The sequence below is a fragment of the Muscardinus avellanarius genome, assembly GCF_963383645.1.
Source record: "Muscardinus avellanarius genome assembly, chromosome: 3".
Taxonomy (NCBI): domain Eukaryota; kingdom Metazoa; phylum Chordata; class Mammalia; order Rodentia; family Gliridae; genus Muscardinus; species Muscardinus avellanarius.
Genome location: NC_137788.1, coordinates 76,478,911 through 76,604,117, shown reverse-complemented (window position 1 = coordinate 76,604,117; position 125,207 = coordinate 76,478,911). Strand labels below are relative to the sequence as shown.

The 125,207-nt window shown below is 37.6% G+C and overlaps 2 protein-coding genes across 4 annotated transcripts; one reads left to right on the top strand and one right to left on the bottom strand.

The window, feature by feature from the left end:
- Positions 1–16,862: 16,862 nt before the first annotated feature.
- Positions 16,863–51,557, bottom strand: CLCA2 (chloride channel accessory 2; the record flags this gene model as incomplete). Its single annotated transcript, XM_080691078.1, has 14 exons — positions 51,366–51,557; positions 50,388–50,525; positions 45,614–45,764; positions 42,954–43,062; positions 42,607–42,766; positions 40,204–40,431; positions 36,705–36,935; positions 35,339–35,516; positions 34,277–34,383; positions 28,144–28,368; positions 25,791–26,061; positions 22,788–22,958; positions 19,047–19,280; positions 16,863–17,305 (listed from the first exon to the last, which is right to left on the bottom strand). The coding sequence occupies exons 1-14, from the start codon at positions 51,549–51,551 to the stop codon at positions 16,863–16,865; spliced, it is 2,832 nt and encodes a 943-aa protein (XP_080547204.1). The 5' UTR covers positions 51,552–51,557.
- A 14,737-nt stretch (positions 51,558–66,294) lies between these two features.
- Positions 66,295–111,793, top strand: ODF2L (outer dense fiber of sperm tails 2 like; the record flags this gene model as incomplete). 3 transcript variants are annotated; one of them, XM_080690568.1, is made up of 16 exons in its annotated part: positions 66,295–66,348; positions 76,284–76,453; positions 78,866–79,001; positions 81,704–81,766; positions 81,895–81,966; positions 83,023–83,139; positions 86,807–86,992; positions 89,638–89,747; positions 91,144–91,279; positions 99,894–100,004; positions 101,783–101,887; positions 103,963–104,121; positions 105,460–105,545; positions 105,628–105,790; positions 108,743–108,868; positions 111,665–111,793. In XM_080690568.1, the coding sequence occupies 16 exons, from the start codon at positions 66,295–66,297 to the stop codon at positions 111,791–111,793; spliced, it is 1,923 nt and encodes a 640-aa protein (XP_080546694.1). The 3 variants fall into 3 exon arrangements, with proteins under 3 accessions (XP_080546694.1, XP_080546695.1, XP_080546696.1); XM_080690569.1 differs by lacking the exons at positions 66,295–66,348; positions 76,284–76,453; positions 78,866–79,001; positions 103,963–104,121 and having other exon boundaries at positions 81,725–81,766; XM_080690570.1 differs by lacking the exons at positions 66,295–66,348; positions 76,284–76,453; positions 78,866–79,001; positions 83,023–83,139; positions 103,963–104,121 and having other exon boundaries at positions 81,725–81,766.
- Positions 111,794–125,207: the final 13,414 nt, after the last annotated feature.

Sequence of the window (125,207 nt, the reverse complement as noted above, 5' to 3'; positions counted from 1 at the left end):
GAGCTATGGCTCCAGCCATTTTTATATTTTATTTGGAAGCAGTGTGTCATTAAGTTGCCGAGAGTCTCACCAAGTTGCTGATGCTGTGATCCGGTCTCAGCCTACCAAGTACCGGGACTGCAGGCATGTGTCAGTGTGTGTGTACATGTGTGCTTGTGTGTAGTTCTGGGGATTAAACCTAGGGTGTCCTACCTCCAAGCTAAACCCCCAGCACTATTTCTTTTTTTAATTTTGAAACAGTCTTGCTAATTGCTGAGGGCCTTGCAAAGTTGCTGAGGCTGGTCTTACACTTGCAGCCCTCGTCTTTCAGCCTCCCAACTACTGGGATTATAAGCGTGCACCACCATACCCATCTCAAATACTTATGTATCTATTAAGATGATCATATAAATTTTCTTCTTTATTTTGGAATTGTCTTGTGTTACACTCATTGCTTTTCCAGGTTAATTTGCTCTTATATTACTAGAAGAAATTCTACTTAAACATGATGCATTATCCTTTTCAATTTGCTAATATTTTATTTAGGATTTTTGCATTTATGTTCATGAGAGAGATGGTGCATATTCTCCTTTCCTGTAATGTTCTTGACAAATATTAACATCAACTCATATAAAGAGTTTGAGAAGTGTTTCTTTTTTTTTCCTGTTCTCTGGAACAGTGACTCCTTCACTCCTTCTTACCCAATACTTAGCAGTAGAGGGATAGATGGGAGAGAAGCCAACAACATAAAACCAGGATTTTACACCTGATGCCATCAAATAAGAATGTCCAAGATATAACTTAATGGCATGAATATCTTAAGTTTTTTACCATACAGAGCATCAATATGACTCCTGTCTTCATCTTTCCAATTACCTTGCTCCCCTTATTAATGCTAATAAGTTTGTGAGGAAGAAAAAATTATACTTTAGTGATAAAAATGGTACAAATGGTCACTATTGTCAAAGTATTAGTGTGTGTAGCTTTAGCATACCTAATCCATTAGTAAGAATTTCACCTATGGATATCCTACATGCACAAAGTTACATGTACAAGGGAGGAAATTATGCTGGTTTATAAGATCATTTGTACAAGGTTGTCTAATAAAGCCTACTTTATAATAGCAAGAAATTGAAATACCCCAATGTCTATTAACAAAGGAACAAAAAAGAAAGCTTGTTTATTTAATATGTATTTTACCTATTGCATCTTAAACATTTAAATTTTATATTATTTTATAATTGAAATATATTTATGAGTAAAAATTACAATACTGAACTGATGACCAGAACTTTGAAATCCTAACATGTTACAAGAGAATGGTAGTCCTATCTTCACTTACTCTTAGTCTATTCTTGCTTTTTCTTTACCCTTCCATTTCACTTTATCCTTCACCTTTTTTCTTCTTGATGCTTTTGCTTCTTCTTTTCTATATTGGTGTGAAGTGAGGTCATGCCAATTTAAAAATTATTCCTTTTGGAGATTTGTTTATTTATGTTGCTTCTGCTTTAGAGCCAGGTAGATAGAAGGCACTTTCCCTCTATACTGGAGAGCTTCCTCCTTTCTATGCCCTTTAGGCAATTGTTCTCAGACAGCAGCTTTTTGATAAGATTCTTCAGCTGTAGCTATGAAGGAGAAGGAAATAAAATTGGCTATGATCTGGGTCCATCTCCACCCATCTCAGAAACCACCTTGCTGATAAGAGCCATCTAATCTAAGGGCAGGAAGGATTTATGGAGGAAACATTTCTTTTGGCCCTTGTGGGCAAGACCTTATTACTTCCACACAGATGTGTCTTTTCTTTGAGTGCTTCTCTATCATCAGGTACTCTATGATTCATGTCCCTTAATTTCATATTTTATTTTATTTCCCTGTGCCTCAGCTATGCTTTTTCAACTTCCTTTAACATTTATATGATTCTCATGTGACAGATTCTCCTTCCTTTCCGAGCCCACTGCTAATGTGACTTCCCTTCTGTCTCTGTCCCATGAAGTTTGCATTCACAGATCTCTGCATAACTATATATTTCTTTATATACATATATACATATGTATATATGTAAATAAAGATATATATCTTCCTTTTTAATTTTCTTACCAGGTGAACTTTTTTGCTTTTAAAATAGCCTTATGGCCACCGGATGTGTGTGGTGGCTCATGCTTGTAATCCCAGCATTTGGAAGGGTGAGACAGGAGGATCATGGTTTGTGGGCAGCCTCAACTACTTAGTGAGGTCTTTTGCAACTCAGTGAGATCCTGTTTCAAAATAAAGAATTAAAAAAGAAAAATAGGGCCGGGCGTGGTGGCGCACGCTTGTAATCCTTGCAGTTGGGAGGCAGAGAAAGGAGGATTGCACAGGTTTGAAGCCCCTTGCTGGCTTAAGAGACCCTGTTTCCAAATAAAAATATAAAATAGGTCAAGGAGTGTAGCCTGGAGATAGAAGGGTTCCATCCCTAGTACCACCAAAAAAAAAAAAAAAAGAAAAAAAAGAAAAAAAAGAAAAATAGGGCTGGGGGTGTGTGGCTTGGAGGTAGAATGCTCCTGGTTCCATCCCCAGTACAGCAAAAAAATTTAAATAAATAAATAAAGTAGACTTATGAAAACATAATTCACATATCATAGAATTCACCCATTTAAAATAAACAATACAGTGGTTTTTAGTTGGTTCAGAGTTGTGCAGCCATCACCATAACCAATTTTATAATATTGCTATAATCCAAAAAAGAAATTTCATAACTATTAATGTCCATTCCTCATTTCTCCCTGCCCCACTCTGCTATCCTCTCCTGTAGAACTCTGACTTCAGACAATTACTTACCTATGTTTGTTCTCTATATATTTGAATATTTTGGACATTTCCAGTATTCTGACTGTAATTGCATAGCCCTTGGCTGTAATTATATATTCTTTGACCAACATCTTCCCATCTTCCCCTCCTCCACAACCACCAAACACCTGCTAAACACCATTCTACTCTCTACTTCCATGAGACATCAACTTTTTTTAATATATTTTTATTGGTGCATCGTCAAACATCTCAATAGAATACAAGATTTGTGAGGATATACAAGCACACATCACCCAATTAGCCTTTATCCAATCCCCATGCCATTTGCTCCCCCTTCCTCAATTCCATCCTTGATTTAGTAATTGACTTTGATATATTTGTTTAAATACATCATATGCTTTAAAGAGATCCCATCTTACCACCTCCTATCCCCTCTGATAGTTTATCTTAATTGCTCCTCCATAGGGCCCTTTCTTCAACTAGATTTCCTCCTATTATGCATTTCTTCCTAGTTTTTGCATATTAGGGAAAGCATCTGATTTTTTACTTTCTGTGATATTTCCATGTGGATGCCACATTGCAGGCTCCGATCTCACTCTCGAAGGATTGGCACCGGCCTCACCACATGGCAGGCTCTGATCCTGGCCTCACTGGCCCCAGCACCGGCCTCGTTGCTCAGCAGGCTTCGATCCCAGCCTCACAGGCCCCAAAACTGGCCTCACCACACTGCAGGCTCCAATCCTGACCTCACTGGTCCCAAAACTGGCCTTACCGCATGGCAGGCTTTGATCCTGGCCTTGCAAGCCCTAGCACCGGCCTTGCCACCCAGCATTCTCCTATCCTGGCCTCGGAGGCCCCAGCACTGGCCTCTGATCATGGCCTCGGAGTCCCGGACACCAGTCGTGACACCCCAAGGCAGTCTCTGATCCCAGCCTTGGAGGCCCCAGCATGAGCCTCGCCACATGGCAGGCTCTAATCCTTGCCTTGGAGGCCCCAGTGAGAAATCAACTTTTTTAGATTCCATATATATATATAGTGAGATCTTGCAGTATTTGTCTCTCTGTGCCTGGCTTATGTCACTTAACATAGCATTCTCCAGGTTTATCCATATGTTTGCAAATGAAAAGATTTCATTTTTATGGATTAATAGTATTTCACTGTATTTTTATACTTGTAGCTTTGTTTGCACAAGATCACTTTGGCTACTTGGAGTCTTTTGTGGTTTCATACAAGTTTTAGGTTTGCTTTTTCTATTTCTGTGAGGAATATCATTGGTATCTTGATAGAAATTTCAGCTGGGCATGGTGGCGCACCCTTGTAATCCCCGCACTTGGGAGGCAGAGACAGGAGGATCGCACAGGTTCGAAGCCAGCCTTGCTGGCTTAAGAGACCCTGTTTCCAAATAAAAATATAAAATAGGTCTGGGAATGTAGCCCAGAGGTAGAAGGGTTTCCAGGAACCCCAGTACCACAAAAAAAAAAAAAAAAAGGAAGAAAGAAAGAAAGGAAGGAAGGAAGGAAGGAAGGAAGGAAGAAAGAAAGAAAGAAATTTCATTGACTCTATAGATCATTTTGGGTAAGATAAATATTTTAACACTATATATTCTTCCAATCCATGAACATAGGGTATCTTTCTACTTATTTGCATCTTCCTCGATTTCTTGCATCAGTGTTTTATCATTTTTACCTACTTCATTAAATTTGTCTGAAAATTTTGTTTTGTGTGTGTGTGTTTGTGTGTGCGTGTTTGTGTGTATCTATTGTAACTGAGATTATTTTCTTCTTGTTCTGATAGTGTGCTGTTAGTATATGGAAATGCTACTAATTTTTGTATGTTGATTTTGTATTTACAACTTTTTGGAATATGTTTATTACATCTACCAGGTTTTTTTGTGAATTCTTTTGGGTTTTCTATATATAAGATCACATTGTTTGCAAATAGAGATAATTTAACTTTTATTTTTCAGTACTGGGGATAGAACCTAGGGGGCATATTACTATACCCCCAGCCCAATTTTTTATTCTTTATTTTGAAACAGGGTCTCACCAAGTTGTGGAGGGCCTGACTAAGTAGCTGAGGCTGGCAGCAAACTCGAATTCTCTTATCTCAGTCTTCCAAGTGTTATGGTTGGGAAACTGTTCTAGGGACCCTGTTGGGCTCCTGAAACTGTCCCAGTTATGGTGTGTGAGAGAGAGAGAGATGTAACCATGGGTTATTGTTCTGAACTAGGTATAGAAAAACACTAGTCTGAACTTCTGCTGGAAGCTTAAGGTACTTTATTATTACAAATATGGAAAGATAGAATATAGTTTAATACAGCCCCATAATATCCTTAACCTGAGATAGTATAGAGGGGTGACTTGAAAAGAAGTCACCAAAGATTCCTGGATACAAAGTATTTTATAACCAGTCTGACCTTTCTCCAAGCTGTCTCTGGTACAGACCCCACACCTTTTGTTACACTCTAAAATATGTTAATTGCTTATCAAGAGTCTGGGATTCCGGCACATCCTTGGAGGAACTTAGCTTCTCTTAGAAATGTAGGAAGACCCTAGGCTTTTGGGCTTCTTCTATTCTCTCGCTAATTAGCCTTGGTACCTGGAAATCTGAAGCCCTTTCCTTGAAGCTTCTGGCTTTTTTTCTACCCAAGTTATTTTCAGATATATTTTGAAAATTGAAAATATTTCCTAATACTGATACAGTAATATATTTTGATGCCTCTTCCCAATACTAATACATTCCCCTCTCTTCCTATTAACTTCCTGACACCTGGCAGGCCCAAGGTAAACCTAGGGAATACATTTTACGTCTCCTATTAACAATCAGTATAAGCTCAGTCCCCATCAATCCCCCCATTCCCGCTACTTTTACTACTTGCATGCACCCATAGCAAAGGAATAAAGACACCAACTCAGTCATTAACTGTTTGGAGCTGAACAGGGATAAAGTGCGTGTGTGTGGGAGTCCCGGCTTTAGGGTTGAATACAAGCAGTTTGGCTTTGAGGGAGTCTGATGGGTGAGTGTCTTGAGACTCTATGGCTTATCCAAGTGGCTTCAATAAATGTTCATCTTTTTGTAGCACCATCTGAAGTTGGAAAGCTTCAAGCCTATGAGAAAAAAAACTCATAATACAGTTTAGCAGGCACGGCCCAAAAAGCAAAATGAAAAATAGAAGCCGGGTGTGGTGGTGCACGCTTGTAATCCCAGCATTCTGGAGGCTGAGACCCGGAGGATCGTGGTTTGCGGACAGCCTCAGCTATTTAGTAAGGCCTCCGCAACTCAATGAGACCCGGTTTCAAAATAAAGAATAAAAAATAGGGCAGGGGGTGTAGCTCAAAGGTTGAATGCCTCTGGGTTCCATCTCCAGACCCGCAAATAATAAAGAAAGAAAGAAAGAAGAGAAAAAGAGAATAAAAAGGGGAGTTACTAAGGGCAGGAGCCATGCAATTCATGAGAAACCATATCCAAAAAAATCTTTTATATTGCTGGATATGTTTTATTTTTTTTTCTCTTTTTTTTTCTTTTTTTTGGGGGGGGGGGTGGTACTGGGGTTCCTGGAAGCCCTTCTACCTCCGGGCTACACTCCCAGACCTATTCTTACATTTTTATTTGGAAACAGGGTCTCCTAAGCCAGCACGCGCGGCTGGCTTCGAACCTGCGCGATCCTCCTGTCTCCGCCTCCCAAGCGCTGGGATTACAAGCGTGCGCCACCACGCCCGGCTTGCTGGATATGTTTTAACTGTTCCTGAATGTTTGATATTAAACTAGTTACTTTTTTTGAATTATTAGCGATGTTAAAACAACACATTCCAGGAAATTCTTGGCATCCTAGATGATAGAGCAAAAGCAAATAATCAATTGTTCTATTTTCAAGAGTGGCTTGGCGTACTTTGCCAAGTTCAGTATTGATAGGTGCCAAAGCTAAGGCTGTATCATTAATTGTTTTAGTGAATAAACAGGCAAGTTGATTAATTTGCATATAGGCACCTATCATTAATTCAGGGATAGCTACTAAAGTGAGAGATAACCCTGCAACAGGGCCTGAAGACCAAAGATGTAAATTATCATTACAATCAGGATGTAAAGAAGAAAGGGAATGAGTGGCTCGTAAATGGGGGGATAATGGTGGAGTGGGTAAAATCATCCAGAGTTTGCCAACATAACAGCAGACTTGGAAGTCTTTAGAGATGATGGAATAAGAAAAATTAAAACAGAAAACTGACCAGCCTAAGGGGAGATGTAAATCCGACACTGGAACCAGACTGTCTATAGTGTGATTGCAATTGAGATTACAAGGCACTGGCCCCACCCGCAGATAGTCTTCCAGAACACTTATCGAGGTTGGAATGGGGTCTCCTACCGTTTGAACTTTTTTATGAGAAATATAATCACTAAAACCTAAAAAGGACGTTAGATTAAGGTTTGTTTGTTTTTTGATATTCTGTTCTGTTAGGCCTAAACCAATTAAATGAGAAATTAAAACCTGTTTTGCTGACTTAGGCTTAAACATTAAAAAGTTAGATGTATTAAGTATACTTTATGCCATGTGAATCCAGAAATTAGTACTGTGAAGACCTGAAATAGGCTTTGGGGAAATTTGAATAAAGATTTTAGATAATTCTTTATATGCTATATCATTAGGTTACCGTTTTTGAATTTTAATGCACCTGTCAGTACCAATATCTCATCGAGTGGCTTGAGGCAGAATAATAGAGAAATTGGTATTAGAAGGCTTTGACTGATCTGTTAAATTTTTAAATCTAGACTGGTGAACAGTATAAGAAAATATTGTGTTTGAATCTTTTACCCATATTATGGGTCCTGTGGGAAAGCTACAGTTAGTCAACAGTATAATATTAAAGAATCTATATATTAAAGAATATTAAAAGAAATTAAAAAATTTTAATTAAAAATTAAAAGAATATTTAAAAGAAAATATTAAAGAAGCTATAGCCATGTGTCACCGCTATAGCTGGAGGCTGTGAGACAGCACACATAACAATTGGGAAAAGGCTAAAATGAACAGCCTCATTGTTTAATCAATTAAGAAAAATGAGTATAATCAGGAAGAGTGAAAAGACACAAATTTGAGTACCTGTATAATCCTGGAAAGTGCCCTGGAGCCACTCTTTGTGGAGCACCTATAAGAGTTGTTCAGGACTATCTAGGGGGCCGTGAGGGAACAAAGTGAGTTCTTGGGCAATGTCCAGGAGAAACCTATGGAATTTTTGTGGGAAAAGGGATATACTAAATTGCCCCAATCAATTTTGATTACTTATCGGGAGGTGTCTTCTTGAAAAGAATTCTGAACCCCTCTAGTGGCTTGCAGAAATATTTTGGGGTGGTCTCTGGAGTTTCAGAGGTTAAAGCCGGAGCTGGTGACGGGTCTTCTGCTGTCCACCTTTTAATCCTGGTTTGATGTATCCATGAGGCGATGCTGGGTACCTCAGCAGCAGTGGGAATAGAGAGAATGACAGAGTATGGGCCCATTCAAGGATTCTCCTTTTTTTCTATGGATTTGATTAGTACTAGGTAACCTGAACAAAACAAAGCTTCCCCTTTCCCCTCCGTCACTGTTTGGAGTTTACTTAAAACTTGATGATACTCTGCCAATTGGGTGACATAGTCTGTTAATACTTGAGATTCTGTATCTAGGACTATGTCCCAAGTCAGAAAAGATCTCCCATACAACTTTTCAAAGAAAATGAGATTTAATTGACCAGGCATATTGTGAATCCTTATCAGGGAGTAATTGCCACCAGGGGGCTTGCACCTCCTGGGTTAATGTGAGAAGCTGTCTTTTAAAAATTCCCTTAGCTCTTTCTACTTTTCCCGAGGACTGGAGATGCCAGGCACAATGTAAGTTGAAATCTATCCCTAGAGCCTGGGTGATACCTTGGGTGACTTCTGATTTGAACGCTGGTCCATTGTCACTCTGTAACAAGCAAGGAACTCAGAGCGGGGAATCATTTCTTGGAGTAGTACTATTACTACCTCCTGGGCCTTTTCTGATCTACAAGCAAAAGCATCTACCCGTCCTGTAAAAGTATCAATCAGCACTAACATTACCCAGTGCCTCTTTCTCCCTGGCATGTGAGTGAAATCAAGCTGCCAGTCTTCACCTGAATATGTGCCTCCAGACTGCTTGCCTGGTGGATTAAACAAGGTATTTTGGGGATTAGTTCTGAGGCAAATTTCACATATGCTTGTAATCCCCACGCTTGGGACGCTGAGACAGGAGGATCGCACGGGTTCGAAGCCAGCCTCAGCTGGCTTAAGAGACCCTGTTTCCAAATAAAAAATATAAAATAAGTCTGGGAATATAGCCCAGAGGTAGAAGGCCCCTGGGTTCCATCCCCAGTACCACCACCAAAAAAAAAAAAAAAGAGGAAAAGATAGAATATAGTTTAGAGTAAAGCACTACGCCATACAGTGACATAGTGGGATGACTTGAAAAGAAGTCACCAAAGATTCCTGGATACAGAGAATCTTATTACCAGTCTTCGGACCCAACTAGATCCGCCCTTTCTCCGGGGCAGGTCTTTTGATAGACCTGCCCTGTCTCCAGCATAGACCCCACGCCTTTTGTTACACTCCAAAATATATTAATTGCTTATCAAGTGTCTGGGATTCCCGCACATCCTTGAGGAACTTAGCTTCTCTTAGAAATGTACGAAGACCCTAGGCTTTTGGGCTTCTTCTGTTCTCTCGCTAATTACCCTCGGTGCCTGGAAATCTGCAGCCCTTTCCTTGAAGCTCCTGGCTTTTTTTTTTTTTTTACCAAAGTTACTTTCAGATATACTTTGAAAATTGAAAATATTTCCCAATACTGGTACATTAATACATTTTGATACCTCTTCCCAATACTTGTACACCAAGTACTGGTATTACAAGCATGCTCCGCTGTCGGGCAGGATTCCCGACACTCCACCACGTCTGCTTTGTCTTTCTAGTTTTGATACTTTTTTCTTTATTTTTGCCTAATTTCTATGGCTACAATTTACAATCTTATATTGACTAGAAGTGGTGAAAGTGGACAACCTGACTTGTTCCAGATCTTAGAAAATTTTTCAGTTTTTCTCTCTTTAATATGAGGTTAGAACTGGGCATGGCATTGCACGCTTGTAATCCCAGCATTTGGGAGGCTGAGACAGGAGGATCGCAGTTTGCAAGACAGCCTTAGCTACTTAGTGAAGCCCTTTGCAACTCAGCGAGACCCTGTTCAAAATAAAGAATTTTAAAAAAAGGCAGAATGCCCCTGGATTCCATCCCCAATACTGAAGAGAAAGAAAGAAAGAAAGAAAGAAAGAAAGAAAGAAAGAAAGAAAGAAAGGTAGGTTAGCTGTGGGTTTGTTATATAGGGCCTTTATTATGTTAAGGTATATTTCTTCTATACCTCATTTGTTGAAAAATTTTTAATCATGAAGGAATGTGAAGTTTCATCAAATACTTTCTGTCAAGTGTTTTTTGTACTGCATTCTGTTCGTGTAATATGGCACATCTACTGACTTGCCTTAGTTGTACCATCTTTGTATTCCTGATATGAATCTCACTTGATCATAGTGAAAGATCATTTGTGCTGTTGAATTCAGCTTGCTACTATTTTATTGGGGAATTTTATACCTATGTCCATCAAAGTTGTTGGCTAGTATCTCTCTCTCTCTCTCTCTCTCTCTCTCTCTCTCTCTCTCTCTCTCTCTGTCACACACACACATAAACACACCACACACACACACACAAACACACCACACACACACACACACACACACACATACACATACACACTTTCCTTTTATGATGTCCTTGTCTGGTTTGTAGATATGCTGGCCTCTTAGAATGAGTTTCAAAGTATTTCTCCCTCTTTAATTTTTGAGATAGTTTGAGATATATTTGTTCTTTATGTATTTGTGTAGAATTTAGCAGTGAAGCCATCAGGCCTTGGATTTTTTCTTTGATAGAAAAATTTGTATTGCTTATTTAATTTCTTCAATCATATGGCCTATTCTGATTTTTTATATTTCCATGGTTCAAGCTCAGGAGGTTGAAATGCCCAGGAATTTAACCTTCTTTTCTTCTAGGTCATCTAATTTGCTCATAATAGTTTACAATTCTTTATATTTCTGTGGTATCCATTTTCAATAGTTTGGATATGGGTTAAGTGTGTCTCTACTTGGTTCATGTGTTGAAAATTAAACTCCACTGTGAAGTATTTAGAGGGTAGAAACTTAAACTGAGCTTGATATTTAGAGGTGGGGCCTTTGGGTAGTAATTAGGATTAAATTGATCAGGGTGGAGTCCTTGTGACTGAGACTGGTGACTTTATAAGAAGAGAAATAGGAGGGGAAACCTCAGCAAAGCTAGAATGGAAGGGTAGGAGAGGAAGAAGGCTGAGGTTGATTAATGGAGGAGCTACATTCGATTATGTGTAAAAGTGTGAATGTAGCATGTTCAATCTGGACACTCATTGTTGGGAGGGAGGAAGGAGAAGTGGGGAGGGAGAGGACACCAAGCACAGTCTGAATGTATGCCATTTTCAATACGATCCACATAAAAATAAAATAAAATAAATAAGAAGAGAAAAAAAAGAAGAAACACACACACACACACACACACACACACACACTCTTGTTCTCTCTTTCCATATGGTGCCCTGCACCTCCCTGAGACTCTGACAGCAAGAAGGTTCCTGTAGGTATATACTCTTGGACCAGAATTATGAACCAAAATAAGGCTCATTTCATCATAAAATTCCCCAGGACCAGGTATTACCTTTCATCACACTGGCACAAAATGGACTAATAAAACAGTTGAAATATCTCCTGTTTCATCTATGATTTTATTTGAGTCTTCTTTTTTCTTATTCATGTACGACCAAAGTGGGGCCATGACAGGCTTCATCCATACAGCAAACACGCTAGGCCTAAGTTTCAGTTTCCCAGGAATACAACTAACAGTTAAGTGCCAGTTTTGGCACCTGGGTCAGGATGAAAAACTCCCAACCAACCCCAGGAGGCACGAACCAAATGGGAGGCACCAAGTATCCTGTCCGTTGCTTGTGATAACAGCAGTAAAAATTCCTTTTGGTTTAAAGAGAACTCATTTGTAAATCACAGCCCGAGTGACTGAAATGTATAAAACTGCCTTGGAACAAAGACTCGGGTCCTTGTCAAGATTCCAATGCGTTGGATGAGACTTGGATCCTAGCTCGAGCTAGTTTCCCTATAAACCCCTTCCTGTTGTTTGAATTATTGTGTGTGGTGGTGGTCTCTGTCACCCTGGGGTCCCGGACTTTGAGTATAACAGTCTAAGTAAAGATTTGTTGATTTTATTTTTTCAGAAAACCAACTTCATTTTGTTTGTATTTTGTATTGTTTTTATGGTCTCTATTTCGTTTATTTCTGCTTTCAACTTTATTATTTCCTTTCTTTTGGGTTGAGTTGTTTTTATTTTTCTAGTTTCTTGAGGCACAATGTCCTATTTGTGGCTTGCTCCTTTCTTTCTTTCTTTCTTTCTTCCTTATGTAGGCATTTAGTGCTATGTTTCCATCATAGAACTGCTGTTTCTGTATTCCACAGGCTTCAGTGTATTTATTATGTTTTCATTTTTGGTTGTCTCAGAAAATTTTTTGATTTCCCCTTTAATTTATTCATTGGCCCATTGACTATTAAGGAGAATATTATTTAATTTTCATATATTTGTGAAGTTTTTTAAATTATTAATTACTAACTTTATACCACTGTGGTAAGAAAAGATCTGTGATATGCTTTCAATCTCATTAAGTTTGTTAAATCTTGTTTTGTAGATTAACATATGAACTGTCCTGGAGAATATTCTGTGTACAGTTGAGAAGTTTGTTTGTTTGTTTGTTTTGAAGTACTGGGAATCAGACAGAGGGGCAGTCTACCTTCAAGCTATACCTCCAGTCCTATTTTTATTCTTTATTTTGAAACATAGTCTCACTGAATTGTGGAGGGCCTAAGTTGCTGAGGCTGGCTTCTGATCTGAGATCCTCCTGTCTCAGTGTCTTAAGTAATGGTATTACAAGACTGCACCACCACACTCAGTTGAGAAATTTAAATCTGAGGTTTGTTGCTTCTCTCTAGAAAATCTTTCTTGAAATTTCTTCTCTCCTTATCATTTATATGCATATTTTTCTATAGCTTCTTTATTATATTTATAATAGTTATTGTTAACTCTTTGTCTTCTAGCCCCAAATCCGTATAACTTTTGGTTCTACTGATCAATTTTCTGCTTCATGGCATTCTAGTCATTTTTTAAAATTATATACTAGATGATATGTCATAGAAACTCTGTATTATCTTTCTCTGAGTTATGTTCTAGCAGTAGTTAAATTGTTAGTGAATTACTTTGATTCTGTGGAGACATAGTCTTAGACTTTGTAGGGGAAAATCTACCTTAGAATTGCCTTAGTTTTAGGGCTTACTCTAGGACATGATCCTCATCCCTATTGTGGCATTTCCTGAGTTCCAGCAGAAACCCAAGGCTCTTTCTAAGACCCTCTAACATAGGGGGGGTAGAACCCTAAATTCTTTCTCCCGAGAAATAGGCATTGATTGAAATCGTTGTCCAGCTCTTATTTATTCTCTCAGTTCTTATTTTCTACTAGATTCCTTTACAGATCAAGACTTGTCCAAAGAGAGAGAGAATACAGATTTGGAAACTTCTTTCATGGTTGCCTCTTTCTGGGATTTCCTTTCTCATTTTCCAGCTACTTTGGTACTCACAGTTCCTACTTCTGACTTATCTATCCAGTAAGACTGCTGCCTTCTACTTGACCCTGAGGAGAACAAGGAAAAGTTAGTTAAATGTGGATCTCACCTAAGTTTCTTCCTTTTAAAGGTCATTTCTCCTCCACTTTCTGCCTGTTATTGTTAGTGTCTAGTATCTTCAAGATGTTCATTTTATATTTTGTCTGGTGCTACAGTTGTTATTAGCCAAAGGATTAGCTTTATGTGAAGAACTCCACCATTACTGCTATTGAATTTGCCATATTTTTGTTTGTTTGTTTGTTTGTTTGTTTGTTTTTGGTGGTACTGGGGTTCCTGGAAGCCCTTCTACCTCCGGGCTACGCTCCCAGACCTATTTTTATACTCTTTTTAAAATTTGGAAACAGGGTCTCTTATTCCAGCGCGGCTGGCTTTGAACCTGCGAGATCCTCCTATCTCCGCCTCCCAAGCGTGTGCCACCACGCCTGGCTGAATTTGCCATATTTTGAATGAATGATATATCTAGGAGCCAACTCCTCCAAGAATAACTATATTGTTACAAAAGACAAAACACAACAAATAATTTTTTTCTTTTTTGGTGTACTGGGAATGGAACCCAGAGGCATTCTACTTCTGAGCTACACCCCCAGCCCTAATTTTTGTTCTTTATTTTGAAACAGGGTCTCACTGAGTTGCAAAGGGCCTTGCTAAGTAGCTGTCTGTTGTTAGGTTCTAAGTCCCCACGGGGCAGGGGCGGGGCTGGAAGCCAGGAGGCAGGAAGACCCGCCTCCTTACCCTGCGAGCTCCGGGTTTCCCACAGAAAGCCACTCCCCTTTGATAAAGAAGGGACGCAGCGATCTGAAGGAACACAGAGATTTCGAGACAGAGATTCCTACACTCGTGGAAGGCTCTCTTCCACATGCTCCCCCCACCCCTCACCCGCGGCATGGGGGTAGGGGAGGGAGCTGCCCGGGACAAGTGGGCTGGACTAATAAAGACTTATGGCACCTGCATCTACAGTCTCGCGTGTCTGTGGGCGCAGAGGGACTATGGGCCAACCATACATCTGTAAAATGAGGAAAATATTTGAGGACTTGAAACCTACCACAGCCCTGTCTTTGTATTGTTCTAATCTAGTAGGAACTCAGAAAAGCATATTTCAGGCTAGCAGGTACATTAGCAATAGAGAGAAGTGGGGCTGGCTGCCAAGCTAGGAACTGGGCTTCCAGGGTCTTTAAATTCCCATCTGTGAGGATTTAGAAGGTAACAGGCCAAATATGGGCTATAATATGAACTGCCTAGGCAGATTGTCTATTTATTTATTTATTTATTTATTTATTTATTTATTTATTTATTTATTTATGTTGTCTTTCTTCCCTGCCCTGCTCAAATCTCTCATTCAGGGCCCCATGCTCTTTCTTCCTGTACCAACTAGTATTTTCCTCCCTACCCAACACATGATCTAGTATTCATTCTTAATTGGTCCTGGTCATCAAACTCAGACCCTCATCGACATTATTATTTATGCTTATTGTAACGGTGGAGAAACTGTTCCAGGGGCCCTGTTGGGCTCCCAAAACTGTTACAGTGAGGTGTAGCCACAGGTTTTTGTTCTGAGCTATGTACAGAAAATACTAGCCTGAACTCTTGCTGGAAGTTTAAATCAGTTTATTATTACAAAGACGGAAAGATAGGACAGAGTTTAATAAAGCCCTATACCAGAGGTTGTATGGGAGGTAACTTGAAAAGAAGTCACTTGAGGTTTTTCTGGACATTTTATACCCAGTCTTTTGACCAGACTAGATCTGCCCTTTCTCCACGGCAGGTCTTTTGATGTGGGGATTTCTTCCTGTAGACCTGCCCAGTCTCTGGCACAAACCCCAAGTCTTTTGTTATACCCCAAAATGTGTTAGTTGATTACTGGAGTCTGGGATCACTTGGAAGCTCAAGGTATCCTCCTACATCCTTGGGAAGTTCCTTTATCTTTAAAATGTAAAAGACCCTGGGCTCCCTTATTAGCCGCCTCCTCCCCTCCATTCTTGGGGAAGGTTGCTTCTCTTAGAAATGTAAAAGACCCTAGGCTTCCTCTATTCTTTTGATAATTATCTCTGGTGCCTGCAACTGCAGCCCTTTCCCTGAAGCTTCTTTCTAATAGCCATGTTATTGATACATTTGGTTTTTGTTTTATTTTTGCTTTTGTGGTACTGGGGGTGGAACCCAGGGATTTTCTACCTCCAGGCTATACTCCCAGACCTATTTTATACTTCATTTGGAAACCATTTTCCAATACGGGTACATTAATACATTTTGAAGCCCTTTCCCAATACTGGTATATTTATTCAAAACAGTTTTAAGCTTCTTAAAAACCAAAATATTTTTTATTATTTAATAAACTTTTAAAATATAAGAAATTAAAATCATATGAAAGATGAGTTTTATTTCCTTGTGATCTGTGTTACCCCTTTCCCCTGCCCATGATGGAGAAAGGATTCTAGACTCTTAATCAACCAAAGAACAGTACCTGCTAATAATTTCCAAAGGTTTCCTCCCCACTTTTTCTTTGGTTGAAATAAAACTATATGGTCTATATATGTATTTAAAAAGTACAGAGTAGTATCTTTCTTCATTTACTTAAAGAAACTATAACCATTTTCATTTCATTGTTCCCAACACAATAACTTGGAAAACTGCTTTGATGGGAATGGAAACTTATAAACAATAAATTCAATAGATCTTTGTTACAAACCAGTGTGAGAAGGGACAAGGATAATAGCCACATTTTAAGGTTACCTCTTACAGTGAAAAAAGGTCTCTTTGAGCATTAGTGGTGGGATTTGATCTGTAATACATTTAACCAAATGACAAGGGATAAAGAACTTTATAATAGAGGTTTCATATATTACATGAAGCTTGATTACCAGTCATAAACAATCAACCTGCTCTTCACAGATAAGGACAAATGAGAAATTAATCAAGGTAACTAAACAGTTGTGTTATATAGACAGTTATACGGCATAATTCAGACCTAACCCCCTTTCTCTGCTTGGAGCTATTTTTCCACTTCAGTGAAACAAAGCTTTTCTTGACTCTGATTGAACTTTGTCCTTGCCTTTAAAGGCATTACCTTGAAAAATAATTTTATTGTTTTTCTGTACAGAAGATTAAGGGTTTCTGATTTTCCCCCAAAATGGCTATTAGGAATTTTTAACTACTATGTAAAAATAGAATCTGTATTGTATAAAAACACAATGCAACAAAGCATTTAATAAGAGTTTTGCTGTTAATTTTCTTTTGTTGGTCTATTTTTGCAAAGTATAAGGGCCACAGGTCTTCCTTATATCTAAGCAGGAGGGTACTATGTACATTTGGTCATAGTAATTTTATTCCATTCTCTCTTTCATCCTTACTCTTTTTCTTATTTAAAGTACAATGTGTTGCAACTATAATAAGACAGATGATTCCTATCAAACTTACTGCTATTAAAACTCCTTTCAATATAAGAAAATCTCTTCTGAGTTCAGGAACAGAGTGTGGGGGAATGAACAGAGATATCTGGGCAATGTTAGATACAGCAGATTTTAAGGAGTTTCTATCCATTGCTCTAACAGCTACATAAATTCTGTGTCTTTCTTGCATTTGTCCCTGGGGTTGTTGTTCAGGTCCATTTGTAAAAAGGCTGGGTGAGAATGTAAATAGTTCCCTGGTGCCTGCTTTCTGAGGACTTAGCTTTGATGTGTTCACTAAAATGGCATTGGTAAAGTCATCTCGAATACTCTGTAGACTTTGACTTATTCTTACTTCATAGTTTGTAGCTGAAATTGAAAAACATAAATGGAGATGTTAAGTTACAGAATAGCAATGAAAAAGTAAAAATATTTAGAAATAAGCATAACAAGATTATCAATCAGAGCGAAATTTTAAGGCAGTACAGAAAGACTCACACTAAAACCTGAGCATGAGGACTGAAGTTTTTGAAAATAAGCTGCAACATAATACAGGTGTTATTTTCCCTAAGCTATTATGTAAAATTTATGTGATTTTATTAGAAATAACCCCGTTCTTATTTTAAGTAGTGAAGCTTATTGTAAAGCTTATAAGAAAAATAAATGATAAAAAAATGGCCATATGTGTAGGACCAAAGTGGGGCCACGACAGGCTTCATCCATACAGCAAACACGCTAGGCCTGAGTTTCAGTTTCCCAGGAATACAACTAACAGTTTAATGTCAATTTTGGCACCTGGGTCAGGATGAAAAACTCCCAACCAACCTCAGGAGGCACGAACCAAATGGGAGGCACCAAGTATCCTGTCCAGTTGGTTGTGATAAGAGCAGCAAAGATTCCTTTTGGTTTAAAGATAACTCCTTTGCAAATCACAGCCCGAGTGACTGAAATGTAAATCACAGCCCGCCCGAATAACCGAAATGTATAAAACTACCTTGGAACAAAGACTCGGGGTCCTTGTCAATACTCCCCTGCTTTGGAGAGACCTGGACCCTAGCTCGAGCTAGTTCCCCAATAAACCCCTTTCTGTTTTCTTGCATTATTGTGTGTGGTGGTGGTCTCTTTCCCCCTGAGGTCCCGGACTTTGAGTATAACAATATGAAGTCTAAAAAACAACAATGCAGGCAGATTAACACCAGCAATTATAAAAACACTAAAATGCCTCAGTAACTCAAATCTGTGGCACTAGAGCATTAACAGACTTATATGTAAAAGTAGGTTTAAGAGTGAGGCCCTTTACAACTTAGTGAGACCCCGCTTCAAAATAAAGAATAAAAATAGGGCTGGGGTTGTAGCTTAGAAGTAGAATACCCCTGGGTTCCAACCCCAGTACCGCAAAAAAAAAAAAAAAAAAAAAAAAGTAGGTTAAAATATATTCAGGAATTTAGTATATGATAAAGGTAAAATTCAAATTAATGGGGGAAAATAAAAGTAAAATTTTCTCAGTAAGTGGTTTTGTGACAATTGGGTAAAAATTCAGAAAAAGATGATGTCAATAGAAGTCTGAAGTTAGCATACTTTCTAGAAAAAGGAAAGAAGGTATCCATCAACATCCACTCAGGCAAGGGCAAAAGAGACCAGGATCTGGGAACTTGCTCCCAGCCCCCAAAACAAGAGGGGTAGCCAGAAGCGATCATGGAAAATGCACCTAGGTTTGCATGACTCATGAAAAATGAGTCCCCTAAATCTGACTTGTAAATACATGAGTAAATATGCACTAGTAAATTTTCAGAAAGCTGGTCACTTCCGGTAATTGGAAGCACAATTTCTAGAATGCAGAAGCCACCCCAGCGTGTGGTGTCTGCCTCTGTGGTTAGCACCAGTGAGTCTACAGGATTCTTTACTCCCAGGGCAGATAGCCAACTCACTCTTGTTTTCCCACTTCAGGATTTAAGACCTTATCAGCAACTCAGAGCTTTTTATGACAGCCTTTCTGCAGCTTTTTCAGTTCTAACCCCCAAGGTTATTTTCACCCAATTAACCTTCGACATAGTTATTAGAGATACTGTCACGGCAGGGCATAAACAGGTAATGAAAACGGCCAGCCTACCCTGGCCCTGATCAAAGTCTTCTCCAGGTGCTGTCCAGGACAGGGTCACTTCCTCTTCCCTTCTTACAGCTTCCAGGTCAGTAATTTTGCACGGTGGAAACACGTCAGGATGCGGGCGGGTTGGGAACCCTAGCACTGTGAAGGAGCCCCCAGAGCTTACTCGGCGGAAGCCCTGCCTCTGTGCCTGCTCACCTCTGCGCCCCAAGTTCCGTGGGGCATTCATCTGAATATTACCTGAGACACAAAAGGAGAGACAACATAACAGATTACAGTAACAGATTCTGCTGAATAGCTTGCTCTTCATAGACTACCAACTTTTTAAAAATCCCTTTTAAACCACATCTTTAGAATGACTGAGTGTATGTGTTCAGTAATTCATTCATTCAGACAGTCATTCACTGCACTGAGCGTGGGCACTGTGCCAGTATTCACCAGCGAGACAGTATCCCTTATGGCATTTACAGCAGTGTCAATCATATTAGTAAGCATACATTTATGAATTGTGATAGTATAAGAAGCAAAAGGGTAGACTGCTAAGAAAGAGATGGACTCCGGCACATAATTTAGAGTGGTGGCAAGGAGTGACATTTGAAAATTCCTTAATGAAAAGTCTGCCCTATAAACAGTGGAGGCAAGAACATTCCAGGCAAAGGGAAAAACTCTTGAGGTGAATTAGAGTTTTGTAAGCTAGAAAAACTAAAGAGGAGACGGTGTATGGAGGGAAATACACCAAGTGATGCGTGCATGTATATTTTGTATAACATTGAATTTCACTATTATGTATAATTACATTGCACCAATAAAAGTTTAAAAAAAAAAAGGAAAGAAAGGAGGAGAGGGGCCAAGAATATAGCTCAGTGGTAAAGAGCACTTGTCTAGTAAACATGAAGCCCTGGACATCCCAAGCACAGACAGAGAGAGAGAGGGAGAGGGGAGAGAGAGGAGGAGGGAAAGGAGGAGGGAGAAGAGGAGGAAGGAAATAGAAGATGAAGGGGGAAGAGAGAGAAAGAGAAAGGGAAAGAAAGAAGAGTAGCTTGAGATGAGACAGGAGAAAAGTTCCTTTGGGACCTTGTGGTTCTGTGTAGTGGTTTTAGATTTTAATCTCGCGTGTTGTGGGGAAGCAGGAGATGACATAATCATATTAACTTTCTAACAGGCCCATCTGTCGGCTCAGTGGGGGATGGATCAAAGCACAGCCAGCAAGTGGACAACTTCAAGGGCACCCAGTAGTCAGATGAGAGAGAACATAGCTTGGGGTGGGTGAGAGTCGGTGAGAAAGGGCAGTTCAAGACGTACTTTGGAGGCAAAGTCACAAAAAAAAGTGGTGATGGGCTCAAATACAGAATGGGGAAGGAAAGAAAGTTGGATTGGAAAAGAAATAGCTCCCAGGTCTCTAATCTGAGCAATTTGGGAGAAGCAGACTAAAGAGGAAGAGAAATGACACAGTTTGTGATTCCTATAAAATATCAGAACCAGTTAGATAAGGATTTAAATATCAAAAAAGTCATTTTGGCTACATTAATAATTTCAGTTGTGAATTTAGAAGATTATCGGCAATATTGATTTTACTGAAACCATATGATTAGTGAGATGACATAATAATTTAACTGTAATGATAACTAGTATTTGATCAGTGCTTAGAGTATATCAGGCACTTTTTATCTTATTTTTATTTTATTTTATTATCTGTGTCAATTATTTAATTTTCTCTGTAAGACTATGAGGAGAGTATAATTATTACCCCTATATTTCTATAGATGATGAAACTGAGACATAGTCACACAACTCCAGCCAAGACACTGTGGCTCTAGGTGATGAATGAGGATGAATGAGGAGGTCAGGACTAATCTCTAAAAATTTCCAATGTTTGGAGACCTGATAGAAGCAGAGGAGCTGGAAAAAGAACCTGACTCTCTTCCTCAAAAGAAACAAAAATAGATTCCAGAGAATAAGAGGTAACCAGGAGACCATGGTATCACAGAAACTAGGAAATGGCAAAGAAGAAGTCAGTCTTTGGTTCTCAGAATCTGTTGAATTCAGGGAAAACAAAGGCTCAAAGACATCTTAGCAGCAGAGTTGCTCTTGGCAACTAGGGCCACAGCAATTCCAGTAAGGCCTTGGCTGGGAGTTAGATTGCAGTGAGCAGAGTTGTAAATTGGAGGTTGGTGAAGCACAGTTGTCAGGTTTGGGTTGATTTCAAGGGGCTGGATGACAGGGAGTAGGGAGGTGGGCAGTAGCTGCAGGTGACCAGTAAATTTTTTTTTAATATAGGAAATAATAAAACATGCTTGAATGCTGCTCAGAGAGAAACAGTAGAGAGGAATACTGCAAGGGAGAGCTCTTGAGGTGCCTGGCTGGGATCTGGAGCAGGCCCCATGGAGACAGTGGCTGTGGGAGAGGAGAGCAAGTGTGCAGATACTGCCCTTTCTGGATGTTTTATAGCATGGAAATAGAGCAACGCCCATTTGTCAAAGAAGTGTGAGCTCAAGGTCATAACCTGCAAATGAGCCGAGGAAGTCAATGCTGTGAGTAGGAGGCACAGCAAGGGAATCCTAACCTTTTTTTTTTTCTGTGCTCTTAAGGGCCCACATAAAGTACACAGATAAAACCACAGTTGAACATATATAATCTCACTATACACTAGATACTGATATTCTCATCCTTTAAATTCATGGGTTTTAAAAAGATACTCAGTTCAGTCTGGAGCCTAAAGTGGCTTGATAAGAATCAGGCTGATGCTTGGTATCCCAGGTTCCTAAGCCTGTCACCAACTTTACTTTCTAAAATATTATAAATAAAGGAAATAATTTTCTAGAATCAAAGTAGCATATCTAGATACAAAATCATGCCTATGCAATAAAACCATGTGTTACCTTGCAAACTGATTTAGAGTAGTTTCAAAATACAAATTATTTTAAATATAGGCAAGAACATATTATGTACAAGGCAGCCCCAAAGAGATCAGAGGATGCAGCCAACTGTGCATCACGTTATTCACTGCAGCACTAGTGACAAGTAAATATAGAATAAAAAAAGGTACCGGATCAGGTTATGAAACATTCCAAATGATTGGTTATAAAATATCTTAATAGAATTAATAAAATTGGGTTTGAGATTGTTTTTAGAGGGACTACAGCAAGATATATTTCTGTTTGGTATATTTTAACTACTGCTTCCCATCAGGGACTAAAATAATTGTGTTTTGTTCTTGTTTTTAGATATGTATATCTTCTATTTATTTGGCACTTTTATCTTGATGGAAAACAGAACCTTTGCAGGAGTCACTCACTCATCTGTAACACCCAAGCGTAAAGGAACTTGTTCCTCTGTAGATTACTTGGGATCTTTGCTTCCTTCTCTCAGCTGCGCTTCCTTCTCTTGCCTAAACCTCTGCAGAGGAAACCTAGGAGCCAGGACTTAAAAATATCAATAAATCGCTTTATCCCTTAGTAATTCTGATAAAACAGTGTCAAGAAAGAGGCCAAAATAAGTACTTAAATGAAGGTAGGAATGGTCTATGTGAATTATTTATTGCCTATTATTCACTACTATAAACTATTACAGATTGGAGAGGCAGCAAATTTAATCAAGCATTAGAAATTTTCTCTCTCTTTCTCACCTATCTCTTTCCCTCTCTCTACACACACACACACACACACACACACACACACACACACACACACACACCAGAGAGGTACATGAAATGATATTACTCAAATGAACAGTGCCTGTGATTCTTACCGTTTGCTATGTAGCCTGGCACATACATAGCATGACTTCCTGGGATGGAGTGTGCATTGGCGCTCATGCTGGGAGAGTAATTGACATGCACTTTCAAGCTATATCTACCATTTGTAGCAAAGGAGAAGAAATACTTTGAATAAATTCCATCATTTTTTATAACATCAGCACCTGTATATAAGACAAAAATTCAGTGTCAACACATCATCATGGTTGATTGCTAATATTTAGTATTATTACAATAAGATTTTTTCTTCTTATTTCCATTTTAGCAAGTTTAGCATGGTTATAGCTAATTCTAATATTGTCAGATGATTTAAAACCCAACAGCTCCATAATTTTTTCTTGTGATTTCTTGGCCTCTAAACATCATTTCCTGAAGGTGAATGAGCTGTATCTACTTCAGTGTCAGTAAAACTCTTAAAAACCATCTTGAAACCTCTCGTTCCTGTCATTGAAAATAATACTAGTGTTTCAGAGAAACCAAGCACATTCTTAAGCTTATTTATGGTCACAAACCCTTTTGAAAAAAAAACTATTCTGTCCCCAAGAAATAAGTACATGTGCATATATATATATTTTTTTTTTCATACAACTTTAAGGGTTTAATAGCTTGGAGCTATTCAATTAAGAATCTCTGTCCAAAAAAACTTTTAATAGTTGATAAAATCATATAGAATTACTTGCTTTCCTCATTAGAAAGTATGTTACTCTAGATTCTAAGAGGTTCGCTGGCCTGGAGTTTGGTGGGCTTTAGTTGCATCCAGAGTGCCATGCTTCCGGGGGCATTCTGAAAGCTTGGCCAGTGCTAGACTCTCTTCCTTTAGCATTGACCCTCAGAGAGCATTGAATCTCAAGCCAAGTCCACGACTGAATGGCAGGAACACCTCACCCCCTGGGCAGCAGTGGGATGTGCGGCTTAGTCCAAGTGCAAGTCACACAGGGCAAGCAGGTGGTCCTATCTCCGAGGTGTATCCAGCTCTCACGCCACACACCCACCCTCTATCCCAGCATTGTATCATCACCAAATTGCTCACTAGTCCTCCTTTGCCTTGGTGCAAGGACAGGCTTTTTAACATGAGAAAAAAATAGGAGTACATTTAAATAAGTATTCAACATCTGGTTATCAAGATAGATTTAGAAAACATTTTTGTCTATTATAAAGAAGTCAAATCCTAATATTTACTGGTTTGGTGACTAATTAGATGCTCTATAATTGTTGAGAAATCACAAAGGAAAATTTCTTCATAACAAGGAGAAACACTGCCACCACTTCTTTTGTCAAAATGGGAAAGGAACATTGGTTTGGGAGAAGGGAAAATTTATCTTAAGGTCTGTCTCTACCACTTAGTAGCTTTGATTTAATGTCCCTAAGCCTCAGCTTTATTAGCTACAAAAAGAGATAACATCTCACAGAGTTGTTGTTATGATTATTTGAGAGTATTCATAAAAATTATACTATAAATTATAAAGCATTTTGAGTATATACTTTATTGTTGTTCATTATATGTATCAGATAAATACTGTTTCCTTTATTGAAAAGTATTAGATAACTATATATCTGTGTGTTAAGTATGGGAGGGAATTTATACTTTGATGCTTCAGCATAATTTTTCAGTTTTTCCCCCCACTGGGTTATCAATTTAGATATCAAACAAATAAAATGATTCCAGGAAATAAATACAAAAATGTATTGAGTTGAGTCAGGTGATACCAAGAGAAGAGAGAAGGATCTGTTCCCCAGGCCAGCTCACAGGTTGGAACAAAGGAGAAATACTCTGCAAAGGCATTTCTTGACTGTCTACCAAAAAAAAATGAAAGGTAGGGTCATGCAAAAGCAACCAAAACACAAAGTTCATGCAGCTCCAAGCCAACCAGAAAACTTTTCCAGTACCTACCCCCCAACAGGGAATTGAACTAAAGTCCTCTGAATGAGCCTTTTGTTCAAAAAATCATACATGATCGCTACAGCAAGCTACTGAGGGGATGCCAGACCAGAGAATCTTGGGGGGAATAAAACCTCTTTGAAGTAATAGGGCAAAGGTATGTAACTTTATTAGTAGATCAGACACTTGGGGCTGCCAAAGGTAGACTCTTAGGTCTCTTGCCATTCTGTGCATTTAGGAGGAGAACAGAACAGGAGACAGGAGAGCTGAAATGACAAGAGTTTGTTTTTTAAAGTCAATAAAAGTTAGTTGGGAAGAATTCAAGTACCGCTGTCTGGCTGGCCTGATGCTGTGCTGTCTGAACTTGATAACAAGAGGATATGAACTCTGTGAAAAATGAGGGCTTTGAAGTAGGGTTTTCTTGTTCTACTTTTTTTTCTCAGTGTTGGAGAAATCTCTGTCTTGGTTTCACTAGCTTGCTGGCTTGGTCTTCCTATGACCAAATCACACACATCAAAGGCAATGGCTCTGGCTGTGCCCTCTCAGCATCTTAGCTATTTGGCTAAGGAATAGTCTAGGGCCACCTCCTCAAAAGTTCAATTCCCAGATTTCCCTTTATGACCAGGTCCAAGGAAAATAAGAGTTCACTGTCACTGCATCTCCCTCCTTGAGTTTCATTTGCTCTTTCTGATTGTCCAGTCTGATTGTTTCAGTGAAAAACAAAGCTAGCCAACCTTAGAGGAATGTAGGCACATCATAAGGACCACATACATTTATTTCAGTAGGTCACAGCTGTTCCTGCATAATCTCACAAAGTGACAGTGGCTGGTGTCACTGCCATGTGCAAGCCCAGATCAAGGTGTCAAGCCTGCAGGTGTCAAGTAGCTTCCTCCTACCCTTTTGCTTTGGCCCTGTTTCTCTGAAGAGTTTTACAGGGACTCTCTTTTGCCAAGTTAGCCTATAGCTATTCAATATGACAGGGATTCTATGGAATCTGGTGTGATTACAAACTAATTTAATTGAAGGAAATTTATAAATAAACTTAATATTGCTGTAACCTCATCATAACATGGTAACTTGTCCGAAACAAAAAAAACATCATGACATTCCCCTTTACCTGCTCCATCATCAGAAAGCTTCAGTGTGACAGGATCTCCCGTCTCTGGCTCCACTATGGCGGTGACAGTGGCATTAACAATGGGATAAAACCCCTTTCTCACATTTGCATAAATCATCACAGGATGGGGAAAATAGGTACTATCTCTTTCTACAAAGGCTTCCACAGTGGCTGGGGGCTCAGCGGAGCTGGAGGCGCGGGAGGCCACTGTCATTTTCAGGGCCTGAGGAGAATGGTGGGTATTGTTCAGGGTGTATATCCAGCGTCCAGGCTGCAAAACAAAGACTTTTTATTTTCTAAAATATAAAGAAGAAAAATGAATACATAAACTTAGAGCATGCATTTAAAACCTTAAGACTGTTTTTTGCTCTTGTTTTGATGATGTTATAAAATACTACAAAAGAATATTAGGAAAAGTGATATTGGTCAAGGGATGACTAACAAGCACTTTCATTGTTAGGTAACTCTTTGGGGGCTTACACCTGGGTTCATTTGGAAGAGCGAGAATATATCTTAATTCATATCTTTAGACCATAATTGTAAGTGTCTAGCCTCAGAGTACTTTGCAACTATTAATCTGGGCCCCTTCTTCCGAAAGAAGGTTAAATATTTTTAAACATTTTTGTAATTGAGAAAATGATATCAAATTAAGTGGACTCTTAGGATTTGTGAAAACAATCTGGACTAAAAGGCTATATGACTATATTCTTCTTTCCCCTGATTTCCTAAAACTTCCAGCCCAGAAAGCTTAAACAAGAAAATCACACACAGTATTAGGGATCAAATAAAGGACTTGCCTACATAAACTACCTGGGAGAAACCTCTAGAAGAAAGTTGAAAGAAAAAGGCTGAGATTGTAACATAGCCAAATACGTCCTTTCTGTTAAGATACCTGTGGATTGGTTTTTTTTTCTGATTCCTGCTCCTATTCTTTATTATACTCCAGAAGAATCAGGAGGAACCAACAGAGAAAAGTAATGAGTTAAGGTGAGACTTAGGGTGGGGGTTTAAGATGCTACCCCTCCACCAGCCTCTTCATTGGGATTCATGTGCTTTGATCTTTTCCAGTGAAGTCTGATTCAAGCATTAAGATGATCTCTGTTATGTTTTGGAATCATAACATTAGTAACAGACACAAAGCAGGAACCTCCACATCGAAAGTTTCTCCGATATTTTGGAACAGGGAACCTAATCCAGACTAAAGGGTTAGGCAAAGCGAACAAGAGGGAGGTGTAGTGTTCCTGGCTCCTGTGCACAGGTTTGAAAAGAGTACAGTGAATTGCAGAAGAATTCAGAAGAAGCAGAGCTCAGGGTATTTGGGAAGGTATTTGGGTAAGAAAAGGCATGTTGTATAATGGTCACCATGTGGAGTTTATCCTGAAACTACTAAACAGTTTTGAATTGGAGTGAGGTTGATCAGATTTGTGCTTCACTGGGATCACTCTGATAGAGGTACAGAGTGGATTGGAGAAATGCCACCAGAGTCCCACAGGCCAGTTCAGAGGCTGCCAACAGTGATGGGTGGGGGGCGGTTAGTGTGTGATAAGGCACCAAATTCAGGCAGTACAAGAGCACCTAGCCCTGCTTAGAGCTGGTTCCCTTTCGCCTTCCAGGATTCAAGCCCATACTCTCTTTACTGCCCTGCAAAGCCCTTGCTGACATGCTCCTGTTTATCTGCCTGGATCATCACTCCCCTCCTCCCTTCACCTATAGTCCTAGCCTCTATGGTTCTCTGCAGTTCATCCACACTGAACTCCTTGCAGTCCTATGAGCAGTCATGTTCTTTTCCTCTGAGCCTTTCTATGTGCTGTGCCTCTTTCCATAATATCATAACCACCTTTTGGTCCCTTTACCTCCATATTTGCATTTTGATGTCTTTACTTTGATGTCCTTTTGCTCAGCCTTCTGTGTGCCCCAAGAGTCCCCTGTCCTTACTCTTATCATTGCATTTTATTGTAAATAAACTACAAGACCCAGTGTACCCTAGGTGCTTGAATACATATGTATTGCATTGTTCCTATGATAAGTTCCAGATAGAGAATTTTCCCTAAGCATATAGAAAATTGTGTCTCTATGGATTATGTAAAGAAAAGTGTAAGCTAGAAAAAACAATTGTACCTCGAGTGGCAGTACTAATTTCCACCACTGAACTGAGAAGCTTTATCCTATATTTAAAGTTCTGAATATACTTCTGTCTCTCCTCTTACATTTTTAACACTCACAAAATGCTTCCATAAATTCAAAGTTTTGATATATCCAAACAAAATTTCCTTTATCTTTAATCATGTGCTTCAACTGAAAGTCATATACTCAGCTAAATGTTGTCATTAAGAATAAGCTGATAAACACCTACCTTGGCAGTTCCTGGAACCCGAAGGCTAGCTGTCCGAAAAGCTAGATTGGTGACAAAATTGTTTGTGTGGTATTTTTTTCCAATAGGATCAAATAATACAATCTCAGGAGGACCACTGGTTTGCCATGTGACTAGAAAAATAGTGTCATTGCCCATGCTGTTATCCATGATCACAGTGTTTTTCAATTGATGATATGGTTCAACATTTTCACCCATACTTTCAAGCTGTAAAGGGAGTAGATATAGATATAGATATAGATATATAGTGCATAAACACTCATTCCCTCTTTTTTACTTTCACAACAAATATAATTTTGTAAAAAATAATTATAACATGTACTATAGTTGTATAGATCACTTTTCTTTTCTTTCTTTTTTTTTTTTTTTGGTACCGGGGTTCCTGGAAGCCCTTCTACCTCCGGGCTACACTCCCAGACCTATTTTATATTATTTTAATTTGGAAACAGGTCTCTTAAGCCAGCATGGCTGGCTTCAAACCTGAACGATCCTCTTGTCTCCGCCTCCCAAGTGCAGGGATTACAAGTGTGCGCCACCACACCGGGGGTATAGATCACTTTTTTTTTTTTTGGTGGTACTGGGGTTCCTGGAAGCCCTTCTACCTCCGGGCTACACTCCCAGACCTATTTTTACATTTGTATTTGAAAACAGGGTCTCCTAAGCCAGCGCGCGTGGCTGGCTTCGAACCTGCACGATCCTCCTGTCTCTGCCTCCCAAGCGCGGGGATTACAAGCGTGCACCACCACGCCCGGCTTAGATCACTTTTCATATAAAAATACTCTGCCAAAGCAAAATGTTATATATTATGTAAGTGGTCATAAAATATTTTGTTATAATTAATGCAAATATCACTTCATTATTCTTTATAAACAATAATTTAGCTGTTCTCATATTATTTCTCATCCAAATCAGCACTGGCCTTAGTTCAGCAGTTATAACAACAAGGTTCTTAAAATTTTTATTCATGAATGTACTTAAATTGTTTTAATTTGTATATAATATATCCAGAAACTTTTACATTTGGGAGATATGAAGGATTGAACACAGGGGCATTCTACCTCTCAGTCATACCTTGGCTCTATTTTATTTTTTATTTAGAAAGAAGATTTCCCTAAGTTCCTGAGGGTCTCACCAAGTTGCTAGGACTGGCTTCAAATCTGCCATTCTCCTGTGTCAACTTCACAAGTATTGGTATTATAGGCATGTGCCATCACAACTAGCTTATTTTTATATATTTTATTAAGAGATTAAAATTGGGTTTTGATACATTTAAACAAAAAAATTAATCATTCATACTGAACTGCTCACATACGTGTGTACATATGTGTATAAAATGTACAGAGCACATATATATGTCTGACACTCTGCTAAATGCTTCACATACATTATCTCATTTGATCTTTGAAAACTGGTATTTGTTAAACACATCAGTAGCACTTTATAAATTTGCTCAAACCTAGAAAACATATAAGAGCATACTGCTGGATGGCAGCAAAGGTATCGTAGATTATTTGTTTTAACAATTTAACAAACATTTGTGATGCCAACTGCTGTACCACACTCTATGCTTGGCCCTGGGCCACTGAAAGGGCTTTAGAGTTGACTACTGCCCTCCTCTAGTGGGGCCAATGGTACAAGAACAACCAGAGCTGCATCCAGGACTTGGAATGCTAAGGCTAATTTAAGTTTATTTGAAGGATATTTTATATTAAATTGGATTTTATGTTTTTTGACATTTTTATTCCATATTCAAGAGGAAATAATAGGGTACAAAGTTTATTAAGAATTATCAGCAGGAGTCTACGGCCATACCACCCTGAACGCGCCCGATCTCGTCTGATCTCGGAAGCTAAGCAGGGTCGGGCATGGTTAGTACTTGGATGGGAGAATTATCAGCAGGAAAGTTGATTATAGTCTAATCTATAATATATTTGTCATTTACAACTCACAACTTTTGCTTCTTTTAAAGTTTAAACTTATTTTAACTGATAGACAAAAGCATGAAATTTTACATATTTATGAGGTACCATGTATATTTGATACAGGTACATACTGTGAAATGTTTAAACCAGGTAAAACATATCTCCTCAAATATTTATCATTTCTTTATGCTTAAAATGTTAAAAATACTTTCTTCCACTTAGGTCTATTGCCTATTTTTAAAATTGTTTTTTTTTCATTCTATCAAGTTTTGGAGTTCCTTGTAATTCTGAATAGAAAAGGAAAGAATAGGAAAGGACAGAAATAATTAAAGATTACCTTGTCAGAAGTATAGCTTAAAAACATTTTCTCCTATTCTGTAGGTTTTCTGTTTAACCTTTGATGAGCAGAAGCTTTTTAATTTAATGTGCATTATGCTTGTTTATTTGGGTATATTGAACTATCCTTGCATCCTCGGGATGAGTCTCACTTGGTCATGGCGAATAATATTTGTAATATTTTGTTGTATTTGGTTTGATAGTTTTTTGTTGAGGAATTTTATATCTGTATTCATAAAGAAAACCAATCAGTAACTTTCTGTTTTTGTTGTGTCCTTGTCTGGTTCTGATACCAGAATAATGCTGGCTTTGTACAATATGATCAGAAGAATCCCTTCCCCTTCAATTTCTTGAAATAATTTAAGAATTGGCTTTAGTTCTTGTTTAGTAGAACTTAGTAGTGAAGCCTTCTAGACCTGAGCTTTACGTCCACGGGAGACTTTTTATTACTAATCTGATCTTGGCACTTGTAAATGGTCTATTAAAGTTTTCTATTTCTTCATAATTCAATCTTTGTCAGGGTTATGTGCCTAGAAATTTGTCCATTTCTTCTATATTATAAAAATATTGATATATAGTCATTTATAATAACCTCTAATGAATCTGTATTTCTGTGGTGTCAGTTGCAATTTCTTCATTTTTATTTCTGATTCATTTATTTGAGTCTTCTCTCTCTTTTTTAACTTAGTCAAGGGTTTATTCACTTTTTTTTTTCTTTTTGAAGAGTCATCTCTTTGTTTTAGTGATCTAATATATTATGGGATTAGTTTCCATTTGACTTATTTCAACTCTGATCTTTAATTATTTCTTTTCTTTCCTATTCTTTTATTTTTATTTTCATCATTTTCTTCTCTCTTTCTTCCTTTCTTCCTGGCATACTAGGGATTGAACCCAGGGCATCATGCAGGCTAAGCCAGCACTCTACCGCTGAGCCTACTCCAGCCCTGTTCTTTCTCATTTCTTTCCTCCCACTAATTTGGGGGTTGGTTTATTCTTGTTATTTCTGAGAGTCATTAATAAGTTGTTGATTTGAGGTCTAATTTTCTATTGTAGGTTTACTGCTATATACTTTTTTTTTTTAGTATTGTTTTTGCAATATCCCATAGGTTGGGTATGTTGTGTTTCTATTTTGATTTGTTTCAATCAATTTTTAAATTTCCTTCTTGATCCATCAGTTGTTTAGGAGTAAGTTGTTTAATTTCCATATATTAAACTATATATATGTATATTTATATATATATAATTTCTGAAGTTTTTCTTGTTATATATTTCTAATATCATTGCATTGTCATTAGAAAATATACTCAATGTGATTATAATTTAAAAAAAATTGTTGAGACTTGTTTTGCAACCTATTATATGATTTATCCTGGAGAATGTTCCATGTGCTTTTGAAAAGAATGTGTCTTCTACAGTTATTGTATGAAATGTTCTTTAGTTATCTGTTTGGCCTATTTGGTCTAGGGTAAGGTTTAACTCTGACATTTCCTTGTTGATTTTCTGTCTGGACTGATGAAAGTAAGGTATTAAATCCTTACTATAATTTTATTTGGTTTATTTCTCCACTTAGGTCCACTAATATTTGCTTTATGAATGTGGGTGCTCTGATATTAGGTGTATATATTTTTAGAATTATTTTTCTTCTTGCCGAATTGACCCTTTCATAACTGATAATGAATATTCTTATATATTTTTACTGCTTTTGATTTAAAACCTATTTTATATCATATAAGTATGGCTATTCCTGCTTTCTTTTGGATTCCATTTGCATGGGACACCTTATTCTATCCTTTTACTTTTAGTCTATGTGTGTACATAGAAGTAAAATGCTTTTCTTGTAAGCAGCATATAGCTGCATCTTTCCAAAAATCTGTTTTATCACTTTATGTCTTTTAATTGGATATTTTAATTATTTTACATAGGTTAGGTCTTACTACCCTGACTTTGTAACTTGTTTTCTAGTTTTGTTGTGATTTCTTTCTTTGTTTTTCCCTTTCTTATAGTCTCCCATTGTGGTTAAGTGATATACTTTGGTAGTGTGTTTTGATACTTTGCTTATTACTTTTGGTTTGTCTATAGAATGCAGATGTTTGCTTTTCTATTATCATGGGGATCACAAAACATTATTTGATTATAAGATGCTATTTTGAAGTGATAGCAAAATAGTATGATTATTAGGGAAGAGAGGAGGGGGAGACAAAATTATAAAGAATGTAACAGTTGAAATAATGCTATGAATGTATGCGAAATAGCCAATTACAATCTCAAAGACATGAGTGGGGAGGGTGAGAGAAAAGACCTATTGGGGAGGGCACTAAAAGCTGTGTGCATGTATTTTACTCACACTCTATACCCCAATGTGATGTAAAATTACAATGCACCAAATAAAAAATAGCATGGTTATACAGATAAATAAAAAATATAATATAAACTAATAAAAAACTTTGTACTTGTGCTTTGTTACTTTCTATATTTTTATTATCTATTTCTATATATCTATATTGCTTATTTATTAGCATATTAATATGGCTATTATTTTCACTGCTTTTATTTAGTCTTCATAATAAATATATATGGTTTATGGCCTATGTTTATATTACAACCTTTTGAATTTGAATTTGTCTATATAGTTATTCCTACCAGTGAACTATATACTTTCTGAAGTTTTCCTCTGATTTGTTATCATCTTTTTCTTTCAGTTTGAAGGAATCTCTTCAGCATTTCTTGTTGGCAGGTCTATTGGACATACATTGTTTCAGCTATTTGGGGGAATGTATCTTTCCTTCATTTCTAAAGCTGGATACAGGATTCCTGGTTGACAGTTTTTGTTATTTTCTTTCAACACTGTGAATGTCTTCTGTCACTTCTCTTGGCCTATAAAATTTCTGCTGAGAAGTCTGTGGTCAGACAAATTGGAACATCTTATATGCTATTTATTTCTTTTGTTTTGCTTCCTTGTGATTCTTTAAACTTTGCGAGCTTAATTACAATGAGTCTTGGGGAATTCTTTTTACTTCTAATGATACTTTTATTGTGTACATATTATCTTCATGTTAAATATTTCCTAACAATAATACACTGAGTTCATTGTTTACATCAAGCCATTAACTAGGCAGGTTCACTCACCACCTGTGAGGAAACTGAAGATGAAATTCTATTTAAAACATCATTCAAACCAGGTGTGGTGGTGCACACTTGTAATCCCTGCGCTAGGGAGGCAGAGACAGGAAGATCACACAGGTTCGAAGCCAGCCGCGCTGGCTTAAGAGACCTTGTTTCAAATAAAAAAAATATATAAGATAGGTCTGGGAGTGTAGCCCAGAGGTAGAAGGGTTTCCAGGAAGCCCAGTACCACCAAAAAACCCAACCAAACAAACAAACAAAAACCCCATCATTCAATTATGTCCAAAATATGTTTAAACTACGTAGAAAATACTGACCTTTTAAAGAATTGACTTGATTAGAGGAAGCTTCTTTATACAAGCAAAACTGAAATGCTGTCTAGTAGATGGAAAGTTAATATGAGGCTAAAACTAAATCCACTATTTCCTATTTTTCTTTTGGGCCTTGCCCCTACCCTACCGCCACCATTACCTGAGTATCGAGTCATAAAGAAGTAAGCTACCTCTAATACCTTGAAAAACTGAAGTCGTAATTACAGAAAATGTCACCTTGAACTGAGAAATACAGCATCAGGAAAAAGCGAAGCCTGGCTCTGGTGATACCAAGAAGCTTAGTAAAAGCCGTCCATACACAGTGTTACATATTCAAATAAAATGCAGCAGTTAAATTGTTAGTTAGGACAATTTGTTTATTCCCACCTCCCATCTATAAAACAACATTGAGTAATTTCTGACCTGAATACTTTGCTGAAAAATGTCTCCAGTTCTGGAAGAAATTCTACTGAAAGCATCAATCATGCTAGTAGAACTTGATTTATCTGGAACATAGAACTTTAAACCTCCTGAAATACATAATCGAGACATTAACAACTAAAATGGATGAAATAAAATGCAACAACAAAAAATTTTAGACCTTTCCCAATAAACTTTCTTTTCATTAGTTTGGTAGAAGCTGGAGCTAGGCTTGACTTGGTTTGCATGATACCCTATATAGTGACATGGTAAGTGTCCAGGGCCCAGAATTCTGCCCACTATATGAGGGCTCAGTAAATACTCATTTAATAGTGTTAGATCAAGGTAATTCCTAGATATATTAGGTTTATATTGCTATGTATTTAAAATAGATTCTGTTGCCTTAAAAATAATTCAATAAATACTAATTTACAATGGTTAAATCAGCATACTCATTTTTATTGAGTATAAGGAATATAAGATAAAATCGTACTGTGCCTCTTCTAGAACCAAATATGATATGTATTTTATACTACTATGTGCATCTCTTTCATAGATTAGTGCGGTTAATACTAAACTTTTTTTTTTTTTTTTTTTTTTTTTTGGTGGTACTGGGGTTCCTGGAAGCCCTTCTACCTCCAGGCTACACTCCCAGACCTATTTTTAATATTTTTATTTGGAAACAGGGTCTCTTAAGCCAGCACAGCTGGCTTCGATCCTCCTGTCTCCGCCTCCCAAGCGCGGGGATTACAAGCGTGCGCCAGCACGCCCGGCGCTAATCCTAAACATTTTTTTTTTTAAAGCTTCATGATTATATGTGCCCAGGTTTGTCTAACAAAGAAATCATAAAAATATAATTTTCATTGGACAAATATAACTTGAATCTTCTGGGGAAAAGAAAAAAATCAGAAAACTTTTGATTGATTTTAGCAGTGATTTTTTTTTTGTCTTTTTAAAAACAACCTTTTCTATTTATAAACTGAGCTATATACTCTGTATTTCATGATTGTGCATTGAATATTCAAGCTTAAATGCTCTAAAAGATAAGTCTTGCAAGCATGTTACCTGTTAGACGTGACAATTCCTCCAGTTTTCCAACCGCAGACGAGCCCAGGGCAATGGAGTGAACGGTTGAGCCGCTGCTGAGCGCGGTGAGGAAGCAGTTGCTGATGTGCTCGTCATCCCCACCGGTCACTAGTATCATCACAGAGCCATAAGCTTTCCCATTCCGTTTTTCAACCACCTGCACAGGGAGTATCAGTCATTTGAAGGGAAATGTAGTTCAAATGGTCTTACTGTGCAGAAGAACGCACTTTCTAAATTCCCTACCAGTGGGGCACAAGTCTCTTGGAGCCCTCCGCTGCCCCTGACACTCTGCGTCCACCCGACCCGAGTGCTTGCTTCACCCCGTCACAGCACTTGTCGCCCTACATGCCATCACCAGCTTGCTTGAGGGCAGGGCCTATTCCTGTCTGAATCGGCAGAATGTGCCCAAGGTTTAGAACAGTGTCCTTTGGAAAGGATATGGGGCATATTACTGTACGAGATCCTTGCCTCCAAGATCCACTAGGTGACTAATAAGAGGCTTAAGGCAGTGCTTCTCAACCTTGGCTACATTTTAGAATTAGATGGGGGAGATTAAAAAATGTTAATAACTTTCCCATTGCTAGATCAGTGAAATCAGAATTTCTGAGGGTAAGAGCCAGACATCTGTTTGTCATAGTGTTTTTGTTTGGCATTTTAGACTGAAGGCAGAGCTTCATGTATAATAAGCATGTGCTCTATCAGTGAGCTGCCTTAAGCCTCTAAGTACTGTTTTAACCAAGTGATTTCAGTGGACAGTCTAACACTTGAATAGTACTTGCTAGTCTGAGGAGCACTTGGCTATCTATGTGCAGCAACAGCTGCGGCTGGTGTCTTGTTAGCTGTCAGATGCTTGACACATGGCCACTTCTCAGGTACTGGTGGGATAAACTCATATGTTCTAAGACATACCTTTGGCCTCATTCCCATTGCTTGTGGTATAGTATAACTATAAGCAGAAACATATATACTGATTTTGACTAGAAAATCCAGATTTTCCCACTGGCTACAGCTAGAATAAATATTCTTAGAGTAAATAGGAACAGTTTAGAAAGTACCCAGATGATGTTTAAGACCCTCATCCTTGGTCACTGCCTTCAATTATTTATTAATTTTTCCAACAAGCATTTATTAAGCAACTGCTACACGCTGAATGTTTCATGAAGTGCGGGGAGTAAGGTGGTGAACAAGACATGGTTTTTGGCTTTAAAGACATGGTTTATGGCTTTGCTGTCCAATAGCTGAGGTTGTTGTGACCACATTAAAAGATTGCCCCTGATCAAAAGAAACCTCAGATATAAAGTGAAGGGAAGAATAGTGATGGTGATGGAGGCTTCAGATACTTTACCTCAAATCCTTTCTTAAGCCCTGAGCAGACACTGGCTTCTGCTTCAGCGGACACGGTGGTGGGCAGATAGGAAACCAGCAGCTTTCGGTCATCGATGCTGTTAATTTGGTGTAGATAGGTTCTGATCTCTCCTTTACTATTGAAACTGACAATGCCCACAGAAGAATGAATTTCGACAACCTGCATCAAGTAAAATTCAGCTGCTTGTTGTAGTTGAAGGAGTCTGTCAGCCTATGTCCCCAAAAGAGAAAGAAAATAAAAAGAAGAAAGGTAAATACCTGATTAGTAGACAGAATTATGATTAAATAACTCAGGTTAGCAAATGTCTCTGCTAATTCTCTAGAGATGTTGCATCATAGTATTTTGAATTGTAAAGAGTAACATAATGTTAGAATATTGTCTGATTAATTGCAGGTTCAAAAATGCATGCTTTTGGAGAAAAAGAAACAGTTTAGAACAAGCTGTTCATAATGAATACATATCTTCACTATTTCTTTCCAACTCAGAATTCAAAGATCCGTGGGACCAATTAAGACTAGGCTTGTGACTGCTTTTAAAACTCAGGCCAGTAAAAGGAGGCATTGCAAAGAACCTCTGTGGTGGAAAAGAATAACAGAGCATCCAATAGTATTTGTCGTGTTGCTAACCCCTTTCGTGGTGGTCAGTTTCAGCTGGATGCTTTATTTGTCAACTGGGGTTGATAACATCTTTCTTCATTATAACATTAGAATTGCTGAGAGGATCAGCTGAAATATGTATATGACATTTAATTCATTGCCTCCCTTCCCAAATATTGTTTTTCTTACATCATTAGGAAGTTAAGAGTGGTTGAAACAGCCAGGCGTGGTGGCGCACACTTGTAGTCCCAGCGCTTGGGAGGCTGAGACAGGAGGATCACACAGGTTCAAAGCCAGCTTCAGCTACTTAGTGAGGCTCTCAGCAACTTAGTGAGACCCTGTTTCCAAATAAAATATAAAATAGGTCTGGGAGTATAGCCTGGAGGTAGAAAAGCTCCTGGGTTCCACCCCCAGTACTACAAGGACTTTGAATCCTGCCTTCATCCTTTGATAATTATGTGACCATAGGAAAAAATCACTTCTTTTGTAGCTTTGGTTTTCTCATATGCAGTGAATATGAAGGAAGCATTCAGCATATCATAGCTATTGCTGTCATCACCATGGTCATCAAAACATCATTCCCTATCCTGACCTCTACTCCCAACTGAACAAGCCAGAAATCTGGGTCTCTTTTTTTTTTTTTTTTTAACTGCTCCTCTTACTGGACACTACATCCTTGAATGGGTCCTATCAATTCAATGTCTTCAGTTTCTCTCAAATCCAGATCATGCCTCCATCCTACCTGCTACTTTCTCGATCCACTCAACGTTAGTTATAGTCATATCATTCAATGCCCTTCTCTGGAATAAGTCTTTTTAATTTTGTTTCTTGGTCAGGACACACATTCTTCCACTCCCAGAAATGTCCGCCCTTTTCTTCTCACATCTCACCCAGCCTAGCTAGCACCTCTTCATCCTTCAAAATTCAATTCCAAGCTAACCTCAGTGAAGCCTTCTTCTACCACTCTCTTCTATAGCTTCAAATTTGGTCTGGACCACGATAGCAGCTCACATGTCTGTGAAGATTTCTCACTTAGTGTTATATGTTTATTCATATGTATGTGGATGTCTTCCTTTATTGTGATTCTTTCAATGTAGATACCCCATGCTTAGCATCTCTGTACACTCCAGGCCAGCACAGTGTGAGTGCCTGACAAATAAATGCCCGCAATGGTTCCATGATAGTATTGGTAGGAAACAAGAGAGAAGGCTGCTTTGCCAGGAATTTGTTACTTTGGGTTTATTTCTCTTCACTTAGCTTAGGTCTTCTCTCAAGTATGATTATCTTTCTCAATCACGTCATCTATTCTTGCTTAATAGAGGCTGGGAACCAGTATACATTTTGTACACAGAGACCATATGTGAGACAATCATGTCCTAGTCAACTTCAGAAAGGCAATGTGACAAACTTATCTAGATATTAACTATATTAGACTTCAGAGACAAAACCACAAAGGGCAAATATTCTAGGACTATTGATTCAGAAAAACCAGGATAAATTCTTTCCTTGACAAGTACTATAATAAAAACAACAGCTACCACTTACTATTGATTATAAACCAAAATTTTGTTTATTGTAATATTTGTTCTCCCTCAATTTTACTAAACAGACAGTAATATGCTAGTGAATATTTAATAACTGAATTTTATAGCAATTGCCAATTTCTATGTGATAAGTATTCCTACCATGACTAATTTCAGGTTGTTGTTAATGTGATAAGAGGTGAATGCAGGTGAATGCATACCCATAAAGATACAATAGACCAAAAATAACCTTAAGAATATAGATCAGAGATCCACATTTTTTTGTAAAGGGCCAGATAGTAAATATATTTGGCTTTATGGGCCATAAGTTCTAAGGTATAAATACTCAAATCTGCTATTGTAGCAATAAGGTAGCTGTTGATAATATATAACAAATGAGTTGCTGTTTTCCAATAAAACTTTAAATATGGACATTGAAATTTGAATTTCATGTAATTTTCAGGTTTCATAAAAGATTTTTCTTTTGACTTTTTTTTTTTACAACCACTTATCTTATTTAATTGTATGTTTACGTAGTTTAAATTCATTTGTGTATGTGTGCGTGGTTCTGGGAATTGAACCTAGGGTCTTGCACATTCTAAGCATGTACTCTATCACTAAGCTTCATCCCCAGGCCCTCAGTATAATTTTAATCATAGCTGTATTTAACAACTGGATTTAAGTTTCCTAAAGATCTAGTAGCTGACTCTCATGAAAGCAGGTATCATTACCTCTGTTTTACAGATGAGAAAGCTGTGTTTCAGAGGCCATGTTGCTCTCTGTTACCCAGATAGTAAGTGAAGGAATCAGGATTTGAATTGCATCTGCATGATTCCAGAGAGTAAGCCTTTAATGGCTCTCTGGGAGCTGGAGTTTTCCAGAGTGAGTTTCCAGAAGGCTGCTAGATTGCCAGATGGCCATACACAGTGGTATAGAAAATGTACACACAGTCGACAAGCATGCTCACTGAAAATTTGTTCTGTTGCCTCCACCAGGGATATTCTCCAGTGTTTGGGATGTGACCAGACAGGAGCTTTTTGTTACATGTTGGAGTTTTAAAAAAGAGTCTTGGCTGGGAAGAGTTAAAATTAGTAGCAAGAATGAGGGTTAGGAATTATCAGTGTGTCTTATTTTTCTGATTATCTCATTTTCAGGGCCACATTCTGAATTTATTCCTCCCATTCCTCTGCCCCCAAACAAGATGTCTTTGACTGTTCCTAATTTTTTGCCTCACCTCACCCTCTTCATTATCACCCCCCATGAAATAAAAAGAACTGGAGACTAATAGAAAAAAAAAAAAAAGAATGGTCTACAATCATTTTAGTTCACAAAAACTAAAACTAAATCATTTTAGTTTACCTCTGCCATCTTGCTGGACACATCCAACACTAAACAGACGACTTGGTCTCCAGTCTGAACAAGAGAGAAGGTGGGAGGAGGCGGAAGCTCAGTCCCGTTCATGGGAAAACTGAGACCAAAGTCGGTGGAGTCAGTGATCACGTCCCATGTGCTTCTTAGGCTACACATTTGGTTCTGCCGGTTTGGAGCTTCTTGGTTGTGGGTACTCGCATTGCAGAACTCAACCACCTGGGAAAAGAACAGTGTCTATCAGAGAGTAAAAGCATTCTACCCATATCAGGTACACTTTTCATTCTCAAGGAAATGTAGGTAAAATAAAGAGTAAGTGGAAAGAAAGGAAATCTGAACTACTATAGTTGTATACTTCTTTTCTTGAAAAATGACATCAAGTTTACAAATAAAGTGTGATATCTTTGTTTGAAACACTAGCACCCTTTTGGTACTGATAACAACTGCTATTAAAGTATATTTGTACTTGAATAACAGACAGTAAGCTATGTTTACATATATCTTAGCCTTAAACAATCTTCCTCATTCCGTAGCATGATACTGTGCTAAGGAAACACCCTAGGAGGCATTATCTTTGCTAGCCATAAATAAAGGTGCAGTGGCACCTTTATTTATGGACCAGTCAGCATATAATGATCTTGCTCAAATATTGATCCTGTAAAAATAGGATAAGAGAAAAAAATCTTAAATCTACTTCCTGAACCCCCCTTTAGAAATGTAGCTATAATTCATTTAGCCATTGTTATGTCACTTAAGGATATGGTTCGAATTCCCAAGTAATACATTGTCATCTATTCCCAGTGACTCTATTTCTACAAAGAGGTTATATTTCCTGCTAACAAAGCCTTGATAGCTTAGTGCTAGATGGAATCTATGGACCTTTTACTCCCATTTCTAATTTTATAGGAGAGAAAGCAGAAGTTTCAAATGGTTAATACTGCTTAGGATGTAAGTTTCTCAGTGGGGCGGGAGATAGGAGAACCTGTTTGATTTGTCTAGCTCTTTTTCTCTGTACTTAATGGCTATGAGTAGGTGACTGAGAAACTTTTGTGACTTTTGTGTATTTTTGAGTAGCTTTTTCCAAGAATTAAAAATTTTGTACCTAGTTACAAACAATATGGGTTAAATACCTGGAGTTAGGTTTGCTTCAGATGTGAAAGCTATAAATTTAGAAGATACTGGTTAGGACAAGGAAACATGGAGAATCACTTAAAGTTAAAAATGACCTCCAGCCTTGACTAAAACCATACTGAATAAAAAAGTTATCTAGCAGCTGGGTGTGGTGGTGCACGCTTGTAATCCCAGCATTTGGGAGGCTGAGACAGGAGAATCAGGGTTCACAGACAGCCTCAGCTACTTAGTGAGGCCCTCTGGAACTTGGTGAGACCCTGTTTCAAAATAAAGAATAAAAGATAGGGCTGGGGATGTACCTTGGAGGTAGAATGCCCCCGGGTTCCATCCCCAGTACCGCAAAACAAAACAAAACAAAACAAAACAAAACAAAAACAAAAACAAAAAGTTATGAAGGAGGAGAAGGAGGAGAAGAAGAAAAGAAAAGGGATTTTTAAAATTCCAGTGGCACTGGCCATGGAAACAAAGAGAAAACTCCACAGAGGCACATGACCAGAGTACTCCCAGCACCATGGAGAGATGACCTACAGACACGACTTTCAGGTCTTTGTGAAGGTGGATGGATATGTCACGTCATAAAAACTGATTCCACTAAATCTCTGGCTTACCTAATTCCCTCTTGTCTGACTCAATGCTCTCAGAGTGAGAATTTGGCTACTCATACTGCTTCCTTCAAAGAGAAGATTAAACTGGCCAGAGAATATAAGTATGACATACCCATACCACTGTATTCTTTAAATATAATTATAAAAGCATCTTGGTACTAGTTCCTTGTCAGTTAACATGGGAAAGTTTGAGTGAAAAGCTGAAAGTTGGTTGATTTTTCCCTGGTAATACTTTACCTTTTTAAATTCTAAACTGTGCAAGGCAAAGGAAAGAGAATTAGGGAATGCAGTTAAAGAGTGGTTTGTTACCTTAAATGAGAGAAAGTCATTTGTAATGTCACTTTCATTAACCTGATACACTTTCCTATGAGAACATACAGGGACAATACAATATGAGAAATTTATTTTGTGGTTCCCAGGGTCTCCCCTTATTAAATCACCTTCCCTTGAAAGCAAATCACTTTTTAAAAGAACTGCATATTTGGTAATCATCTTAGGACTCAGATTTTTAAAACTGTAAAACAAAAATTAAATGAATTTTAAGATCCCCCACACCCTAGTATAATGACTTATTTTATATTTTAAATAGTTAAAGCAGAGCAGTCTATTTGAGAGGTAATCTCCTAGGAGAAGATTGTCACTCAAAGGACATACTTACGGAAGATAAACTTTGCATGAACATTATTGATGAAGTTGCATTTTGGGTGATATTGTAGATGAACATGCATCCTCCTTTGAAAATCTTATTAGTAATACAGTTTTCTTGGGGGCAAGGACCATTCTCACACACAAAAATGCCTGTGATGTCAGATGAACACCTAAAAATGAGAAGAGAAACTGGGAGTTGGGTCTGGTTTAGAAAAACATTTCTTCTTGACTAGCTGTATAACAATTTAAGATTGTTACTTAACACATAAACATAAGCACTTAAAAAACTATTAAGAAACCTCACTAATTTTAGAGTCAAATAAATAATAAATTTTAAATGTGAGAAAACATACTAACCTTGTTACTTTAAGTTGATTTTGTCCATTTATGTAGAAAGGTCTGTCATTGTTATATTCATCAAACACACCCCAACGGAGATGGGCCCATTCGTGGACAAACACTCGGCCTGTGGAGGAGAGAGATTTTGCTTTTGAGCTCTTAAAATCTCAGCAGTGGCCCTTGCTAAGCAGTGAAGATGTAGCGTTGCTCGACTATGCACACTAATTCCAAAGAGGAGAGGAATCAGTGAATATCTACAAAAGTGTCAGCTAAGGGTACCAATTCCTTCTCCCACTTTCCTTCCCTATCTCCTATGCCACTTCCTACCAGTATGAAAATATGTTTGGTCCTACAAATGCAAACGGTGATTTATTCATTGCACACCTAATGGAAGCGACTGAGGAATCCCATGTGCCGTCACTTTCCCCGTGAAGCTGTCAGACAGGTTTCTATTTAGCTTTATGGAGGCCTATAAATTAGGGTTCTGGGAAAGAGGAGGCTTCCCTAAGCCGCAGCTTATGTAATTCAAGCGTGCCTGCTTCTTTTTGTTGTTGTTGCTGTCCTATCTATAGCACTAACTAAAATATAGGTATGGGGGGAGTAGGAGGGAGAAAAGAGAGAGAGAGAGAGAGAAACAGAGAGAGAGAGAGAGAAGTATTACAGAATCCATATTCCATTCGGTGATCCTTCTTTCTTTTGTTCTTGTTTTTTCATGTTTATGTTTATTTCCAGCTCTTAGTTCATGGAAACCCCACCCTCAGCATCAAATTTATATAACTTTACTTCTCTAAGTCTTACATTTCCTTAAAAATTTAGATCAGAACTTACTTCTTCCCCATGGAAGCTTTCCAGATGAAATCCACTCCCAAAGAACACACATATTTTTTTTTTTCAGAGTTCTGGAAACTCATAATGTATTTGCTGAGTTGACTCAAGTTGTGGCACATTATGCACTTTTGCATCTGGTGACAAAGGAAGGGAGGAGAACAGCCCCAGCTGAAAGTATGAAGGGAAAGTTTGTGCCTAGTCATGGAATTCAGAAGTGCTGAAGTCACATGGTGGTGCAGAGATTATCAGCACCTCATGGTTACCAGAACAACAAAAAACCTATGAAATTTGATAGCACACCGAGTGCTGTGTGCATACATATCACTATCACTCTGAACTACATTATGATGTGAGACTAAAATGCATCAATAAAAGAATATATATGTGTATATATATATATACATATATATATATATAGTATCTTTTCTAAAGTATATTATAAAGTATCTTTTCTAAAGTATATCACTCCACTTCCTGCTAACTATGCAGAGGATAACAAAATCTACTTAGATTTGAATAAGGTAAAAAAAAAAGTAAGACCTTATTTCAAAGATACTACTGTAAGTTAAAAATAAAAAAATAAGCCGAACGTGGTGGCACACGCTTGTAATCCCCGCGCTTGGAAGGCGGAGACAGAATGATCGCACTGGTTCGGAGCCAGCCTCGCTGGCTTAAGAGACCCTGTTTCCAAATTTAAAAAAAGTATAAAATAGGTCTGGGGGTGTAGCCTGGAGGTAGAAGAGCTTCCAGGAACCCCAGTACCGCCAATAAATAAATAAATAAATAAATAAATAAATAAATAAATAAATATGATTGGGAAGACTGAGCCTTTGATTGCTTGACCTGTTCTCACTATTTCTCCATCAGATCTTACCCAGTGCCTACCAGTCTACAAGCTGATGACTGACTTCCCTCTCAAGCTCCAGTCATCTATAATTGACCGTGTCTGAACCTATCCATGGGACAGCCCTCTGCTCTTCACCACCCTCCTGCCTAAAAAGGGGTTTCTCTTTTCAAGTAGTCTATTTCTGACAACAACCTGGTGCTTTTTTTGTTTCTTAAGCTCTCCTGTACACTTAAGCTTTCCTTTCACTCTGTGGCATTTCAGATGCCCCCTTCCTTTTTCCCTCCCTCAATTTTTGGTACTAGGGATTGAACCCAGGGGTATTCTACCATCGAGCTATATCCCCTTTTTATTGTTATTTTTAAATGTTGAAACAGACTCTCATTAAGTTTCTGAGTGCCTCGCTAAGTTTCTGAGGCTGGCCTCTGGCCTCAAACCTGTAAACCTGTCTCAGGCTCTCAAGTACTGGGATTACAGATGTGTGCCACCATGCCTAGCTTATATTTATGTTTATGGCAGTATAATTCACATAGTGAATTTATGGAACCAATCTACATGTCTGTCAACAGATGAATGGATAAAGAAAATGTGGTATATATACATAATGGAGTTTTATTCAGTCATAAAGAAGAACAAAATTATGTCATTTAGCAGGGTGTGGTGACACACACCTTTAATTCCAGTACTTGGGAGACTGAGATGGGAGGTTCTCAGGTTTGAGTCCAGTCTTAGCAACTTAGTGAGGCCCTCAGCAACTTGAGAAGACCCTGTTTAAAAAATAAATAAAAAGGGCTAGGAGTGTAACTCAAAAGTAGAATGCCCCTGGGTCTAATTCCTAGTACCACACATTCAAATGTCATTTACAGTAAAATGGATGAAACTAGAGCATATTATGCTAAGTGAGATCAAACAGTCCCAGAAAGTCAAGGGTCACATGTTTTTTCTTATGCAGAAAATAGGGAGAAAATAGACCTCCAGTGGCTATTTTCTGACTGGCCACACTTACCTCGTGGCCCGTAGCCAGCTGTTAAATCATCACGGAGTAGGAAGTTAGGTGTGAAATGAATGTATTTTCCCTCTTCTCCACATCCTCTGTATTGTAGGGTATATGGGTCATCTCCATGTGCTCCATTCCAATCAGTCACTATGACATCTGCCTATATTCAAAGAAATGTGTTGTGATACCTTATATTTTGACTGTGATGTTGGTGACATAAATATGTACATTTGTTAAAGCACTTTGAACAGTACGTCTAAGATTTGTGCATTTTTACTATATGTAATTATATCCCAATTTAAAAACAAAGAAAAAAGAAGAAGAGAAATGCCTTGTATATGGAGTTTAGAATGTATTCACAACTAGATATCAACTAAATCATTTGGGACTTTCCAAAACATCTATTTTAAAAGCTCAGCAAATTTCCATGGTACATCGTTACCTCTCTTTTACCTTCTCATTTGTGACTGAAATAATCCCCAAAGTCAAGACTGTAAAAGTCTAATATTATAAAACACTATATTTTGTAATTAAATATTTAAAGAAATTGTAAGAGTATTTACACGCCTCTCAGACTGTGACATAAAGAGATACAGCCTTTTGCAAACAACTTTCTGTGGGTTATTTCATCTGTGAAGGTAATAGGACATTTTCTTTTTAGCCTGATCTTTTATTTCCAAAATCCATTCAATCAGGAATACAATCACTTTAATGAAACTATGTTTTAACTTGTGCCCTAACCATTTCAATTACTATTGCTAAAACACAATATTGTAAGTACAAAACCAAATGAATATCTATTCATCTTATTATGGAGACAGTGCAATTTCAAATATAACATTGTTTCTTTTATTTTTTGGAAGAAAAATAACATGTTTTTCCAGAGCTGCCATTAGAAATTTAGTAGGTTTTTGCTGGGCGTGGTGATGCACGCTTGTAATCCCTATGCTTGGGAGGCGGAGACAGGAGGATCACCCAGGTTCGAAGCCAGCCTTGCTGGCTTAAGAGATACTGTTTCCAAAAAAAAAAAATAAATAAAATAGGTCTGGGAGTGTAGCCCGGAGAAAGGTTTCCAGGAACCCCAGAAACCCCCCCAAAAAAAACCCCAAAAAACCAAAAAACATAAAATAGGTCTGGAAGTGTAGCCTGGACAAAGGTTTCCAGTAACACCAAAAAAAAAAAAAAAAAAAAAAAAGAAAGAAAGAAATTTAGTATGTTTTCTATGCTGGAAAAAGATATTATTTTCAACAAATGGTGTTGGCAAAACTGGCTATCCATATGTCAAAAAAAAAAAAAAACCCACCTTATCACCCCGCACAAAAGTCTATTTAAGATGGATCAAAGAACTGGAAATTAGGCCAGAGACTGCAGTTACTAAAAGAGGGCATAGGACCAATGCTCCAACATATAGGCAATGGTAAAAATTTTCTTAATAATATCCCCAAAGGCACAAGAAATTAAAACTAGAATTAATAAGTGGGATTGCGGTATATTGAGGAGCTTCTGTGCAAAGGGAATTATCAAGAACCTTAACAAAGAGCTAACAGAATGGAAGATCTTTTGCCAGCTACTCCTCCAATAGAAGAATACTATCTAGAATATCCAGAGAAACTCAAGAAACTTACTGCCAATAAAAGAAAACAACCCAATAAGAAAAATGGGCAAATGAACTAAATAGACATTTCACAAAAGAAGAAATACAAATGGCCAATAAAAGTGTGGAAAAATCTTCAACATTATTAGCAATCAGAGAGATGCTGATTAAAACTACACTGAGATTTTGCTTAATTCTAATTAAAATAACAGTCATCAAGAAGTCAAACAACAATAAGTGTTGGGGAGGATTCAAGGAAGTAGGAATTCTAATTTATTGTTGGTGGGATTACAAATAAGTGCAGCCACTTTGGTGACCAGTGTGGAGGGTCCTCAGAAGAATTGGAATGGATTCACCATATGACCCAGCTATACCCCTCCTGGGTATCTACCCAAAAGAATTAAAACCTGACTACCATAGTAATGCATGCATATCTCTGTTTATAGCAGCACAAAAATTCATACTAGCCAAATTATGGAAGCAGCCCAAGTGCCCATCAATAGATGAATGGCTTACAAAATTATGGGCTATATACACAATGGAAATCTACTCAGCCACAAAGAAGAACAAAGTCATGTCATTTTCAGGGAAGTGAATGGAACTGAAGAATATTATGCTAAGTGACATTAGTCAGTCACTAAAAGTGAAAGTTCAGATGTTTTCACTCATATGTGGAAGCTAGGGAGAAATTGGGATCCAGAAGGGACTCTAGACAAAGGAGGAGAAGCCCTAGTGGAGTGATGGAGGGAGCCTGAGGAAGGGAGACAGGTGAGGAGAGGGAGACTGGATGAAGAAAACACTTTAATGGGCATGACGCACATACACAAATTTGCCAGTGCCCATCTAAATGGCATGAATGGAGACGGTGAGGGCAGGGGGTGGGAGCCAAGTGCTGTGTGCATGTACAGCTCTCTCACTCTGAACCTCGTCATGATGTATTATTAAAAAGCACCAACAAAAAAGCTAATTTGGGAATAATAGATATACAGTGATATAATACATATAATTATCATTACATGTATACTGTATATATGTGTGTGCCACTGATAGAGAAAAATAGTATTTTAATTTATGTTTTCCATATTCCCACATTATTTGATTATATCCCCATGTACAAGAATTACTTTTATAATAATTAACATCTGTTTTTAGACAGCATAGGACATTACAAAGCAACACCTCCAAAACGGCTGAAGAGTTCATGCTTTTGTACAGACCTCACTTGGACAGTACCTCATAACTGTGGCTGGAATATTGTCTTAAGAGCAAATAAGGAAAGATGCTTTGCATTGGAATAGGACACTCGGAGGCGGTGTGGGGTTACATTATACCCTATATGCTGTAGCAATTTAAATCTTATCTACTTTTTCTAATTTATTCCTTATCCTCTGATTCCTACCTACATCACACTAGAGATTCTCAAGGACGAGCTTTTCTTTGTGTCCTCTGCAGTGCCTAGCGAGGGCCCTATGCATATGATCGTTTGTTTAATTGATATTATGAAGTTAAAGAATATGACATCCAGGAAATACACGAATAGTACTCGATCACTATTCTTTCCCATGGTCTTTCTTTTTAGTCATATTCTTACATATGCTTTACTTATTTTCTTCTCTCCCTACATTAGGATCAGGAGTTCCACCTTTGGCAATCTGGTTTTGATGTTGGGTGTCCCCAGTACTTTTTGGTTCTACTAAAGTTCAAATTGAATAGTACAATCACAAGAGGCTACATAGATAAGTGCAAACTGCATGGGTTTTGAGGTCTTATAGACATTCAGATTGTTTGATTTGAGTCCTAACCTTACGGGAGCCTCAGTTTCCTAATCTGTGATAACAGAAACCAATGCCATGCTGCATGAGAGTTAAAGAATATATGTAAAATTCCTGGTACTCTTCCCAGTTTATCCCAGTTCTCTTCTCTATTCTATCTCCATGCCAAGCATTTTCAGATGTTTTTATCAGGTAACAAATCAAATGCTTCAAGGACTTCTTTTAACTTCTCCAGGACTTTAGGAGAGTACCTATCTACACAGCCATGCCCTTCCATTTCTGAGAGTAACTTCAAAGTAAAGCTAAAAATTAAACCAGTCTTAGGATATGTCATATCAAATGACATAAATGGGGAGAGGGGGAAGGTGTGCCACATGTCCCTGCCATTCTGATTGAACTGTCATTAGAGATCTCAAGCCCTGAGCTAAGTTCTCAGTGTCTCGACTCCTGGCCCTTCTGGTAGCTGCAATGGGCTCTTATTCACAGTAACTTCTGATAGTTGCTTGCCAAAACACTTAACATCTATTTATAGCGTACATACCAGTATGTGCTAAGGTATCATCGCAGTTTATGAGAGCCCTTTAAGGTTACCTTCTTTTTGGTTAGAAAAGTAAAAGTAGCCACTCCTCCACATGCCCACAACTTTCTGGCCTTTCTTGGTGCCTCCTTACTCCTCTAAATCAGCATCTGTGACTTGGAATAAAGTAAATTCCACTAATTTACACTGCAGCATGAGAAGACAGTCATATTTTTATATGTGTGGGTGGCTTTCTTTTCTTTTCTTTTCTTTTCTTTTCTTTTCTTTTCTTTTCTTTTCTTTTTTGTGGTACTGGGATTCTTGGAAGCCCTTCTACCTCCGGGCTACACTCCCAGACCTATTTTATACTTTTTAAAATTTGGAAACAGGGCCTCTTAAGCCACTGAGACTGGCTTCAAACCTGCACGATCCTCCTGTCTCCGCCTCCCAAGTGTGGGGATTACAAGTGTGTGCCACCACGCCTGGCTTATATTTCTGTCTGGACATGCATGTTACTGCCCTTTGCAGGATAGTGAATGAAGACAGTCATAATTGCTGCCTTCATTTATCCTAAGCAGGGTAAAACTAACTCTTGGTCCTCAACCAAAAATTTTACCTACATTATAGAATAAAGAGATCTTCTGAGAAGCTAGTTGGGCAATGGCACTTATTTTCTACTCCACAATTTGCACTAATTTATTTTACTTCCATACTTATTGTTATATTATTTTTAATTTTTAATTGACACATAATTGTACACATGTATAGGGTATATTTCATATATTTTGTTAATGATACTCTGCATAGTAATATTATTTGTGTGTTAACATCAATAGCAGTATATTTTGGTATTTTTCTCAAGTTGAGTTAAGCTTATTTAATGAAATCCTGATTTCTTACCTTTTCAAATGATTCTTGTTTGACTTTGCTGTAATTATTAGCCTTCCATGTGGCAGGTATTAAAATTTGTACATTTCTGAAAAACACTCTTCTCTTAGTAGCATTGAACAGGTAAAAAGAAGCTTCTGTTATCATTTCCTATAACCAAACAACAGGCAAACTTATTTTATCACTTATAAATCCTTTATATTTTGGCTTTCGGATTATACTTAAAACAAGCAATAATGATAACAAATATTTTGAAGCAGTAAATGAAAACATAGAAGAAGCAAATAAAAAACCACTTCAAAGGGTTATCTGGAAGAGATTTTAAGGCACTAACTGTGGCTCTGAGCTTGCCTTCCTGAGAGGATTTTAAGCCTTTACCAAACAAATCATTCTGCCACACCTGTGAGCATGTTCAAGCCCACACCTTATGATGATACTATTTTCACTTTAGCAGTTCTATAAAGGGGATCTTAAATAATGATACTCTCTTTCCACATTAAATAGTAAATTACAAAGCATTCAGGTGAAAAGAACTTTCCTCTCTGGCACTCCACTCAGACACCCTTTCTGCCTGAGAATTCTCAGCCTCAGGATGGTATACAACAGGATGATTCTAATAAGCAGTATCATGCTTACTCATCATCAAACATCCGGGTTCTTTTCTGCCATAAAAGGTCATTACTTTTTAAAGTTGCTATCCCTAAAATATTTCCTAAAATATAGGAAAAACAATCAACCAAATAAACAAACTAATATTTGCAATAACCACCAACACAAAACAGCACTAGATCTAACACACTGTGAGCTGAGACTACACTGAAGTAGATGAACATACTGGCTTAGCCATCGCCCTAATTTTTCATGCTGTCTTTAAGAAATGCTGCGCTCTCTGGGACTCAGATACAAACCAATGGGATTGTTAGCTTTTTAAAGAAGGCTACAGGTCAGATACAATAGGATCATGGTATTGATTTTATAATTTCCACTCACCTTAATGTTTGGGATGAGGTTCTGATTCTCAGGGACGTGAGGATTAATTGCGATGAGTAGTCCATCATACCCATTGTCTTGAAGCCGCACTCCAGCTCCCAGGAGTAGAAATACTGGACTTAAGGCGACCAGAAGAGTCACACACTTCAGGCTGCAGACGGGACCTGCATTATCTCTGTGGGTCATGTCGTAGAGAAGGCTCTGGTTTACTGGCAGGAGCCTGCTGGGTACACATCAGGTGGCCAATGCAGAAGCAGATGGTTTCTTCTCGTACTCAGAAGGTCTTGGAAGGTATGATGAGTGATGAAGGAGGTTCCTTCTTTAAAAAATCTAGGGTGGATCTCTCTGGACCTGTCTCTACAAGTCCTCTTTCTTTCAGGCAATGCCACACTTGCCTGTTCTGTGGCTGAGCTTCCTCTTGAATCACAGCTGGGCAAGAAACTTTCCACCCCTTACTCATTTTAAATCTTCTCAGCAGAAAGAGGGAAATAAGACATAAGGAGCTTAAAAGCAGGAGGCCCTCCTGGCTGGGCTGGAAATCACTGAAATGAGATCAGTCCACTTGTAGCAGATTTATAAAAACCTCTGGAGATTTTCTCATCCTCACCTTTACTGTCTCCACTGATCAACGCTATTTCCATAATGTCCTCAGGTCATTTTTTAATTCCTTGCAAAATTCCCTTGCCTGCTTATTTTGAGGAGTTGGAAATGAATCCTGCAGCCCTGTCCCTAGAGCCTGGGCCAGGCAGACTGGGCAAACTGTCAACTGATGGCTGGGGGTAGAGTATCAGATGTCCCCCTGGAGGCCAAGTGCCAGGAACCTGGATGCTGTGCAGGTCACAGGCCTTTCCCCTGCCCTCGATGCCTCATCTTTCTGGACCAGGAAGAAGAGTAGAGTGCTCTCCTAGCAACTTTCTCCTGAGATCAAAACCATGGATCAGTCCAATTATTTCTGCAGTATCCATTATAAGATTTGATATATAGTAGGTTTCACAAATATTTTATGACATACTAATACATGATCATTACATAATGCTTTGGAGTTTAAAAATCAACCTGTTTAAATGTCATTTCCTTGTTGAAGGTACAATTTTTATTCCTCTTTTTTAAATAAAGACACTGAATCTCAGAAAGATTTTAATGATTGGTCAATGAAGGAAGAACTAACGCTTATTGAGTGATAGCTTTCTATTACACCTAGTTTATAAATGACAAAACTGAGACTCGGGAAATCTAAAAACTATTTCAAGGTGGAGAGTATTATCATGGTGGTGAAATGAGACCCATTGACTCTAAATTCCATTGGTTTTCACTCTGTCATGTTTTCTCAGTTACCAAATTATCCTAGCAACTCTTTTTCTTACTCTGTTTATAAGAATGCACACACAGTGGCAAGAATTGAAAAACTGTCTAAAACTAAGGAAAAAAGCCTTATTCACTGGTTTGGGCTCCGCAGTGAGCAAATCTCAGGACCCTTGGCACTATTCCCGGCTGTGGTCCCCTCTCTGAAGGTTGCTGGGGACGGGAGGGGAGGAGGAAGGAAGGACCTGTCCCTGCTCTCAATGTGGGTTCCACACTGTCTACTTGCTTCTGTAACTAATGGCCATTTTCAGGGTCAGTTTGATGTCATTCTTCCTTCTCTAAAAAACTGGAGTCTCTGAACTACGGTTCCAGCCCCCTGTCTGGCAAACAATCTTAATACTCTGTATTGGATTATTTGTTTTGCTAGTGTAGAGTCTTTTGAGCTCTTTGTATATTCTGGATATTAGCCCTTTATCAGAGTGGTGGCTGGTAAAGATCCTTTCCCATTCTGTAGGCTTCCTCTTTATGTTATTGATGGTTTACTTTAATGAGAAGAAACTTTTTAGTTTGATGCCATCCCACTTGTTAATTCTTGCTTTAATTTCCTGTGCTTTGGAGGTCTTACTGAGAAAATTACTGCCTGTGCCTATATGTTGTAGTGTTGAGCCTATGCCCTTCTCTAATAACTTCACAGTCTCTGGTCTAATTTCTAAGTCTTTGATCCATTTCAAGTTTACCCCTGTGCATGGTGAGAGGTAAGGATTTAGTTCCATCTTTCTACAAATGGATAGCCAGTTCACCCAGCACCATTTGTTGAAAAGGCTGTCTTTTCTCCAGCGTATGAGTTTGGCTCCTTTGTCAAAGATCAATTGACTATAGGTGTGTGGGTTTGTTTCTGTAGCTTCTGTTCCACTGGTCAGTATGCCTGATCTGTGCCAATACCATGCTGTTTTTACTACTATTGCTCTATAGTATAATTTGAAGTCAGGGATTCTCCAGCACTTCCCATGCAGGGATTTAACCAGCACTTCCCATGCAGGCACTTTGCTTATTTACTTCAATCCTCATTTTATGAAGCAAGTATTATCACAATCTCCACTGTATATATGAGGTACTGGGACTTAACAGGTCCTGTAAAATGGGTAAATAATAATGTCCACCTAATAGGCTGCTTAAGAGAAGTGTTAACATATTCAAGAGCTTGCAATGGTATCTGGCATGTAATAAATGACAAGTCAATATTAGCTACCATTGTATTATTAGCATCTGGCATATAGAACCCATTCTTCCTCCTCTCACAAATATTTATTGCTTATTAATTCAATGTTCTGTGGGAAGCACTGGGGATATCAGCCAGGGAGGTTTAGCTCTGGTTCCCAGGGAACTCACAGCCTCGCAGTTAGGAAAAGGTAATCATGGGAGGCAGCCATAACCCGCTGGGGAACATCTAAACTGGGCTGGGGGCACTGTAGGGGAGCTTCTCCACAGCAGTGTCTCTGCTGAACCAAAATGGATGAGCAGGAGTTACCCAAGATAGACTGGATGAGGGAGGGGAGAGGCTTAATAGCAAAAGCCTGGAGGTGAAGGGCTGCAAGGGGAGAATTTGAGGATCCAGAGATAAAGTGTTGGAGCAACGACCCTGAGGAATATTGGGAATGCTTTCCTTGTCTCTCTGCTGGAACCTCCTCTCTCGCTTTACTAGCTCTTCCTTCAAATCCCAACTCTATCCCAGAAACTTGGGCTGTGCTCCCTAACTGGATCAAATTCCCCTCTTTTGAGCTTCCACAGCATGAGATACCTCTCCTTTGAAGTGCCATCAGTGTCACATTTATATTACGTAACTGGTCGTTGGCTTCCCACTGTAGGCTGAATGAGAGAAAAGACATGCCTGTTTTATCACTACTTCCCCAGAATCTAGCTGGGTTAACTCTCAATATGTATTTCTTGAATGAATGAATGAATGAAAGAATGAATGAATGAAGCCAAGAAGTAAAAGCCAGATCGTGAACGAGCTGTAGATTACTGTGTGGAAATGTTTTCTCCCACCTTTATTTCCTAGAAGATATCTGTTCCATTTAAGGCAGGATCCCTTGTGTTCCCTTCTGCCAGCCAGCCCTTGGGTCTGGATGCTCCCTCTGGGTGTGCTGCAGAATGGAATGTCACAGGTCACCACGTGGCTGCCAAGCTTGCTCACCTGGTAGCTCAGAGATTAGCTCAGCTGTCCTGTCTGTCTTGCGAAGCTGGTTCCCAGCATGGATTTTTCCACTGGCTGGTGTGGCAACTCCAGTGGTCTGCCTGTCACTGACTCATTAAGCAGAACAAAGCACTCCTTTTCAACTTTCCTTGCCAGTTTATTTTCTTATGCCACTCTCTTTTGCTTTTAAGAAAAAAATTATTCCTAGCAGTAAAGCAGTGTGTTCAAGAATTAAATCTGTAAGTGCACTATAAGAACAGCTTTTTGCTAACAATCAGGGAGGAGTTATGACCACATACATGCAAATTGTTCTCTGGTTGAGGAGGAAATTGAGGGTTGAGAGGACTGAAACCCAGAAGTGAGCATGCTCTGCACTTTAGTCCACAGTTACAATGGCTCCCTTAGGGGCTGGGTAAGGAGGATATTGGTTAGAGGATGTATGTGGTTTTACAAAGAACAGTTGAAGTTAGCAATCTTGTCCACCTTCACTTGGGTTAAAACCTGAATAGGCACAACTGGACTTTGCTCAGCTTGGACTGAGTCCAGGCACAACACCCACTAATGTCTACCTGCACTTCAGCTCTTTGGCTCTGGACCCATCCCTAGGCTGGCCACTTTACTGCACTCTACTTTCACCATCTATTCTTCACATGGTTCCCAGTCACTGACTCATTATCTGGCCACATTTGGGAATTAACTTCCCAAAGCCATTCCCATCACCTGTGTTCCCAAATGCCCTTAAGAACAAACTCAACTAGCAATGAGGCCTGGGTCCAGAACAAGTGAAGATCGCTGCTTATTATCTTTTCTCATCAGGACCTCCATTCTGTCTCCTTCTCTTAGCAGAATGATCTACAAGAAACAAACCCCAAAAGCTGTAGAACAGTGAATTGACCAAGTGATTAGGAGTCGTTCCTGAGCAAAGTGTTCTCCTGATAACTGTGACTTTAAATGAGCAATTTATTCTTTCATGCAAAAGTATTTGCTGGTCATGACCTTAGATATTATGATATCTGAGAAATAAAATATACCTGAGTTGAAGAAGAACTGGAATACAATTTTCAAAGGCTTATTTCATGTTACATAAACTCCAGGAATCTGTTCTGCTTTAATTTGCTTTTAAGAAAATAAGAGTTTATCCAATTTCGGTAACTGAAGAATCTAAAGCACATCTTTGTTCATTGTCTGAATCTGCAGTTGAGCCTGGCCTCAGAAGGACTTGTCTATTTCTTTTCATAGAATTTGCTGGTACAGAGCCATTGGCAAACCAAATAAAGCATCTGATTGGTGTCAGAGAAGTGAGGAGACTTGGCATCTTGAGAAGTCAAAGTCTTGGAACCTTTTCTCTTGGGGCTTTTGTTTCAATGATTCCATTTAGAAAAGGAAAGTATAGAGCACTGTGTGGTTGGACTGAAAAGCTTATGGGTCACTTTCATTTATGCAATATTTATGAAATAAATCAAAATAAAGTAAGACAATTTGTAAAACCTGGGAATCTAAACAAAATTTAAAAGAGTTTACCAAGGACCCAGATGGCACATTTCCTGATTCCATTTACTTTAAATTTATACTGTTTGAAGGTAAAGGAGTGAAGTAGAAGGCTTGGGAAGTCTTTGTGTCTATTGTGCCACCACTGTGCCACCAAGGGAATCAAGAACAAAAGATGAGACATAATGACCCATAAACCCAGAACTGAGCATTGCCAATGGACCTAGCAGCTCTCAGAGACAACTCTTTAACAGCCTGATGATGAAGAGATTCTAAAAGTGAACAAAACAAGGACCTGCTCACCTGGCACTGAATTTGGGCATTGTGAAGTCATTCAAAGAGATACTCGGAAGCCACAGACTTTATTAGAAACCCCTCACGTTTGTAATGGTGCTTTGCAGTTTGAAAAGTATATCTACATACATTATCTCATGAGTTAAAAGCACTTGTGAATTCTCTTTCTTTGGAAATTACTTTAAAGGACAGTAAAGATAATAAACTTCTTTGAGGATCATTTAAATAAAGTTTGTATTGGACATGAGACCAAGATTTAGCTCTAAAGAATTCTTTAGAATTCTTTCTGTGCATACTAATACAGTGTACTGTGTAGTATCTTAATGGCAGGAGATATCGGGTATACCCAATATCTAGGTCCCAATTTCTAGGACCCTTGAGGACCCTAGTTACCTCACTTATACTTTTCAGACTTGGTCTCATCATCTCTAAAATAAGGAGTGTGAATGAGGTTATATCCATGCATGAAGGTATCATTACCAACCTTACTAACATGTATGTGGAGGGAGGAAGGGGAGTGGGGTTGAATGCTGAGGGAAACACACCAAGTTCTATGTGTATGTATGTTCATATAAATTTGAATCTCACTATGATGCATAATTACAATGCACCAGTAAAAGTATAAAAAACTCAAGAAAATAAGGAGTTTGATATACTTAATGTCATTGTTTTCCTCTACATTATTTAATTCACCATGGGATTAACTCAGATTACTCTGTGTGTGTGTTAGGTATACATACTTTGTGTATGTAGATGAGTCTACACACAGCCGCCCTTAAAACCTTACAGAATGAATGGGAAATAAGAGCTACTATTAATGACAACCCAGTAAGGAAAATGAGAGAAAGAACATATTTCTCATTTGAAAAACATTTTTCTTCTATAATATACTGTTCTATTATGTACGAAATAGACTATACTAGCATAAGAATATAAACATAAGATACTATTATTGCTATCATTATCTTTCAGAGAAGAGAAAGCAAAAATGTAGAGGATGCTTTTAGGAGAGAAAAATAACCAGGAGGCTCAGAAAGCAGTCACAGGAGTAGCGCAAGATCCTGATTGTTTTTCCCTAGTCTCCACGTGTTTCCTTCCTGCAATGTCTCTGATCTCAGTATATCTCTGAACCCCCCGGCTTTGCCAGAATCTCCTGCTGCCCCCAACCCCACCAAGAAGGCACAGTAGGTCATTTTGTGTTCGTTCCTCTATTTCTGTTGTACTTTTTTTTTTTTAGGAAGGAATATATTTATTTATTTATTTTATAGCACTACCTCTTCTTTTATTTTTTTAACAATTTTTTATTGAACATAAATAGTTTACATTTAAACTATATTTGGTGCCCTCTCCCCCCTGCCCCCGTTTTCCCTCCCCCCTCCCACCAATGGTTGTCCAGGTTAACCATGTCATATTCATAATTTTACACATATTCAGATGTAGACCCTCATTAATCAAGATCAGCCTTCCTCCTCTCCTATCTTTCTATTCAAACTTTGCTGGTATTTCCCGTCCATTATCTGGAGTCCCACTGGTATCCTCTGTGTTTCCTAGTTTGGGCATATTAGAGGAAACATACGTACCTTCTCCTTCTGTGCTTGGCTAATCTCACTTAACATAATGTTCTCCAGGGCTTTCCATCTTCTTGCAAATGTACTTCTTAATACCTTATTATTCCACCCAGCCAGCTCTGTGAACCAGCCCACCAGATGAAAGAGGTGGCAACCCGGGGATTAGAGCTCCCTCTTCTGTTCTTGAGGTGCAAGTTCTGGGGCTCTGAACCTCCAGACAAAATCCTCAGCAAATGGAATCCACACACAGGGATCTCGCATACAGACTGTGCCAAAAGCAATTTTGAGGAGCAATTTTTTTTTCAAGTAATATCACCTATTCAAAGGTAGATTTGGACTCTGCAAGTCAGTGTAATATCAACATCCTGGATATCTACTAAAATCCCATGTATTTCCAATAGAAATATAGTTATATAACTGATATGACCTTTGATTTATTTTATGATTACCACCTAAAGATGAATTATGAATTAATTGTATAATTGTTCATTTAAGCTCAATCAATAACATCTTAATCAGTAAGGATTTCCCACAAAGAACCAAGGAATCATTATAAACACTACTAGCTTAATACTTAACATATGGCTAATGTATAATGCACTAGGAATACATTTCTGTGGTTGAGGTCCTTGGGCCATACTTACTGTAGTTTCTGCATCATAAAAGTACTCCGAGAAAGTGCAAAGATATACTTCTTGATTACATCGTTAATCCAGGAGGAGTCTGTGCCTACTTTAAACACCTTTATTTTCTATGGAAAGGGTCTATTTCTTCTTCAGCACTCAGGAAGAAAAACACTATGGCAATATTCCATTTTTTATGGTAAGACTATTTTTAAATATTTTTGTAAAGAAAGGCCAGGTATCATGTTTTTAAAAAAAAAACCCACAGATATGAAGGTTATTTATTTATTTATTTATTTATTTATTTTTGGTGGTACTGGGGGCGGAACCCAGAGGTTTTCTACCTCTAGGATATACTCCCAGACCTATTTTCTATTTTATTTGGAAACAGGGTCTCACTAAGTTGCTGAGAGCCTCACTAAGTTGCTGAGGCTGGCTTTGAACCTGTGTGAACCTCCTGTTTCAGCCTCCCAAGCTCAGGTATTACAAGTGTGCGCCACCATGCCCGGCCAAACATTAATATGTTTTAAAGAGGAAATTTTACACTTATGCATGCTTCCCTAGGTCAGCCTAGGACATGGTAATGTCCTTGAAGATAGAATACTGAGCTTAATTTTAATATAAGAATAAACATTTTATATAAAATATAAGCATAAAATTATTTTAAAATGGCTATGTAAAATAACATACAAATGTTCCATACATGAGCTATTTTTCTTGAATGTAGACATTGAACATACGCTACAACGTGGGTTAAGTTTATGTGTTTGTTTAACTGGTGAAACATTCTGGATTTTTGCAGGTTATGTTAATTACTTGATTCACTAATACTTTAGAGAAACTTAGTTTCAGAAGTGCCATTACCCTTTTTTTTAAAAGGTCATGTCATGTCTGAAGACATCCTCTGTAGAAAATACCTGTATAAGGGCTGGGCACGCCAGATGGGGCCCGGGTCGCGGGACTCTGGGCCCCAGGCCGAACTGCGAGTAGCACGCCAGACCCCTGGAGAAACCAGGCCCAGTAAGACGCTGGGTTCTGGGCGGGGGTCGAGCACAGGGCACGCCAGCTGGGGCCCGGGTCGCGGGACCCTGGGTCCCGGCCGAACTGCGCGTAGCACGCCAGACCCCTGGAGAAACCAGGCCCAGTAAGACGCTGGGTTCTGGGCGGGGGTCGAGCACAGGGCACGTCAGCTGGGGCCCGGGTCGCGGGACTCTGGGTCCCGGCCGAACTGCGCATAGCACGCCAGACCCCTGGAGAAACCAGGCCCAGTAAGACACTGGGTTCTGGGCGGGGGTCGCGGGCTGGGCACGCCAGATGGGGCCCGGGTCGCGGGACTCTGGGCCCCAGGCCGAACTGCGAGTAGCACGCCAGACCCCTGGAGAAACCAGACCCAGTAAGACGCTGGGTTCTGGGCAGGGGTCGCGCACGGCGCACAAAAGCCGGGGCCCGGGTCGCGGGACTCTGGGCCCCGGGCCGAACTGCGAGTAGCACGCCAGAACCCTGGAGAAACCGGGCCCAGAACAGAAAAAGATAAAGAAAAATATCGGAGAGGTGGTAAGAAAGCCGTTATGGATGCCAGGACACTGGAGATGCAGACAAAACTTATCTAAATGCACTGGAACTTATGGAAAAATTCGCCGTGAAAGAGGACTGCTATTTCTCTATATTGTTAAGAATCTCAGACATCACATATAAGGAGAGAGTTTAGCGGAGACCAAGGAGAAATGCGGTGTTGAAAGAGTTCTCCGCGATGGTGGTGGAGACTTGTATTCAGGAGAAGCAGAAACCGGATCTTACCAACTTTATTTTTTTGGAGAAATTACACCAAATGTTGAATGCTACCATCACGCATGCTTAGGAACACTGGACAACATTCAGAGTGGAAAAAGAGCCTGGGAAGGATTTGAAACGGTGGAGGCAGTGGCAATGCCAGTGGCCAATATTCGGGGGAGGCAGAGATCTGATACATTACAAATGGAACCTTTGAAATAATAACCACAGAGACAGTGATCGGAACCTGCGGAGGGGTTAGGCGGGCGCCGGGGCCAGTGGCCGACATCGGAGCTTGCTGTGAGGCAAGGCCACTACTGAGGCCTCCGTGGCCGGGATTGGAACCTGCAGAGGGATTAGACCGATGCTGGGGCCAGCGAGGTCGGCATTGGAGCCTGCCATGAGGCAAGGCTTGTGCTAGGGCCTCCGACGTCGGGTCCAAAACTTGCTGAGGGGTTAGGCCGGTGCTGGGGTCAGTGAGGCCAGCATCGGAGCCTGCCGTGAGGCAAGGCCAGTGTTGGGGCCCCCGAGGACGGGACCGGAGCCTGCTGAGGGGTTAGGCCGGTGCTGGGGCCAGCGAGGCTGGCATCAGAGCTCCTGCCATGAGGCAAGGCCGGCACTTGGGCCTCCGAGGCCAGGATAAGAGCCTGCCGAGGGGTTAGGCTGGTGCTGGGGCCAGTGAGGCCGGCATCGGAGCCTGCCTTGAGTCATGACCAGTGCTGGGGCCTCTGAGGCCAGGATAAGAGCCTGCCGAGGGGTTAGGCTGGGGCTGGGGCCAGCGAGGCCGTCATCGGAGCCTGCCTTGAGGCATGACCAGTGCTGGGGCCTCTGAGGCCGGGATCGGAGCCTGCCGAGGGGTTAGGCTGGTGCTGGGGCCAACGAGGCCGGCATTGGAGCCTGCCATGAGGCTAGGCCGGTGCTGGGGCCTCCGAGGCCGGGATTGGAATCCTGCCAAGGGGTTAGACCGGTGCAGGGTCCAATGGCCAGCATCGGAGCCTGGCGTGAGGCAAGTTCACTCCTGCGGCCTCCAAGGTCGGGACCAAAGCCAGCTTAGGGGTTAGACCGGTTCAGGGGCCAGCGAGACCAGAACTGGGGCCTCCCATGAGGCAAGGCCGCTGCTTGAGCTAGCGAGGTCTGGATCAGTCCACTGAGTAACCAGGCCACTTCTGGGACCATCAAGAGTGGGATTGGTACTTGCAACACAGCATGCACAGAGAAATATCGCAGAAAATATAAATCAGACGCTTCTCTTAATCAGCAATAACTAGGAGGAAAAGGGCAACAGGAAGAGGTTGAGCTATAGAAAGGGCCCTATAGTGAAGCAACTAATGTGACCAATCAGAGGGTATGTAATACTGGAGGACGGAGCCTCTTTAAAACGCAGGAGGTACATAAACAAATGTATCAAAGTAAATCACCAAAGAAGCGTGGGATGGAGGGAGGGGGAGGGAATGGGATGGGGGCTGGATGAGGGCTAATTGGATGATGTGTGCTTGTATATCCTCTCAAGTCTTGTACTCCAATGTGATTGATATATGACTACAATGCACCAATTTAAAAAATAAATTAATTTAAAAAAAAGAAAATACCTGTATAAAAAGAGATAATCATTCTTGATTTTATATAATGTTTTTCATCTTAAAATAATAGCCTAATAATACCTACCCACTTATAGGGAACTTTGGATTTTTTCTCTGTGTTGTAAAAATATGACTTCAAATATCACGAAATCCTATTAGGTGTCCAAAATTATTCAATTTTTTTTTTTTTTAAAAAAAAAGAGAAACAAAAGCCAGGCATGGTGGCGCATGCTTGTAATCCCGGTACTTGGAAGGCTGAGATAGGAAGATTGCATGTTTGGGGCCAGCCTCAGCTACTTGTGAGTCCCTCTGTAATTTAGTGAGACCCTGTTTCAAAATAAAGAATAAAAAAATCAGGTTGGGGATGGAGCTCAGAAGTAGAATGCTCCTGGGTAACCCCCAGTACTATAAATAAAATAAAATAAATGAAAGAGCAACAAAGCTCAGAGAAGTAATTTGCCTAAGACAGACCACTACAAAACTTAAGTACAGATCTGATTTCAAGGTCTTTGCTTTTAACCAGTGTTATTGTAACAACCTGTTTCAACCTCAACCCATGCCACATCCAGCCCTACCTTCAATAGTTAGTTGCCTTTCTGGATGGTTTCCAGCCCTACCTTCAGTACTTTAGTTAGCTGGTGCAATACAGGGGTAGTTGCCTTTCTGGATGGTTTCTGGGAAGGCCCTCCTTTCAATAACAGGTAGCATGTTGCCCACTGTTATGAACTGAATGTTTGTGTTCCCCATTTTTAAATCTTAACCTTTAATATGATGGTATTTGTAGGTGGGGTTTCTAGGAGGTGATTAAGTCATGAGATTAGAGCCCTCATGATGGGATTAGTATCCTTATAAGAAGAGACACAGTTCCCTTCTCTTTCTCCACACTATGTGAGAATACAAAAGGCATCAATCTGCAAACATCAGGAAGAGAGTCCTCAGCAGGAACTGTGCTAGCTGGCTCTTGTTCTTGGGATTCCCACACTCCAGAAGTGTAAGAAAAAATTTGTAGCTGGATGTGGTGGTGCATGTCTATAATCCCAGTCCTTGGGAGGCTGAGACAGGAGGATCACAGGTTTGAGGCTGAACTATGATGCCTACTAACACTCCACCTAGTAAAAGTGATGTTGGGCTATTCCATGAAACTTTGCCCAAGCCTCATCTGACTTACCCTGTGCACCACAACTGTTGTAGTCCCTGATGTCTATTTAATTTTAAAACAATGTAAAACTACAATAAACAAAATGATGAGATGTTGACATATGTTTAGATTATGGATTATTAAAACAGAAAGAAAATTCCAGAAATGCATATATGTAAATGCTCTAATCGTTATCGACAAAAGCATTAAGCTAGTTCAAGGAGGAAGACACACTTTTAAGTAAATGATGGTTAAACAACTGGATAGAGCCAGGCATGGTAGTGTATGCTTGTAATCTCAGTATTTCCCATAAAAAATTTTGATAAATTAAGACTAACAAATTAAAAGTTTAACCAAAAGACACCACTAAGAAAATAAATAAGCAAGGTACAAACTTAAAATTTTTTTCTTTTAATAAAAATTTTAACTTTCATAGACTTTTTGCCTGACAATCATAATATTGGGGGAGAAGGCATTACTGGAACCATCAGTAAGGAATATATTTTAGTAAAATCAATAATTAGGTGAAACACGCATGGTTAAACGAGTTAGTAGGTAGTTGCTCTATTTATGAATTAAATATGTTGGCCTAGGGCTCTCAGGAGGAACATAAAGTAGAAGCAATGAGTGATTTTTTTTTTTTTCAAATAAATCCTTGCATTGCTTGTTCTGGAGTTTATAAACCATACCAGTTGACCACAGCACAGATACAAAAACACTGAAACCTGTAAGGCAATTTGGAGAACATCATACAGCTCCTTCATTTAACCGGATTTGGGGAGGGGGGGGGGGACTTGAGGCCCAGGGAAGGATCTCGGCTAACAACACCACAATTTTAAAACGAGGTTTCTTTTAAAAATGCATTTGCCTTGGTTTTTTGGAATCTCTGTTTTAAGAAGCAAACCAGGGCATCTCCAGGTTAATGTTAGAAAATTCGGAATTGGCCTTATTTCCCTTCGTGATTTCAGTTAAGACTTTCGTTTACTACACACAAATCCTGCCCTTTCCCAAAACAAAAGCTTTCAAAAAAGTTCACCCGAGAAACAAAGGAAGGGGCACCGCATCTCTCCGGCCCCGCCCTCCACTCCAGCCAATAAGAGCAGGCGCGGCGCTCCTTCTCCCGACGGAGAGCCAATCCGCTGCGGGCCCCGCGGAAGGGGCGGGGCGGCCGTTGCTAGAGAAGCTACTTGAGGGTTACCAGCTGCGCTTGGCTGCCTACGCGGCTTGGTGGGCGCTCTTCTGCCGCCAGCAGTTCTAGGAATCCGTTTCCTTCCCTGGCCTTCGACCCACTCTGCCGCCCCTCGCGTCCCGCTCCCTCCTAGCTGATCCGGGGCTGGAGAGCACAGGTACGCTGCCCGCGCTTCCCAGCATCCTAGCCAGATATTGTCCTGCGCGCTCCCTCCGGCCCGTTGTCTATAGCGGAGGCGGCGGGATGACGTCATGCGACGCGATGACGCAGCCGCGGAGGCCGACGGGAAGCCGCGTCGGGGCATTTAGCGTGCTCGGCTTTTGGGGGCTGCACCTCGCTGTGTTGCTCTAGCCCTCTGCTTTTCCCCTAGGCAGGGTGGTCCGTGGGGGCGTCCGGGCAGACCTAGTGAGGAGGTGGGCTGGGCTGGACGAGCCCCGGGCTGTGGCCGTGTTGCTTTGAGAAATTGTGTCTTTTCAGTCATTGGGTTGTAAAGCCCACCAAATGTTATACCAGATTGTGGGGAGCCCTGGCGCTAAACAGTGAAACATATTCCAGGTAGTCTCAGGAAGTAGTTATGGCTCCAAGATTCCTCTGGGTTCCCGCCTCCATAGGAAAGACTCATTTAGTGCGCGATTAGCGTCACGTGGGAAGGTCTGAAAGGCCAACTTGCGTTCAGCCCCAGCTCTGCCATTGCACCAGCTGTGTGGTCTTGGACCGGTCACTTAACTTCTGGTTTCAGTTTCCTTACCTGTAAGATGGGACGCACAGTGCTCATTTTGGTTGTATTAAAAGGCGATTAAGTAAATCTAGTGCCGTATAGGTAACACTAGACACAGGTGATTAGTGAGTGGTGCCTTTTTTTTTTTTTTTTAACTGAGAATAACCATGGCTAGACTGGCAGGTTTGGGGGCTATTCTAGTTTAGAAACAAAGCTTCCATATCATTTGTGGATTGGAATATTACAGTGTTTTTGAATGAAAGAGGTTTTTGGAGTAGTTTTGAGTACCACTTAGGGTTAAAAAAAAAACAACCCAAAACCTAGCAAAGCCTTTTTGCTTTTACAATGTGCTGCTCTTTTGCTTATGGTAAGGACATGATCATCTTCGTAGTTTTTAATAAGTATCAACTTTTTGTTATGATTCCACAACTGATATGCATTAGTAGTTTACTTTTTGTATCCCAGACATCCCAAGATATGAGAAGTTGGCTTTATCTTATTCTTGTGCTTGGTCTCTACAAATGAATGGGATTCAGGGAGGTGAATAGATTGAAATAACATCTCTTCACTGAGTGGGAATCTATGGGAAGTCAGTGATCCCCCCCCCCACCCCCACCCCCGCTATCTTAGTAGTTCTCAATTTATGGCTACTTTGATGATGATTTGCAAAAATTCTGCAAAGAATAAATAGATCTTGAAAATTTTGTTTTGTCAAATTGGTTCTACACAAATAAATAACCCAAGGAGCTTGCAAGTAATTCCAGGAATGGTTATTGATTCAGGATGATTATATTAAAAAGAAAAGACACAAAATTGAAGAAGTTAAAAACAAAACAACCCTAGCAGAGTAGACTGAGCCAAAGGGACCCTAAAACAAAACAACACACACACACACACACACACACACACACACTCTACATGTGCTTTTACTTCATTCTCTTTACTCATTACTAGAGCTTTGGAAGGCAAAGGTTATTTTCATCTCGTAGAAGAGAAAGCAAAGGTCCAATGTGGCTAAGGATTGTCCATGTCAGGTGGCTAGTAAAGACTAAAACCTGACCTTTAATGAATCTAGCCCAGTTTTCTGTCATTTTAATATGCTGCCTCTGGATCATCAAGAGATGGTTAAATTTTGTTTACTCTATCTGTACTATGTTAAGAAAGGAAGAAAAGATGTTTTCCAAACTGTTGTATGTTAATTTGGGACTTCACGGGATAGGCTATGATTGTCTAGAAAATTAACTTATATGGACAGATCCATTTAGGTAATCACAGATAAGTGAGGTGTCATATTGACATACGGTCACTACTTTCTGTACTGGCCTCTTGTATTCTGGAATTTTAATACCAATTTCTTCATTATTTTTCATGTTTCTGTCACCCGTAAAAGCAATTTTAATTGACTTCTTAAAAAATTCTCATAGGAAAAGAATGTTAAAATTTTATCTCTGATGATACTCAACGCTTTTTTTTTTTTTTTTTTTTGGTGGGTCTGGGGATGGAACCCAGGGGCATTCAACCTCTGAGCCACACCCCCTGCCCTATTTTTTATTCTATATTTTGAAACACTGTCTTCCTAAATTGCAGAGGGCCTCACTAGGTAGCTGAGGCTGGCTTCTAACCCACATCCTCCTGTCTCAGCCTCCCAAGTACTGGGATTACAGGCGTGCGCCACCATGCCCAGCGATAGTCAACACTTTAGTTGTTTTCACTCTCCTCCCCCACCCCTCCATCTGCTTAGTCCATTCTCCAAACTCCCACCAGGTTGACCTTTCAGAACCTTGCTTCAAATTATTTAATGATTATCTTACCCTTTAGGGGAAAAAACAAATTGGATTCTTAAGCCTGGCATGAAGTCACCACTCTCAGTGTATCCAGTTTTGTGTCTTCACTTTCCTTCTTACAAGTCATGTCCCTTCATAATTATTGCTGTACTTATTTTTTATTGAAATATTATATTGGTATATTTTTGTGAGATACAGTGCTATAGTCTGATACACACATACAATGTATAATGATTAAATCAGGGTAATAAGCTCAATGTACTTATCCTGGGCTGAGACACGAAGTTCCCAGGTTTGAAACCAGCCTCGGCAACTTAGCAAAACCCGGTTTCAAAAAGGGGTCGGGGGTGCTGGGGTATAGCTCAAAGGTAGAATACACTTCCATTTAATCATTTCTGCATGTTGGGGACTTTTGTACTCTTCTATTTATTTTTATTGCTTATAATAGAAATACAGAAATGAGTTTTGGTTCCCCTTATCTAATTTCTTTCTGTTCCTCACCTTGCTGTCTTTTCTAGTTTCTAGGGACCACTGTTCTCATTCTTCTATGAGATGACTTTTTAGTTTCTGTGAGTGAGAATGTGAGTGATTTGCTTGCTTTTGCCAGTGTTGGCTGGTCCACTCAGAACATCTTTTCTACTTTCCACTTGCCTAACTCATGTTTTGCAGGACTCCGCTGAGGTTCTACCTCCTGTGGGAAGTCTCCCAGAAGCCTGCCATTGGCTTTAGATTTCCTTCTATCCCTGCTGTCATTTCCCCCCTCATATTATCCAATTGTGGCTCTTTTTTTTTTTTTTTTTTTTTTTTTGGTGGTACTGGGGTTCCTGGAAGCCCTTCTACCTCCGGGCTACACTCCCAGACCTATTTTATTTTTGGAAACAGGGTCTCAATATGCCAGCGCGGCTGGCTTCAAACCTGCGCAATCCTCCTGTCTCTGCCTCCCGAGCACCGGGATTACAAGCGTGCGCCACCACGTCCGGCTTGTGGCTCATTTTTTAAGTGTAAGTTGTTTTATTCATTGAAGAAAGGGATAGCTAGTTATCCAAGTCAGCCTCTAAATATCAGAAAAATATGGGGAGACATTTTGATAGTTTTTACTTTTCAGATTGATTTTCTAGCTCTGTTTTTACTCTTTGCTAGTTTACAAGCTATTATTTTTATTATGGAACCAAAAATGGTATATAGTTACTTATTTAGTAAACTTTTGACTGCTCTCCAGAATAATGTGGGGGGGGGCAACATGAGTATTTCATAATGATCTTTTCAGTAGAAGATATGTCCCTTTGTGTAAAGCCAGTGGAAGAAGTTTTTCAAGAATTAGTGTTTGAGCTGGGCATGATAGCACAGATTTGTAATCCCTGCGCTTGGGAGGTTGAGACAGGAGGACCGCGCAGGTTCGAAGCCCTCCTCAGCTACTGAGTGAGGCTCTCAACAGCTTAGTGAGACCCTTTTTCCAAATAAAATATAAAAATAGGGTTCCACTCCCAGTGCCACACACTCACACACACACACACACACACGAATTAGTGTTTGGCAAGACCAAAAATCTGTAACTTCATATGCATTTCTCTGGAGAGATTAGTTTTAAATATGTATCATGGACCACGATCTTTCTTTCTCTGATCATGGCTGATTTGGATAGCCCTCAAATGCCTGTTGTTGGCCAAAATGGAGCATAGTTTATGGAATGTAGCTACATCAGCATAACTCACTAGCACTTTTGGAAAAAACTTTAAATATGTGTCTTTATGGTAGACTAGTAAAGTTGTTCCTATGTAGGAGATTTAATTCTTTAAACAGTTAAAAATATATCACTTATCTTTAAGGATTCGATGGTTAAAAATGTGTATAGAATATGTATCTTTGTTTCATTACTAATAGGTGTACAAAAGTACAATGCATCTGTCGGCAGTGTTATACACATAATTGGAATCATTCTGTTGTGAAACATTTTCTTTTCCATACAAAAATACGTTTAGTTCACTAAAATGATAGTATATTTTTAAAGGTAGGGCGTTGTATGCTAAAGAAAGTTTTACATTTTTGTTCACCACACATATTTTTTTTTCTTACTGTCACAACACAAAATAATGGAGGAACTTTGAGCCTCTGAGTAATTTTTTTTTTTTTTTTTTGGTGGTACTGGGGATGGAGCCTTTCTACCTCAGGGCTACACTCCAAGACTTGTTTTATATTTTGTTTTATTTCGAAACAGGGTCTCTTAAGCCAGCAAGGCTGGCCTTGAACCTGCGCCTCCTCCTATCTCTGCCTCCCAAGCACGGGGATTACAAGGGTGTACCACCATGCCCGGCTCTGAGTAATCTTTATAAAGAATAATATGACTTTGGAAATTGATAATTTCTATGGAAATATTTTCTCTGTGTAGTATTTTAAGGAATCGGTAATGCAGATAACACTATAGAATGCTGGGCTAAAAGTTATTCTTAAATTCCTGCCTTTACAATGTGTTAATTTTATTTCTTGTTTACTTTTTAAGATAAAAGTCACAAATTACAGGCAATAAAGCAGAAAATAATTTGTTTCATAAATTTATCTTGTGACAAGACTATTAAAATAGTTGTGTTTATGGCTGCCAGGAGCCTACAAAGCCAAGTAAGAATTTATTTAAAATACTAATACCAAACTGAATCTTCTCTCATAAAATATTTTTTACAAATGTAGGTTCCTATCCTCTTACATTGTTTTTAAGCTTTTGCTATAAATATAGAAGCTGTTTTTCTTATAGTAACTCCCCAAAAGATGAATCAAGGGATAAGTAAATAAAAGTCTATTCATCATATGTATTGAGGGCTCTAAGCCTTATGTCCTCTCCAATTATTGCTTAACTTTTACAAGGCTTGTAAGTGTTTAGTTTGCAATTATAAACTATTCTTTCTTAGGATTCCAATCTACAGTGAGATAAATATTTAAACAAGTGAATGGATGAAAGATAAACACCATTTCCTCTCTGAGGCATAGTGGCTCTTGCAGCTGAACAAATCTGTAGATGATGGCTTTCTTGGTGGCTGTGTCTTATTCTGAGCATATTCTTCTTTACTTTTAATTTTGTTTTTTTTTAAATTTGATTTTGTATACATTTTTTAAAATAAATTTTTATTGGTGAATTGTAGTCATACATCTTAATGGGATAAAAAAACTTGTGGAGATATTCACGCACACATCACCCAATTAGCCCCTCCCCAATCCTTAACCCTTCCTTCCCCCTCCCTCCTTCCCATGCTTGGTTTCCTGATTAACTTTGATATGGTTTTTTTCCCTTCCATATATGGTCCTGTTATTTTTTACAAGGTTTCCAAGAACATTTGGTGAAGGAAATAATAATCTTTTCACTAAATATTGCTGAAAAATAATAACTACATGAAAAAGAATAAAATCAGGCCTTACCTAACATCATATACAAATATTAACTGAAAATAGATAAAAGATCTAAATATATATATTTTCACTGGTGCATTGTAGTCATACATCCACAATGGAATACAAGACTTGTGAGGATATACAAGCACACATCATCCAATTAGCCTTTATTCAATCCCCATCCCATTCCCTCTCTCTCCCTTGATCCCATGCTTGATTGGTGATTAACTTTGATACATTTGTTTACTTACATCATGAGTTTTAAAGAGAGTCCATCCTCCCCCATCCCATCCCCTCTGATTGGTCACCTTAATTGCTCCTCCATAGGGCCCTTTCTTCAACTAGATCTCCTCCGATTACCTATTTCTTCCTAGTTTTTTGAATATTAGGGAAAACATCTGTTTTTTAAAATTTTCTGTGTTATTTCTCTGTGTATGCTGCATTGCAAGTTCCAATCCCACTCTTAAAGGCCCTGGCACTGGCCTGGCCATCTGGCAGACTTTGATCCCGGCCTTGCTGGCCCTGGCACCGGCCTAACCCCTCAGCAGGCTCCAATCCCGGCCTTCGGAGGCCCCAGCACTGGCCTTGGCTCACGACAGGCTCCGATCCTGGCCTCGCTGGCCCCGGCACCTGCCTAACCCCTTGGCAGGCTCTGATCCCAGCCTCGGAGGCCCCAGCATCAGCCATGCCTCATGGCGGGCTCCCATCCTGGCTTGGCTGGCCCCAACACCAGCTACATTCCTCAGCAGGCTCTGATCCCAGCCTTGGAGGCCCCAGAACTGGTCTTGCCTCATGGCAGGCCCTGATCCCAGCCTCGCTGGCTCCAGCATCAGCCGCACCCCTTGGCAGGCTCCTATCCCACCCTCGGAGGCCCCAGAAACAGCCTTGACTCACGGCAGGCTCCCATACTGACCTCGCTGGCCCCGGCACCAGCCTCACCTCTCGGCAGGCTCTGATCCTGGCCTCAGAGGCCCCAGCACCGGCCTTGCCTCACGGCAGGATCCCACCCTGGCCTCGATGGCCCCAGCACTGACCTCAGCCCTTGGCAGGCTTCAATCCTGGCCTCGGAGGCCCCAGAAACAGCCTTGCCTCATGGCAGGCTCTGATCCTAACCTCAGTGGCCTCGGCATTGGCCTCACCCCTTGGCAGCCTCTGATCCCAGCCTCAGAGGCCCCAGCACTGGCCTTGCCTCATGGCGGGCCCCAATCCTGGCCAGGCTGGCCCCGGCACTAGTCTCACCCATTAGCAGGCTCTGATCCCGGCCTCAGAGGCCCCAGCTCTGGGCTTGCCTCATGGTAGGCCCCGATCCCAGCCTCACTGGCCGTGGCATTGGCCTCACCCCTCAGCAGGCTCCGATCCCAGTCTTGGATGGAGGCCCCAGCACTGGCCTTGCCTCATAGAAGGCTCCAATCCCAGCCTCCCTGGCCCCAGCACCAGCCTATCCGCCTGGCAGGCTCCTATCCTGGCCTCAGAGTCCCTGGCGTTGGCCTTGCTGTTCATCAGGCTCTGGTCTCTGTCACTATGAGCAGGTTGTCTACAAATGATCCCTTTTTTTTCTTTTTTCTTTTTTTTTGGTGCTATTGGGGTTCATGGAAACCCCTCTACCTCCGGGCTACACTCCCGGAGACCTGACTCTTTATTTTTTTTAATATCTATTTTTATTTGGAAACAGGGTCTCTTAAGCCAGCGTGTCTGACCTCAAACCAGCACGATACTCCTGTCTCCGCCTCCCAAGCTCTGGGATTACAAGTGTGCGCCACCACGCCCGGTGTTAAATGTATATCTTAAGACTATAAACTTTTAGAAGAAAACCAGGGCCATAAAACTTCACAGCACTGAAATTGGCAGTGATTTCTTGGATATGATTCTAAAGGCACAGACAACAAAAGAATAAACAAACTTCATTAAAAAATAGAAAAATATTGTACAGCCAAAGACAATGTAAAAAGAATTAAGAGTTACTGATAGAATGGGATAAAATATTTCCAAATGCTATATTTGAAGGTATATTAATATTCCAAATATAAATCCTAAAAATTAGCAACAATAAAAGCAGACAATACAATTTAGAAATAGGTAAAAGACTAAAATAATGAATCTCCAAAGATTTTTATATGACCAAGAAACACATGAATATCACTCATCATTGTCATAATATAACTAATCATTAAGGAAATACAAATAAAAACTATAGTGAAATACTACTTTACATTTCTTAGGATGTCTACTTAACATGAATTATCTTGCTCCAGCCTTTTAACTTGAGTTTTTACTATCTTTATTTGTAAAGTGTGTTTCTTGTAAGCAGCAGATTGATGGATTCTGGTTTTTAATCCACTTACCACTTTATGTCTTTTTATTGGGGAATTGAGGCCATTTACAGTCACTGTGATTATTGAGAGATAACTTAATTCTTAACCTGTTAAGATTTTATTTCTGTTTGAAATACTGTTTATTCTTCTTTGTTTAGTTGTCTGCTGGATGGAAAAATCTTATTTCTCTGGTTCTAGTGTGTATTATCTATTTCTTCTTTGTAGTTAATCTCTTTGAGTATTTTCTCTAGTGCTGGTTTTGAAGACATAAATTCCTTCAGTTTCTGTTAGTCATGAAAGCTTCTTATTTCCCCAACTAATTTGATAGATATTTTTGCTGGGTAGGAAATTTTTTGCTGGAAGTTGTTTTCTTTCTGAGTTTGGAATATGTTACTCCAAGCCCTTCTGGCATTCATGACTTGGTTTGAGAAGTTTGGAGTGATTCTAATTCGTTTGCCTCTGACTGTCACTTGGCCTTTTATACTCTGCTTGTCTTCTACATTGGTCATTTTGACAATTAAGTGGTGTGGGAACCTTTTCTCTGATCCTGTCTCAAGGGAGTTCTATAAGTTTCCTGGACCTGTGTATCGACCTCTTGCTCTATGGTTGGAAAATTTTCTGTTATTATTTTTTTAAAGAGATTATTGATCCCTTTGGTTTCACCTTCTTTTCCCTCCTCTATTCTGATTATTCTTAGGTTAGCTCTCTTAAAATGGGCCCATATTTCTTCAATGTCAGATTCCTGGTTTCTGATTTTTTTTCTAAGTTATAGATTATGCATTCATTTTTGGAGTGATCATCTTCTAGGAGCGAGATTCTATTCTCCATGTGGTCTAATTGATTGATTATAGTTTGAATTGATTACTTCAATGATTGCATCCTTTATTTCTTTTAGACTCTAAATTCTTTTAGAAAGTTATGTATTATTTCTACAGTTATATTCCTGATTTGATCTTCTGGAGATCTCTGAATTTCTGTGTTATCAGGTTCTGATATTATGGGGTTGTGGGTGTTCATTGCTCTATTGTTGTTCCTCTTTCCCACCATTCCAGAAGTTTGTGCCTTCTCTGGGTTCTTCCCCGGGTCACCACAACTTCACTTAGGGTGCTCTGGATCTGGAGTTTGTGGTAATCTCAGCCGCCACTTCTCCTTTACTGGGCTGTATCGTAAAGTCTCAGACCCAGGAAGTTACTCGAGGCTGTGCGAGACCATGGTGGTGCTGATCTGGGTGTTATCCCACAGGGAGCTGTGACTAGGGTGTGATATTTTTGCCTCCACTATTCCTTCACTGGGTTGGACTGCAAAATCTCAGACCTAGGGAGATTATCAAAGTCCCTGGGGGTGCAATGCTGGGATTTCTCCTGTAGGGGCTGGAATTATACTTACAGCTATTGTGTGTGCTGATCTGGAGCTGTCATGGGAGTGGTGAATTTGCCGCCACTGCTGGCAGTATGGCGCCGCTGCCACACCCTTGGCCGTGAGGCTGGTGTATTTCTTTTCTGGTTTTGAGCTCTGTTCTGAGTCCCTGGAAGGCGTGATGAGCTTGGCCACTGGGAGTTTTAGACTTTCTTTGCGCTGAAAAACTGCTGAATTACACTCGAATGATCCTCAGCTGCTCACTTCAGCTCCTTGTTTATTTTTCCTCTCTGGAGCCTGGTGCTGTGAGGCATGATAGTGCCGGTGTGGCTCTGCAATGCAGGCTGGTTTCTTTTCTGGTCTCTGGTTGTTCTTCTAGTCTTATTTTTCTCTGTCCCTTGTGTTTACATTTTTTATTCCTCTGCTGATAGTGTTTTCTGTCTATGAAAAGCGCTGATTTTGTGGCGATAGAGATCGAGTATTAGCAGGACTCGTAAACACTGTTTTTCTCAGTCGCCATCTTTCCATAAGTCCAATTTTGTATATTTTTAATTGTTCTCAAGTATATATAACTCAAAATATTGTTGTATAGTAGTCATTGATGTTATACTTTTTAGCACCCATGAAGATCATTTTAGACTAGAAGTTACTTAGCAATTTCTTTTCTATATCAGATGCTATTATTTCAAAAATAAGAGCAAACATTCATTGGTCTGTATCCTAAATATTTGTCTCTGTACTACATAGAACCTTTAAACAAAAATAAATACATTTTATACACAATTTGGAAGGTTTCTGAATTGCTATTTAAATATCAATCATTTTAACCTTTAATATCTCATGTTTTCAGCATTTTTGAATGTGATATATTTTTAATATAGATATATAAAACTAAGTATTAAATATGTACAAAAAGTGCAAAAAGCCTTAACTATAATCTGTAATTTTGTGTAAGCATGTATTGAAGTCAGTGAGACACAAGACCATGTAAGCGTTATGAAAAACTCAGCCTTTATAATTGCTAAGTCTTAAACTCTTTACTTAAAATGGTGCAGTTTTGAAGAACTTTATAAACATTCTATTCATATTTTACACTGATATCTCCAGGTATGAATGAAAACAATTAGATTATTTAGTAAATTTGAAAGTTTACCTATATGAAAAATAGATTAAGCTGAGAATAGGGATAAATTTATTTTTAAAATTTTTTAATTGGTGCATTATAGTTGGTGCACATCACTCAGCCCTTCCCCAATTCCCACTCCATTCCTTCTCCATCCCTCCTTCTCATGTTTGCCTTAGTGATTGACTTTGATATGTTTGTGAATGTACATCATGTGCATTAGGAAATTTCCCTCTTTCTCCCTACCATCCCTCTCAGTTAGGTCACCTTATTTGCTGATCTATAGTTTCTCCTTCCTAATCTAGAATTCCTGCTATGACCCATTTTCTCCCTAGCTTCCACATATTAGGAAGAGCATCTGATTTCTTACTTTTGTGACTGACTAATCTCACTTAGCATAATGTTCTACAGTTCCATCCATTTCCCTGTAAATGATGTAATTTTGCTCTTCTTTATGGCTGAATAAAATTCCATTGTGTACATATCCCATAGTTTTGTAATCTGTTCATCTGTTGATGAACAGCTTGGCTGGTTCCATAGTTTTGCGATTGTGAATTATCCAGCTATGAGCATAGTTACGCATCCATTAGTTTGGTAGTCTGGTTTCCATTTTTTTGGGTAGATACCTAGAAGTGGTATTGCATAATTTTGAAAGATCTACTTTCAAAAATTCTATCATCTTTGTAGCTATGATTGTCAGATACTTTAAAAATATATGTTGAATTTTCACAGTTTTAGGCCTAAATAACATATTTCTTATTGGATGGCCATATAGATTGAAGCCTATATTGTTAACTCATAGTTTATTATGTTTTCTAATTCGTTTCTATGAAAATATTATTCTAATACTTCAACCAATGGATTAAAAAAGATTTCTACACTCACAATTAAGTAGAAAATTTTAGAAATTGGCAGTTGATGAATGTAAAATACAATTTTGTTGCTATTTTGAGTTAGTATATCTATGAGTAGCAGTTATAATTTTAATCTTTATCTTTTAAATGTTATTCTTTTATACATAATTCAGATCTTTAGCTCATAAGATGATAGAAAGAAAAAGCTCTACTGAAACAATAAATTTGATAATGAAATGTTTGCTAGTTTTCAGCCTGTGTGGAGAAGTTATTGAAGCCACCTATGAATCTACTTAGTGAACTTTTGGAGAAGCCTCCAAGCGATGGAATTCATTCAGAAGAACTCTTTTCTCATCTTAAAAGTCCATCGGAGAAAGAATGTTTACAACGTTGTGCCAGTGACAGTCATCTCAGCTGGTATTCTCATCATTACCTGGGAAATCTAAATTTCTGATTTTAGGGTTCTATGTTTTGTTCATAATGTAACTTATTTGAATCAAAGCAATATTCTTTCAAGACTATTTTAAAATTTTGTATCCATTCATTAAAACAATCTGATTATCAGAGTGTTCATTTAGTAGAATTCAGCTAGATTTTTGAATCTTGATGAAAGTAATTAAAAATGAGAGCCTAACCTATTAGGAATTTGTAAGGTAAACATTTTAAGGTAAATGAAATATAAATAATATAGAACATTGGAAATGTAGTTAATGAGTACTAATTCACTGTCATTTTATATATTGTGGTATAATATATATTTGTCATATTTTACTTATTTAGAATGGAAGCTATACTTGTTATTTATATGCATCATTATTCCACAAAATGACAACCTTAAAATATCGTATTCTCACTGTGTATAGTCCTGCTTCTAGTTTAATTTGTTTTAAATGAGCTTGATTCCTTGTGATATCTAAATCTTGACTTTCTTTTTTTTTTTTGAAGATTTAAAGAAGTTTATTAGAAAGATAGAAATACAGAAAATAGAAAGATAGAAATACAGCCCCATGCCAAAATGGCATGGGGGGGGTGACTCGAAATGAATACACCCTAAATCTTGACTTTCTGCCCATGGTTTCCAATAAGGGACAGGTGTCACTTATATCATAATCTTCTCAGGTTCTTTAAACGAGTGGTACTTATGAACATAATCTATTTTGTGACTGAGCTCGTTAGATGCTATCAGTAATAAATCAGTCATTATATTACGTTCTGTGAAGAAAGAAAAAAGCTACCGATTTAAAAACATGGTGCTTTCTTATAACTTGGAATCTTATTTATAAATACTGTAAACAAAGTAAAATGTAAGTAAAGTAAATTAAAATTTCTTAACTTTTATACTGAAAGTCTAAGTCTTTGAGGCCACTTTTTGACTCAGAATTGGTCTTGCTGTTAAGAATAGTGGTGATTTGGCATTTCTTAGGCACATATTTAAATGAAATCCTCATCAACCTGGAGACAGTCTTGTACGTACACCCAAAATTCATAGAATGATTTTGGAATGTTGCTAAACACTGCTACTTTACCATTCCCCTCAACCCCTCTCTGTGACCCCTTTGTTCTGAGGAGCTTGAGAAGGTGTTACACCCGTTATCGCTGAGCTGAAAGTTTTAGATGCCCCATTCCATAAGATTTGGGCATTTTCTGATTGAGACAGGTAAAGACTGCTTGGTGGCTGATGAGATTGTGAGAAGCTTCTTGAACTTGGCCTGGACAAAATGAGGGAAGGACCTTATAACAACACTCAGTAGTGTCTCAGTATAGAATAATCAAGAAAGCAGATGCTATCATTTTAGTTGTGAGTAATAATAACGTATTCTAAAGTCAAATGGAGAGTATTTTTTGATATCTGGAAAACTTTAGTTTTTGTGTTCCATTTGTTTAGCCAAATTTTTCACTTGGAAGAAGTTTTTGTAAAGGACATTAAGTATAATGAAAAGATTTGAAAATAAGATCTAGAAAGACATATTTTAAATATGGACTAAGGAGAGAGGGAAGAAAAAAGACAACCATTCAAACTGTTTATTCATTTATTTATTTGTACTAGGAATTGAACTCAAGGTATTGTACCTCTAAGCTCTATCACAGCCATATTTTATTTTTTATTTGGAAACAGGGTCTCACTAGGTTGCTGAGTCCAATCCCTGGTACCACAAAGAAAAAAAGTGTAACTGACTTATGTGATATATTTAACTTAAATGTTATTTGTGCATTTGTAATTAGCCTCAAGCAGGACACTACAAAGCATGAAACGACAGCAGTGGAGGCATTCCACCTCTGAGCTACATCTATCTCCAGTCCTTTTTTATTTAGAAACAGAATCTCTCTAAATTGCCAAGGGTCAGGCTAAGTGACTGAGACTGGCCTCAAACCTGCCATCCTCCAGTCTCAGCCTCACAAGAACTGAAATTATTATAGACATGTGCCACCATGCCCAGGTCTTGGTTATATGTTTTATATAAATGTAACATAGACTGACTAAATATTGCAGTTCTATAAAATGTTCTACAAAATGTAATGGTAATTTATCAATGAAAATGTGTTCATTTCTCCTCCCTCTACTTCTATACTTTGTTATTTGTTATGCTTTCTGTACAAGAAAATAACTTTTTTTTTTTGTGGTACTTGGAATGGAATCCAGGGGCTTTCTACCTATGAGCTATACTCCCAGACCTATATTTTTATTTTATTTGGAAACAGGGTCTCGCTAAGTTGTTGAGAGCCTCACTTAGTAGCTGAGGCTGGCTTTGAACCTGTGTGAGTACCACAAAGAAAAAAAGCATAGCTGATTTATGTTAACTTAAATGCTATTTGTGCTTTTGTAATTAGCCTCAAGCATGGCACTATAAATGATGAAATGACAGAGTTGGAGGCGGCCCTCAGAGAAGCTGACTTGGCAACCTGTTCTGTAGAATTACTTTTGCCATTGCTTAAGGACACCATTGAAGAGATTAGCCTTGAAAATGTGAGTATTTGATTTATGAACATCTAATAAATGAAAAGCTAGTATAATACTCTGAAAGCTTTAACTGCTACCAAAAGTAGGGGTTTATTGGTGTTCTTCATTCCTATGTCATTAACTTCTTTTCCAAAACAGACAATCTCAGACATGTACCAGATAAGAGGCTTAGCTGGAAATTGTCTGAGTGCTTGACTTACCTGACCTTGAACCAGAGTCAACTTTTCTCAAAAGTGAATTTATAGAGCCAGGGATATAGATCAGCATTGGAATGCTTGCTCAGCAGGGCCAGGGTCCTGGGTTCAATCCCTGGTAACACACACACACACACACACACACACACACACACACACACACACACACACACACTGAATTTAAAGCCAACATCTTCCAAAAGATTAAATATATCACCTATTTTATGTAGTGATGTTTAGAATAGAAAACTATGTTAAAATTTTAACATGTTGGGTGGTCACTCAGAGGTAGAATGCCCTTGGGTTCAATCTATAACACCACAAAAACAACAACAGCAAGAAAATAAAACACTAAAGTTTGAGTTATGGAGAAAAAATAGATTGCATTCTATAACTTTTATTAGAATAAGTACTAACATACTAGTAGAGTTTTTTTTTTTTTTTTTTTTTTTTTCTGGTGGCACTGGAGATTGAGCCCAGGGGCATTTCTACCTCTGAACTACACCCCCAACCCAGTTTTTGTTTGTTTGTTTTGTTTTGGCATAGGGCCTCACTAAGCTGTTGAGGCTGGTTTCAAACCTGCAATCCTCCTGTCCCAGCTTCCCAAGTGCTGGAATTACAAGTGTGACCTACCACACTTACTTTAATTTAATTTATCATGCATTGGGTCCTATCCACTTAAAAAGTTGGCAAAATTATGTACTATTATTATGTGTAGAAGAATGCCTTAATACTTATTAAAAAGAGAAATTATTTTTTAATAATGATGTTGTCTTTTAGAATGTTAATGTTGTCTTTTAGAGTGTTTTAATGTGTATCTGGTTCTTATATTTCATCAGGTTGATCTTTCTGCATCCATTTTAAAGAAGATTTCTAAACAGAAGGAAATGTTAACAACAGAATTAGATACATTTAAACGTGTAAAACAAGCCTTAGAGCATCTTCTTAGAAAGACTGACTACAAACAAGTAAGTCATCAACACTCGATTTAATAGTGATATTTCTCACTTGTAGGGTATATTATTTCTACAACTATAAAAATTAAAATATTAGTACATTTGCAGTGGAAATAATTCTTTGAATTTTTGTTTGAAATAGCAATAATTAAACTAACTCATACTTTTAATGTTTTAATGTTTGAAATAGCAATAATTAAACTAACTCATACTTTTAATGTTTCATACTTTCTATATAAAAATAACATTTTAATAAAAATGTTTTCTATCCAAAAACTTATTGATATAGTTCATTTAGCTGACTGTAATAAGATATTCCTAGAGTTCAATATCTTGTGTACATCATATATATTCTTTTTTAATTAAAAATTTTAACTGATACAAAAACATAAACATTTTAAAAATTAATGAGGTACTATGTAATGTTTTGATACATATATATTACATAACATTTAAACCTATTTTTAACGTTATTTCTTTCTTTTTTTTTTTTTTGGTGGTACTGGGGTTCCTGGAAGCCCTTCTACCTCCGGGCTACACTCCCAGATCTATTTTTTTTTTACATTTTTATTTTGGAAACAGGGTCTCCTAAGCTAGCGCGTGCGGCTGTCTTCGAACCTGCGTGATCCTCCTGTCTCTGCCTCCCAAGCGCGGGGCTTACAAGCGTGCGCCACCATGCCCGGCCTTACGTTATTTCTTTTTTTAAATTTTTTTATTTATGCCTTGTCTTCATACATCTTAATGGAGTACAAGATGGTGGAAGTATAAATGCGCACATCACTCATTTATTATTTTTTTTAGTGAAAACTTTCAAAATTCTTCCTTCTAGCTTTTTGAAATATATAGTACATTGTTGTTATCTATAGTCGCTGTACCCTATTGTGCAATAGAACTTCTTACTCTAGACTTCCTACTCTCATCTAATTGTAACTTGGTACCCACTGAATGATCTTTCATCCATCTGTCCCTGCTTCTCTCCGTATCCTCTGATAACCATCATTCTGTCCTAACCTTGTGTGAAATCAACTTTTTTATATTACACGTATGAGTTGAGATCATGAAGCACTTGTCTCTCTGTGCCTGCTTTATTTCACTTAACATTAGGATCTCCAATTCCATCCATACCTTTGTTAGTGGAAGGAAGCCTTTGGCAGGCTTTTATCATTTTATATGGCTGAATAGTATTATATTGTGTATATATACCTGCTTTCTTTTTCTGCTCATCAAGTGATGGACCTTGAAGATATTTCCATTTCTTGGCCATTGTGAATAGTGCTACAGTAAACATGGGACTGCAGATTTCTTTTCAATAGACTAATTGCTTTTCCTTTGAATATATACCTAGGAGTGAGATTGAGTAAATTAATTTCATAAATTATGGGCAAAAATGATTTGTAAAACTCACACAAAAATTTTTTAGTGGCTCTTATAGACATTTGCACTGTGGATAACAGTTTCCCATACTCATTTTTTTTTACTGACGTTTATTCTACTTTCTACATTTTAAGGAGAGAAATGGGAGTTTCCAAACATTGATTATACCATCCTTTTTTCACAGACAGGAGACAATTTACCAAGCATGTTGTTTGAAAATCTTACTGATAATGAAAATGAGAATATTGTAAGTCTTTTTAATCCTTTTTTTTTGACTTTTTTTTTTTGCTTATTTGTATGCTGCTTGGTTTTATAAAATTTGCTAATATTATCCAAGTTATGAAATTTCTAATTCTTATATTGTGTTTCCTGAAGAATCTTAAGCAGAAGCTACTTGAAAAGGAAACTTACATTCAAGAACTTTATTGTTTGTTTCAGAATGAAAAGGTAAGCGCATTTTTAACTTTTAACCTTAATTCATAATATCTTCTTTTTTTCTTGCCCTTGCGTTTTTATTGCTTTTTTGTTTTTTTCCCCTCGGGTCTGGGGATGAAACCCAGGGGAATTCAACTACTGAGCTACACCTCCTGCCCTATTTTTTATTCTTTGTTTGTGAAACAGGGTCTCACTAAGTTGAGGAGGGCCTCACTAAATCATTTTTTATTGGTGCGTTGTAATGATATATGGTGGTGAGATTCACAGTGACACAGTCATACGTGAGCATACCATTATTTGATCCATTTCTTTCACTAGTTCCCTGCTTCCTTTCCTCCTCCCTCTCTGTACCATAGTGAGAGTCATATACACACATGACATTAGATGGTCTGTTTTCTTCCCCATACTTCCTCTTTTCTTTCCCTCCTTCCTCTTTCAATCCCCTTGCACTACTCTACTAATTTTCCTGAGGTCCTTTTTCTTTCCATTTTCCCCTCTAGCTTCCCTATGGGAGAGAAAACACATGGCCCCTGATTTTCTGAGTCTGACCGATCTCACTTAGCATGCTGTTCTGTAGTTTTATTCATTCACTTTTTTTCTATCCTTGTCACATATTCTCAAACATAAACTCAAGAAAGACTTTTGCCATCTAGATTATTTAGTATTTTATAAGATTCATCTATTAGATACAATATCTTATTTTTTTCAAGTTTTTTTTTAGGATATAATAATGTTTTAGTCAGAGTACTTGGTATGAATCACTACAAATTAAGGACTCTATAAATGTGTATATTTCAATATGAGGACAAATTAAGGAATGTTGGTGTTTATAATAGCATTTTAGACAAACCTATATAAAGATAGATGGAAATCTTAAAGAAATAATTATCAAGAGGCATTAAATGTGGGGAGAAAACTCCCTAGCATGAAATACATTTGCAGTGGAGCAGCAGTGTATGTAAAATAGTACTGTGCTTATTAGTTTGTGTCTAAATTGCAGTGAAATTAAAGGTATTGGAATATAGCAAGTAACATTTTCTGATTTTGGCTTTTTATTCTTTATTATAGGCAAATGCTTTGAAAACAAATCGCTTTTGTCAGTCAGTACAACTAGTCCACGAACGACTACAGCATCAGATTCATAAAAAGGAAGCAGAGAATGACAAGTTGAAAGAATACATAAAGGTTAAAATGCCTGTTTTTATAGTTTATGTGATAAAATTAATGAAAACTATAAAGCCTTTCCTTAATTATGAAGTATAATTATAAAATAAATTTTAGTGTTGCCATAGGAAATCTATATTTAGTGTAAATCTCAATTGTAAAATTTCTGACTTGTCTACAAATTTAGATCTTTTTCTAATATAGAGTATGCCGGGTATGGTGGCGCATGCTAATAATCTCAGTACTTGGAAGGTTAAGACAGGAAGACTGAGGTTTGCAGAAAGCCTCACTTGTATAGTGATGTCCTCCACAACTTAGAGTTTGTTTCAAAGTAAAGAATAAAAAAATACAGCTAGGGGTGTAGCTCAGAGGTAGAATGTCCCTGGCTTCCATCCCCAGTACCACAAAACAAACAAACAAACAAACAAATAAACAAACAAACAAACAAATAAGTAAGTAAGTAAATGTGCTGTCTCAGCTAGGTATGATGGTGTACTTCTGTGATCACAGTATTTGGGAGGCTGAGATAGAAGGATCTCATGTTCAAGAACAGCCTCAGCGACTTAAAGAGGCTCTCAGCAACCTAGTGAGACGCTCTTTCAAAATAAAAAATAAAAAGAGCTAGGGGTATAGTTTGGAAATAGAATGTTCCTGGTTCAATCTTCAACACCTCAAAAAAGAAGAAAAAGAAGGAAAAAAAACTCTCTAGGAAGGATTTGTAGAGATGGAATTACTTTAAAAACACTGCTCATAATACAATTATGTTTTTTTTAAAATTTTATAAAATATGGAAAATATAAGGAGAAAAAAGAGCAACACCAAAACCATTATTCACTTTTTGATGGTTATGTTCGCAGTTTTTTTCTACATCTCTATGTATACACATACTTTTATATTCCTGAATCATAGCAGGTGGCTGCAACCTGTAGCACATTTCAGAGTTGGATTCAGGTTCTTAATATTTTTTTCCCTTTAATGACACAAAGCCTTTGCCTTTCAAGAGGACATAAGCAGGTTTATGAAGGATGTAACCTCTGTCCTTTGTTCCCCCTACATGCTTTTTCAAGCATCTTCCACCATAGATTCCCTGTGTCCTTTGTGTTGGTATCCTAGGACACTGCTGCTGAAGGGGATTTGGCATGGCAGTGCTCTGTCATGGTAACTACCAGGGAATAATTGTGAGCCAAGAGATCAGATAATTATCTACATCATTTTTTACACAATTTTAAATTATAGACTCTAATAACAGTTGGGAAGGTCTTTTATGATCTTTTATTCAATTTAAAAATGAAGTAGTTAAGTCAAGATGTAAGTTTATAAATATTTCTTGTATCTGTGATAATTTGGTAAAAAAAAAAAAAAAAAGCATAGGGCTAAAACCCAAGGATTTTGCCATGACATTCTCCTAATAGTTTCAGTCTAAATTCCTTTTTTTTTTTTTTAAAAAAAAATGCTACTATTAAGAAATCAATTAAAGCCAGGCGTGGTGGCACACACTTGTAATCCCAGCATTTGGGGGGTTGAGACCGGAGGATTGCAGTTCGAGGACAGCCTCAGCTACTTAGTGAGTCCCTTTGCAACTCAGTGAGACCCTGTTTCAAAATAAAGAATTAAAAACAAGGCTGAGTGTGTAGCTTGGAGGTAGAATATCCACATTCCATCCCCAGTACCTCAAAAATGAAAAAAAAAAAAAATCATTAAGAGAAATTGCCTTAGGTTACTGATTTTTCTACCCTCTCCTCATACATACATGCACTTTGGGATTTAAAGCATTAGACAATTAGGGATCAGAATTTAGTTATTTTATTTTAGTTTAATAATTTTTGTTTTAAGAGTAAAAACACAATGAATTGAATTTGGCAACATGAATCTCAGTTTTTCTTTAAACTATTGTTTTGTAAGTTTGTTATCCTGGGTCTTTAAAAAAAATTATAATTCTCTGGGAACTATCTCCAAGATAATTTGAACAATGTTTCTTTATAGCTAATTGTACTGTACCAATTAGAGTTAGAATATTTTTATTTTTTAGAATAAATAGAAAATTATCTGTATAATAGGCAACATGTATATAGTTCTTTGGAAATAGGAAAGACAAATATCAGCTTTCAGTATGTGTCTGTTCATTTGTCAAATGACTAAGGGGTTATTTATTTTGAGATTATAAAAATGATAGTTTTAACATATACTCTTTTATAGTGTTTAAGTGTGGGATTTGACAAAACTAAGGAGAAAATCTGGTTGCAGCCTTGTTTAAACTTTAGTTTGCCTTTCCTGTGTAAAAAAGACCCTTTACTTGGTGTAACAACACACTATTCCTGGTGTGATGTTACCACCTGGTGGCATTTTAGAGGAATGACAGCTGTATTTGCTTTCTCAGATACTTGCTGTTTTCTGCTCCTATTGGGGTTTTCCCAGCTATTTAGTATGATGTTTCATGGGATTTAAAAAAAAGTGTGTTTTAAAGGATTAAAAATGTGTTGCTGCTTCTTTTAACTATCAATCTCTCCTTAAAGAGATTAAACCTAAAGATGTACTTAATCTTCATTTTTAGGGGAGGTTAAAAAGCCTGGTTTTTGTAGATCATAAAGTAGAAAGACTCTGTCTTTTGACTGACTAAGGAATGGGAAGCTGAAACCCAAATTATATAAGTTCACATTCATTTAAATATTGCACAAGCTTTCAAAAGTTAAAATATTAAGACTTCACATTCTTACATACCTAATCCACAAATACTTTAAATACAAAGTCTTAACATTTTTGAAATAACATTAGAGTTGTCATACTGAATCAGATCAAGCATCCATAAATAGTAATATTCTGTCTCATTGTACTACCATGAGATGGCAAGGAGATGGGCATGCCAGTTAATACCCCTGGCTAGAATCCTGTCCTCAGGTATCTTGTTACCTTTCCTGATAGCATGTCTGATCTCAGCATGCATTTTAATTTGGAATCAATCATTACTTGTGTAAGTTTACAACTCATTGGGTAAAACAGTACTGTTATTGTCCTTAATGTAACTCTTTCTACTGAATGCCTTCTAATTCTAGCAAATTAAAATTTGATAGGCAAGTTTGTCTCACCTTTATCTTTCATTATTTATGAGCTTTGTGTACTTATTATGTGAATCATTTCTAGCTCAGTTATGCTTTTTTAAAACTAGTACTATGTTATCACATTCTAGACAAGGACTAAAAAATGCCCTTAGTTAATTATAGAAGATTTAGGGAGATTAGTATTTATAACCCAATCACCAGTATTTCTTTAATAATGAGAGCATGAGTTTTTTGTATGCTTAAATGGTTTAATTATTTTTTCTTTCTATTTTTTTTTTTTTTGGTGGTACTGGGGGTGGAACCCAGAGGCTTTCTACCTCTGGAATATACTCCCAGACCTTTTTTATATTTTATTTGGAAACAGGGTCTCACTAAGTTGCTGAGAGCCTCACTAAGCAGCTGAGGCTGGCTTTGAACCTGTGCGATCCTCCTGTCTCAGCCTCCCAATAATTATTTTTTTCTTTAACAGGTTACAAAGAAGCATTGGTGCAATCACCTTTCTTCCCTGTACTCTTATCAATCTTATGGTTAACTTTGATAAATATGTGTGAAAGAAGATATATATGTGTTCCAATGTTTACATAAACATTAGCATTTCAAAATAATTTCATTGCTGATTTTTTTCTTTTTAGAGCTTAGAAACCAAGATAGCTAAATGGGACTTGCAATTGAAAGCGAATAAGCATGGGGCTGTAGCTATGAAAGAAACAAGTAGGCAAAAAGCTATAGCGCTACAAAAAGCATCTAAAGTTTATAGACAAAGGCTTGAACATTTTACATTAGATGTTGAACACCTCACTTCCAAAATTAGAGACCAGGTAAGCTTTTAAAGATTTTTTAAAAGATTATATTTTGTATACTTTATGTAATTGATGATGTAATTTTTAATAAAACCACTTTATTACAAATGCTGCTAGTACTAGAAAAATCTTTACTCACATTATTTGCTTTAGTCTTTTATTTTGAAATATTACATAAGATATCAAATTTGCATACTGAATTATATATATAGCATTTCTTTGAGAACTTTAAATAAAAGAATCATTTATTTATATTCTGCATTCATAAACATAAAGCTTCTGTGGCTAGCTAAGGGTAAGGCTTCATACATATTGCCCCTTGGAAAGTTGCAGTGCACATTAGCATATTAAAGGTCCTGAGAAGGCGTTCAGAAACACTGTGTAATGTGGGTATTGAGCTAAGAGTTTCCCACACTTGGGTAGCCACAAAACTCTTCTTTTACCCACAAAACAGCTTTTGGAACTGCTTCTGAGAAGCATCAATTTGGGAAATGCTGATTTATGTTATTAGACCATATGACTTTATTCAGTAATTCACTTCATTTAATCTCTGTAATGCATTTAAAGCCATATGCTGACGTAAACACACCATGTGAAAGATATCTTTGGGTATAGTGCAAAGTTGAAAAAATGGATTTAGTGCTTTGTTGTTTCTGACAAATTATTATATTTATTCAGTTACCAGCTAATAAAACATTTATTCTTAATGTCTTACTAGTATTCCACCTCTTAAGAACTTATGTTAAGGCTCATAGAATTATTAGAGGCTTTTAGAATTGAAAACAGATTTGTATTAAAAAAAACAAAATGATTTAATGTTTTATTAGCTCAAATGTTAACATTTTAAGGCTCTATTATTTAACTTATATTCATAGGGATTAAACTAGTTAAAAGAATTGAAAACTAGGTTTAAAGTCTAGAAAGTTATAGACCTGGTTAAATGCCTATAAATATTCTTGAGTGATTAAAAACTAATTTGAGTTATTGACATTTTTGAGGCTTTCTTACTAAAATAGCACCACCCCTGCACCATGTCACAGTGTAGAAAGGTTTCTTCACTTGTGGCGTTTAGAGAAGGACTTAACCTCTCTAAGCTTCAATTTCCTTATCTTTAAAATAAAGAATAATAGCCAGGCGTGGTGGCGCAGTGTTTGTAATCCCTGTGCTTGGGAGGCAGAGACAGGAGGATCGCGCAGGTTCGAAGCCAGCCTCAGCTGGCTTAAGAGACCCTGTTTCCAAATAAAATATAAAAAATAGGTCTGGGAGTGTAGCCCAGAGGTAGAAGGGTTCCATCCCCAGTACCACAAAAATACATAAATAAGTAAATAAATAAATAAATATAAAGAATAATAACGTAACTTATTTTACACAGTAGTAGAGAGGGATACCCGAGGAAGTATATGCCGAAGCCTGGGGTGTGTCTGTACATTTTTGCCGTACTGTCCTCCTTTGTCTTCCTTGAATGCATGGAGTTGTCTTCTCTATTTGCTGCTGTCTCAGGCTTTCATGTTCTTCCCCAGCTCACCATAGCTGCTGCTTTTAAAAAATAACTTCAATTGCCATCTTTCACCATCTTTACAATTGCCATCTCTTCAGAGAGGCCTTCCCTATTTTTTAAGAAGTACTCCTGCCACAATTAATATCAATGTCTTAAAATTTTCATAGCATTTATTATAATCTGAAGCTATCATTTATTTCATAGTCTTTCCCTCCTCCTCCTTTTACTGTTTCCCTCTATTAGAATACAAGTCCCAGATGGCAAGAGCTTATTTATCCCATTCCCCTGAGAACACCATTATTTTTATATATTTATTTATTTATTTTGGTGGTAATGGGGGTGGAACCCAGGGGCTTTCTACCTCTGGGCTATCCTCCCAGACCTATTTTTTGCTTTATTTGTATTCTAGTGAGTTCTTCTGTGGAGGGAAAACTTGGGTACAGTGGCCCTGGCTCTTCAGGTGGATCTGTAGTGAGCCATCAGACAGTTATTTACTGAGTATTTGCTACATTCCAGGTACTTTCAAGGCCCTACAAGTACATCAGCGAACAAAACAGACAAATCCCTACCTCATGGAGCTCACATTCAAACGGGATTAGCTACACCTACTGCTTTTATCTCTTTGCTCACAGTAACACAACACTGGCTTAAAAGCCCAGGGATAATCTTTACAGAGCTTGACATCATTATAACAAAATTTTAAAAGTTAAACCACTGTGGACATATAAAGTAATAGTAATATAGATATTTTAAGTTTACTTTAAAACTCTTCTATATTACCGGGTGTGGTGGCTTAGGCTTATAATCCCAGCATTCGGGAGGCTGAGACTGGAGGATCGCAGTTCACGGACAGCCTTACTTACTTACTTAGTGAGGCCATCTGCAACTTAGTGAGACCCTGTTTCAAAATAAAGAATAAACAATAGGGCAGGGGTGTAGCTCAGAGGTCGAATGCCTCTGGGTTCCATCCCCAGACCCACAAAATAAGTAAATAAATAAATAAATAAATAAAATTTTCTGTATTCAAAGTTTTACATTAAACTTTTCTATAATAAAAGTTCCACAATTTTTGGAAGCATGTTTCCTTGTTTATAATGCATTTATGTTTAGGATTCTTAACAAAACATTTTAAAATGACAAAGTGAGCATTTTATGTATTTTTTAGGAAGCCAAGTTGTCTGAAACCGTTTCAGCTTCCAATGCCTGGAAAAGTCATTATGAGAAAATTGTAATAGAAAAAACTGAATTGGAAGTTCAGATTGAAACAATGAAAAAGTAAGAAAAGAATTTAAAATCTTTTTACTGTTTAGTAAGAAGTATTTCAGTTCTTTCTTGTTTGAGTGGTTGGTTCTTTGAGTCTTCTGGATTTTCTTTTTTTTTACTCTACTGGAGATTGAACCCAGGGGTATCCTACCTCCAAATTATACCCTCAGCCCTCATTTTTATTCCTTATTTTGAAACAGGGTCTTACTAAGTTTTGAAGGACCTGACTAAGTAGCTGAGGCTGGCCACAAACCTGTGATCCTCCTGTCTCAGCCTCCTAAGTACTGGGATTACAAGTGTGTGCCACCATGCCAGGCTTGATACTTCTGGATTTCATGTGATAAATGTGTTATCTACATGATTTCTTTTTGTTGTTTATAATTCTGTAAACATTTTTTTACCATAAAATAATAAAAATGATTAATCATTAAAAGTGCATTGGTGTTCTCATTTTAAAATTTTGAACTTGCAGAATACTACTTTGAGTATGTGCCATCTATTATTTGTAGTAAGTGTTAATACCAACTTTGTTTTAAATGGAAGTAATATTTTTCAATTAAACAAGGATGTGTAAGAATATATAGCAGTTTATAACACATAAATATTTTTAAAATCCTAAAAATTATTTCTTAAAGTGACTAAAATGTATGAAAAATGAGATTTTATGCTTTGAAACTTATTATTGATAAACTAGTAATAAACTTTTGATATTTTTGAAACTTTTTTATATATTCAGTTCAGTTTTGTCATTGAAAGCTAACATAGATAATTTACTTCTGAGGATTAGGTATCTCCTCAGTTGATCCTGTTCTTTAAACCTGTCTCTAAATTTGTTTGTATGTATATCCATGTATGTAAATGAGAGAGACAGACATCATACCTTTGGATGATAGTTTATATTATTTTATTGAATAGCAAAGAGATCGTTGTAAAATTTTTATTGGCTTAATAAATGCATAATTATTTCTAATCAAAGCTACTCTCCTAGCAACCTTTTAAATTACCTTTTCCTCTTTCCCTTACTCTATAAAATTATTAGCTTTTTATACATTTCCAACATTCCCTCTTTGAAACAGTACACCCTATTATAATGATTTCAGAAACACACTTAAAATGTGTTACTTGAATGAAAAATTTTATAATTAAAAAAATTCTAATGGTGCATTGTAGTCATACATCTTAATGTAGTCCAAGATGGTAGAGGCATACTTGCACACATCACTCATTTAGCCCTTCCCCAATTCCCATCCCATTCCCTCCATCTCCCTCCTTCTCATTTTTGGCTTAGCGATTGACTTTGATATGTTTGTGAATGTACATCATGTACATGATAGAATTTCCCTCTTCCTCCCTCCTATCCCCCTCAGCTAGGTCACTTTTTATAAAATGTCTTATTTATTTTATAAAGGCAAATCACTAATCTTTTGGAAGACCTGAAGAAAATGGAAATCCATGGAAAGAATTCATGTGAAGAAATTGTTAGAAAACTTCACTCACTTGAGTTTGAAAATGAAACTCTGAATCTTGAGAATACAGAATTAAAGGTATTGTGTGTATATCTGGTGTGTATATTATGTAATGAGAACTTAGTAGAAATATCTTAGTAACTTAGTAGAAGTGATCAGCAGGGTTAGATAGTGCTCTTGTAGTTTTGCTTCTTGGGATATTATAGTATTATTACAGTTGGTAACTTCTAAATCAATCTGTATATATGCATATACCCACATATGTGGTTGTATATGTTGTGTATATGTATAACTTAATATTTATAGTCATGCACAGATACATGTTTAAATTGTATTCAGTAGTACAAAATAAAGCTTGTGGAATTAAATAACTCTTTGCCTCAACTTTAAGAAAATTATTTACTCTAATTTTAGCAATAAAGTGAATCATCCAAAATTGCATTAACTTTAATGCGTAAGACTATTACTAGGTGTCATGGTTACGATAGGATATAATCTCAGGCCTGGCCTGTTTGAAACCAGAAAGTATGTTCTTGGCTGCTTTATAACCAGAAAGAATTTTCCAACTGAGTCAAATCCAAAGGGTGATTGGTTTGTATGTGTACCAGAGGAGAAATGGGGAAGAAGTTATACTTTCTGAGAAAAAAGAATTTGAGTGTTCAGTCAACCAGAGACACACGTAACCAGATGAGTCTTGACTACAGATGATAGCTCCACTTTCTTTTCCATACTACTTTAGGAGGACAGAGAAGAATCATTTTGAACAACGAAACAAAGTTTGCATGCATAGGAGAAATAAAATATTAGCATAATATCAGTAACTGCTACATTTTACAGAATCCTTTATATAAACATCTACCATTGTTTTATGTGTTTACAAATTTAATTTTATTACAACATTAAGGATAACATAAAATACGTACATTTACTCTGAGTGTTAAGATATGTTTATTGTTAGTCATACTTGAGAGAATCTTTTCTCTTAAAAGTGCCAAGACTGCCGGGTATGGTGGCACACGCTTATAATCCCTGCGCTTGGGAGGAGGAGACAGGAGGATCGCGCAGGTTTGAAGCCAGCCGTGCTGGCTTAAGAGACCCTGTTGACAAATTAAAAAAAAAAAAAGGCCAAGACTTTCTTATTTAATAGTTAAGTATTTTTATTAGAAATATACTCACTTGCTGGGTGTGGTGGTGCACGTTGTAATCCCCGCCCTTGGGAGGTGGAGACAGGAGGATCACACAGGTTTGAAGCCAGCCTTGCTGGCTTAAGAGACCCTGTTTCCAAATAAAAATATAAAATAGGTCTGGGAGTGTAATCCGGAGGTAGAAGGGTTTCCAGGAACCCCAGTAACACACACTCAAAAAAAAAAAAAAGAAAAAGAAAAAGAAAAAAGAAATATACTCACTTATTTTTCTTGGAAAAATAATGATTATTGGCTGTTTAAAATTATTTAGACATGTAAAAATTACAAGAAACTTTTTTAATTTATGAGAGAAAATACAGAAGATTTAAAATTATTGGCAAAGAAAATTATTTTTAACAAAATTATTGTTTGTATTCCAGATTTTATGTTTCATAATTGTTATAAAAAGATTATTTCCCCAAAGGAAATTGGAAGTACATCCAAATCTCTTTTACCTTTCTTAAGCCCTTTCACTATATCTAAAAAACATCATGTACTAGAGAGAGAATTTTACGCACCATAGATTTTGGTGTTTTTTCCAGTGGCCAAGCTATTTTCTAGGTACTGATCTTTGTAGGAGAGATACAGTGTTATGCAGTAGAGTGTATAGTAATTTAAGGTTGCTTACTATATAACAGAAAGGCCGCCTTGCCCAAGCCAGAAAATCCTTTCTCTCTGCTGGTTTATAAAGTTGGTAACTTTTTAACTTTGATTTTCAGATCTCCTTTAGCCCAGTGGGTAAGGCAGGGCTTATAAAGTTCAACCCCATTTTGTCCCAAATGGAGAGGTGACTGACTTGAAGTAGAGGACTGTACGCTAACAGCACTGTTGCCTGTGGTCATTTAGGAATGATTGGAGGAAGTGACAGAAATCTGCAGATAAATGAGATAGAAACTTAATTTGTAATGTGATTATTTTGGCTACTTTTTGTAAAGAAAAAAATTTTAAATCAGTTACCACTCTCATTAATGAGCTGTTTTGTTTTTTAGCAGTGATATTCAGAATTAGCATTTTTCTTTAAAGACCTTCATGTAATGTGAATTTCTTTTGTTTATTAAGAATTCCAGGTTTTTTTTTTTTTTTTTTTTTTTGGTGGTACTGGGGTTCCTGGAAGCCCTTCTACCTTAGGGCTACACTCCCAGACCTATTTTATACTTTTATATTTGGAAACAGGGTCTCTAGGCCAGCACGGCTGGCTTTGAACCTGCGCGATCCTCCTGTCTCCGCCTTCCAAGCGCGGGGATTACAAGCGTGTGCCACCACGCCGGGCGAGAATTCCAGTTTTTAAGTGTACATAGTTTCTCTGACGTCTGTCTATTATTAAGTATTATCTTTTGAGTGAAGAATGCATATGTATTACAGTCAACTTAGAAACTATAGAAATATAGAAGGGAAAGAACAAAATAAACATTGATTCAGAGATAACACATTTTGTAACATTCGTTTTTATTTTATAGTTTTTACTAAAATGTCTTGTTTTGTTAACCTTAAAGTGAAAAAATATATTACAGTACAGTATAATATAAAATCATCATAATAAGTATCCTTTGTAATTTCTCTGTAATATATTTTCTTTAGAAGTAATTGACTTAACTGTTTCTTTTATGTTATACATTCAAATTGTTCCCAGGTATTTTTGTTTTGTTTTGTTTTAACATTTGGAGATCATACTCTGATGAGCTCTTTTGGACACAACGGTTTGTTTATTTTCTGTAGTTTAGATTCCTATATATTGGGTAAAAAAATGAACATTTTTAAAGTTCTTGATATGCCTTGCTATACTTTTAACCTGTTGTTTATAACTTTTACTGACTTGACAGGTATAATGGTATTGGCGGTTTTAACCTACAGTTCTTTGAGGAGCTAGTTTTATTTATTTATTTATTTTAATTTTTTATTGGTACACTATATTCATACATCATATTAGGGTAAAAAAAACTTGTGGGTACATACATGTATATATCACCGATTTAACCCCTACCCAATTCCCACCCCATTCCCTTCCCATCCCTCCTTCCCTTGCTTGGCTTAGTGGTTGACTTCACTATGTTTAAGTACATTGCGTGTTTTAGAGAATTTTCACCCTCCCATCCCTCCCATCCCCTCATTTAGGTTGTCTTGTTTGCTCCTCTATAGGATTTCCTTTTACATCTAGAGTTCCTTCTATGACCCATTTCTCCTTAGCTTTCACATATTAGGGAAAGCATCCGATTTCTTATTTTTTGTGACTAACTAATTTCACTTAGCATAATGTCCTCCAGTTCCATCCATTTCCCTGAAAATGATGTAATTGAGTTTTTTTTTTTTAATGGCTGAGTAAAATTCCATTGTGTACATATCCCACAGTTTTGTAATCCATTCATCTGTTGATGGATATCTTGGCTGGTTCCATAGTTTGGCTATGGTGAGTTCTGCAGCTATGAATGTAGATACACATGCATTAGTTTGGTAGTTTGGTTTCCTATCTTTTGGGTAGATACCCAGAAGTGGTATTGCTGGATCAAATGGTAGATTTGTTCCCATTCTTCTGAGGATTCTCCATACTGTTTTCCAAAGTGGTTGCACTGATTTGCAATCCCACCAACAATATTTTAGAGTTCCCACTTCTCCACATCCTCGCCATCATCTGTTGCTGTTTGTGTTTGAATGATTGCCATTCTAGTTGGAGTTAGGTAAAATCTCAGGGTAGTTTTGATTTGCTTCTCTCTGATTGCCAATGATGTTGAGCATTTCTTCATGCATTTTTTGGCCATTTGAATTTCTTCTTTTGTGAAGTGTCTAGTTCACAGGAGCTAGTTTTAAATCTCTGAACAGTTTCTACTTTTTTCCCCCTGATGGTTATCTGCATTAAAAACCATACACATATAACACTATATTTTGATTTATCAAATTTAGTTACTTGTATCGACTTTCTAATTTGCAAGACACTAACAAAAATGATCATAAATACTATGACAACTAAAAGACACATTCAATTTCTAATTAAGCAGCACTATAGTTAACATAAATTTTATCTTTTATTTTTTCTAAGTGATGGTGGAAGAAGTTAAAAGAAAGATTGTTATAGGCTTATTTATTTATTTATTTATTTATTTATTTGGTGGTACTGGGGGCGGAACCCAGGGGCTTTCTACCTCCAGGCTATACTTCCAGACCTATTTTATATTTTATTTGGAAACAGGGTCTCACTAAGTTGCTGAGAGCCTCACTAAGTAACTGAGGCTGGCTTCAAACCTGTGCGATCCTCCTGTCTCAGCCTCCAAAGCGTGGGGATTACAAGTGTGCCTCACCACGCCCGGCTTATGGGCTTAATTTGTAACATAAAGACAGTATACAATAAACACTTCTAGAAAAGGGCCCATAGCCAAAGAAAGAAGGAGAAGATGGGGAATATCGGCTTTATGTACAGTGTACTTCTCTGTGCTTGTGTGCTTGTGTTTATGCACTTTCTATTGTAGAAGTTTTTTTTTCCCCCAGTACTGGGGATTGAACTCAGGGGTATTCTTCCTCTGAGCTATAACCCAGCCCTATTTTTAATTCTTTATTTTGAACTAAAGTCTCACTAAATTGCAAAGGCTGGCCACGAACCTGAGACACTCCTGTCTCAGCCTCCCAAGTACCGGGATTACAAGCACGCCAGTGATTTTTTTTGATGGTGTAAACCATTACAGGGTTGGAAAAAAAACTTGCACTGGAGCAAAAGTGCTTGTTAAACTGGCATCATTCCCCTGCTTACCAGTACTCTTAAGGGGAGCAAGCCTGAAATAGATTATGTGCCTTATCTTCATGTTTTGTAAAATAAGGATACAGATATCTGGTTTTCCCCTCTTTATCTCTTCTTCCTACCCTACTTTGATTTTTCAATTATTTTTATGTTACCAGTTGCTGTTAACATTGACAGATTATTCTATAACCGTAAGTGCTGTTTTTTGTGGATTTATTCTTTTTTTTCCCTAAACACTGACAGCAGTGACTGTGACATAGTTTCTTCATTACACAAATAATCTTTGCCATTTTTTTTCTTTTCAGCTTTTTAATTTTTCCTGGCGGTTTCGAATACTGTGCTCAGGCTACTCTTTGACCTTATGATAGGCTTGTTGTTTTTTTCTAAACTCTCATATTTCTGTTCTCTTGTAGAACCTGTTTTCCGTAGATGTTTTCTGTTTCAGTATGAATGGGCGGGTCTCCAGACTGGAACTTCCTTTGGCTGCTATTCTGAGCCTACTGTTCCCTGGAACCCATGTTGGTCTTTCTTTTTATTCCTCATTTTATATACCTTAAAAATATCTTTCCTTTATAAAAGAGAAAATGAAAATGAACGTAAGTTTTCACATGCCTAAAAATGCATTCATTCTGTCCTCATTCTGGTTGATGACTTCACCTGAGTTTAGCTCCCTAGAGTGAGAGGGATATTGTCTCAGAGACTTGTCCACTTTTCTCTTTTCTTTTCTAGCAATAAAAAAAATGATTATTTTGTTGCTGGCAGAGAAAATCTGTTGGTAGTCTTGATTCTGATTCCTTGGTAGTGATATTTTTAATTTATCTTGAAGTTTTCAATTTATCTTTGGTGTTTAGAAGTTTTGCACACATTTGTGGTTTTCTTGTCTCCATTGATGAGTACTGTGCAGACCTTGTAAGTACAAAGACCCATTTTTTTTCCTCTGGAAAATTCTATTATTATTTATTTGATAATATAATCAATCTCATTTCCCGTTTCCATCTTCTTGAGTCTCTTTCTGAATGTACTGCTGATTGTACTGTTGATTTGTTGGCCCTACTGGGTTTATATACTGTTTACAAACTCTGGCTTTTGTTTAACTTTTTGGAGATTTCCATGTTTTTTTTATCATGTAATCTTAGGATTTTTTTTTTTAAGGGAGTCTCTCTCTCTTGCCCAGACTGGTCTTGAACTCCTGGGCTTAAGTGATCCTCCTGCCTCAGTTTCTAGTAGATGGGGCTATAGGTGAGCATCATGGTCCCTGGCTCAAAACCTTATTTTAATAGTGTTCTCTGAGTCTCCCATCATCAAATATCTAAAGACACCTATAAGAATTGTTTTATTTTTTGTTTCCCAATTTATTTATTTTTTCCCAATTTTTATTTATTTTTTATTTATTTATTTATTTATTTTTTGGTGGTACTGGGGTTCCTGGACGCCCTTCTACTTCTGGGCTACACTCCCAGACCTATTTTTACATTTGTATTTGGAAACAGGGTCTCCTAAGCCAGCGCGCGCGGCTGGCTTCGAACCTGCGCAATCCTCCTGTCTCAGCCTCCCAAGCGCGGGGATTACAAGCGTGCGCCACCACGCCCGGCTATTTTGTTTTTTTTAACTGAACAAAACACTGAGGTCTTTCTTTTTCATGTCTGGTGACAGTTAAGAAAATAAGGCAACTGAAAACCAAGCTGGATATGTGAATGGTCCTTGTCACTTGGTAGGTGCTACTTCATTTTCTCAGCTGTTGAAGAGCTAGCAGTTTCCCTGGTGACCCCTGAAAAATAACACAACCCATGGGCATTTTCCTCTGGGTCAACGACACTATTGTTCTGTTCTAGCTCTTCCTAGACAGATAATTCCATTTTTTTTAAATGAAGGACTTTCCATGTTTTTATTTTTTGGGAATAAACATCTAGGCCCTGGTGTTCTGCCTTGAGTGTAACAAGACTGAACTAATTCCTCCACTCTTAATTCTTTTCAACCCCAGATTTCGCTCTTGCCTTCAGCCTTAACCCTCTAGATTTTGCAGATGCATGAACTTCCTTCTTATCTAAAACCATTTCAGCCTGGTGTAGTGGCGCACACTTGTAATCCCAGCATTTGGGAGGCTGAGATAGGAGGATCAAGGTTTGCGGATAACCTCAGCTACTTAGTGAGGCACTCTGCAACTTAGTGAGACCCTGTTTCAAAATAAAGAATAAAAAATCAGACTGGAGGTGTAGCTCAGAGGTCGAACGCCCTTGGGTTCTATTCCCAATACCACACACACACACACACACACACACACACACACACACAAATGTTCTGCTTCATTATTCTGTCATCAGTTTTCCAGAAGCATCAAAAAATATTTTTGATGACTCATGATCTGTTTCTTAATTAAGTGGACTTATAAACATTATTATTTCTTTATATTATCTTGGTGTTTGGAAAGAAAAGAGATAAGCAAATGTGGTTAGTCCTCCAGCACAAGACCTGCTCTTATGTAATACATTTTACCGCTTTTTATTGTCTTGTGTCTATAGGGTTCCTTCTATACTAGAGGGTAGACAGACAAAAATGAGATCCTTACAGTTCTACATATCTTTGATTTTATGCTGTTCTAAAATCAAATACAGTTTTGCCTGGATTATCTTTGAAAAATATTTGATTTTATTTTACTTTTTGTGGAACTAGGGGTTGAACCCAGGGGCATTCTACCTCCAAGCTACAACCCAGCCCTATTTTTTTATTCTTAATTTTGAAACAGTCTCACTAAGTTGCGGAGGGCCTCAGTAAGTAGCTGAGGCTGGCCAAGAACCTGTGGTCCTCCTGTTTTAGCCTCAAGTACTGGGATTACAAGCATGTACTACCACGCCTGGATGAAAATAATTTGAAATTGGGTTTTTAAAAAACTTTAATCCTAGCCAGGTGTGGTGACCAATGCTTGTAATTCCAGTACTTGGGAGGCTGAGACAGGAGGATCACACAAGTTCGAAGCCAGCCTCAGCTACTTAGTGAGGCTCTCTGCAACTTAGTAACACCCTGTTTCCAAATAAAATAGAAAATAGGTCTGGGAGTATAGCCTGAAAGTAGAAACCTCTGGGTTCCATCCCCAGAACCACAAACAACAACAACAATAACAACAACAACAACAACCACCTTTAATCCTTAATTCATTTGATGCTTCTTTAGTATTGGGTTGAAGCAGGTAGTTGGCCTATTTTTTTCCTAATAGCAGTATCTTTTGTCATTTACTTACTGACCTATGTTTTCACTATTAATTTAAATATCTAACCTTTATCATATGCTAAATGTGATTTTTGTGTTTTTTATTTTGTTTTTCCCACTATTCCTACATACTTACATTATATCAATAATTTTAATTCTTAATGCATCTTACTATCTAGTAAGTACTGATGTTAAACACTTATTCATTTCAAAGTCATATTGATCTTTTCTATTTATTCTTTCAATATAAGTTTTACATTAATTTAGTTATATCCCCTCAAATGTTAAACTTTTGGTTAAAATTTAAAGTGTTAAATTTTTAAAGTTCTTTTTTCGCAGGAGAGTTTTTGTTTGTTTAAATGTTTTTTTTTAAAATTCAGACTTACATAGATATAAGTCTAAATTCGTTCATAAGTATTACTAACTTTTCAAAATTTCTAAATTTTAGACGGCATTGTATATACTACTACTAATAATTTTGTTGACTTTGTTGATAAATGAGTTATGCTTTTATTATTCTGCAACACTGGGGTAAGCGTATCTTAACAGATTCTAAGGTCCATTATATATCCCTTTCTAGAGTACACTTGCTGCTCTGAAGGACAAAGTTATTTCTGTTGAAAATCAGCTCTCAGAATTACAGGAAGTGGAAAAAGAACAGAAAAATCTTATAGAAGTGTATAAAGCCCAGGTGAGCACTACATTTATTTTAATGTTTGCTAAAATTAATAAGCAATTTAAAACAGTATTTATCTGTGATATAAGTGTACAGAACTGAAAAGGTGGTTCTATTAGCTTATGATATAATTTAGTATATCCCAAACTGTCTTAAGGCCCCAAATGCCTTCATTAATAGATGATTTTTCCAGTTCCTGATTCAAACGCTGCCTGTAAATATACTGCTTATTCCTCAAAGTAGATTTAAAATTACATACGTGTTATGTGAATCTAAATGTATATTTTTATTAATCTTGGCTATATTTATTTGTCATCATATATTTAATGGTACTGATTTATAATAATGACTCCCTTCTAAGTCATTAAAGCACAGTACTCCCTTTTTCCTAATAAAATATCACTTAAATTTGTTCACATGAATGACATAGCTTTATGGTTTGGACACGCAGTATTCAAGAAAAACTTTATAGGAAGGATGAGACTTATGCAGATACTTACAGTATTTGAAACAAAGAAGTCAAAAATTTTTATTTTATTGAAAGAATTTGAATTAAAGAATAGTGCTGAGCATGGTGGTACATGCTTGTAATCCCAGTACTTGGGAGACTGAGGGAGGAGAATCACAGGTTTGTGGCCAGCCTCAGCTACTAAATGAGGCTCTTCCTGTTTCAAAATAAAGGGGGGAAAAAGGCTGGGGGTATAGCTTGGAGGTAGAATGCCTCAAGGGTTCAATCTCTGTTACCACAAAAAATAAGAAAGAAAGAAAGAAAGAAAGAAAGAAAGAAAGAAAGAAAGAAAGAAAGAAAGAAAGAAAGATGGTAATGACAGATGGGGGTTTGCTCAGTGACAGAGTGCTTTCATAGCATGCACAGTGTCCTAGGTTTGATCTACAGCATGTATGTGCACACAACACATGTGCACATGAGCACACATACACACAGACATGGAGAGACGGTAGTAAAAGCTTAAGGTGGAGCAAAATATAGGAAGTAGGAGGGAGCTGCATCTGGATGGATTAGATGGTAAATGGAATTGAGATATCCAGTTAGAATATTCTAGGTAGGCAATAAGAATGAGTGACAGTGGATTTGTTATTAAGAACATCATCTGAGCCGGACGTGGTGGCGCACGCTTGTAGTCCCTGCGCTTGGGAGGCGGAGACAGGAGTATCACACAGGTTCGAAGCCAGCCTCGCTGGCTTAAGAGACCCTGTTTCCAAATAAAAAATATAAAATAGGTCTGGGAGTGTAGCCCAGAGGTAGAAGGGTTTCCAGGAACCCCAGTACCACCAATAAATAAATAAATAAATAAATAAATAAATAAATAAATAAATAAATAAAATCACCTGAATCTTCCATTTGGTTGTTCAGGCTTAATCCCTCAGAAAGAATACTACAACTGGCTAAATTACCTATTCAAGTTGCTGGGGCTTTTTATAAAGTATGTACATAGTTTTTGAGCAGATTTTCATTTAGTGGTAATGAAATAAATAGAATGAAAGCTTGTGTGGACCAGATCTTAATTACCAACAAATGGAGACCTCTGTAGTCTTCACAGCTCAAGTAGAAGTATTGGTGGAAAAAGATAGGTATATCTTAAAAGAATTGAAGATTAGAGTAGAGCATTGATGATTCCATACTAAAAGGAGAAATAACATTTGATAAACACACTGAAAGTATTGATAGGGAAATGATTAATTTAAAATGAAAATTCAAAATTTTACTTTTTATGTTATATTGTCTTAATGATACAATAATACATGGTAACTTTAGTAATATATTTTATTTTTAGGTACAAAAGTTGCAAGAAGCAGCCAAAATGGTGAAAAGCAGATGTAAAAATTTGCTACATGAAAAGAATCTAATAACAAAAAATAAAAATAAAAAGTTAGAGAAGGTAAGTTTGAAATTTCATATAATAAAATAATGTTTATGGTTTTTTTCACTTCATGAGTGTTAGACAAATTCTTTCAGTTTGGTTATTTTCTCTAGTTCATAACTAAGAATGATCTGTTCTCAAGCTCTGTAGGAGTTCTTTCCCCCTAGAGGAAATAATGTTTCTTCCAGGCTTGAAATATTTGTTTTTGTGAATATTTTTTTTTTACTTTTCTTTAATATTTCAGAAGTAGCATAAATTCTTAATTTTTCTGACATATGAGAATATTTAACTTTAAAAACTTATTATTGTGATTCATCAGCTATAAAATGCAAACTAATCTTACAATTTTATTTTCTGGTTGTCAATATTTTGTATCTAAAATATTGAAAAGTAAATAACCCCTGCTAAATGCATTTTTGGAAGAAAAATGATACCTTAAAATATCATTTCATTTCATTCACTGTATTGCAACAGAATGACAGGAAGGCCAATGTTGGCAAGTGATGATGTTTTTGTGAATATTTCTAAGCTTCTAAATGAAACTGTATCCCTTTTTGGAGTCTCTTGTTGCTTTGGTAGGGGAGCAGTGCAAGTCATCAGGGGCTGACTTCTGGTTAGGGAGGTCATGGATGTCGATGGTCATGTCTGACTGAGCATCAGAAGGGGACTGTCCCTGGGTTGTTCCCATATCTTGGGATTGAGAAGCCACAGTGAGGCACCACTGTGAAGAGGTCTGTCAGAGCAGGCACACTGCTCATTAGAAAGAGATTGGATAGTAGCTCATTGAAAGTGCAACTTACTACTTTTTTTTTTTTTTTTTGTGGTACTAGAATTGAACCCGGGAACATTCTACCTCTGGACTATACTTCCAGCCCTATTTTTATTCTTTTGAAACAGGAGAGGGCTTCACTAAGTAGTTGAGTCTGGCCACGAACCTGTGATCCTCCCAAGTCCTGGGATTGCAAGCGTGTATCACCATGCCTGGCTAAGTCACTACTTCTTTGGAATTATTTTTCACCTATTTTTAGCAGACCAGAGAAGACACCATGCCATGTCTTTTGGTCTCCTGTGAGACATTGCAATGCAAATGTCTTCTTTTTTGCTTGATAGCTGAATAAGAAACCTTTTAAAAAGCCTGTTCATAAGGCAAAAGGGGCAGGAGCCTGTGTTTTCCAGCTACTGTGAGGTCACAGTGTTTACTTACTGGTCTATAACCAGAAGCATAAAAACATTTTTAATGAGATTCTTTTGTTTTATTTTCTACTGCTTAAGTCTCCTGTTTTTCTCATGGGCTCCTAGATATTTTGGGGACACAGAGGTATGCTTTGTTCTGGTTTTATCTTCAGTGATCAAGAGTGCCTGGTGCTGCATAGAAGCCATAGGTATTTCCTGACTCCAGCATAGAGTCTCACTTTTGGCTTTCCAAGTTGTCAACATGCTAAATGCCACATCTGGATTCTTTTTTTTTTTTTTTAAATCAGCAGTACAAGCATTTCTTATGCTTACTTCATGTCCCATGTCCCAGAAAGTGCTGCACTGAGGAACTATAGCAAGCAAGGAGGTTAATGTAGAAGAAATTAAACACTTGTCCTTGTAACAATGATCAAAAACAGATAACTAGCAACTAATGATATTAGTTATCTTGAAACAGTATGCAGTAAACCACTGATTGGGCCAAGATGAGTGAAACGGGCCCACTCTGATTTAGTTAAACATCTGAGCTATAAGGTTGTCTGAAAGTGACGATTACTTTAGAGCTAATGGTGGGCAGTAGAAAACTAGCATATCAGCTTTTTAATAATCATATCAATATTTGTATAATGACACAATTCAAAGAGATTGCTTTTTAAAATAGGTTTGTTTGTTTAACAACCTTTGAGAATGAATTCAGGGCCAGCTCACTTTTCAGTTGCGTGTTCTTAGGTGGCAGAGTCTAAATTATGTTTATGTTTATTTGGTTAAATAATATTGTGTAAAACCATTCTAACTAAAACACTTATTCTTTAATAAGCAAATGTAGGATTTGAGTTAGTAAGCACACTAATGCTGAATGTTTGATTTTTGCACTTATTTCCCCTAATGTCACAACTCAGATGAGAGGCCAGATGGAGTCTCATCTGAAGGAGGTAGAGCGTGTCCATGATTCCTTGACGGCGGCCGAGCGGAGGCTTCAGGAGTGTCAGGAGAGCCTGCAGTGCTGGAAGGCGAAATGTGCAGACCAGGCCCGCACCATTAGGGAGCTTCAGGGCCAGGTGTCCAGCATCGTTCAGAGTTTTCAACATGTGTAAAGGGAACGCTTGTAATGACCTCACCAGTTGAGGGCACTCGTGTCAGGGCTTGATTTTATTTTATTTTTTAATTTTTTTCTGCATCAGTTAAGGAAACATCATTTTCATACAGATACTGTAATACTATTTTGCAAGCTGTTCTTTTAGTTGATCATGGTGACAAATTGGTAATTAAAATAGCTAATTAAGGTTATTTATGCCAATCTCAATTTAGACATTGGAGAGCATGGTAATAGCATGAGAGAAGGGGCAAAGCAGTGCCTTATGTGTTTGTTTCTTGATGTCAGGATAAGGTAAATTATTGTAACTTTCCTTAGAGAATTAGAATGTATTTTAGTTAGAATTTTGGATCATGTTTATTGGGATTATTTTTGATCCTTGTTTTCAAAATATGGGGATCAAGTCTTATTGATTACTACATAGCCATCTCCTATCTCAGTGCCTAGCACACAGAAAGCACTCGGACATTTATGAATGAATTAAATTTTTTCAAAGAAGCATGCCCAAGGATGGTGGCAAGCCTTTTTCTTGACTTGCAAGACAGGTTTAGAAAAGATTCATTTTGTCTTCCAAATAAAATCTGTATTTTCATTTTGAAGCACATCCTGTTTTTCAAAACATGCAGGCAACATTTGCTGAATTTAAATTTCTGAGAAGAGATTGTTCTAGGAAACTGTCAAATTATGTACATTTAACCTAAATTATTAGTTTAAATTATGAGGAAAAGCTTTATTATAATCATCATTATTACAGCTTTTAAAACTATTTAAATTAGCCTTTGAAGCAATAGGAAGAATATTCTGTCTTGATATGGGCCTGTGTGTCTTAGCTTGTCAGAATAGGTTTTGCTTATTATTACAATGTCACAGATATTAAATTATCAATCAGTAGTGCTAAATATTTGAAACATAAAACTATGAGAAATCAAGTATTCAACAATAGATTGATACTGTTTAAATTATTTATATTTTAATTTAGTAAGTGTTCTTTATTAATAAAGTACTTGTTCAGAATATTTTAATTTCCATCACTCAGAAAAATGTTTAGTGATGATTTTCCAACATAGCAGAGTTTATTTGTTTATTTTTTTCTTTTCTTTTCTTTTTTTTTTTACTTAACCAGGAATTTAAGTAATTATATTTTAATAAAATAACATGTTGGGTTTTTTTCTATGTAGAAGTAATAATGATATGTTTTGTATGGCTGTTCTAACAGTTAAATAATATAAATTTCTTTGGAAGTTGATTATAAAGAAAATAATCAAGAAAACATAGTTCGTTTTTTTTTTTTTTTTTCTTTTAGGTTGATGGAAATCATAGTCTTCTAACAGAGCTTTCTCTGGAGGAGGAAAATCATCTTATTCAGTTGAAGTGTGAAAACCTTAAACAGTAAGTATTAAATTGACTTAAAATTGGTGTTAAATTTTTCCCTACACACTATAATTTTAAAATATATGTTTTCTGTAAAAAGGAAATTGGAACAGATGGATGCAGAGAATAAAGAGCTTGAGAAGAAGTTGGCAAACCAAGAAGAATGTCTTAAGCACAGCAATCTGAAGTTTAAAGAGAAATCTGCAGAATACGCAGCTTTGACCAGGCAACTGGAGGCTGCTTTAGAAGAAGGAAGACGAAAGGTTTAGATGGCCTTTATTTAGAAAATTTTAATTCGTTTCCAAAGAATCCTCTTTTTAAACAGCTAGTATCTCTTATTGCCAAGCCTACTTTATTGTCTTTATCCTGATGACAGAGCAAAGGGAGCGATTCCGTTTTTGTTCTTTACTTACTTTTCCTTTGGAGCAAAGCAGATGTATATTGCTGGGCCAGAGTGACTCTAGCAGATAAGTGGTGATGTGGCAGGGCCATGGGCTAAGAGGGATTAAAATGCTCTCAAAGTGTAACCCTACCCCCTTTTCAAAAGCAAAACCAAGTTGACTATGCACACAAATAAAAACTTTAGTTTTGGTCAGAATCTAGTGAGCTGTCTAGCTCAAGTCCCTTTTATAAGTAAGTAAATAACTTTTTTATATTTACTGTTATTTTTTTATTTGTGACAGGCTGTTGTGTTTTTTTTCCCCTGAGGCATACATGCACACATCACTCATTTAGCTCTTCCCCAATCCCCCCATGATTGACTTGATTGATGATATTTGTGAATGTACATCATGTACATGAAGGAACTTCCCTTTCCCCCTCCCACCCTCCTCAGTAGGTCGCCTTATTTGCTCTTCTGTAGTTTCTCCTTCTTTGTCTAGAGTTCCTCCTATGACTCCAAACATTTGTTGCATAAATAAATACATGCGAGAATTAAATTCCATTTAAATCCATTAGGTTAGCATTCAGCCTGACCTCAGGCCTCCCTGTGTGTCTGGCTCTGTGCTTGTGCTTAGAAGACAAAGATGAAAAGGCGTGGCCTCAGCCTTTTCTCTCGGTGTGGGAGAGAGTAATGTACCGGCAAGCAATTGTCACCCTGTGTGCGGGTGCCGTGATGTCGGACAGGAGTGCTTATCTCAGCCTGGAGGGGAGGAAAATGATTTGGGATAATCTTAAAAGGTAAATCTTTCAGACAGAAATTTTGAAAATTTAACCTGGAAAGACGATAAAGTGAGCTTTGGAGTATGGCAGGAATTGGATTTGAATTCTAGCTGTGACACATGTACCCAGAACCAAGGGAGGTCATCTCCCTGAACTTAAGTTTTTTTATCAGCACAATATGAGGTTTGATGCATTTCCTCAGTTGGATGAGTGATGCTAAAAAGTGATTACCAGTATCCTGATGACTCTTGGGATATATCTCCACCTCTCAGAGAACCCACCCACCCACCCACTGGAATCCAGACTCTGCTATTTATTTGTCATCTCCTCCAAACATAGACCTTTTAAATCGAATTTATAATCTGTTTCCCCAAACTCTCTTCTTTTTTTTTTTTTTTTTTTTTTTGTGGGTCTGGGGATGGAACCCAGGGCATTCGACCTCCGAGCTACAGCCTCTGCCCTATTTTTTAGTCTTTATTTTGAAACAGGGCCTCACTAAGTAGCTGAGGCTGTCTGCAAACCGCGATCCTCTGGTCTCAGCCTCCCAAATGCTGGGATTACAAGGGTGCGCCACTACGCCCAGCTTCCCCAAACTCTCTTCTACCCATGGTCTTCCTCAAGCTTATTGTCAATTCCCTAAATGTTAGACACAATCTGTTATCTTTGAAATGTGGCTCTTATAAGTATCACATATATATTTTTTTATTTTTGTTAAACTGCAGGAAGCACATCATTGAATAAAAGCTAAGTAACAAAGTATACTGCTAGTAGCAGAAATGTAGTATAGATTTCATAGCCCCACCAACGTTTGGCTCAAAAATAAGATGTTATCTTGGGTTCATCTGAAGTGGACCTTGAACATTCCAGGAGCTCTAAGATTCCTTCCCAAAGCGTTCCGGTTCCCAAAAGAGTGACGTGACTGCCCTCTCCTTTCTCTCCTGCTGCAGTGGGGCTGTCTCTAGTTCCTGCCACTCGAGGAGTGCCATCACCATCACTGCCCTGTCTCTGTTGCCCACATGGAGGGGACAGTGCCAAAGGCATCTGTGTTTGCCCTGAGGGCCATTTCCCTATGGCCATAGATCCTGGTGTCCTCTCTCCCTCACAATCACGCTTGGTATTTGGCAGAAGATATCTTTGTAAACTACTTTATAATAATATAGAACAGAGTCCATAGGAGTTTGGTTAGAGGACAGAATGTCCCACCAGCCCCTTGGTCCTAAATCAATCCCTGCATCTACTCTCAAACCCAACATTCTTACAAATAAGCTTGCACACATATGAATCTTTGAAGAATACAGCTAAGCTAGACTTTCTGTTAAACCATCAGAGAAATATGAAAACTGAAATTGAGGCCACTTTGGACATGAATGAAAGCCACTGTTGTGTGTGTGTGTGTGTGTGTGTGTGTGTGTGTGTGTGTGTTAGGCAGCTTGTACATCGCCCTCTCCATTCTTTCCAGTACACGTCATCTGCACTTAAGGAAAACCTCCTGTGTCCCTATGATGCTCTAGACATCATAGGGAATGTACTACTAAAAATGGCAACTTAGTATGTTTTAAAAATACTTTATAGGGGGAAATGCCTACCTGTTACAAAGCAATGAAAATGTATACTTTTTTCCATTTCCAGCTAATTTTGCAGATATTCACGCTGAAAAGATAAGTATACATATATTGTGTGTACTTCTTCCAAGATAGACTATCTTTAAATATTTTTAATTAAATCATCTAGCCACACAACTGATTTCTTTTTGTGTTTGTGTCGGGGTACTAGAGATTGAACCTAGGGGAATTTTCCCTCTGAGCTGTGCCCTCAACCCTGTTTTAATTCGTCATTTTGAAACAGTCTTACTAAATTTCTGAGGTTAGCTTTGCACCTGCAATCCTCCTTATTCAGCCTCCCAAGTACTGGGCTCTCAGGCATGCTCACCGCACCCAGTACCAGTTGATATCTGATTGAAAAGAAACGAAGTACAGTGTAACACTGTCAAGGCCTTAAATCCTATTTTAAAGAAAGCATATTTAATTATTTTTCTCTCTTAATAAAAATTACAGGTTTCTGAAGAGATAGAGAAAATGTCATCTAGAGAGAAGGCTTTACAAACTAAAATATTAGATCTGGAAACTGAACTTAGAAAGAAAAATGAAGAGCAAAACCAACTTGTTTACAAAATGAACAGTGTAAGTATTAGTACATCTTTGTATATTGTCATGAAAAACAAATTAGCACTTAATATTCATACCAGGTAGTTTAGTTAAGTAGTTGAGGTACAAATTGAGGGAAATCAAGGCTATTGCTTTAATGATAATATTAAAAATAGCAAGTAATATAAAGCATAAACATATAAATGTCAACAAATTCATTCTGCTTTCTTGGGAGCTTCTAATGCATTGCCCCCAAGTCTCATCAAGCCCTTTGCCCACAGACTGTTTTTGCATAATAACTGTTTAACAAAAGTTACAGGTAAAATAAAGCATACTTTTTTCTTTCATGGTTTGTATTTTTCTTTTTTCTATTGTGTGTGTGTGTGTGTGTGTGTATGTATGTATGTGTGTTACTGAGGATTGAGGAATTCAACATCTGAGCTGCACCCCCAGCCCTATTTTATTTTTTATTTTGAAACTGTGTCACTAAGTTACAGAGGGCCTCATGAGGTTGCCGAGACTGGCTATGAACCTGCGATCGTCCTGTCTCAGCTTCCCAAGTACTAGGATTACAGATGCATACCATTGTACATGCCTGTCTTTTTCATTTTTAAAGATAAATACAATTTAGACTATATTAGGAGTTAGATTTTTATCTGTCTTGAATAAATGAATGTAATATTTTTTTTAAATGTAATTTATTGTAATATTCAATATTGTTAATTCTGTATCTGAGAGATGAATGATTTAACCCACTTAGCTATGAAGTGACGATACCAAATTTTCTGTGTTTAATTAGCCTTCTGATATTTTTTCTAAATATTTCTGAAATAGTATAAGATACTTTTGAAGTTAGCATTAATTGTGATTAAATTACTTAATATCTACTTGATAATGACATAGAGAATATTGATATTTATTTTTCCAAGAGTGGGAGACTCTATGAAAACTGTTTTCAAGTGTCTAAAATATTGAAGACATTTTAAGTAATAGGCTCAAAAGTTGAATTATTTTGGCATGCACTGAAAAATTGTATTGCTATCAAGTTTCATGACTTAGTGAGGCCTCCTGCAACTTAGCGAGACCCTGTTTTAAAATAAAGAATAAAAAATAGGGCTAGGTATGTAGCTCAGAGATAGAATTCCCCTGGGTTCAATCCCCAGCAAAACACACACACACACACACACACACACACACACACACACACACACAATCACTTTTAATTTAGCTCAGACCTTTTCTTCATTTCCATTTTTTGAAACTCACCATCAGTTTCTGATATTATAAGTATATGTTATATTCTTTTTATAATTGAAGCCTCCCAAAAAATATAAAGTAAACAATAAAAAGTAACTAAACTACTGTGAGATAGATTTTTCTACTATGTTCCCAGTATTTGACTAAAGTTACTAAAGTAAATAGGCTTGAGATCTGATATTAAATCTGATCATTTTTGCACTAATAAAAAATCTAGAATTCTAAGCATAGATTTAGAAATAGCAGAAAAACAGGGTTGTATTTAGTGCTTTTCAGGGACAGTTCAGTGGGCAGTTAAGTGTGTATTTTATATACACACTTTAGCCCCAGCTGAGTTGTAAGCACACGGAGCCTGTCTCAGTTGATGGTGTCCCAGCAGCTTCTGCAGTGCCCCACCCACCCCCTGCCCTTTTTGTATCTTTTGCCCAAGTACTCTAGTGAGGGTGGAGTGAACAGGGAAAACCTCCAGAGGCTCAAAACGTGTCTGAAGTCTATGTACTATTCTAAAATCCATTCTGATTCTACATTCTACTCCAATATAAGTGTGTTTGGGTTATCATTTTTCTCTCCATATTGTGGAGTGTAATTGAAGCTGCATAAAGCATCACTGTATTCACTCTGAGCCTGTGCAGTGCAGTCACCCACCCCCCTTCCCCTGCCCAGCGCTGTTGTTTCAGAAACTGGAAGGTGCCACTGAACAACTGCTGCCCTGCTGCGAAGGACATAAAAAAACCTCCTTTTTCGCCAGGCGTGATGGCGCACGCTTGTAATTCCTGCTCTTGGGAGATGGAGACAGGAGGATCGCGCTGGTTCGAAGCCAGCCTCACTGGTTTAAGAGACCCTGTTTCCAAATAAAAATATAAAATAGGTCTGGGAGTGTAGCCCGGAGGTAGAAGGGTTTCCAGGAACCCAAGTACCACCAAAAAAAAAAAAAAAAAAAAAATCTCCTTTTTCAAGGTGCCTATATTTTGGTTGGAAGCTAGATGGTATTTGCAACCTGCATTTATCTAAAGCATTTTCAGCAAACTGATCTACTTAAGAATATATGTACAAGTGAAGTTACAAAAATGGTGTTTAAATAAGTTTTCTCAAAGAATATTTATACTGCTGATAATTATTTTTATTTTTTAAAGATTCTAAGAATAAAATGTTCACATTGTCAAGATGAGATTCAACAACAAAAGTTGTTCTGAAGGGATAAAATTTGAATCTTTAGGCAGATAAAATAGTAAAAATGGGCATGAAAATGTGTTAAATGTAAGGGAAATTAGTTGTGAAGTTTTAAGTAAAACCCACTCATTAAGTTAATCATGTTAAGTGTATAATTGGTTAAGTAAATATGTGTTACAATAAACTATGTCACAGTCAAGATAGAACCTGTGCCTGCTTTAATTATTAATTTTTAATAGAAAGCCAACTTTCAAGATAGGTAATGGACACATGAGATGTTTTGATTCTTTTAGAAATTAAAGATAATATATCCCACTTTTCATATGTGCATTTTTATTGTGACTCTTATTCTTTGGTGTGAACACCATTGCTGATTGTATTTTTCTTTTTTTTTTTTTTACTTAGAAAGCACAGCATCAAGAAGTGTGTTTGAAAGAAATACAACATAGTCTTGAGAAGTCAGAGAGTCAAAATGAGAGTATTAAGAATTATTTACAGTTTCTTAAAACTTCTTATGTAACAATGTTTGGATAAACTGTCAAATTTATTTTCTATAAGCAGTAGGTTTTTACTATGAATCTAAAATGTGATTAGGTCAAAACATTGTACTAGTTATATTTTATGATTTGTGGTTGGTGGTAGAGTTTTAATGTAAAGATATATGAAATATAATTTATTATCTGATTGAATATTTAAAATATTATAGCTGTTAGTATTTCTTTTTGTTGGATAATTCTGTGATTTATTTCTTTTTAAACTATATTTGCTGTTATATTTCTCACACACTGAAATCTGTCATTCTTTGTGATATCTGTAGCCTCCATTCAAGTGAATTTGTAATAAGTCTAGGCCAATTATGAGCCAAATACCTGATTTTAAAAAATGCATATAGTTGTTTTATATTGTGGTACTATATAAATATAATAAAATATTCTGAATTTTAATTTTAATAATTGCATAAATATGTATTTTTAAAGATAGCAAATGTCTTAATATACTTAATATTGCTTCAAGTATATGCCAAATTGTCATTATAATTTTGTTAAATGTAAGATTTTAAGTCATAATTCCTAAGCACCAGCTGATGGTGACAGATGAAAACACGCTGGCATGCATTGTGTCTTTGAGATTCTTGTGAACTCAGAATCTCTTTGTTCATTTTGTGTTTCAGTTTTTTAGCACTCTAAAGCCGCTGATAGCATTATTGAAGACACCCTAAAGCCGCTGAGTTAACTAACAGATTAACAGCTCTCCCTTCCCATGTTAGATTAACTAACAGATTAGTAGCTCTCCCTTCCCATGGCCAGCTCACATGGATGAGCAAAAGAAGCACTTTTCATACCAAGAAGCTTTAGGAGAAAATCTTAATAGTGGGGTAAAACAGAAGAGAGACCAAGAGCGTGCTCCCTGTAACCCTACACCCTTTTGTGCCAAGGCAGGGTCCTTTAAAAGGGGATGGGCATATCTCACAAGAGACCACATGATAGCAGCTTCTCTTGGACAGTGACTTGAGAGCTGTTTATTTAAAGGAACACTGTCTGAAAGATTAGCCGTTCATTCTGTCCCCTAAGACTGCCAGTTCATCCACAGGGCTGACTTTCTAATCATCCAACTGCTTTCCTAAAATAGTAAAATATCAAATTTCAGAAACAGGTCACTTTATTGCCTAACAATTATTAGTGAGGTTACATGTTGCCTCTGCTTAAAATCATAGTACTTTAAACATAATTGACTTTTGATATCCTGTCTTCATTCTCCTAAGGCAGAGGGAGCCCTAAGAAATGCCTCCATGAAGAGATGAAGGCCTGAGTATTGCTCCCTAGACTGATCTGCAGTTCAAGCACAGAGCTGTATCTTACTCATCTTTGTATCCCAGTCCCTACATAATCCTTGATATGTAGCAGGTATTCAGGTGATGTTTATGGTTAGATGGATGGATGTTGAAAGAGGTAGGTATTGATATTCTTATTTGAGATGTCAAAAAGGTACACGTAGAGGGATTTAGCTACCGTATTGCTATATAAAACTTAAGTGTAAAAGTCTTAAGTTTGAAACACAAGTCTTTTAACTCCCAAATTAAAGTTCTACATACAGTGCTGTCTTCCAGTTGTAGTAGTAGCAGCCGCGCTGCTGTTGTTTATTAAGCATTTGCTATATTATTGCATTAATTTTCAGGATCCCAAGACACTTTAAGGTTCAATAATTTACCTGTGGTCACACAGCTGATAAGTGGCAGGTATCCAGTTTCAACACCCAGAGTCTCCTTTGTAGCTATGACCATACTATGTTTGTATCAATTTCATAAGTAAAGGTAATAATATCTTTTCATAGTAGTGCACTCACTTATCAAAACCCTCTCTTCTCATATTTTTTATTTTTTGTCATTAATTTCTGTCTGTGGCATTTAAATATTGGTACCTACAGTCTTTAAGGTAGACTGTGTAAGAAAAAAATACCGCAAAGTCTCTAAGGTTGGTACTCAGCTACCAGTGACACAGCACAGCAAAAGTTTTCCAGAACTTTACCAAGCTCCCTGCTTAATGTTCCCATGTGAAACACTAAGGCTTTAGCCTCAGCGAGGCCCCAGAGTCAATGTACTGGTGTCCCTGAGCAGTGTTTCTGCGTCCAGCTTTCCACCATCGCAGGAGGCCTATTTCCCCATAGTTCTAAGAGGTCTCAAAGGGTTTTTTTTTTTTTCTTGTTCACTGATATTCAGGGCCTCAAGAGTTAATTATTAAGTTGTAAAAGTTTTCTTTGACTATGTCATTATTACTTCTTTACATGTTTCTTTCTACCCCCTTTTTGGTCTCCTGGATCTGATCTCTGTATTCCTTGGCCTTTTTCAACAGGGTATCTGTCATTGGGTTTCTTAGGAGGTATTTCTTCTACCTGATTTTTCTAACCACTGATATAGTTTATAAGGTTAAGCCTTTTCTTTTTTTTTTTTTTTTGGTTTTGTAATTATATTTTCATTGAAATTCTCTTTTGTCTCTTCTATGGATTCTACTTCAGTAGGAATCTATTATTTCTGTTGTGCTGGCCATCTTTCCTTCCAAGCCCCATAAGTGAGTTTCAGTTTTCCTTGCCTACTCATAGCCATGGGTTTCCTCAACACCTGCCAGCAGTCTGTTGTGCACATCTGCTGGGCAGTAGCAAACCAAGTGGTGAAAGATTCCATGGCCTCCATTCTCATGGGCCTGTGAGACCTATTACCATCTGCTGAGCTGCCATCAAGAACTGTGTTGCTACTAGACCTTTTCAGTCACAAGCAGCGGTTCTTTCCCAACTACAAAGACTGGACGTGCTTTACTGGAGAGCCCCCTTCAAGGTTTTCTCAGGTCATCAGATCTGATGCAACCAATAGCGAGTGAAGTCCTTTGTGAATGTGAACCACAAGCATGGTCTGTAGTTGGAAAAATACACAGCAACCAGTGACACAGCACAACAAAAGAAGTTTTCCAGAACTTTACCAAGCCCTGTGCTTAATGTTCCCAAAGTTCTAGTTTCATTTATCTGTTGGCTTTTGATTTATTCATAGTTTTTATTTCTAGGTGAAAAAAAGCCACAAATGCTTGGGATGATTTGTTTGCACAATTAAAAATCATCTCTCTGTGTATAAAAGCTCACAGACGTCGGTGTGTGCATGCAAGACGGTATAGCGACCTGTATACCTTGGTGAGAGTGGTGAAAATAGTAATAACTTTTCCTGTATGTGTTTTTTGTTTCAATTATTCCAGTGGGATTTTATTACTTTTGTAGTATATTTTTCTAATCATAGAAGTAAAAATTTTAAAGGTCAGGGAGGCTGGCATGATAAGTGTTCAGAAGTGGGAGAGTGAAAATGGTGAGAGGTTTTGCTCCAAGAAGGAAAGACTAGGATTTGATTTTCAGAGGTAGAACATTAAAAGTGTTCAGACTTTTTAGTAAAGAAATGTAAAAGAGAACTAATCTTAATTTTTTTTTTTTTTTTGGTCTATAGCAGTTTTAAAAAGGTAATCCTATTGCTAGGTGTGGTGGTGCATGCTTGTAATCCCAGCATTTGGGAGGCTGAGACAGGAGGATCATGGTTCGAGGACAGTCTCAGCTACTTAGTGAGGCCCTCTGCAACTCAGTGAAAACCTGTTTCAAATTAAAGAATAAAAAATAGGGCAGAGGATATAGCTCAGAGGTAGAAATGCCCCTGGGTTCAATCCCCAACACTGCAAAAAAAAAAAAAATTATGAGGCTATTTACTCTAGAATGATTTATACTATTTTACATAGTGTAAAAACCTTACTGGTATAATTTTATTGTTTTCCTCTCATTCTTTTTTGCTATTGTCATGACATTTTACTTCAATAAATACTATAACTTTAAGTTCAAATACATTATTCCTTTGATAATTGTCTTTCTAAATGTTTACAAATCAGAAAAAAAAAACAGATTTATCTCTTTCTTACATTTTCAGCACTTTTTCTTATTCCAAATACAAATTTCCATTTGGTCTCATACTTTTTTTTTTAACCTGAGCTTTTTTCTTTACTATTTCATGTAGTGTAGGTCTGCTGGAAATAAAGTTTCTCAGCTTTTTAAAATTTTTTTTCCTGAGGAAAGCTAAGACAGGAAGATCACAGGTTTGAGGCAAGCAAAAGCCACTTAGTGAGGTCCTCTACAACTTAGTAATACCCTGTTTTAGAATAAAGAATTAAAAATAGGGTGTAGGCCAGGCGTGGTGGCGCACGCTTGTAATCCCTGTGCTTGGGAGGCTGAGACAGGAGGATCGCACGGGTTCGAAGCCAGCCTCAGCTACTTAGTGAGGCTCTCAGCAGCTTAGTGAGACCCTGTTTCCAAATAAAATGTAAAGAAACGTCTGGGAGTGTAGCCCGGAGGTAGAAAGCCTCTGGGTTCCACCCCCAGTACCACCAAAAACATAAATAAAATAAGTAAATAAATAAATAAATAAAGGGTGTAGCTTGGAGGTAGAATGCCCCTGGGTTCAATCCTCAGTACTGCAAATAAGTAAGTAAGTAAGTAAATAAATAAATAAATAGTAGAATAAATAAATGTAAAATAAAAAACAATTTTTAAAGGGCTGGAGTATGTATAGCTCAGGTAGAATGCCCTGTGGTTCAATCTCCAGGACCAAAAAGAAAGAAAATGAAAAAAAAAATTTCAGCCATTATCTCTTCAAATAGTTTTGTATAAAAACACCTTTAGCCAGGTGTGGTGGTGCACACTTGTAATCCCAAATTCAGGAGGCTGTTACAGGAGGATCACAGTTCACAGACAGCCTCAGCTACTTGGGGCCTTTGCAACTAAGTGTGACCCTGTTTCAAAATAAAGAATAAAAAATAGGGCTGGGAGTGTAGGTTGGAGGTAGAATGCCCCTGGGTTCCATCCCCAGCACCACACACATACAAAAACCCCTTTTGATCTTGCCCCACAGTTTGTGGATGCCCTGTTTTCTTCTCTCCTTTCTTTCTCCTTCCTCTCCTCTGCTCCGTCCTTCCTTCTCCCTCACTTTGTATTTGAATCTGTGTAATTTCTGTTGACTTATGTTCACTTTTTTTCCCTCAGCTATATCTATATTAATAAGCCCATTTAACTTTTTTATACTTTCGATTTGTTTGCTTAAATTTTATTCACCTTTTTCATGCACATTGTGTACATTTTGCTAGCTTTATTAACATATTAATCATAGTTATTTTGAGTCCATTTCTAATAATGTAACATCTCGGTCATCTCTGGGTCTGGTTTGGTTTGTTCTATTGACAATGGATTGTTTTTAATTTTACTTTGTTGTGCATCTTACTTTTATATTAAAAATATTTTTGTTTTATACTGTGCATCTTTTTTATTAAATGATGGGCATTATGGTTAGAAGACTAAAGGACACATACATAGTACAATATTTGTGTCCAGAACTGGGTACACATCTTCTGTAGGTCATTGGTGTAGAGGAGTGAATCCATCTAGTCAGTCGCTGAGCTTGCTTTGAGTTCATTGTTGCTATGGTTCCCTTCAGGACCTACAAATTTTAAATTTCTCCAGAAGCTTATTGTGAGTTTTGGGAATGTCAGAGAGTTTTCCTCAATACTTCTGCTGCACCTTCCACTTTTAGAAGTTCCTGCACACCTACATCATAGAGGATTCTTTTTTTCACTCTTTTGTTCTTCCCTTAGCAATAGACTAATTATTTACTACTTGGTGCTGAATTTGTGATGGAGGCAAAGGGCTGTGTCAATTTTGCTGGCCCGTTAGCTTGGAACTCTTTGGTGGAGGCTTCTTAGTGTTTTCCTTCTTTTCTACCTGTGGAGACCAAATTCAGCCTTGAATTGTATGTATGTCTGTGAGTTGGGGGACTACAGTGAGAGAACAGTTTTCAGCACCTCCTCAAGTGACAGCAAATTTCTGATTAGAAAGTGTGCAAACATTTCCTACTGTGTTTGTGTGATTTTTTTCCTTATTTTAATTTTGTCAGTTCCACTATCTATTTCAGTCTATGTGATTATATGCATACAGTTTTAGACTTGTGTTCTTTCTTGTGATTGACCCCTTCCTTGTCATTGTCAAAGTTTTTTTTATCTCTACTAATGCTTCTTGCCTTAAAATTTATCATCTAATATAGTCACACCAGCTTTTGTTTGTTTAGTGTTTGCATAACTTTTTCTATCCTTTTATTTTTAGTCTTTCTGTGGCCTTATATTTTATTTATATACAGAGAGAGATATTAGGTATATCTTGTATACCATATTTAACTCTTTTTTGGTTGGTCTTGATTTTTTTTTTCAGCTCGATAATACTTTTAAGTAGAATATTTAGCCTATTTATATTTAATGTAACTTTCAGTATAGTGGGCTTGTATTATCCTTTTACTAAACATTTAACCTATTTGTTTATACTCCTTTCTTCTCCTTTGATTCTACTTCCAAATTAGTCAAATGTTTTATATTCCACTTTCTTTTGTTAAAAAGGTCATAGGCTGGGTGTGGTGGTACACACCTGTAATCTTGGTGTTTGAGAGTCTGACACAGAAGGATCATAGGTTCAGGGTCAGCCTCAGTGCTCAGCAACTTAGCAAGACCTTCAGCCATTTAGAAAGACCCTGTTTCAATAACTAATAATAAAATAGGGCTGGGGTTGTAGCTCAGGGATAGAATGAACCTGGATTCAATCCCCAGTACAGAGAACAGCATATTTTCCAGAGCAGGTCTCCCTTTTGTCTGTTAAGTATATTGTGTGAGAATGGGTGATGACCTTGATTCAGTGTTATGAACTAAACTGTGCCCCCCCCCCAAATTTATATGTGGAAGCCCTAACCGCCAGTATCTCTTAATGTGACTGTTTTGGGAGATAGAACATTTTAAAGAGGTAAATAAATTTAAAGGAGACCAGTAGGGCCCTCTAGGTATACCCTAATCCAATCTGACTTGTCTCCATACAAGAACAGGGAGAGACATAGGAAACAGAACAGAGAAACAGAGAAAGAGAACATAGTGCCCATATGAGAAAAGAAAGAAACACCAGGGGAACACATAGAAAAGGCTTTATGAGGGCACAGCAAAAAGGCAGCCATGTATAAGATAAGGAGGAAGATCTCAGGAGAAACCAGACCTGCTGGCACCTTGATCTTAGACATCAGGCCTCCAGAATGGCAATATACAATTCTATTGTTTAAACTCATGATTATTTAGGCACAACACCTCCAGCAAACTCATACATCCAGTCAGCAGATTTGAAGCCATATTGTTATACTGTCTGAGGCTCAGCCTACCTCTGGTCACCTCTATTCCAAAGGCATGCTCGTTTAGACTTCGGATGAAAGCCCTGTGAGTATTTTCTTCTTCAATACTGACAGCCCACAGGTAATTCTGCCCTGCACTGGCTTTCAGGTTAACACTTTACCCATTTTTCCCAGGCGGTCTTAGGAAAGGACTCGATGATGAAACATGCCTTATGTTTGAGATTTGTCTCTGATTTTTCCTCTATTTCCCATTCAGCCACGAACACCTCCACCAGTTTCCCCGTCCCTTCAGGAGTGGCCTGCCAGGGGTCCGTGTGGGCATTCTCAACTTCTGGTCATGTTCAGTGTTGGCAACTGCTCCCTCAGGAAAAGCAGCTGCAGAACATCACCACTGTGTCCTGAGCATCCAGCTCTGGCCTCCAGTGTGCTTAAGGGCTTCTCCCCTTGGTAGGTCTTTGTCTTTCATCACCGTTTGAATCTGCATGAAATTAGGCTTCAATTTCAGACCTTTTTTCTGCTTAGCTCTTTAGTCTCCTACCATAGCTTCAGAACTTGACAAACATGTTGAAGGAGAAACCAGCCATGCATTTGATTTTCCGCTGCCTCCAAATTTGTCACTTCAGCCATATGAGACCTCCAAAGCCTCTGCCAGTGTACTGAGCCCCAGCTGTGGTCCTGTGTCTGGGCCAAGCCAAGATTCTTAGCCTCTAACCTCTCTGGGAAAGTGCAGCTGAAAATCCTTAGCTCACCTCTCAAATTTAGTTTAGTTTTTTTTTTTTTATTTATTCTCTAATGCTTTAAAAAAAATACTTTTGTGTTTTATCTGGGCTTTCTTATTATCATGGAGTGACCAACCATCCAAGTTTGTTTGGGATTAAGGGGCTTCTTCTAGTGTAGGACTTTCAGTGCTAAAACTGAGACAGTCTTGGAGATATTGGGGATGATTGGTGAACCTAAATATCTGCAGGAAAAGTGGACTGCTGCAAGGCCCTTTATTCTTGCTTAGACTTGAGGGTTTGGTTAGTATGAAATACACATTCTTCACAGCATTACAGAGCTACTCATACTGTGCATGCTCTTGGGCAGAGGGAAGGAATGCTACTACTTTATTCTTATCAATTGATGTGTAAAGGAAACTTATCAGCTTTAAGGAGAATGATTAATGGATAAAATTTTATTTTATTTTGTAGCTATATTCATACCTCCTATTGAAATTGTCATGTAGATTGTGTTAAGGATAGGACAAATAAAGTTGCTGTCTTATATCCCATTTTTAAATTACCGTTGTGGACTATAAACCACAGAAATTGGGACCTCTTTCTTTTTCTACCATCAATTTGCATGTAAATAAAGAATTAAGAAAAGTCATGCAAGGCATTTAAAATGATTTACTGTGTACAGAATACTGTATTTGATCCCGTACACACAAAGATGACTAAGACGTCTTTATTTCTTACAACAGGGCCTACTAACATTTGAAAACCCTGCTACAAATTAAAAATAATATGTTTTATGTAAAACTGTGGTGAAAAGAGGTGGTTGCTTATAGCCAGAAATTTCTGGCCCAGGACTGACATAGCCGATTTAAGAACTGGCCAGAGCACTCTATGAGTCTAGGTCAGTATCTCCTCTTGTTTATAACCCATTTGTGCATTAGAAAATCTATTGCCAGCCTTTCCTCTTATGTTCTAAGCTTTCTTTTGCAAAAGACCCTGTGAACATCTTTTTCAATGTCCTCACTGGTACCAGCCAGCTGTCTTTGGAACTGAGATTATATAAACAAGAGCCAGCTTCCAAAGGGAAGTAAACCCTTTCTCAATCTGGGTTCCTAGTCCATCTGTGGTGGATCTAGCCCACTGACTGTGTTGCATAGAAGCAGAAATCAGAATTTTGTTGGGCTGTTTCAGTTCTTTCTCCATACATTACACATTTTCTTCATCCAGTGGAACACATGATTTCCATTATATAGAGTAGAATACAGTTTGCCTTTGAAGTAGCTGAGATAAAGTTATTTACAATGGGAAAACGACTGAAGTAGAATGTGTAAGCATTTCACAGAGTGATATGTGATAGCCAAATTTATGCTTATTTTATTTATATTTTTAGACAGATTTATTTAGGAAAGTAAGAAATACACATTAAAGGGAGAATGTGGACTCCCTCAAAAGTGAGAGAGGCCAAATTCATGCTTATTATAAGACAATTTTTTTCTGTTCTACATCTGGATGACGTACGTGTGTCTGTGTGCGTGCGTTTGTGCACACACACACTCATGCACTATACTCGGGATTGAACCAGGGCTTTGCACTTTTTAGGGATCTTCAGCCCTTTTTATTTTATTCTGAGAACAGAGACTTGTTAAGTTACCTAGGCTGGCAATTTAAATTGTGATTCTCCTGCCTCAGCCTCTGGAGTTGCTGGGGTTATAAGCGTGCATGACCATATCTAGCTACTGTTTTAGTTCTTTATATTTGTTGAATGAAAATTCTCTGTACAATTTTAAGAAACATTTTTGGAATTAAACTAAATTTAGTTAAATTTTAAGGGTTTTATTTAAAGTAACTTATAAAATGTTGAACCAGTAAGTTGGAGGCTTACTATAACATAGCTTACAGATGATATGGAAGATTATCAAAATATATCCATTCATAAGAACTTAGTTGATCTGAGGTGATATCCTTTTATGGTAAGATAAATATGTTGAGAGAACAATGGCCCATGCTTATAGAATTAATTGTTGCTAAGATTAAATTGTAAGTGAACAATATAATCATGTAAATGCTCCAATTGGGGTAATTGGAATGGTCAACATAATAAGATTACCTTGGCTGGTTTACATTCATCGAATTGCTGCTGCTGGTGGGAGCCTTATAGGTGATGGGGAGCTGTGGTTGTGTTAATAGCGAGCCTTAGCCAAGCAGAAGCATGTTTAATGAGGCAAGGCCATAGGAAATGGTAAGAGCTATGCCCCATAATAAAACTTCATGAGCTCCAATGACTTCCTAATCCTTAATAGCCATAAATGAATTATCAACCCTGATCATTAAAGGCAAAGGAATCCGTTATGAATCTCCAGCTTCTTCTAATGAGATTATTCTGAAACTACATATGCCAATATATGATGTTTGGTATTTCTAAGTAAAAACAGATATTTTTACTAAAGCAAATTAATCAAGTTATGTTGTTAACAGATCGGTAAGAAAGTAATAAACTAAGCATGTTTTCTCTCATATGAGGAAGCCAGAAAGTAATGGATACCAGAGGGACCTAAGATAATAAAGAAGAAACTCCAGTGGAGCAATGGAGGTGATCTAAGGGAAGGTGCGGGGCAGGGGGATAAATGAAAGAATCACTTCCACTGACATTATGTACCTAGGTAAGAACACCAGTGCCAACTCAGTATCCTGTATGGGGAAGGAGAATGAGAGGGAGCCCGGAGGAAGCTCACCAAGTGCTGTGTGCATGTAAGCACTATCACCGTGAACTACATTATGATGTAAGATATAATGCACCAATAAAAGTATAAAATAAGAAAGTAATAAAGTAGCATATTGTAAAATCACATTAATTCTCGGTCAGTTGGGTGAGATTATAAACACAATTTAAGTATTTATATCTAGCAATATATATTTATACTTTTCCTCCAATTATTTCTAAACATTTTGGATTTTTACCTATTAAGAACTGTTCTAACTAGTAGTTAGTAGTATAGTAGTTAGTAGTGAATATTACATTTTTATCTTGTATTTAGACACATTACTAATTCGTTTTGCCAGTTTCTCAATGTTCTTGTCTTTTCTAAATAAGCAAACTAATGTTATAATTAGCAATATTCCTAGTATTGTACTAATGATTTTCAATCATGTTTAAAATGACTTTACAAATCATTGTTCATATCGGGATCCAAACAACATCTATACATTTATTTGCAAGACATGTTTGCTCATTTGACCTATAGAATTTCTCACAGTCTGAATTTGGTTGATTGTGTCCTCATGGCTTTATTTAATATATTTCTCCATCTCTATTTCCTGTAAACCAGTTCTTTGGTCCAAACTCTTGATTGAATTCAGGTTTAATTTTTTTTGGCAAAATGCTTCTTAAGTGGAGCCGTATACTTTCAATTGCATCACATTTCAAGCAATGTAATGTCTGGTTGTCACGCTATTATTAATGCTAAAATGGATGAGTGGTTCCAGGTGATGTCAGACTAATTCATTCATTATAAGAATTAGATCAACAATTTTACCAGTTGCTTTTAAGCAGCCATTGTGTATTGCCTTCCATTATATCATTAAGGGATCTTAAAATGGTAATTTTTCAAATTCTGTTTTTCTGCATTTATTTATTCATTGTGATTATTCTATAAAGAACTTTCCTTCACAACTGGTTATTTATTCTGACATACACACTATAAGGGAAAGTTAGGGTAAACACTTGATTCAATCTGCACACACATAAGCAAGTATCTAGCAGCCTCCAAAAGTGACATAGAGTTTTGTTTTTGTTTGAGTGAATTTTTCAGAACATGGAAGAAACACACACACTAATATATATATTCAACTACTTTAATCACTTTATAGTAATTTTTAAACAATAAAAGTTTTCATTTGTATCTGAAATATAGCATTGGCTACTTAAGAATGAATGTGTGAGTATATAGACAAGTGTGTGTGTGGTTTGCATATTTTTTAAGCCTTGTTTATATTTTCTTCATATACATGTTTTTAAGTATATTCTTTTTGTGTGTGTGTGGAACTAGGGATTGAATTCAGGGGCATTCTACCTCCAAGCTCCACCTCCAGCCCCATTTTTTAGTCTTTATTTTGAAACAAGGTCTCACTAAGTTGTATAGGGCCTCACTAAGTAGCTGAGATTGGCCATGAACCTGCGATCTTCCTGTCTCAGCTTCCCAAGTACTGGGATTACCAACATGTACCGCCATACCTGGCTTCTTTCATTTTTTATATTAGAGTAAAATTATTATCTTCATAATTCTTCCATTGGCAGTTATTAAGAATCTGTCTAGCCAGGCATGGTGGCACATGCTTGTAATCCCAGCATTTGGGTGGCTGAGACAGGAGGATTATGGTTCTCAGACAGCCTCAGCTACTTAGTGAGGCCCTTTGCAACTCAGTGAGACCCTGTTTCAAAATAAAGAGTAAAGAATAGGGCTGGGGGTGTAGCTTGGAGGTAGAATGCCCCTGGGTTCCATTCCCAGTACTGCAAAAAATAAGGAATCTCTCATTAATTTATATATATATATATATATATATCCTCTTATACAGTTAATATTGATGTATATTAATGCCTTTGACTGAAAATATGTTTTTGCCCATTTTTCTAATGTAAATATTCTTATTCTATATAATTTGGTAGTTGTATGTTATCAACTTCTATCAAACAGATGTCTGGAGCCATTCAATTTTTAATCCTTTATGGGTAACGACAAAGTTGTAGATGCATGTCATTTTACAACTTATAAGTTATACTATTTAAACTACATTATTTCATTTTTTGCTTTTTTACTTTGAATTATACTTTTAATTTTTATTCTTTTATTGGTACATCATAGTTGCACATCACAATGCAGTTCACAGGTATTCTCCCAGATGTACATAATGTCAGTGGAAGAATTTCTTCCATTAATTCTCCCTCTCCCCCTTTCCTCCTAAGACCACCTCCCTGGATCCACTGGAGTTTCTCCTCAGTTATCTGAAATCGCTCTTGTATCCAGATTACTCCCTAGCTTTCACACAAGAAAGGATTGCAGAGACTGCCTGTGAACCTGCAGCCATCCTGTTTTAACCTCCCAAGTACTAGGATTACAGGCATGCTCAGCTTGCATTATAATTTGATAGTATAAATCTTGCCACTTCTACATTTTTTCCTCCTTTGTTGCCTGATAAATTGTGTCTTTTCCATTGGTTTTGTTCTCCTTTGTCATTTTGTTGTGGTACCTTTTCCAGAGACAAGGAATTTGCTACTTTTCCCATTCCTTCTTCCCAATAAGAAATTATAAATTCTCATTTATCATGTTTATAAAAATTAGCTTTGACAACCATGTGTAAAATAATCACTTAAATTATTTTTTATTGTTAGCTGATTTCATGTTCAGAGCCAGTTCTAGAATCAACACTCAGTTGTTGCTTTTGGTAATCTTTAGTTTTTTTAGTCATGCTTTAAGCATTTTATTCAGTAATTATCCCTACTCGATATAAATTT